The sequence below is a fragment of the Acanthochromis polyacanthus genome, chromosome 6 (genome assembly GCF_021347895.1).
Source record: "Acanthochromis polyacanthus isolate Apoly-LR-REF ecotype Palm Island chromosome 6, KAUST_Apoly_ChrSc, whole genome shotgun sequence".
Taxonomy (NCBI): Eukaryota; Metazoa; Chordata; class Actinopteri; family Pomacentridae; genus Acanthochromis; species Acanthochromis polyacanthus.
Genome location: NC_067118.1, coordinates 7,081,149 through 7,225,327, shown reverse-complemented (window position 1 = coordinate 7,225,327; position 144,179 = coordinate 7,081,149). Strand labels below are relative to the sequence as shown.

The 144,179-nt window shown below is 39.5% G+C and overlaps 5 protein-coding genes across 5 annotated transcripts in view; all 5 read left to right on the top strand.

The window, feature by feature from the left end:
• Positions 1-14,116, top strand: part of slc35c2 (solute carrier family 35 member C2) — a 20,585-nt gene extending 6,469 nt beyond the window's left edge. The window contains 6 exon segments of the mRNA XM_051948980.1: positions 1,458-1,530; positions 3,588-3,756; positions 6,315-6,398; positions 7,232-7,407; positions 8,527-8,656; positions 12,856-14,116. Coding sequence (XP_051804940.1) covers positions 1,458-1,530; positions 3,588-3,756; positions 6,315-6,398; positions 7,232-7,407; positions 8,527-8,656; positions 12,856-12,989 — 766 coding nt within the window. The 3' untranslated portion in view covers positions 12,990-14,116.
• A 9,144-nt stretch (positions 14,117-23,260) lies between these two features.
• LOC110970425 (scavenger receptor cysteine-rich type 1 protein M130-like) lies at positions 23,261-32,542 on the top strand. The gene is made up of 9 exons (XM_051949716.1): positions 23,261-23,352; positions 24,828-25,106; positions 25,896-26,189; positions 26,274-26,382; positions 28,703-29,055; positions 29,129-29,425; positions 29,871-30,164; positions 30,891-31,196; positions 32,073-32,542. The coding sequence occupies exons 1-9, from the start codon at positions 23,307-23,309 to the stop codon at positions 32,540-32,542; spliced, it is 2,448 nt and encodes an 815-aa protein (XP_051805676.1). The 5' UTR covers positions 23,261-23,306.
• A 9,009-nt stretch (positions 32,543-41,551) lies between these two features.
• LOC110961275 (collagen alpha-1(XX) chain) lies at positions 41,552-107,281 on the top strand. The gene is made up of 42 exons (XM_051948961.1): positions 41,552-41,665; positions 45,573-45,678; positions 49,763-49,867; positions 55,662-55,805; positions 61,714-61,890; positions 63,471-63,668; positions 65,742-65,909; positions 69,278-69,397; positions 69,475-69,639; positions 71,378-71,536; positions 71,625-71,797; positions 72,401-72,530; positions 73,790-73,935; positions 83,231-83,360; positions 83,931-84,070; positions 85,429-85,555; positions 86,743-86,882; positions 86,959-87,091; positions 87,472-87,617; positions 87,715-87,844; positions 89,312-89,428; positions 90,559-90,705; positions 92,198-92,254; positions 93,776-93,814; positions 93,900-94,038; positions 95,837-95,979; positions 96,706-96,815; positions 97,902-98,060; positions 98,138-98,215; positions 98,782-98,868; positions 98,957-99,010; positions 99,646-99,741; positions 100,706-100,759; positions 100,842-100,895; positions 100,991-101,044; positions 102,766-102,837; positions 102,923-102,958; positions 103,058-103,124; positions 104,315-104,503; positions 105,623-105,700; positions 105,778-105,939; positions 106,490-107,281. The coding sequence occupies exons 2-42, from the start codon at positions 45,582-45,584 to the stop codon at positions 106,516-106,518; spliced, it is 4,749 nt and encodes a 1,582-aa protein (XP_051804921.1). The 5' UTR covers positions 41,552-41,665; positions 45,573-45,581; the 3' UTR covers positions 106,519-107,281.
• A 949-nt stretch (positions 107,282-108,230) lies between these two features.
• On the top strand, positions 108,231-119,931 carry dpm1 (dolichyl-phosphate mannosyltransferase subunit 1, catalytic). Its single transcript, XM_022208821.2, has 9 exons — positions 108,231-108,419; positions 111,938-112,037; positions 115,100-115,133; positions 115,217-115,293; positions 116,281-116,306; positions 116,461-116,556; positions 116,644-116,712; positions 116,813-116,927; positions 119,538-119,931. Exons 1-9 carry the CDS (start codon positions 108,292-108,294, stop codon positions 119,640-119,642), a joined length of 750 nt encoding a protein of 249 aa, XP_022064513.1. The 5' UTR covers positions 108,231-108,291; the 3' UTR covers positions 119,643-119,931.
• Positions 119,932-124,036: 4,105 nt separating this feature from the next.
• adnpb (activity-dependent neuroprotector homeobox b) lies at positions 124,037-142,774 on the top strand. Its single transcript, XM_022208823.2, has 4 exons — positions 124,037-124,551; positions 131,850-131,966; positions 135,655-135,747; positions 138,769-142,774. Exons 2-4 carry the CDS (start codon positions 131,859-131,861, stop codon positions 141,739-141,741), a joined length of 3,174 nt encoding a protein of 1,057 aa, XP_022064515.1. The 5' UTR covers positions 124,037-124,551; positions 131,850-131,858; the 3' UTR covers positions 141,742-142,774.
• The last annotated feature ends 1,405 nt before the right edge of the window (positions 142,775-144,179 follow it).

The following is a 144,179-nucleotide window of genomic DNA, read 5'->3' as shown; positions in this document are numbered from 1 at the left end:
CAATTGTTAGCATTGAAACAGGAGTGATGGTCTCTGGAATGTCTCTGTACCCCTATGGAGATATTCCATTAAAAATCAGCCGTTTTCCAGCTTAGAATAGTAAATTTACCACATTACCAATGTTTACACTGGATTTTCAGTTCATTTAATTTTTCTACATTGAAAAAACTGCTGTTCTTTCAAATAAGGGAACATTTCTTAATTGACCCCCAAACTTTTGAATGGTAGTGTATCTGGCACCCAGATGTTAGGCAGCAGATCCTTTAAGTCCTATAAGTTGTGAGGGTGGGGCCTCCATGGAATTGGACTTGTTCATCCGCACATCCCACAGATGCCTGGATTGGATTGAATCTGGGGAATCTTGATTCAACATCTCAACTGGTGTTTTGCTCCTCAAACCTTTCCTGAACCATTTTGGCTTTGGGGCACGGTGGCGTTATCCTGCTGAAAGAGGCCCACAGCCATCAGGAATACCATTCTATCAAAGAGTACAGATGGTCTGCAGCAGTGCTAGGTAGGTGGTAAAAGTTTAAGTTTTTAATTCCGTACACTTCTCATCAGTCACTTCAGATCTTATGAACAAAGTTTTGACGGGCACCAAAAACTCGCTACAGAACTAGAGGTGATTTGGGTGTTTCAGTCCGGTTGCTTGTCGTTTATCTAATGCTTTACTCAGTCGTTTGCATCTGGCTGATTCAGTCGACTCTTAAAAGTTAGCTGAAAGCGCTGCTTTTAGACAAGCTTTGGTTGACTGAATGGTCGGTGACTGAATTTAGTATCATGTTGTCACATCAGGTATTTATGTGTTGTTTTATATTATTGTCATTTGCATTTTATTGTGAAGCACACTGTGAATCTTCTGTGAAAGTGCTATAGAAATAATTTACTTACAAAGCGACATCCGTGGATGGAAGGCAGGGGTCAGCATGGGCACCCTGAAGCCTGTTACAGCCCCATACACAACAAGCTGTGATGCTCTGTGTGTTCTCACACCTTTCTATCAGAACCAGCAATTGCCTTCTTCAGCAATCCCAGCTCTCCACGTGCATAAATGAGCCTTGGTCGCCCATGACCCTGTTGCTGGTTCATCACTGGGTCCTTCCCCTTTTGATAGATCCAGACCACTGCAGACCAGGAACATCCCATAATAGCTGCAGTTTTGGAGATGCTTCTGTCAAACTCATCAAATACTTACACTTGCTTATTTTTCTGGCTTCTAGCATCAGCTTTGATGACAAAATGTTACTTGCTGCCTGATACATCCAACCCACTAACAGGAGGCAATGATGATGCATTTGTTTTAGTGACTGTAGTAATCCACGTTTATTGACAAAATTATGTCACTTTTAAAGTCTGACAGAGCGTCAGTGTTGCACCTGAAAAGGACTTTACTTAAAGCTGTTCTTTTAGGGTTGTGTTGTTGTTTCTTATGTGCGTCTCTTTTTTGTGTCGTTGAGGTACACCATGACAAAGTCCTCAGCGGTGCTGTTCATCCTCTTTTTCTCTCTTCTCTTTAAACTGGAAGAGCCGGTGAGTTATTAATTATTCAGCTCAGATTTTGTGCAAGTCACGTGTTGATCACATGATTGCTGATCTGAAGCAGTTTCAGTGGTGAACGATGCACTTCTGTTGTCTTCACCGTTTTTAGTTCTGCAGACAGAAGTAAGACTGATTCTAACACAGACCACATCGATGCAAGAGGAAATACTTTTTGTCTGTTTTACTAGATTTTACTGACAAAAGAAGAACACAAAATCCAGCAAAGCGAGGTTTAAGCTAACATGTGGTTGTTGTAGAAGACTTAATTATTTTACTTTTTTTTGTTTTTACTGAAAATTAGATTACGGATAATAGCTGGTAAAATCACAGAAGAAAGTATTAATCAACATTTTTTTAAACTGCAAAATACCATCAAGAACCAATACTTGTACAAATAGTACTTTTCTTTACAAAGTTTGATCGTAAAATAAATTTTAAAAAAACATATTCACAAAAAATTCACTTATTTTACGGATATTTGTTGTTATCTGAAAGAAAATTATTGTTAGATTTTTCAGGTAAAAAGAAGGCCAAATTGTATATAACAATATAACAATCGTTTTTATAATGAACAGAACGGTAATTTCTTCTTTTATAATGTGTGACCATAAAATTACCTTTTTATAAAAAAAATATATAATTATTTGCAGATATTTGCCATTGATTTCACTGTTTTTGCAATTTATGACTGTTATGACTTTATTAATCCTGCAGGGAAGTGAAGTTGTTACAGCATCATGGATATTCAGTAATGATAATAATAAATAAAATATTATATTATATGACAAATAAAATTAAAATTGATAAATATTAAATTAATATTAGATTAAATTAAAATAAAGTGAAATAGGTGAAAATATATAAAATATAATGTAGAATCTAATTTCAGTAACATCATTTATATATATATATTTTTTTTAACTACAGGTTTATCTGAAAAATATGTCATTATTTGCAGACATTTGCCATTATTTTCAACATATTTACAGTTTATGACTGTTGCAGTATTACGGTGTTTATTAACGTGTTTTTTCTGGTGTCCTCGCTGCCAGATTTTTACCGTTGTGTTTGTTTTACCAGACCGTACTGTCATAGAAAAAGAAGAACACAAAGTCCAATACTTTATAGAAACCGTCTGGTGGCTGGAGCATAAAAAGTGATATTTCTAATAAGATAAAACTTGTGTAAAAGCAGCAGAATCAGACAGACACTGTACACTAATCGGTAAATTAGAACTTTTACGCTAATTAAATGACAGAAAGCTTTACATCTGTGAGAACATCCATGGAAGAACTGATCTAAAAAGCTACAGAACTAAATAATGGTTCCAGATTGCAGTGACCTTTGCTTTTAAAGCTGTAATGAGTGTTAATAGCTCATCGTTATGGAACCTTTCACCCAGCAGTCAGTTTTCATTTATTTCAGTTGATTTCATCCTTTTTTTCTTCCAGTATCTTTTCTGAAATCTGAGCTCACTTCAACAGATTTTGTCTTTTTTTCATTGATGGAGACAGAAAAAAAGGACTAAACATTCCTTATACATTTACAGAATTTCAAAAACAGACCAAACAGGAACAGAAAACAACATTGTACCTGCTGAGCAAAATGCATGCTAGCATTGTTAGCATGTTAGCATTTAGCTCCAAGCTCTGCAGGGTGGAGGTTCAGTCACAGTGCTACTAGCATGAACAAACTAATGCTGTTTATTTGACTTTTTCTGGGTTTGTGAATGTTTTCTGAACATACACAATATGACTGGAATGTCAGTGTCTTTCCATGCTTAACATTCATATAAAAAGAGACATTATTTACTGCAGAGAAACCTCTTAGAGAATTAGCATCATAGCAGGGATACCATAGCTGAGAAAGTGCATGGGAAGAGTGCATTTTTCACCCAGCACTCTTCTTTTTCGTTGTCCTCTATTTGTTCCTTCATTTTTTAAATTTTATTTGTGAACTTCTTCTCTGTCTTTGAGGCTTTCTAAAATGTTGCTAATTGCATCATTCACTTATTTTCCTCCTGTTGTTTCTCCCCCCTTTCCATCCAGAATCCATTCCTGATCCTGGTGGTCCTGCTGATCTCCAGCGGTCTGTTCATGTTTACGTTCAAGTCGACCCAGTTCAACCTGGAGGGCTTCGTCATGGTGCTGCTGGCCTCCTTCATCGGGGGGATCCGCTGGACCCTCACTCAGGTCCTCATGCAGAAAGCAGAGCTGGGTAAGTGTTGAAGAACAAGGACGATGGAGAAGGAGAAGAGGAGCAAGGAGGAGGAGAGAGAGAAGAAGAAGATGGAGAGGGAGAAGAAGAAGTAGGAGAGGGAGAGGAAGGAGAGGGGGACAAAGGAGAAGAAGAAGAGGGAGATGAAGGAGAAGAGGGAGAGGAAGATGAAGGAGAAAAAGCAGAAGAAGAACTTTGGAGGAGGAGAGTGAGAAGAAGAAGTAGGAGAGGGAGAGGAAGGAGGAAAAGGGAGAAAATGAAAAAATGAGGAGGGATAGAAGAGGGAGACAAGGGAGAAGAAGGAGAATCGGGAGAGAGAGAAGAGGGAGAGGGAAAAAGAGAGGGAGAGAGAGGGGTTCACAAAGCCTTAAAAAACAGAAAACATTTGAGAAAACAGAAAAAGAAACTAAACATCAGTAAAAATCTACCTGACTATTTGCCTCAAATGATTTGTGACCCGTCAATAGTGAAACAAGAAGAATCAAAGTTGGTCTGAATTGATTCAAAAACACCTTTGAAAGAGACAACTCTGAATACAAGTGAAACATTTAGAATATTTGCACATTTAATCCATCATAAACACCTTGTTCCAGCTTTTACTGTGTGATTGAAACCTCTCACCATAATTGACTCAGTAGCTTAATATATTTGGTTTGTGTGAAACTTAAGAGGCTCATGGAAGTCCTGCAGCTCTATAGAAACAGAACAATGAAACAGAAATGTCTCCTCTGCAGCTGGAATGTGATGAATCATAAAAAATAGAGTTTATTTGAACATTTATGTTACAAAGATAAACAAAAGTTGTGTCCAGCATTTTTCCCACATGTTCATAAATGTTACCAAACTGAAAAAATAAAATATAAATCTACATACTATAGATATTTAACATCTTACACTTGTTTTCATAAACACTGCCTGCAGTTCAGCTGAAAAGTCTCTGAATTCTTCTTATGCAGCTGTTGTTCACACCAGAGTCTCTCAGAATTTCTTGGTTGTGCCAAAGAATGCAGAAATCTGATTTTTTTTTTTTTCCAGAATCTGGTTTGTGCAAAGGGGTTATTTTTGATTATTTTTTTAACTAAGATGTATAGGGTAAAGTGATTTTAATAAAATATCCAGATTTTAAGTTTAGATTTGGTTATTTTTTCTCCTGTAAAGTTGGAAAATCTGATGATTATTCTTTATGTTTTCGCAGAGTTGGGCTCTGATAAATGGTGTCATTTTTCAAAGCTGCCGTTGTTTTTTTGGGTTAATATTACCTCAGTCCAAACAGTAAATTAAACATACAGTGAGGGAAATCAGCATTTGATCCTCTGCATAAGTCATTATTTGTGGTCTCTATAATTTTAATAGCAGGTTTGTTTTAACTCTAAGAGACAGAATATCGATGAAAACATCCAGAAAAACACATTATTTTACACTTAAGAAGTAATTTCCAGTTGATAATGTGTTTTTCTGGATTTTTTTGTGGATATTCTGTCTTTTCAGTTAACCTTTTATTAAAATTATAGGTTGCTCTTTTTTGTATGAAATTTGCAGTTAAAGGCATTAGAGGAGATTTAATTTCCTACGACTTTGAACGTAGCATGCGCATGCACACATACAACCTCTCCCTCACCCCCCTCTATCCTCCCCCCTCTTAACATTTACGAAGAAACGCCCCCCCTCCAGAAACTTGCGTAGGACTCGTGAAGTTGTCTTTTACGGCTGGGTCCCCCTGGATCTTTATCTGCCATTATGTAAAAAAGATGAGCAAAACAAGTCGCCAGCTAACTACAAAGCTATACCAAAGCAACACATACAGAAAACACGTAAGTCCAAGGCGTACGTAATCTACGTAATTAGGCCTGAGCCGGAAGATTTTTGATTGACAGGAAAGGGAGCAAACCAAACGCCTCGGTCCGAGTGCGTTGATTGGCTGATGTTTTTCAGGTCCTATTTTTTTTTATTTTTAATTTTTTTTGAAACCATACATACAAGTCCACTAAAGGTCAGTATATTTATTTTATGTGAATCAGACAGATTAAACAAAAAAAAAAACATCCTCCATAATGCCTTTAATCAGATGCTTATTTCCCTCACTGTGTGTGACTGAGGTGATATTAACTCTATAAACTCATTTCTAGCTTTGACAGACTTGTCGTCTTTGATAAAATGACACCATTTATCAGAGCCCAACACTGTGAGAACATACAGAATGAGCAGATTTTCAGCTTTACAAACAGAAGAATTAACCAAATCTACACTTCAAATCAGGGTATTTCATCATAATCACATTTTTTCTATACTGTATGCCTTATGAGTACAAATTCACAGAAAATAAACCATTTTCACAAACCAGATTCTGTAAGAAAACCTTGATGAATTCAGAATTCCTGAACAACTGTTGCATGTGGCTGAAATCGTGAGCTATGAAGAGGATCTGATGTTTATTTTAATCATTGTACAGCTAACGTAATAATGAGATGTGGATGGCACTAGGCAGTATATCGATGTTTTGGTCAGCACAAAGGCATCACTTTCAGGATGCTGAAGCTCATTTTTCTACTTTCTTTCAGGCCTTCAGAACCCGATAGATGCCATGTACCACCTACAACCTCTCATGTTCCTCGGCCTCTTTCCCCTCTTCCTGTATAACGAAGGTCAGTGATGTCTTAAGCTCAGTTGCTCTCTTCTTTTTCAGTGCAATTCAATTTTATTTACACAGTGCAGATTCAAAAAATACAATACTGTTCAAAAGTTTGGGGTCGATTAGAAATGTCCTCTTTTTGAAGGAATCCTAGTGTTTTTTTCAATGAAAATAGCATTAAATGAATGATAAATCCAGTGTAGACATTGTTAATGTGCTGAATGACTATTCTAGCTGGAAACAGCTGATTTTTAATGGAATATCTCCATAGGGGTACAGAGGAACATTTCCAGCAACCACCACTCCTGTGTTCTAATGCTACATTGTGTTAGCTAATGGTGTTGAAATTCTCATTGATGGTTAGAAATCCCTTGTGCAGTTATGTTAGCACATGAATAAAAGTGTGAGTTTTCATTGGAAAACATGGAATTGCCTGAGTGACCCCAAACTTTTGAACGGTAGTGTATGACATCTCACAGCATTTAGCATAGTAAGATGCAGATCGTATGAATTACAAACAGAAAACAGAGAAAACTCAGCCAGCCAAAGTTGTTAGTGGATTCCCTGAGTGTTGGTGGGAAGGAACCCAAGGAGATTCCACTTATATGAACACATCAATCATCAGTGTGTCAGAGCTTCACTTGGTGTTTTCCATTATGTTGTGATCCAAATCTACAAATAAACCATCGCAGGTTCAGGCAGGCTCGCTTTAGAAATCGTGATTAGACTTAAAATATGAGCCCTTAAAGCAAACCACAGAAGCCGCTGTACTTGCTTAATTGCATTATTTAGTCGTATAAACGCTGCCAGAGTTGTAAATCCTGTTTATCTCCTCTCTGCCTCCAGGGCTGAGCCTCAGTACCTCAGAAAAGTTATTCCGGGTGACAGAACTTTCTCCTCTGCTGTATTCCCTCTTCACCCTGAGCATCGGTGGCTTGCTGGCCTTCGGTTTGGGCTTCTCAGAGTTCCTGCTCGTCTCCAAAACCTCCAGCCTCACTTTGTCCATATCAGGAATCTTTAAGGTACTTTTAAACTCTATGTGGTTTGTTGTGAACCAGTCGGTCTGAGTTAGAGACACCACGGAGTTACTCACTGAGCTTTTGGTGCTGATTGGGGGGCAACCAAGCTACTTCACACACCATTTTGTTACCATTTCCACAGAAACATAGAGAATGCTAATTAACAGACACAGAAATGGAACTAGAAAATCAGTCAGAGAGAGCAGTCCTCCTCCAAGGCTGTCCATTCCCCCATATGGCATTATCAGAAATGCAGCTTTTTTTCCCTTTGTTTACAAATGCAGCATTTGTTTATTATTTATTGATGATCAGAAATCACAGCAACATAGAATGTGTCCATTTAATATAGATGTACCCACAAACAAAATGACCTTGTAGTAAACACAGGCGTGTGTTATGCATGTGTACGTTATGTATGGATACTGAATCATGTGTAGTGTGCGGCAGGAAGTGATTAGATTTTGGCAGTGATGCGGCTTATAGTCTGGATCCACGGATTTGTTAAAGATTTCTGTATCATTGCCAGATAGCGGCACTGTAACATGACAACAAGTGAACACTACATCAGTTGCCTGCTGGATTGTGATCCTACTACAAATCCACCACTGAGGACTTATCAGGACTTATCCATCAGAAATGATACAAGGAACAACTGATTAAATTGTGGGGGTGTTTCTGAGTCCCATCAATTCCCGCTGCCCGCTACATATTTAGGTCATGTGATTCAGTATCCGTACATCACGTACACATGTGTAACACACACCTGTGCTCAGCACAAGGTCATTTAGTTTGTGGTTACATCTATATTAAATGGACACATTCTGTGTGTCTGAGTTCTGATCTTCAATAACTAATAAACAAATGCTGCATTTCTGATAATGCCATATTGTGCTCTCTGAGTGCTTTTTGTGTTCATAGAAAGTGACAATATCTGTAAAAATGTACTTGATGAATATTAAATCTACAGAATTTGATCTCTTAAAATGTAGAAAATTCTGGTTTAACTGCTGTCTAATTGGACAAACTCTAAAAGGTCATCCGTTCTGCTCCATTGTCTGCAGTTTTTTATTGTGCTTCTCCAGAACCATCTAATGACCACTTTCCTTCGTTGTTTTCCTGCAGGAGGTTTGCACTCTGCTTCTGGCTGCGCGTCTGATGGGAGACAAAATGAACATAGTTAACTGGCTGGGATTTGCCGTGTGTCTGTCCGGCATTTCACTGCATGTGGGACTCAAGACATATTATTCCAAAAGTAAGTGTTAATGTAGCTGGAATCAGTTGATAGACGGTCAGATGTTTGTACGTAATAAAGTTCAACAAATAATATTTTAAAGACATTCTAAATATATATATATATATATATACACACGTGGACAAAATTGTTGGTACCCCTCAGTTAAAGAAGGAAAAACACACAATTCTCACTGAAATCACTTGAAACTCACAAAAGTAACAATAAATAAAAATTTATTGAAAATTAAATAATCAAAATCAGCCATCACTTTTGAATTGTTGATTAACATAATTATTTAAAAAAACAAACTAATGAAACAGGCCTGGACAAAAATGATGGTACCTCTATAAAAGATTGAAAACTATTTGACCAGAGTGACATGATTAACTCAGGTGTGTCATTTAATTGACATCACAGGTGTTTCCAAACTCATAATCAGTCAGTCTGCCTATTTAAAGGGAGACAAGTAGTCACCCTGCTGTTTGGTGAAAAGGTGTGTACCACACTGAACATGGACAACAGAAAGCGAAGGAGAGAATTGTCCCAGGACATCCGGAAAAAAATTATAGACAAACATCTTAAAGGTAAAGGCTATAAGACCATCTCTAAACAGCTTGAAGTTCCTGTGACAACAGTGGCTCATATTATTCAGAAGTTCAAGACCCACGGGACAGTAGCCAACCTCCCTGGACGTGGCCGCAAGAGGAAAATTGATGACAAATTGAAGAGACGGATCGTTGGAATTGTATCCAAAGAGCCCAGAGCAACCTCCAAAGAAATTAAAGGTGAACTCCAAGGCCAAGGTACATCAGTGTCAGATCGCACCATTCGTCGTCGTTTGAGCCAAAGTGGACTTCATGGGAGACGACCAAGGAGGACACCACTGCTGAAAAAAACTCATAAAAAAGCCAGACTGGAATTTGCAAAAATGCATGTTGACAAGCCACAAAGCTTCTGGGAGAATGTCCTTTGGACAGATGAGACCAAACTGGAGCTTTTTGGTAAGGCACATCAACTCTATGTTCATAGACTCAAAAACCAAGCATACGAAGAAAAGAACACTGTCCCTACGGTGAAACATGGAGGAGGCTCAGTAATGTTTTGGGGCTGCTTTGCTGCATCTGGCACAGGGTGTCTTGAAAGTGTGCAAGGTACGATGAAATCTGAAGACTATCAAGGCATTCTGGAGAGAAATGTGCTGCCGAGTGTCAGAAAGCTTGGTCTCAGTCGCAGGTCATGGGTCTTCCAACAGGACAACGATCCAAAACACACAGCCAAAAACACCCAAGAATGGCTGAGAGAAAAGCGTTGGACTATTCTAAAGTGGCCTTCTATGAGCCCAGATCTGAATCCCATTGAACATATGTGGAAGGAGCTGAAACATGCCATTTGGAGAAGACACCCATCAAACCTGAGACAACTGGAGCTGTTTGCTCATGAGGAGTGGGCCAAAATACCTGTTGACAGCTGCAGAACGCTCATTGACAAATACAGAAATCGTTTAATTGCAGTGATTGCCTCAAAAGGTTGTGCAACAAAATATTAAGTTATGGGTACCATCATTTTTGTCCAGGCCTGTTTCATTAGTTTGTTTTTTTAAATAATTATGTTAATCAACAATTCAAAAGTAATGGCTGATTTTGATTATTTAATTTTCAATAAATTTTTATTTATTGTTACTTTTGTGAGTTTCAAGTGATTTCAGTGAGAATTGTGGGTTTTTCCTTCTTTAACTGAGGGGTACCAACAATTTTGTCCACGTGTGTATATATATATATATATACACACAGTGCCTTGTGAAAGTATTCGGCCCCCTTGAACTTTTCAACCTTTCGCCACATTTCAGGCTTCAAACATAAAGATATAAAATTTTAATTTTTGTCAAGAATCAACAACAATTGGGACACAATCGTGAAGTGGAACGAAATTTATTGGATATTTTATACTTTTTTAACAAATAAAAAACTGAAAAGTGGGGTGTGCAATATTATTCGGCCCCTTTACTTTCAGTGCAGCAAACTCACTCCAGAAGTTCAGTGAGGATCTCTGAATGATCCAATGTTGTCCTAAATGACTGATGATGATAAATAGAATCCAGCTGTGTGTAATCAAGTCTCCGTATAAATGCACCTGCTCTGTGATCGTCTCAGGGTTCTGTTTAAAGTGCAGAGAGCATCATGAAGACCAAGGAACACACCAGGCAGGTCCAAGATACTGCTGTGGAGAAGTTTAAAGCCGGATTTGGATACAAAAAGATTTCCCAAGCTTTAAACATCTCAAGGAGCACTGTGCAAGCAATCATATTGAAATGGAAGGAGTATCAGACCACTGCAAATCTACCAAGACCCGGCCGTCCCTCTAAACTTTCACCTCCAACAAGGAGAAGACTGATCAGAGATGCAGCCAAGAGGCCCATGATCACTCTGGATGAACTGCAGAGATCTACAGCTGAGGTGGGAGAGTCTGTCCATAGGACAACAATCACTCGTACACTGCACAAATCTGGCCTTTATGGAAGAGTGGCAAGAAGAAAGCCATTTCTCAAAGATATCCATAAAAAGTCTGGTTTGAAGTTTGCCACAAGCCACCTGGGAGACACACCAAACATGTGGAAGAAGGTGCTCTGGTCAGATGAAACCAAAATCCAACTTTTTGGCCACAATGCAAAACGATATGTTTGGTGTAAAAGCAACACAGCTCATCACCCTGAACACACCATCCCCACTGTCAAACATGGTGGTGGCAGCCTCATGGTTTGGGCCTGCTTTTCTTCAGCAGGGACAGGGAAGATGGTTAAAATTGATGGGAAGATGAATGGAGCCAAACACAGGACCATTCTGGAAGAAAACCTGTTGGAGTCTGCAAAAGACCTGAGACTGGGACGGAGATTTATCTTCCAACAGGACAATGATCCAAAACATAAAGCCAAATCTACAATGGAATGGTTCACAAATAAACGTATCCAGGTGTTAGAATGGCCAAGTCAAAGTCCAGACCTGAATCCAATCCAGAATCTGTGGGCAGAGCTGAAGACTGCTGTTCACAAACGCTCTCCATCCAACCTCACTGAGCTCGAGCTGTTTTGCAAGGAAGAATTGGCAAGAATTTCAGTCTCTCGATGTGCAAAACTGATAGAGACATACCCCAAGCGACTTGCAGCTGTAATTGCAGCAAAAGGTGGCGCTACAAAGTATTAATGCAAGGGGGCCGAATAATATTGCACGCCCCACTTTTCAGGTTTTTATTTGTTAAAAAAGTTTAAAATATCCAATAAATTTTCTTCACGATTGGGTCCCACTTGTTGTTGATTCTTGACAAAAAATTAAAATTTTATATCTTTATGTTTGAAGTCTGAAATGTGGCGAAAGGTTGAAAAGTTCAAGGCATTGTGTATATATATATGAAGAGTTCATTTGCAAAAACAGATAACTCCATTTTGCTGAATTTTCAGAAAACTTTCTTTATTGTTTACTTGAGATAATATCAAACTGAAGTTGAGTGGATTTGACTCAGTAGAAAAATACATGACAAAATAGAGACAAAAATAAAATTATTAGTGTTATTATTATTATCTCAAACAATAAAAAAATGAGTTTTCTGAAAACGGACTTACCTGTTTTTGCAAATGAACTCTTTATATATAAACTAGAAACAAAAAAGTGACAAAAAATTAGATGAAACCGTTATAAAGTGACAACAAAATGGACAAATGACACAAGTGAGATAAAAACACACAAAACGACAAAATGTTACACAAAACAATGAATAAAGCAAAACACAAGATGACAAAAAATAAGACAAAAAACACAAGCATGACATAAATGACACACCAAATGACAAAACTGAGAAACAAAATGACAAAAAAGAGACAAACGACAAAAGTCAGACATAAAAAAGACAAAAGCCAACAAAACAAAATATCACAAAAATGAGACCCCAAACAACAAAACTGAGAAACAAAATGAGACAAAATATTACAAAAATGAGACACAAAATGACAAAAGAACAATGAGCAATCTAGTATTTTACTTTATGATCAAGACAACTTGTCATGGTCTAGAACAAGTTTACAAACTGCAGCTGATAGTCGTCCTGCAGCCCGGTTTTGTCCACGTTTGACATGTTAAGTAGAGCCGCTAATGTCACTTTGTAAAACCAGCAACATCAAAGGGAAGACTTTCAGAAGGGACGCTAATGTTTGTGATGTTCTCCACCAGATAAAGGCCCGTCTTTAAGGCACCTCAACACAAAGAGCCCTGAGCTGGAGCTGCCTCTGCTGCGTCAGAACGGAGATAAAGGCGACGACTCGGCCGCTGACGACGACGAGGAGCAAGAAATCACTCTGCACTGATACCACAGGACCACGTCTTCCTACACAGCAGTGATATCAGAGCAGTGTCTTCAGAGTGTTTAAAAGCCGGGAACACTGCCACAGAAAAAGAGGAAATCCTCAGTATTTCTTTCCTGAGGCCGGGCCAGGGCCTCCTGTCAGCTCTACATTAACTGTGACACAAAATGATGATGTTTCGCCTTCGGGAAGGTTCAAAATGTAGCCGCTACCTGCCGGTGTCAAAGTATGATGTATGGAGAGAGTGTTTCAGCTTTAATGGGATATTTTTGACACTTGAGCCATCTTTCTTCGCCAACTTGCCACATTGGAAATGTGTTCTATTTAGTTTTACATGTTAGGAAACCGCCGTGTGTCGAACATTTATCATGTGTAGAGAAGAAGAACTAGCTCAGTTAGCCGAGTGACAACTGTGGAAGAATGTAGCACCATTCCCACTAGTGTTACTTCGTGTGAAAACAGGAATAATAGATGTAAAATATGCTTCCTCTGATTGCTGTTTCTGCTGCTGACGTCTTTGTGTTATCAACTCCAGTTTAATAGAGGTGGGTCACTGATGTCTGTAGAGCTGCAGCCAAGTATTATTATTCTTCTAATCAGTAAATCTGCAGGTTACTTTATCACCTAATCGATTAATTTGTTGTGTCTAAAAGTTTCCTGAAGCCTTAAGGTTCATTCTAAAACGTGATTAATTTTCTATTTTCCTCTACCAACTAAGCGACCGTTTCAGGCGTTTACAGAAGTTCAGACTGATGTCAGGTTTTATGCCGTAAAGTCCCCACAAAGATGATTTTATAATGTGTGTCCTAATCCGGTGATATTTAAAAATATGGTTGTTTTTAATCAAATTTGCTTCTCATGTTGGGAAGTCTGAATCAGGTGGAGACTTCTTCATCGAGTGTCCAGCAGCTGGTGTGCTGAGACCTTAATGTGCCTTATTAACAGCAGCTGCCTCTTTCAAGAGCTGTTTTCAGAATCCATGAAGACCGAGTCGGTGGTTGTGTCGCCCGATCACATGAGGTTAAAGCCAAGTCTGAGAGGGGTGAAGTGTTTTTTCTGTCATGTTTTTCTGTGAAATGCAGCGTTGTTGCACTACTCTGACAAATAAAGTGACAAAGAAGGAAAACAAATGGCAGGTTTTTCATTTTAAAATGGATGTTTGGACTGTTTAAAGATGTCTGATCTTCACCAAATTCACCCCACAGCAGGACAACCGTCACTTCAAAACATCCTCTAGTTCAGGGGTGTCAAATTCATTTTAGTTCAGGGGCCACAGTCAGCCCAATTAGATCCACAGTGACCAGTAAAATCACAGCATAATAACCTAGAAATAACCACAACTTCAAAATGTTCCCTTTCTTTTAGTGGAAAAAGTACATTCTGAAAATGTTCACATTTAATAGACAGCCTGAAATTTCTTCAGAAAAATAAATTTAATTTCACCAATATTTATCATTCACACATAACAGCCTCCAGATCACAGTGTAACTACAAAGACACCAAACATTCAGTCAATTTTTACATTGAATTTTTTGCATTCAGTTACTTTTGTAATGTTGAATACAATCTTTTTTAAAATCCCCCTGTGGTTGTGGTATTTTACTCTATGATTAAAAGAGCGAGAAAATATTTTAAATGTACATTGATTTCCACATCTGTGTAGTGACCACCTGTACAGGAAGAACGTTAAATTATCTCCCTGCCTTGTAAACATAAAATGTATACATAGAAATTACATAAACGTTCCAGCAGTACAGTGGACAAATTAAAATAGCAGTTACTTTTAGTGGAAAATGGCACTTAATGTTGTCTCTGTAATTTTTATTCTTTACAGAGCCGTTCTTTGGGCTGGATTGGACCCTCTGGTGGGCCGTGTGTTTGACACCCCTGCTCCAGTTTATCAACTTAGTTTTCATTGCCCCTGTGGTCATTCAATTCATTACACTGATTTTACACACCCATGAGGTCAAACGCTGCGTTAACCACAACTACCACTGTAGTAACTGAGTTTATTCATTTAATTTATTTAATTTACTCTTGCAGGTCTTCTTAAGTCTGGTTCTAATGGAATCTACAGCTAATCGAGTACTTAGACTGGAAACTGAAAGCACCTAAACACGGATGTTTCCTGAAACAACACCAGTCTATCGCAGCGCTACACATACAGACTGTGGGAGGAAGCCGGAGAACCTGCAGAAAACCCACACATGTACAGGAAGAACGTGGAAACTCCATGCAGAAAGATCCCAGGATGGCCGGGATGCAAACCAGGGATCTTCTAGCTGTAGGCGACAGTACTGACCGTTTAATCAGCATTTTCTAAACATTTTGGGAATACCATAAACAAGCTACTATATTTCTCTATCCAGACAAGGAAACAATATTATTTTGTGCTCGTAAATGAAGACAACAGGAGGGTTAAGGTATATTGGCATGTTGAACGTTCTCTGGAAAAATAACGATTCTGAGCATAATTGTGCTATTTCATAACATACCAGCAGCCGCAAGAAGCAAAAGCACACAGAAAAATAAAGCGAGGATTTCTAGCCAAGCTAAGATCAATTTAACCCTCCTGTTGTCTTCATTTACCAGCACCAAAAAATATTGTTTCCTTGTCTGAAAAAAAAATCCCAAAAATCCAGCAACAAAATTCCCCAAATTTCTGAAAATTTGCAAAACCTTCAGGAAGAAAATTTCAATAATTCCTCAAAAGTTTCCCATAAAAGTTTTATTTTAAAAAAAAAATCCCCAAATTTGACAAGAAAATTATTTTAAATATTTTTAAAAAATGATTATAAATCTTCCAAAAAATCCTAAAAATATCTGAAGTGATTCCATATATATCAGTAAAACTTCTGATATTTTCTTTAAGAACATTCACATAAAAATCAACCAAAATCCAGCGAAATTTTCTGGATTTTGGTTGATTTTTATGTGAATGTTCTTAAGAAACCTTTTTAACATTTATTTTTTCCCACCAAATGATGTTCAAAGATTTCCCTAAAATGTTGAAAATGTGGACATCAGAAGTTTCACTGTGAAGAAAATTTTTTTTCCCCACATTTTCAAACTTTAAAACGGGTCAATTCTGAGCCGCAGGACAACACGAGGGTTAAACTCATTTCTGGGCATTTTTCCTTCTAAAAGGCATTCATAGCCTCCCTCTATTTTTAATTTCCAGCCCTGCACCTGGTTGACCTGCCAGCCTTGACTCATGCCTGGCCTCAGGATACGGTCACGTTCCAACACACACGTTTAGAAATTATTCAAGCACAATGCAGCTTTCAAAGAAACATAATTGTGTGAGACAGACCAATGTTCTCTGCACAGCTTCTGTTTTAGTGTACTGTATGCTCACTAAATTTGAATTAAACCTAAAGAGGTGTTTTAACTCTCACATATACAACTTAGTAGATGTTCTGTGCTGAAGTTGAACAAATACATTCCCCATTCATTCTTTTTCGCACAGAGGAATGAATATTTGTTGTTCCAGCATAATAGACATCATGAAACAATCATGTATGCGCTATACTGGACATATTGTCAGGGCTCCCTCCTCACCCCTGTCCTTCCCACCTGACATCCCAAATACCCCTTTTTCCCCATCTGTTTCCTCTCCCATCCGCTCCTCTGCCCTGTCTCTCCCTCTACAGCTCGGTGCCTGAGTGGAGTTCAGCTTCCCAGCTGACTCCACTCAGGCAATCAACCACCCCTACGGCTCCCGGACAGCTGACGATCATCGACCTGATTACACACTTCAGCAATAAGAACCGGCTCATCCTTCCACTCCCTGCCAGATTGTTGAACAAAGACCTCACAGTCAGTTCGCTGTCTAGCCTCCTGTTTAATCTGTTGAGTTTGCCATTTTCTTACATTGTTTTCTCCTGCCTCCACTCAGACCCAGCTGTCCGGGATCCAGCCACCCAGAACCCTCGTCCGTTTTCCCCAGCAATTCATCACCGGTTTCCTCCTCCTGGACCCCCCCATTCCTGGCCAAAACCCCCCACTACACCAGCTGCTCCTGCACCCTGGATTTCCCCCCCACCGTGCCATTATTCACCCCCTTACAATAAAACTCCTCAGTTCCACCGGCCTTGGTAGTGTGGCTTTCTGTTCGGGTCCACCTTCTGAGAACGTGACGCATATAGCGTGTCCAGTGAGAGTTAAAGAGGTTGTCCAATGTTCCTGAAGGGCTCGGTGAAGTTGGTTGAAGCAGAGCATCATGTGGCAGATTGTTGACAAATGGAGTTGTGGAAATTCAAGCTCTGACCAATATGTCATTCTCCTCTACCTTTTCATCATTTTATTTCAATAAACTGTGTTTTAAGACTTTTTTTGTTACTGCTCAAAGGAGTGTCAGGTCACACTCTGATCATTGTTCTAGCTGCTCGTATGATGTTGTCAGGCGCTTCCTGAAAGACTTGGTGAAGTTGGTGGACATTTTTGGGGGGACAGGATCTAACTGTTGGACATCCAGAACATCATGAAGCAGATTGTGGTCAAATGGTGGAGCTGTGAACAGTCAAGCCTTAACAAATACACTAGCATCCTCTTCCTCTTGTCTTCTGTGAAGTGGAAAAATGTGAATTTCCTGAAGTCCAAGATGACGAAAGTGTGTTTTGTCCAAAGATGTTGAGTTTGGTGTCACAGAGGAGCAAAGAAATCAGTCTGTCACCTTTACCAACAGATTCCAGTTCAAGCAGGATCAAACCTCCACATTTATCTAACAGCATCTAGAGTGGAAAAGTCTTTATCAGTTGTTCAGGTTGAAGAAATAAGTCTATTGAGAATCACAAGTTGTCTTTGTGTTTTCTTTGAAGCTTCAAAGGTACAAAATGACACAGAGCAGAGCAGTCTATGGGAGAGTATGAAGAGACTGAGAGAGGCAGCTAATTGTATGAAGAGTTCATTTGCAAAAACAGGTAACTCTGTTGTCAGAAAACTTATTTTTATTGTTTACTTGAGATAATAATAATAGTAATATAATAATACAATAATAACAATAGTAATATATTTTGTCATGTATTTTTCTACTGAGTCAAATTAGCTCAACTTCAGTTTGACTGATATTATCTCAAGTAAACAATAAAAAAAAGAGTTTTCTGAAAATTTATCAAAACAGTTATGTCTTTGCAAATGAACTTTTTATATCCTCATTCTTCAGCAGGTCTTCCTGGTGTGCATCCATGCAGCTGCACATGAGGGAAAAACCCAACAGTTAAAGCAAAAGGCTTCTTCAAAATGCTGATATGTATTTTTTAGAAATGCTACACCTTGGTTTTAACACCTCAGACAGCAGTCCGTTTAAACATACGATAAGACAGGTTCAGTCAAAGGCAACATGTATCTTGCGTAAACGGTACTTTCCTTTCGTGCATTTTCTACCTAATGGGTTTTTTTGAAAGGTCATTAGAGACATAGAGCAGCTTAACGAGGTCATCAGAGGCTACACGCGTCAAAGATGAGAAATATCAAAAGGTTATGATGACGTGTACTAAGTAGCACATACTGTAATGTTGCACGTAATCAATAATGCTTTCAGATAATTAGTAATCATTAATGCTTGTAGATAATAATTTTTCCATTACACATCAGTTTCCATGTTCTCTTAGCAGGCAGACGTACAGTTTAATAAACCCACCAGCAGTTAGTGACGTTGCTCAAAACTCAGATCAACATCTCCACAGAAATCCGGTAACGAGTTTTTTCCTGTTTGCATCTTCAGCCAGCTGCAGGTTTTATTCATCCAGGAGTTAAAGGAGCTGAAAGACAGAAAACAAAACCATAAAGTTCAATATTATTGATTATTTGCGTTTCTAGAATCTAAAAACCTGGAATCAACAATCTATCAAATTTTACCAACATTGGAACATCAAATGTTGTCTAAAGATATTCAACTATTTCTGCTTTTAAAGACTCTACAAGCTGAAGCAGACAGTTTGGGTTTGTTTTTCTCTCATCTTTAACATTTTTCATCTTCTTTCTGTCATTTTGTGTCTCGTTTTTGTTGTTTTGTGTCATTTTGTGTTGCATTTCTGTTGTCTGTTGTTTGTTTCTCATTTCTGCTGTTTTGTATCTTGTTTTTGTTGTTTTCTGTGGTTTTATGTCTTGTTTTGTCTCATTTTGGTTGTTTTGCGTCTAAGATAATGAGAAGAAGCACCATCTTTAGCAGACGTCCAGAATGTTTATTTCTATATGTAACCTTTATTTTACATGGTAACTTTGTTGAGAACTGGTTCTCATTTACAATAATGACCTGGTGGTGCTGCAGTCATGAGTCTGACACAGCAACAACATCTGGGTTTGAGTTAAGCTAGCAGAGGTCGAGACTAAAGCTAGCAGAGGTCCAGGCTAAAGCTAGCAGAGGTCGAGACTAAAGCTAGCAGAGGTCCAGACTAAAGCTAGCAGAGGTCCAGGCTAAAGCTAGCAGAGGTCGAGACTAAAGCTAGCAGAGGTCCAGGCTAAAGCTAGCAGAGGTCCAGGCTAAAGCTAGCAGAGGTCCAGGCTAAAACTAGCAGAGGTCCAGGCTAAAGCTAGCAGAGGTCCAGGCTAAAGCTAGCAGAGGTCCAGGCTAAAGCAAGCAGAGGTCCAGGCTAAAGCTAGCAGAGGTCCAGGCTAAAGCAAGCAGAGGTCCAGGCTAAAGCTAGCAGAGGTCCAGGCTAAAGCTAGCAGAGGTTCAGGCTAAAGCTAGCAGAGGTCCAGTCTGTAGCAGGTAATACGTCCAGACCAGGCTAAAGAGGTCCAGGCTGTGGCAGGTGGAAGATCAGGTCAGGCTCTTGAAGGAGACCAACATGAGGTCAATGAGCTAAACGTGTTTTTCAACAGGTTTGACAACATGGACTCTGCCCACTGTTCCCCCAGCTCCTCTCATAACTCCTCTCCCCCCGTCACTCACTTCATACCCCTATTATTACCACCCCTCGATCCACCAACCTACCCCCACCCCTTCCCCTGCTCCCCTACACCTTCATCTACCTCCACACCTCAGCTCTCCTGCCCTCCTGAAACCACCGAGGCTCTCTCCATCCTCCACTGTTGCCAACTCCTCAGCAAGGAAAGTCGCTGTTGGCTGTCCTAAAAGTCGCTAGAAGTCGCTAAATGACGTCATCGCCTAATTTGCATATTTCCCAGTTTGCATGTAATTGTAATCAACATTGTAGGAGAGAGGAATAACGTTGTGGAAGAGACCAAAAAGGGAATATAAAACACCCAAAATATGTTTTTGTACTCGAGGCTAAATGCTGTGGTTTATTTTAGCATGACAGTGAAGAAACATTTTCGTTTGTATGGCTCCGTAAGTCTGGATGGGATCTGTAGTGACTTTGCGCATGCACGATTCATCTGTCGTCTGGCCGTGGAGTGATGTGGGTCTCCCCCTCCCCTTACTGGGTCTGCTGCAGGGTTACTGGACTGACAGCCTGTTCTCTGGGAGGAGGAGAAGCTCACAGCAGCACCTGCTGCTTGTTGAAAACAGTAACTGCAGAATGAGCCGAGTTTTCCTATCAGAGTCTCCAAAACGGCAGAAAAAGTAGCTAGATTTGTCGCTAGTCGCTTTTGACCAAAAAAATTCGCTAGGAGCTTTGAAAAGTCGCTAGATTTAGTGAGAAACTCGCTAAGTTGGCAACACTTGCCATCCTCTCCCATCACCATCACCTCTGAGGATGTGAGAAAAGAGTTCAGGTGTTCGTCTAGGAAAGGCTGCTGTCCTGAAGGCCTCAGCCCCATAGTGCTGAAGGGATGTGCTCCTCAGCTGTGTGGCTTTTCCATCACATCTTCAACTTGAGCCTGAGCCAGATGGTTGTTCCTGAGCGGTGGAAAACCTCATGCCTGGTTCCTGTGCACAAGAAGAAGAACCCCAACACACACAGTGATTACAGACCTGAGGCCTGACTTCACATTATGAAGTCACTGGAGAGACTCATCCTGAGGAACCTCCGTACCGTCGTCGGCTTATTGCTGGACCTCCTGCAGTTCATGTACAAACCCCTTATTGGAGTGGAAGATGCCATCATCTTCCTGTTGCACAGAGCTTATTCCCACCTGGAGGAGGCTTTCAGCACTGTGAGAGTCATGTTCTTTGACTTCTCCAGTGAGTTCAACACCACCCGGCCTGTTCTGCTCAGCAATAAGCTGCAGTCAGCTGTTTGGTTTATAAAATATGTGAAAATGACAAAAAATCTGAATTTCCTGAAGTCCAGGAAGACAAAAGTGTGCTTTGTCCAAAGATGTTGAGTTTAGTGTCACAGAGGAGGAAAGAAAGCAGAAAATATTCACATTTCAGAAGCTGCAGTCACATAATTTAGACATTTCTTATTTAAAAATGCTCCAATTTATTATTCTAATAGTTACCAGCTGTGCAGCCATGCTTAGGTGTCTGGATCAAATGTTTGATGTTTTAGCTGACTGTCCTGTTTTAATCACAATTTCTGATCTGTGTTTTCAGGAAATTCTACACGATAAGGTGGTTTCCTCTTCTCACCTCTTACCTCTGCTGCAGCAGCAGAAATCTGCCCACAGAAGCTTTTTTTTGCAAGGTTTACTGTTATTTTACAGATGTTCCCTGTTTTGATCATTTAGAGATAAAAAATATTAAAATGACAGCAGAGAATGCAACATTTCACCATGAAATCACACTATTTTAGTGGATTTAAATCAGCAAATGTCATCATTCTACAGATACTAGCAATCATTTGATATATTTGGTTCACTATAAATGATTTTTGAAGGTTAAACACTGATTTTGTAAAATTACAGATAATGTGCTGGAAAATAATAGAATAAAAATATTAGTTTACAAGTTAACTGTAACAGAAAAAGGCTGCAAATAATGTCCACATCAAGAGCTTTATTTATTTTTTGTACTGTTGTCTTATATATTATTATTTTTTTCATTTTTTTTCACAGTATATAAATGTATTAACTATCATTTATGTATTTTAGCTATATGGTAAGTCATTATTTAAAGCATTATTTTACAGGATTCTATGTTTTATTAAATTAAATATTGAATAAAAATATTTGTATTTATTTTGTAATTATTTTTATGTCTTTAATAGTAATTTTACCGGAATCAAATCAGAAAAACATATTTCACAGATATTTGAGAAAGAAAAATATATTTTTTGATTTTTAAATATATAATGGTAAACAATGACTTTATATAAATAATCAAAAATAAATAAATAATATTTTTTATAAATAAACAAGTAATATTAAATAAGAATAAATAAAAAATATTTACAGATAAATTCATTTAAAATTAAAAAGAAATTCAATAAATATTCTAAGGATATTTGTCAGTATTTGAGGGAGGAAAAATATTATTGATTTAAAAATGGATTTTTAAATTGCACATAATTAGAAAAATCACAGAAAATTTTGTACATGTTGACTGTAAAATAAAACATTAAAAACAGTAATAATGAAGAATGTTCTACGCAACTACAAAAATATTACTAAAAATCTGAATCTACATGATCTCAGTTTATAGACAGTAAGTATAGACATATAGTTAAAATAAATAAATTACAATTCGTTATAGCTATCCATCTGTCCTCTGTACACCGCTTTATCCTCACTAGGGTCACGGGGTGCTGGAGCCTATCCCAGCTGACTCGGGCGAAGGCAGGGGACACCCTGGACAGGTCACCAGTCTGTCACAGGGCTACATATACAGACACACAATCACAGTCACATTCACACCTACAGACAATTTAGAGTAACCAATTAACCTCAGCATATTTTTGGACTGTGGGAGAAAGCCGGAGTACCCGGAGAAAACCCATGCATGCACAGGGAGAACATGCAAACTCCATGCAGAAAGATCCCAGGAAAGCCGGGACACAAACCAGGAACCTTCTTGCTGCAAGGCGAAAGTGCTAACCACTACACCACCGTGCAGCCCACTTTAGAGCTAAATAAAAATAAAAATAAATAAACACATAAAATAAATATTTTACAAATATTTGTCAGCACTTGGCAAAATCTATATTATTTTCAGATTTTATTCTATTTTTATACAAATAATAATCAGTTTGTAAATAATTATTTTACAGATATTTACATTTTTTTATTTTTTAGACTTTTTAAAGTATTTTTCAGTCTCATTTTCTGTCAGATTTCACTCTTTTTCTTGCTTTTATTTTTATTTTTGGTTTTTCCAGTTTGTATGAAATGAAGACCTTCAGTGTTTGCTTGTTTGTGGTTTCTGCAGGATCTTTGCTGTAAAATGTTTCTTTAAAGCAGCAGCAGGAGGCTGAACCCACTCTGGTCTGATAAAGACATTAAAGGAGGAAATAAGTTCAGTATGCAGCCGCCGACATGGACCTCAGAGCTCTGACGCTGTTTCTGGGTTTGTGCAGCTCAGGTAGGACCTTATTTACTGACGGACACGTTTACACTTTGATTCTCCAAGCTCTGAACTGATGCATCCACCACAAATACTGAAAGGAACACAGAATACAGAAAGAAAACCTCACTGGTGTGTTCAAGGCTGCAGCTTTGGGAGGAAATCTGAGCGTCAGACACGTAATTTAATGTATTCTGGGTCATTTTTCTGTACTAATTTGTTCATTTTCTGTGCAAATTTACTGTTAAAATGTCTTTATTTATTTAAAAAACTACACACGGCTGCAGGATTTGTAGGAATTCAAGCATCAAATAATAAATTGAATACGTTAGGTTTTGTCGGACTTTAAGCATCAAACAATTTTCTGCTAAAATTTGCTGTGAAAGTATCTATTTATTTACTTTATTTACTATTATTTATTAAAAACACACAGAGAGAAATTCCAAATACTCTGGAATCAGGCATTCTGTGTTACTTTCAAATATTTATTCTGTTGTAAAATAACTTTTATTAAAAGAAATCTATCATTACTTTTCCATATATAAATGTGCATATTTTTACAGGCTTGTGAATTTTACAGGCACCTTGAATTCAAAGGGAATCTGTTCAGTCGCTGCGTTTGTCCCTAAAATCTTTGAATTTTTACTTTTTCTGTCCTTTCCATATCATTTTCAAATATTTTTAAACAGTTTTTCTATTTTTCTTCCTGATAAAACACAAATAATTTTGCTGTCAATCCAAAGATAGTTGATGGATTTCCTCCGTTTGTCCCTAAAATATGGAATATTTCACGTTATCCAGGCAAACTGATCATGAAAATCAAACTCTGAGACTCACTTTGCTCTTCTTAACTTCTGTCATGTTCATGGCTGCAGGATTGAAAGGAAACTGTGAATTTTGAGCTTTTAAACGCTAAGTTTTCTACATTTTGGTGAATTGTTCTGCGCCAGTTTGTTTTCTGCCGGAAATGTCTTAATTTCAGAATTGAAAACACACTGGAACCTGTATTAATTTCAGATTTTTATTTTATTCTTAATCATCTTTTCTTCTTTCTTTCTAATATTATTTGCGCTCATTTTTTTCTGTTTTTCATTCTTTAATTGTCAGAAGATTTAGTTTATTTGCAATAAAAAGATCAGGAAACAGTTATCCTCCTTCTCCTCCTCCTTCAGCGCCTCCTGCTGGACACAATCGGTCCTCCAACATTAAACCTCCTCACTTCACTTTTCATTTATTCCTCATTTATTCTATTTTATGTCACATTTCCTTAAATTAAAAGTCATCTGTGTTTAACTTCCATCTTAAATCAGTTATTTTATGCTTCTAACCCAGTATTTAAATTAGCAATAAATCTAATTATTGTCCTGATCTTTGTCATTATTTGAATAAAAGTTTGTATTTTAGGGCTGATCGCTGCTATTTTACTGATTTTCATTGTTTTATTAAATTCCTGAGAGTCTTATTTTGAAAACCTCCACTTCCTGTCCTATCAGTGAGTCCTGCTGAGGTCCGGCTGGTCGGAGGTCCGAGTCCCTGTTCTGGCAGACTGGAGCAGCAGCGTCAGTCGGACTGGGAACCAGTGAGGGACCAGAACCTGGACTGGAACCTGACGGCAGCAGATCAGGTCTGCAGGAGGATCAGCTGTGGTTCTGTGGTTTCACTCAGGAGAACTGTGGACCAGGAACCTCCACAAGACTTGGTCACCAGAGATGAGTCCAGAGCTGAAGGAACTGCAGAACCGCCCCCCTTCAGAGTGGAGATCACCTGCTCAGGTGAGGAGGAACCAATATTGATAATAATAATATTAATAATAATAATATTAACAATAATAAAAATGATAATAATAATAATAAGACTACTACTACTACTACTACTACTACATAATACTACTACTATTACTACTAAATAATACTACTACAACTGCGACTACTAAAGAATTCTAGTACTACTAATACTGCTACATAATACTACTACTACTACACAATATTACTTCTGCTACTACTAACTACTACTACTACATAATACTACTACATGCTACTACTAATGAGAAGTATCTATGAAATAATAATATTTGTTGCTAATTTACGTGCAGGACAAATACAGTAATTTTCCAATCAAGTGTTTGAAAGGAATAAATGAACATTTATAAAAATACAGATTTTTGATGTGGATTTTTTTGCAGTTTTCCCTGTATTCTATTTTTTCTTTTGTTTTTTTTTCTTTTTACAGTTAACATGTAAATTAATACTTTTTTCTGTTATTTTATTAGATATTATCTGTAATTTAACTAAATGGGAAATCTGTGACATAACAGTTAAAAAATATTTCCTATCCTTAAAATACAAACATTTTTATCTGAAATAATGACAAATATTGGTGAAATAATGATATTCAGACTTTATCGTGAACACCTTTTGAAAGAATTAATTTTTGGAAATTTTTTAAAATAATTTTTCCCTAATTCTTTTCAATAAAGGTTTTTGTGGTTTTTACCTGTTTTTTTTAAAATAGTTTTTATTAACTTCACAGTAAATCTTCTGATCTTCTATCTCCTCCTGCAGACTCAGTCAGGCTGGAGAACCAGACTCACCTGTGTTCAGGTAGACTGCAGGTGAAGTGGAACCAGGTGTGGTCCTCAGTGTGTTCAGATGGATTTGACCTGCAGGATGCTGAGGTGGTCTGCAGGGAGCTGGACTGTGGTTCTCCTTCAGGGTTTAAGGGCAAACTCTATGGAGAAGCTCCAGAGTGGAGCCCAGAGTTCCGGTGTGGAGGCCATGAGTCTGCTCTGCTGCAGTGTGAGCACTCAGATAGAAACACCTGCTCACCTGGAACCTCCGTCACACTCACCTGCTCAGGTAGGAGGAAACATCTCCAGCAGCACAGTTTAAACTTAAAGTCCTGGTTGTGTTTGTTTACCTTGCACTGCTGTTTCCACCCAGGTCCAGATTGGTTACGGTTGGTTGAAGGATCCGGCCGGTGTGACGGCACTCTGGAGGTGAGAAACTGGGATGAATGGAGACCAGTGGACGATCTGTACTGGGACCTGTGGTCTGCCGAAGTGATGTGTGGAGACCTGGACTGTGGAACTCCAGTTTCAACCAGGAGAAGAGAGACGGGTTTAAAAGGCACCTGGGGATTTGGATATGGCTGCAAATATGCAAATCGGATTTACTGTTTTACAAAACATGAAACCTCCTCTGGTGTCATAGAGGTCACCTGCTCAGGTAAAACCATTGTTGCGGTTTCTCTTAGATGTGCAGATATTGAATAAAACATCCAGTGACACGGTCGCTTTAATATAATGTAATTTTATGAAAAAAAAAGGACAGCATCGATCAGGCCCCATGGTTTGCCTGAGGAGAGTTCTAGAGCCAACTGGGAATCTCACCCAGAACAAAAAAGTCAGGTCAATTTTATACTTTCTGGTAAAGGATAGGATTACAACATCTGGGTTGTGTTTCAAGATTCCTACTCAAAAACAAGACCACCCTCAAATGGAGCTCTCAGCTCTGCACCCCAAAATCAACACAGCATTGAGTTGATTGCGCAGAACAAGACATACCAATGTAATGTGCACCTTAGTCTTTAAGTTTCCTTTTGTGGTAAACAATTCCTATCAGGAATCATATCAGAGCAGATACTACACCGTCAAGAGTCAACTTTACAGTGTGTTGGTAAAATGTGTATCCAGTGAAATATAACAGGGAAAACAGTTTTCAGTGTTTTTAAATCCGTGTAGACCGGTTGTGGGTTGTGGAACCTGATGTGGAACCTCACTGGTGGAGAAGGAGCCTGAGCTGGTGTAGGAGGTGGAACGGTACCGGATAGATATAGTTGGGTTCACCTCCACACAGTTCTGGAACCAGACTTCTGGAGAGGGGTGGGACTCTCTTTTTATGGAGTTGCCCAGGATGAGAGGCACTGGGTGGGTGTGGAGATACTCACAAGTCCTCGACTGAGAGTCTCTTTGTTGGAGTTCTACCTGGAGAACCAGAGGGTCGACTCTCTGCTGCTGCTGGATGTTGTGGAGGGAAAACTGACTGTCGTTGGTGTTGATGCACCGAACAGCAGCTCAGAATACTCGACCTTCTTGGAGTCTCTGGGTGGTTCCTGGAAGGGGTTCCACCTGGAGACTCCAAAGTTCTCCTGGAGGACTTCAACCTCTCATGTCGGTAATGATGGAGACACTTTGAGGAGGTGATTGGGAGGAATGGCCTGATCTTGACCTGAGTGGGGTTCTGTTGTTGGACTTCTGTGCTAGTTATGGATTGTCCATAACACACACCATGTTTGAGCATAAGATGACTCATCAGTGTAGCTGGTACCAGAACACCTCAGACCAAAGGTTGATGATGGACTCTGGAGTCATGTCTTCAGAACTGCAGCTGAATGTCTCAGACACTTGGATGAAGAGAGAAGCAGAGCTGTCAGTGATGGTGGAGAAGACATCCAGACAGACCTGGTAAACCCATACCTGCAGTGAACTGGGAATGTCTGGTGGAGGTCCTGGTCCAAGGGGTTTTCAACCCCCACCTCCAGAAGAGTTTCTCCTGTATCCTGAGTTAAGTTTAGGACGAGGAATCTGAGTGGACCATGTTCAGAACCTCCATTGTAGAAACAGCTGTTAGGAGCTGTGGCCAGAAGGTCACTGGTGCCTGTTGTGGTTCCAACCATACAACCGGCTGGTGGACACCAATGGTGAAGGAGGACACCAGGCTGAAGGAGGAGGACTTTCAGGCCTGGTTGGTATACGGGTCTAATGAATAACAGCAGACAGGTACCTGGATGTTGGACTCCACCAGGGCTGTCTTTGTCTCTGATCCTGTTTGTGGTCTTCATGAACTGGATTGCAAGGTCCAGCTGGGGTGAGGAGGGTGTCCGGTTTGGGGACCTCAGGATCACGTCTCTGCTTTATGTAGATGATGTGGTTCTGTTGGCTTCATCAGACATTCAGCAGCTCTGGAGCAGTTTGCAGCTGAATGTGAGCGACGATGATGTGAGTCAGCTCCTCCAAGTCTTCCATCATGGTTCTCAGCTGGAAACTGGTGGACTGTTCCCTCCAGGTTGGGGGAGGTTCTGCCCTAAGTGAAGGACTTTAAGTATCCGGAAAACTTTTTATTTTTTACATCCCAACATTCCGACTCTCCACATCTGGAAAACACTTCTTCCTGCATTAAACACCTGAACAGTCAACATGTAAATGAATCCTTTTATTTTGTGACTTTATGAGATTTTATCTGTAATTTTCACAAACAGGGAAAAATAATATAAATTTTTAATAAAGATATCACAGATAAAAACTGTTAAAATGCTGTTATTTTTACTGTGTGAATCAGCACTGAGCACTGATGTAATGGAGCCGAATCAGTAGTTTGGATGTCATTTCTGCAAATATTGAACCTTCTCATCTTTTGTCTCCTCCTGCAGACTCTGTGAGGCTGCAGTTTGGGACTCACCTGTGTTCAGGTAGTCTGGAGGTGAAGTGGAACCAGGTGTGGTCCTCAGTGTGTTCAGATGGATTTGACCTGCAGGATGCTGAGGTGGTCTGCAGGGAGCTGGGCTGTGGTTCTCCTTCAGGGTTTAAGGGGAAACTCTATGAAGAAGCTAGAAAAGGGATCCCAGAGTTCCGGTGTGGAGGCCATGAGTCTGCTCTGCTGCAGTGTGAGCGCTCAGATAGAGACACCTGCTCACCTGGAACCGCCGTCACACTCACCTGCTCAGGTAAAGCTTCAGCCTTCATTTTAGTTTTTCTTCTTTTTTATTCACTTTCTGTAATCAGTCCCTTTCTGTCCAGACCCTGATGATGTTCGGTTGGAGGGAGGAGCTAGCCGTTGTGCTGGAAGACTGGAGATGAAACATGACGGAGTCTGGAGAGCGATGAAAATCCAAAACCCTGACTGGAACCTGAACTTGGCGGCTGTGATCTGTGGACGGCTGGACTGTGGTCCTGCAGTCTCAGCAGTAAACAGACCAGAATATTCCCAGGAAGATGCTTGGTGGATCAGTCCCTACTGCCCTCTTTCTGCTCTGAAGCAATGTCTGACAGTGAATCATTCACAGATCTCTGACAGCTTGGAAGTCACCTGCTCAGGTAACACCAATAATCACAGCAGCAGTAGATTCCATTAGACATAAATGTCAGGTTCCACAGGGATCCTGAGTGAACAGAACTTTTCAGGTCCAAACTCTAATCCTCAGTTTTATTGAGGCCTGGACTCTGATTCAGCCTCCAGAACTTCCTCCTTGTTGTCTTTAAACCATTTCTGGGTATCTTTGACTGTTTGCTTCGACTCATGGTCTGGATGGAAAACTGATCTTCTCCAAGTCTCAGTTCTCTTCAGACTGCATCAGGTTGTCCTCCAGGATTTCTCTGGACTTTGCTGCATTCATTTACCCGCTACCTTTACAAGCCTTACAGGACCTGCTGCTGAGGAACATCATGATGCTATCATAGGTGTCTTGGTGGAGCAGAATCAGTAGTTTGGATGTAATTTCTCCAAATGTTGAACCTTTTGATCTTCTATCTCCTCCTGCAGACTCTGTGAGGCTGGTGGGTGGGACTCACCTGTGTTCAGGTAGACTGCAGGTGAAGTGGAACCAGGTGTGGTCCTCAGTGTGTTCAGATGGATTTGACCTGCAGGATGCTGAGGTGGTGTGCAGGGAGCTGGACTGTGGTTCTCCTTCAGGGTTTAAGGGGAAACTCTATGGAGAAGCTCCAGAGTGGAGCCCAGAGTTCCGGTGTGGAGGCCATGAGTCTGCTCTGCTGCAGTGTGAGCACTCAGATAGAAACACCTGCTCACCTGGAACCGCCGTCACACTCACCTGCTCAGGTAAAGCTGCAGCTGGAATCACTCCAGACAGCAGGTAATGTTCCCACAGCGTTGGAGAACATTACCCACAAGTGTTCATGATTTCATGAAGAAAAAACTCATCAAATGTTCAGAGAATGTTCTCAGAAAGTTTACAGTAATATTCCTGTAAAGAACAAGAAGTCTGAATGCAACATTCAGAGGATGTTGTCAGAAACTCAGATCAGGTTCTCAAATCAATATTCAAAACGTTTTCCAGATGTTCTGCAGACCTCAGATGATGTTCATAAAACGTTCCTGTAAAGTGATCTTATTAAAGGAGGAAGATTTAGCTTGTATGTTGAGAGAACGTTCTTCTTTAAAACGCTGATGATAACAAATGATGTTTTTAATGAAACATTCAGAAAATGTTTTTAAGGTGTTACCACCTCAGACGACAGAACGTTCTTTAAAAGATGTTTCCACAAAGGTGAAACGTTCTGTCTGCAAAGACTGTCTATTGTCTGAGGTGTTGTTGATATCAGGATACAGGAACGTTTTCTGAAAGCGTTGTTGAGGAAACATATTCTAGAATCTGTAAAACGTTTCCACAACGCTTGGAGAACATTCAGTCTAACAATGTTCTCACCAAGGCGTCTTTAGTTCTTCTCCTTTTTAGAAGAACAGTCTGGAAACTGAGAGAAAACGTAGTTCAGAACACATCAGTAGAACCTTCTCAGAGCTGCTCCTGTCTCCTCTCAGCTCCAGACCACGTGAGGCTGGTGGGAAACAGCAGCACCTGTGCAGGTGAGCTGCAGATGAAGGTCCGTGGAGAGTGGAGGCCCGTGTTGGACGAGGACTACTACTGGAACCAGAACTGGACATCAGCATCGGCAGTGTGTTCTCAGCTCGGATGTGGTTCTATTGTGACTAGGAATATAGAGGAAACTGGATCAAAGAGACCTGTGTGGTATATCAAGTCCTCCTGCTTCCAGTCGGCTGTTTCCCTTCAGGACTGTCTGGTTCTGAACGATGTGACTGAAAATGCCTGGAGTGACGAGGTGATCTGTTCAGGTAACAACAGCTTCAGGTGTTTTCTCTGAAAGATGAACTAAGGAGCACAAATTCTGCTTCTTGGTTCCTTCTTTCCCTCAGTGTGCAGCTGCAGCAGCCACAAAGATCCACCATGTAGACATTATTTATTCAGATGACCATCATGAGTTATTTTTTTACTGTTTTACTAGAAATTATCTTTAACAAAACTCTGAAAATCTGTAAAATAACAGTGTAAAAACATTTTATCAGAGTTTTTCTTCCACTAACAGTAAATATCTGTAACAAAACATTATGTTTGGTTATTAAAATACAGTTAAAAAAAATCTAAATTTAAAATGTAGAAATTAAAAAAAAATGTGATTTTACAGTCCAAATTTGCAAAAGAACAAAACCTTTGTAAATATTTAGATGTTTTTATTGATTGTTTTGGCCTCTTTTCTTCAATTAACATATAATTCAATACTTTTTGTGATTCTAAAGACAAAATCTGTCATTTAACTAAACTGTGAACATTTGACAAATAACACTTAAAAATGACAAATTTTCAGTTCAAAATTTTTTCTTTCAAATGATGGCAAACATCTGTAAAATACAGTTTTTTTCAGGTTTATGGTCAAAAGCTGTTCATAAAAATACAGATTTTTCATGTGGACATTTTTTTCTAGTTATTTTCTGTAATTTAAAAAAACTGTGAAATAATTTAGCATTTTATTACATCCTAAAAAATCTTAATGAACAGAATTTTTCTAAATTTTTTCTGAATTAGTGTTTATAAAAATCTATTTTTTCAGTGACATATCTTCTGTAATTGAAATATCAGTAATTCTTCAACATGCAACAGTTGAAAACAGCAGATTTTTTTCAGTGTAGATTATGGAACCTCTGTGTTTCCAGATCTGCTGGTTCAACCAAACATCTCCGTGTCTGCGTCCCATGATGAAGTCCAGCAGCAGACGGTCCGGGTCCTCTTGGGCTCCAACTTCAGCATCATCTGCTCCACCAGGCCTCAGTATCCAGGAGGTTCCTTCCAGCTCGTCTTCAACTCCTCCAGCTCAACGCTCAACTACGTCCTTCCAGCCATCACACATTCAGCCGTTTTCCTGTTTCCTGCTGCAGAAGGCCTCCACAGAGGGACGTACACCTGTATTTACCACCTCAACGTTTTCGACTATAACTTCTCCTCCACCAGCCGACCCATCTATCTCATCCCCTCAGGTAGCTTCAGAGTCCAGGAGGGGAACAGAAGTTCTACTTTCTGCTCAGACAGACCTCCTCAGGCTTATTGGTGTCTTTATTCCAGTCCAAAGACAGACACTGTGGTGATTTTATTCATGCAAACGCCAAACCTGGACTGCATTTTCTAAAAAATCTGCACTTGTTCCTCTTTTAACAGCAGTTTGTGAAATAAATCTGATTCAAAAAGTTCACAAAGTTCAATTTTAGCAACTTTACCTGCCTGTCGAATTAGCCTTCTTGTGCAGCAATAAACTGCTCCAAAAGCTCCTGCTACACTTGAAACTGAACCATGACACACTCACACAACTTAGCTTATGTAGTCTACCTTTACTCCCTTCACACAACTTAATTTTTAGCAATTTTGGATGGTTTTGAATACAAAGTACCGGCCGTGTGTACTTAGACTTGCATGGCTTAATCTTTGAGACAAGTATAAATGAATAACCACCAGCTGCCATAGTAGCTTCCATTTGCATCAACAAACTACTCCTGCTACACTTTGAATGTGACTATGACACACTTTATACATGCAACTTTATTTAGTCCACCTTTACTCTCTTTAAATAACCTGTTTTAGCAGTTTTTTTAACAGCTTTTAATATACAAAGAAAATCTTTTCTGTTCAAAGTAGCTTCCTAGTGCATTGATAAGGGTAAAAAAGGTGGATTAAATCAAGCTAAAATCAAGCTAACAGTGTGTCACGGTCACATTCAAAGTGTAGCAGGAGCTCTGGGAGCAGTTTATTGCTGCACCAGGAGGCTGCTTAGACAGCTAAAGTAGATTCATTTAAGGATGTATTTTGTATTAAAAAGTGTCTGTTTTGGACTAAATCAAGGTAACTTGACTTGTGTGAGTGTGTCATGGCTACGTTTGAAGTGTAGCAGGAGCACTGGGAGCAGTTTGTTGTTGCACCAGGAGGCTAATTCTAGGGCTAATAATTGAATTCAGTCAATGTTTGATGTTTACAGTTACAGGTTTTCTGTTATTTTTTCTGTTATTTTATTCTTTGTTTTAGCGTTATAAAGAAAGACAGGCTTGCTGGTGAAAGGGGATTCATTTATGGAGTCATTTAGTATTAAAAGCTGTTAAAAAACTGCCGAAAACAAGTTGTTTGAAGGGGGGAAACTTGACCTAAACAAGCTAACTTGTGTGAGTGTGTCACGGTTCTGTTTGAAGTGTAGCAGGAGCTCTGGGAGCAGTTTATCGCTGCACAAAGAGGCTGCTAAAACTGAAGTTTGTCAACTTTCTGAATCCTATTTATTTCACAAAGACAGGAACCAAAACTGAAGCAACTTATCGTGTTTAACTGCAACAATAATGTGTTTAATAATAAAATAATGTCAGTAATAATGTGTTTTCTTCTGTTTTTCAGCTCCTCTGATGGATTTGATCATCAGACTTGTCGTCCACCTGCTGGTGATGGTTCTTCTCATCTCTGTCACCTGTTTCTACTCTAGAAAATAGTACGTATAATAAACGTTTAATATAAACAGAAAACATTGTACGGATAATAAATGTTTAATATGAAAGAAAAGCTAATTTAGTCTTTTTCAGACTTGTTTTTTGTCTTATCTTTCCAGCTCTGTAGAAACCAGAAGCAGAAATGAAGAAAAAAACATCCTCGCTGAGCTCCAGTGATCCACGATTTACCAAGAAAAATCCAGACAATGATCTGTCTGGTTTTGTCTATAAAATTATCTTTCATCCAGAAGTGAAACAACAACAACTGCAGAAAACAACAATATTTCAGCTGATTTAAATACAGGAAAAAATACAGTCAGGTTGTAAAAATACTGATTTTTAATGTGGACGTTATTTACAGTTTTGGCTTTTTTATGGATAACATGTAAATTAATAATATTTTTAAGTGATTTTAATAGATATTATGCGTAATTAGCAAAAATTTGTCATATAACAGTTAATAAACAAACATTTTTGAATCTCTCACTGGTATTTTTTTCAAAAACATGGAATCAAATGTCTAAATTTTTTACTGAATTTAAATACAGTGAAGTTAGTTTGATTTTACAGTCAAATATGAAGGTTATTTACAGCTTTCAGTCATTTTTAAAACAATTTTTTTACAGGTAACATGTAAATTCTTAACATTTTTTTCAGTGAAATGTTTTATAAATATATATATATATATACGTTATATATATATATATATATATATATATATATATATATATATATATATATATAGGTTAGGTTCCATAATATATATTATCATATATACTGCCGTACATATTATTACCATAATGCTACAGGGATGCCTCCTCGACAGGTAAATGGAGTCCTCGAACACTGGAACCTGAAAGAGAGAGAAGAAAAGGAGAGTGGATAAAGTGCAATTGTAAAAATTGTAAATAGGATCAACTTTTTAAAAAAAAAATCAGATGCAATGAATTATGAATTTACTTACCTTGCATGTTGGTTGAAGTAATTCATAATTTGATGTGAATACTAACATAATTGATACTTACTTCCTAACAGACGGCACTTGACCTCTTCCTGAGATAAACTTCCACTTCTCTGTTTCAGACTAGATTGATCCCAGCCAATCCCTTTGACCTCTTGACCCGTAATTTTGTCCCTAGTCCCTTTACCCCTACCCCCTTTCACTGATGCCTAACCTTAACCTTTTGACCCCTGACTTACTTTTTGACCCCTACTCGGATTTCTTACCCTAACCTCTAGTCCCCTACCCCATTTCCCTGACCTTTTACCCTAACCCGTAGACCCCTACCCCTTTTTCCTATTTCCAAACCCTGACTACTTGTCCCCTACCCCATTTTCCTGACCTTTAGCCCTAATTCCTTGTTCCCTACCCCTTCTTTCCTGCATTTCTCAAGCCCTGACCTCAAATTAGTCTTGGGGATGGATTTTGCTGTGGAGGAGGCATCTCAAGAAAAATTGGGTCAACTTTCTTACTGTTCGGTAGAATATGCCTCTGATGTTAAATGGTAGTATTTATATAGCGCTTTTATCCAAAGCGCTTTACATGATGATATGTCACATTTACCCATTCACACACTGATGGCAGGAGCTGCCATGCAAGGTGCTAACCACAACCCATCAGGAGCAATTAGGGGTTAGGTGTCTTGCTCAGGGACACCTCGACATGAGCACGACAGGCTAAGGATCGAACCAGCAACCTTCCAGTTACAAGATGGCCACTCTACCCACTGAGCCATGCCGCCCCCAATGATGTTTAGACTTCTCTGATTCTTTTAATAGAATGTAGGGATATGGAGGGGAGCAATGCAGCCTAAACCCTAACCCTAACCCTATACCTTATATGTATATATATATATATATATATATATATACACATATATACATATATATAGTCAAGTGGGGCCTAGTTATTTGAGATCCCAGGAGCAGCCACTACCTAAATAAAAGCTTTAAGCAGACCAATGAAAAGTTAAAATGAGAAACATTATAAGTTAACCACATGATTGTGCTTGCTGAAATACATATATTTTAGGATGTTGATTTATTGAAAATGATGATTAGAATGTTGATGATGTGTTCTTAAGCTGTGATAATATGTGACTGTTCTCGAGCTGTGCACAGGAAGGCAAAAGCAGAAGTCTCCGCAGAAATGAGAAACTTGGAGTTTCCACAGGCCTGACAGGATGGGCCGAGGCCTGCTAGCAAACATTGTCATGGCAACTGAAGTGTGTGTGTTAACAACGGAATGTGGATGCTGTGTACTTGCTGGAAAAACATGATTACTGGATAACTGATGTATGTGATTACAAGAGTTAGACGGTGTCTAAACCTTATGACTTAGGCAACTGAGCGTACAGATAATGTGTGTGTATTAGAGGATGAGACTATAAAAGAGAGAGTCAGAGATACTGAATTCGGAGTTCTCCCCCGGAGGGGGGAGATGCTGCTCACCGGAGCTGCCAGAGAGCATTGCCAAAGTTCTGAAGAGTCGACACCGGACCTTTTGCCCAAGAGACGTGGAGACAACGCAGGACTTAGGCTCCAGAGTTTGCTGAGGACATCGTTGGAAGCAAAGTTGTTCTAACTTTGTTCAACAAGCAAAGACCACACTCTGGCAGACGGAGAGTCCTGAGAGGTCTGCAGTTATCCAAAGAGATGAAGAGAAGACAGCACCTATGACATCCAGAGAGGCGAAGGAGGAGGCAGCAGAGGGCTGCTCCCCTCCCCGGGGAGCTGGAGGACCCAGCGACCCACCACAGCCTGGAGAGTGAGACAGCAGGAACGCCCGCACTTGTATTCCAGCTACTGCTGCTAAAGATAACTGCCAGACCAATGATTGGCCGAGGAAGAACACTCTTCGCCCACAAAAAAGACTTCGTTCCGAGTCTGCTGGTCTACGGAGGAGTTCAACTAGATGCAGGTCAAGACCGGGCGTGGCGGCAACAGCTGAGCCGTCCACTCTCTCTCTCTCCTAAATTTTACAATTAGAGAAGATTCTTAGGTACGCTCAGTTTAGTTTAGTTTAGTTTAGTTCAGTTTAGTTAAGTTAGAAATAATCAAAAATAATTAAATTGTTTAATCATGAGCTGTTGCTATAACCCTGCTTAATAAAAAGCTATATTGCATTTAAAGAGAAGTCTTATGAGATTATTATGATTCACCTATCCTGCATAGTGGTGAAAAGTTAAGTTTATTGTGTGCATTAAATGTAATGGTTCTTAAAGGTTACTTTAATCCAACGAGTTACTTTAAACATTACCCCTGAGGTTAGTTTTTCTAAACCTCTAAAACGAACCTAGGAATATCAACAAGTGCAAACAGTTATAAGAGGAAAGCTGTCGTTAACAAACGTGATCGATAAATCAATTGTACTACAATGAGGGCTGCTTAGTAAGAGAGTATTTATTGAAATAAGAGGGGTAAGGTGTTTGGAAGAAGACAGTTAGGACCAAGGCGAGTATTCCTCGACACCAGCTTAATTATTCTACTGAATCCTGTTAGGTAAATTCTAATAGGCAGATAGAATCTGACCCTTTAAACGGAGAGCTGGTCCTGAATTAACCTGAGGAAAGGGTTAAGGAAGGCTAGACTGACTGACAATATGTATATATAAACTTGTCAGAGCTCCCTTCTCACCCCCTGTCATTCCCACCTGACTTCCCAATAGACCCCATCCTATCTCTCTCCTCTCCCCCTTCCCTTTTTGTGCTCCTTTTCCCCTCTCTCTCTCTCTCTCTCTCTCTCTCTTTTTGCAGCAGTATGCTGAGCAGAGTGTGGCTACACAGCTGGCGTCACTCCGCCAGACTCTGGGCAGCTGATGTTCATCTCACTGATTGCACTCTGACAATAAAAGACCGGCTCAGCCTTCCACACCCTGCCAGATCGTTAGACTTGACATACACCGTCAGTTTGCCTTCTAGCCTCTTGCTCTGCTGCCTGTGAGTGTTATCTCTAATCCTGTTTTCTCTGTCTCGCCAGAACCAGCTGCCCGGATCTCTGCCTGCCATACACTACCGGAACCCCTTGGACTGAACCCCCTCCAGATTCCCCCTCGGCTCCCTCATTCCCCGTTCTCCTACCAGCCGCCAGGGATCCAATTCCATCCAGCGCCGCACTCTGTTCCCCCCTCGCGGAACTATGACGGCCGCCGATCCCCGGCTCAGACTCTGCCCACCCAGACTCACCCCCGAACCCCTCTGAGAGATCCTCCGGCTCACCATCCGCCATCTCCAGCTCCCATTCCCACAATAAACCGTTCTTAAACTGCATCTGTACCTTGACCATGTGCTCTCTACTCGGGTTCTTGCTCGTTGTGTGACAAAACTAGAAACAAAAAAGTGCCAAAAAATTAGACGAAACCGTTACAAAGTGACAAAAAAATGAACAAATGACACAAGTGAGATACAAAATGTTACACTAAACAATGAATAAAGCAAAACGCAACATGACAAAAAATAAGACCAAAAACACAAGCATGACAAAACTGAGAAACAAAATGACAAACGACAAAAGACAAAAACCAACAAAACAAAAATGCGACACCAAACGACAAAACCGAGAAACAAAATGACAACAGAACAATGAGCAATCTAGTATTTTACTTTATGATCAAGACAACTTGTCATGGTCTAGAACAAGTTTACAAACTGCAGCTGATAGTCGTCCTGCAGCCCGGTTTTGTCCACGTTTGACATGTTAAGTAGAGCCGCTAATGTCACTTTGTAAAACCAGCAACATCAAAGGGAAGACTTTCAGAAGGGACGCTAATGTTTGTGATGTTCTCCACCAGATAAAGGCCCGTCTTTAAGGCACCTCAACACAAAGAGCCCTGAGCTGGAGCTGCCTCTGCTGCGTCAGAACGGAGATAAAGGCGACGACTCGGCCGCTGACGACGACGAGGAGCAAGAAATCACTCTGCACTGATACCACAGGACCACGTCTTCCTACACAGCAGTGATATCAGAGCAGTGTCTTCAGAGTGTTTAAAAGACTGCCACAGAAAAAGAGGAAATCCTCAGTATTTCTTTCCTGAGGCCGGGCCAGGGCCTCCTGTCAGCTCTGCATTAACTGTGACACAAAATGATGATGTTTCGCCTTCGGGAAGGTTCAAAATGTAGCCGCTACCTGCCGGTGTCAAAGTATGATGTATGGAGAGAGTGTTTCAGCTTTAATGGGATATTTCTGACACTTGGGCCATCTTTCTTCGCCAATTTGCCACATTGGAAATGTGTTCTATTTAGTTTTACATGTTAGGAAACCGCCGTGTGTCGAAACATTTATCATGTGTAGAGAAGAAGAACTAGCTCAGTTAGCCGAGTGACAACTGTGGAAGAATGTAGCACCATTCCCACTAGTGTTACTTCGTGTGAAAACAGGAATAATAGAATGCAGCCAAGTATTATTATTCTTCTAATCAGTAAATCTGCAGGCTACTTTATCGCTTAATCCATTAATTTGTTGTGTCTAAAAGTTTCCTGATGCTCACTAAATTTGAATTAAACCTAAAGAGGTGTTTTAACTCTCACATATACAACTTAGTAGATGTTCTGTGCTGAAGTTGAACAAATACATTCCCCATTCATTCTTTTTAGCACAGAGGAATGAATATTTGTTGTTCCAGCATAATAGACATCATGAAACAATCATGTATGCACTATACTGGACATATAGCGTGTCCAGTGAGGGTTAAAGAGGTTGTCCAATGTTCCTGAAGGGCTCGGTGAAGTTGGTTGAAGCAGAGCATCATGTGGCAGATTGTCGACAAATGGAGTTGTGGAAATTCAAGCTCTGACCAATATGTCATTCTCATCTACCTTTTCATCAATTTATTTCAATAAACTGTGTTTTAAGACTTTTTTTGTTACTGCTCAAAGGAGTGTCAGGTCACACTCTGATCATTGTTCTAGCTGCTCGTATGATGTTGTCAGGCGCTTCCTGAAGGACTTGGTGAAGTTGGTGGACATTTTTGGGGGGACAGGATCTAACTGTTGGACATCCAGAACATCACGTGGTTGACTGTTGACTGATAGTGGAGTTGTGGATATTCAAGCGAGCCAGGAAAAGGTAATAAGGCCAAAACTTTATCACCCACATTAAAACTGCAAGACACAGCAGAACGGTCAAATCGGCACTTCATCACGGATTGAGATGACGATAAACAATTTCCGGCGAACAAATTAGCACGGTGCAATCTTTCACGAAATTTGGAGACATAATCGAAGACCGACAGCGTCAGACGGTCTGGCAGAGATGGACTCTGGCAGTCAGAGCGCATGGGCTCGGTGGCTTTCGAGTGCAGAGCTGTGGGAACTTTCTCCGCCACAGCCTTCGCATTGTCTTCTGAAAAAGCAGACAGAAGAACAGAATCAGACAACGAAGACTCATCAATTTTCTTAGCTTGTGCACGGGTAATGGCACAAGACGGTATGGTCACAGTATCTCATCAGTGTCCTTTAAAGCCATGCCTGACAAGAGCTTGGATTAACTTAACTGCTTGTGGGATGTTGGTCTGATCTTCCTGAAAGACTCGCTGAAGTTTGTGGACATTTTTTGGGGGGGCAAGAACTTGTTTTTGGACATTTAGAGCATCATGTAACAGACTGTCGACAAATTGTGGAGTTGTGGATGTACCTGGCTGGTGTCATTCTTTTGTCATCTGTTACTTCGTGGTTTTTGAATAAATCTACATTTTCAGGTTTTCTATACTGACCGGTCAATGGATTAACTTAACTGCTTGTGGGATGTTATCACACTCTTCCTGACAGATTTGATTAGGTTTGTGGACATTTTTGGGGGACAGGATCATGTTGTTGGATGTCCAGAACAACATGTGACTGATTGTTGACAAATGGTGTAGTTGCGGACATTCAAGCTCCTGGCTCTCGTGTTTATTGGTCATCTATGGCAATTATTTAAATGAATAAAGTCGTATTTTAAGGTTTTTTTATAGTCACTGGTCAAAGGAGTGTCTGGTCACAGAATCTGATCATCGAGTGTAGATTAACTTAACTACTTGTGGGATGTTGTCACTCTCTTCCTGGAGGACTAGGTGAAGTTGCTGGACATTTTTGGGTTACAGAATGACATTATTGGACATCCAGAACATCATGTGGCAGATTGTGGTCAAATGGTGGAGCTGTGAACATTCAAGCCTTAACAAATATACTAGTGTCATCTTTCTCTTGTCATCTGGCTTCATGTTATTTTAATAAAGTGGCATTTTAAGACTTATTGTAGTGACTGCTAAAGGCAATGTCTGTGGTCTGGTCTAGGATTGGATTATTTGAGATAGACAGGGACATCCAAAGTATGCTGGAGTTCACATGTGTTACAATTAAGAAAAATAAGGAAAGTAATGTGCAAATCATGCTTGTAAACAATTTGTGTTCAAAAACTTTTTGTGCACAATTGGTTCAATTTACCACCTCCTGTAACAGCAATAACCAGACAATTTGCAGCATTTTCTGCATAATTTTATCAGACTACATCCAGGAGACCCCAAAGGTAAAGGTTCCCATTGAGGGCAGGTGTATTTGTCTCAGTGTTTTGGTGCATTACTGGCCTCTGTGTGTGGAGTCTAGCTTTTTTGTTTTTTAATAGCATTCTTGGGAGCACCACGCCCATGCTGCAGCAGGAGGGCCTGGCTTCTCGGATTTCAGCCTCAGATACGACCTGATGTTTGGAGCTGGCTGCGCACACTTTAGCGGAACTTTGCGCTTGTTGACATCCCGCCTCTGGAATGCTGTCCGGAGTCTGTCGGAAGGAATAACCTGGACTCACCGGACCGCCAGGTAAGAGCTCACCTGGATCACCTCACAACATGACGCTGTGGCGGATCACGGGTTCTCTCCTGGTTCTCTTCTGGTTCCTCGCTGATCCACCCGAACAAAATCTATTGTTAGAAACAGCTGGAAGGAAACGCACCTGGAGCAACCAAAAACCGCACCAACATCTGCTGTAAATGTCTTTAACTAAATTTTTATCTGCTCTGCAGCAACATGTGCTTCGCGTTGCACCGCGGAGGTCCTAAAAACATCCAAAACAACTCATTATTGTTCAGATAAATAGCCACAAATGATAAATGAATGCATGTTAAGAATTATAGCAGCCAGTAAATGTGATCTCAGTGGGAGTTCTGTTCATCAATCATTATTTAACTGCTAATTGAGGAGTAAGTGTCCATGAAACATCACTGGCAATGTGCAATATGTGACATTTAAAGTCAGATTTGTTCAAACAAATGTGCAGAAATGCATTTTTTTTTTAGCCACTCAACAAAAAAATCTGCAAACTTGATGGTAAAATGCCACCAGCCACGTTAACACTGAGCTCAGAAATTCAAATCTATTCAGAAATCTTTATTTTTTTTTTATGTAGTTTCATAAAAAAACCACCTGAGTGCTTACAAGGTGAGTTGGAGCTGTTTTGTGGAGGTATGATTTTTCCCTGGTGAGGTCACTACAGGGGCAATAAAGACCTCAGCAAATGAATGATGACTTTAGTGTGGAAAACTCCTCATGCACAGCGTGCAGGAAATAACACCAACATTCGGTGTAGGAATAGAAAATCTTTCACATAAGGCCAACAAATGATTGACTTTTTCCTGTGCATGGCGAAAAACTAACAAATTTCATATAATTTTAGCACAAACATTCAAATATCACTGAAATTTGGGCTTAGTTTAGTTCAAAAACGTTATAAATTCCGGGTTAAATGCTGAATTTTTCTCCGTTACGTAACTTAATCAGTTGCACCCAAAACCCAAAAGACAAAGAGGAAACTTTTCATGCCTCCCAGCGTTGCATAACAATAGCCATCCTTTCCTCTGTCTGACAGGCAGCCAGGTATGCATGACATGCTACACGAGCATAACGTCGGACCGGGCAACAGTCGAGCAAGCAGGCACAAGTGAAACATTAGAAAACACACAAAAAGAGCAGTGTAGTCACGTCACACGCTGCACATGACGGCTGTGTATCAGGTGGTCTGAAGAAAAGCTTCAGGCGGGCTGGAAATAACTCCTCTGCGGCGGCCTGTCTGGTCCTGAGGTGCAGCAAGAGCGAAGATCACCGGAAAATATGACTCAGTGTGGAATTAAGTTCATTTAATATATAAAAGACATGGATGGTTAATGTAATCTTTAAAAAAAATCAATCTGTAAGACCAGTATGACATCTTCAAGGATTCAAGGATCTTTATTGTCAAAGCATTTCTGCAAGGAAACTTTATTGACAGTTCCAAAAACAAAAACAACATAGTATAACAAAACAACAAACAGCTGTACAAAAAGTATTAAATATATATATACAAGTAAATAGAACAAGTATTTTAAAAAGTGTAAAAGTGTAGTAGTGCAATGCAGTGCAATTATGTATACATATATTCTATGTTGTGGCATGACGATGTCGGAACTACATTTTTTTTTTTTGCACTTATTAGTGGTAAGAAATGGTGACTTTAACATTTCCAAACCATTTGATTCAGCTTTTATTGTGCATTATTTCTGCTACTGAGAATATAAACTAGCGTTGAAAATTTTTGTCACTTACAAATTTCCTTATTTTTGAAAGAAAAGTCATTTTTTCCCATGAAGATGACATTAAATGAATGATAAATCTAGACATTGTTAATGCGGTAAATGACTGTTCTGTATGCTATTCTAATGCTACATTGTGTTAGCTAATGGTGTTGAAAGGCTCATTGATGATTAGAAAACCCTTGTGCAGTTATGCTAGCACATGAATAAAAGTGTGAGTTTTCATGGAAAACATGAAATTGTCTGGGTGACCCCAAACTTTTGAACCGTGGTGTATATTCTACGTTGTACTTTTTTTGTTGCACTTATTAGTGGTAAGAAATGGCAGCTTCAACATTTCCAGAGCACTTGATTCAGCTTTTATGTTGCATTATTTCTATTACTGAAAATATCAACGATAAGCACAAGAAAACAGATGACACGTGTTGGATTCGCTCTTCTGTTTTGACTATTTTTTTTCCTGTTCTTTCTGATGCAGTGAATGGAAATTAATGGTGCACCGCTGTCACGCTTCGATGGCGATTTCATTCGTGCCACATCTTAATCACAGTAATTAGTGATGAGTCACACCCATGTATGAATCATACGCCCAAATTTATGCGTTAACTCGATGATGGAGAGACAGAAAAATAGAAAAACATGTCTTGTGTGCGTGTTGATATTCATCCTTTACCAATCAGCTCTACTTATTTGCCTCCTGGATGGTCACAGGTCTGCAAACTGCTTTGTTCAGCCTCAGTTTGTTGAACAAAGTTCTTATTCACAAAGACTAAAGGTCAGCTTTTGCACTTGTCTGCCTCCTACACAATCGCGTTCTTGCACTTTTTCTTTCAAATTTGCTGAATTCCAAAGTATAATTAGTTAATATTGTTGTTTGAAATTTCACAGAAAATGAACTGTGGTCAATGAGTGTCTGAATGCACTCCCTGATGCAGATGTGCTGCCGTGGTGTGAGTGTTCTGAGGTTTAAATGGTGTTAAATGTTGGCCTTCTCAGACAGAGGCGTGCTGGTTTTATGGCCCTTTAGGTGCTGCATGGTTTGTTAATATTACAGCCCTGTGTGTGTCATTAGTTTGAGGGTCTGTTAACGGGGACAAGTACCAACGCATCTGCAGTCTGATTCAGAAACACAAGAGTTCCCATGGGAAAACATGGACAGATGCCTGTGAACTGCCCATACATACTGCCCAACACAAGATGAAGATAAGACAAGATAAGAGTTCCAGCAGCTGGATACAGATAAAGCATGGACAAAACAACACAAAACTACAATAAGGCGAAAAATAAAGACACAATAAAGAAATTGTGCACCTTCCACATGTACAGGTACAACATAATGCATACTACAGAATAGTAGTGCTACATATCTCTTATTGCAGTCAAAAGGTATTCAGAGAAAAGACCAATGTTAACAAAACATTATTGCACATGAAGAACTGTAGGAAACAAGTGTTATATTTTGTTATATGGAAGCAAAACAGTGTTTCATGATGTTTTAGCACCAATCAATCAAAACCAACTTCAAACCAATCACCAAAAAAACCACAACCACCTTTTAAAACTGTATTTACAAAGTGCTTCATAAAACATTAAAAAACACGAAAGAATATATACAACAGTTAAAGAAATAAAGCATTTGTAAAAACAAAACAAGAAAAGCACACAGAGAGTGCAGTACTCCAACAAGGTTACTCATCCCCTTCATATGGCATTGTCAGAAATGCAGCATTTGTTTATCAGTTATTGATGGTCATGGCACCATAGAATGTGTCCATTCAATATAGATTTACTCACAAACAAAATGCTGAGCACAGGCGTGTGTGTTATGTACGTTGTGTATGTATACCAAATCACGTGACCTAAATATGTAGCAAGCCGCAGGAATTGATGGGACTCAGAAACATCTCCACAATTTAATCAGTTGTTCTTTGTATCATTTCCAATGGATAAGTCTTGATAAATCCGCAGCAGTAGATCTGTAGTAGGATCACAATCATGCGATCGTCAGTGACGCCGTGTCGCTGTCTGGCAATGATGCAGAAATCTTTAACATATCTGTGAATCCAGACCAATCTAATGCAGATTCTTACTGGGCTCTTCTGAATCAATTAATTTATTGTTTATGTGAATGAAGAGAAAAATTGTGTTTTTTGTGTTTCTAGGCTCCACTCATGTCTCCTCACCTCCGTGGTTCATCTCCATCTGTCTGGTTAATGCTGTGCTACCTGCTCAGTCTCCTGCTGCTGTCCTCAGGGGTCCATGGCCAAGGTAGTGATGTCTGACCAGCTAACCATTTATTTAATTTAGTTATCAAAGTCACAGAAAGTGCTGGAGATGATGGTGAAATTCCCACAGCATCCTCACAGGGCTTTGACTGGCTCCTAACAAACCGCTATATAGGTATCTAGCTAGCTAGCTTTGTCCCAAAAGATAGAATTGTTTATTTTATTTTTTTCAATAACAAGTAGCTAATGTTAGCAGGGAATGGTGTGAAATGTTAGGAACAGTAAGGGACAATATTTGTGAGCATTGTAACAAGTGCATTCTCTTTTTTTGCAAAGGAGGGAAAATACTAGAATGGCTAGGTTGTTAGCTTCCTGTATCCTAATAGAAAATATTTCACCACAATCGTTTTCATTTTCAAAACTCTAGGCCTGTTATTATTAATAGGTTTCAGACAAATTATGTACACTATTATCTAATACAGTAACATAAAATCTTACAATACTAAAAAAATTACTATCAGTCAAAAAGGCTAACTAACTGACTTTATTAATGGTATGCTATTTTAGCTTGATGTTGCTCTAGCTAGCTAACATCCCTGTTCATTTAACTTTATCTTAATGTCATAAATCTAAACATCCATCCATTCTCTATACACTGCTTTATCCTCACTAGGGTCGCGGGGGGTGCTGGAGCCTATCCCAGCTAACTTGAGCGAAGGCAGGGGACACCCTGGACAGGTCACCAGTCTGTCACAGGGCTACATATACAGACAGACAATCATACTCACATTCACACCTACAGACAATCAGCATATTTTTGGACTGTGGGAGGAAGCCGGAGTACCCGGAGAAAACCCACGCATGCACAGGGAGAACATGCAAACTCCATGCAGAAAGATCCCAGGCCGGGATCTGAACCGGGGATCTTCTTGCTGCATGGCGACTGTGCAGCTCTAAATCTAAATATCAATGATAATAAAGTAAAGTTAGAACTTTTGTCCTATAGAGCCCTCAATTCTGTATTAATTGCACAATAATCAAACTGTTTCAGTAAAATCTCAGGGGCAGTATGGCTCAGTGGGTAGAGTGGCCATCTTGTAACCGGAAGGTTGCCAGTTTGATCCTCAGCCCGTTATGCTCATGTCGAGGTGTCTCTGAGCAAGACACCTAACCCCTAATTGCTCCTGATGGGTCGTGGTTAGTGCCTTGCATGGCAACTTCCACCATCAGTGTGTGAATGTGTGTGTGAATGGGTAAATGTGATATATCATGTAAAGCGCTTTGGATAAAAGCGCTATATAAATGCAACCATTTAAAATATTGAACATAATATTCAAATAATCTAATATTAATGTTGCAGTTAAAGTCAGAACAACACCAGAATTTGAGAAGAGATGATCTTATGCATAAGTAGCAAGTTTGGATTTGTTGACGTTCTAAAAGATTATATTTTACAAGAAAATACACATTTTAAAACAGAGAGTCTACCACTCATTCTTTAGTTAGTTAGCTCACCTTCTTAATTAATTTGTATTTTCCAAAGCATTACAAGAACAATGCATCACAGTGCAGTTTTATCGTTTTGACCCACTTCTGAGATTTTCCCAATGTCTGTATTTAATTCACAGTTACGTTACTGCCACTTTTCATAAAAGAAACAATCAGCGAGACTCAAAGGCCTTATTATTTCAGCGTGGCGCTAAAAATGGTTGCTGCAACCGGCTGCTCTTAGCCCATAAATCATGCGGTACAATACAGATACTGTACTTGTCTGCGTATCTGGAAAACTTGTTGTTGTTGGTGGGTCTGTTAGACCTTGACCCTGCCTCTCTAAATCCCCATCGGACTCTATCTGATCCTCTGCCAGGCTCCCATCCAGATGAGGCCCCTGGTCCGAGTCCACACAGGCGAACATACATACATGTAGTCAGAAAAGGATCCGTTGAGTGCTGAGGGTCACATGAAGACAAAGTTCTGTGATTCATGCTTGCTTGCTTCCGTTGCCCCCTCATCCTCCATCTAATACCCCAACACATGGTACATACAAAACCCTGTCACACTGTAACGCCGTGACGTTCCTCTGACACGACCTCCGACCCTGCCGTCCCCGACCAGCGTCCTCTTCCTGTTTCTGCATCAGACCAGAGGACAGGGCAGGCTTTGATGGTCGACCGGGCAGCTGGGCAAATGGACAGACGGAGGACGGGAAGATAGAAACATGAAAGATGCTGCTTGTTGGGAAACCCCTGCTGGAAATTATGTAGATGAAGTCGGAACAATAGATGGATTTGATTTGTAGAGAAGGAAGTTAGAGGGGTTAGACCGCCTGGTAGAGTAAGAGGGACTGGAAGGTCTTACGGCTCACGTGTATAACCCCCGTGTCGTCCTGCGTCACAAAATTTACCTGTTTTAAAGTTTGAAAATGTGGGGAAAAAATACATTTTTACAGTGAAAGCTTCTCATGTCAACATTTTCAACATTTTGGGGAAATCTTTGAACATTTTTTGGTGGAAAAAAGAAATGTTAGAAATTTTTCTTGGAAAATCCAGCAAAATTTGCTGGATTTTGGTTGATTTTTATGTGAATGCTCTTAAAGAAAATAGAAGTTTTACTGATGTATATGTAATCACTTCAGATATTTTTAGGTTTTTGGGGATAATTTTTACTCATCTTTTGAAAATATTTACAAGAATTTTCTTACCAAATTTGGGGGATTTTTTTAAAATAAAACTTTTAAGGGAAACATAAAAAAATTATTGGAATTTTCTTCCTGAAGGTTTTGCAAATTTTCAGAAATTTAGATACTTTTTTTGCTGAATTTTTGGACAAAGAAACAACATTTTTTGGTGCCCACAAATGGGGATAACAGGAGAGTTAATGTTTAAAACATTTATACATCTTACGACTCAAGTCAATGCACACAACATTTTAAACACCCTTTTCTGTTTTTTTCATCCCTTGGAACAGTAGTTGTGACTGTAAAAACTCTAAAATAGCTTCTTGTGTCCTAATAGGAAATGTTTGACCTGCAAACTGTTTAATTCAAAACTTGAGCTTTGGTAATGTTAGGTTTCTGATTCGTGGTATATGATATTCTCTAATACAGCGACATAAAAGCCAACCAGTTGTAAAAAAAATAAATAAAAAAAAGTACTTATCTAAAAGGTGAACTAGCTCACTTTAACAGTGTTATGCTAAATTAGTTTGCTCTAGCTAGCTTGCTTGAATTCTTTGCTATTGTCTGCTAAACATTACTGTTGATTTGATAATATTTTTATGTCATGCATTTAAATATCGATGATTAAACCTCCGCGTTTTGTTTGTTTTCATCGATCGTTTGGAACAGTAGTTGTGACTGTTCTAAGAACTGCAAGCTTTTTTTGAAAAGAGAAAAAAAATTGCTAGCTTGTTAGCTTCTTGTGTCCTAATATAAAATGTATTACCTACAAAATGTTTAATTCAAAACTTGAGCCTTGCTGAGTGTTATGTGTCTGAAAGGCTATCTAGCTCACTTTAATAATGTTATGCTATATTAGTTTGCTGTAGCTCTAGCTTGCTAGCCGGAATTCTTTGCTACTGTTGGCTAAACATCACTGTTGATTTAATATTGTTTTTATTTCATGCATTTAAATATCAGTGATTAAGCCCCTTTTTTGTTTGTTTTTATCCCTTCATGTGGAACAGTAATTGTGATGGTTGCACGAAATGTAATCTTTTCTTGAAGGGAGAAAAACCACAAAAATTGCTAGCTTGTTCGCTTCTTGTATCCTAAGAAAAAATGATTTACTATAAGCAGAATACAAAATGTTTTATTCAAAATCTTAGACTTGTTAATGTTAGGTTTCTGATAAATTATGTAAGCTATTATCTAATACAATAAGATAAAAGCCAATCGGTGTTAAAAAGCAAAAAGTTTGTGTCTAAAAAGCTAACAAGCACACTTTAATAATGTTCTGCTAAATTAGCTTGCTGTAGCTCTAACTAGCTAGCTTGAATTCTTTGCTACTGTCTTGCTATTGTCTGCTAAACATCACTGCTGATTTGATAATATTTTTATGTCATGCATTTAAATTTCAACGATTAATCCCCTTTTTTGTGCTTGCTTTCATCTCTTCGTATGTGTGAAGGTCGTCTCAAACTGACGGTCTTGTCTGAAGACAGGCTGCAGATGAAATGGAAGGAGGCCGATGGACCCGTTCAGGGCTACAAGGTCCGAGTAAGGCCAATCTCAGGTGAGACTGAATCACACATGAATATTTAACAGAAATATGTAAATGTTTGTTGCTCCTGTTGCATTTTTCCTCATCGTGGACTCATTTTTCTCGACGGTATGAAGTCCTGCACCTCTGTGGAAACAGAACAACCAGGACTCAGAAATGTCTCCTGTTCAGTAGAACAAATTTAGAATGCTACACTTCACAGAACAAATCAATCAATCAATGCACATTTTAGGAATCCTTAAATAAATGGTGACTCAACATACTACAGATATTTTACTGCTTACATCGTTAAACTTGTCACTTTTCTTTTATCTTCTATGTGTAAACACAGCCTGCAGTTCAGCTACAAAATTCACTATTTTTTCTCATTTGACTGTTGTCTAATTTTGGTGAGTGCACAATTTTCTTGGTGCAAATTGTATATTTTTGCAAAATTTTAAATGAGATATGTAGAATAAAGTGATTTTGATGAAATTTTGTAATTTTCGATCTCAGATTTGGTTCCTTTTTGTCCGACTCCTCATGGACGAGTAATTCAAGGAAAGTTGGAGAGTTAAAAAAGGGGATGATTCTTTCGGGTTTTACAGTATCTGGTTGTGAAAAATGCCGACATTTTGTCAGTTTTTGAAAAAGATTTTCATCCCACTGGTGGGTTTTGAAGTTCAGGGGGCTAATTTGATTGCACAGACATAGTAAAAGCTATAGTTCATGAGTTAATCAGAGCGCTTTTGACAAGAAATGGTTAAATATCAAACAGCTGTCAACAGAATGCGGAGAACAATGAAAACTTTTGTCAAGTTACTGTACATATTCTTTAGCACTATATTACCACGTAAAACTAGATAGAAATAGTGTGTAGCTCCTGTGAAAGTGGAGAATTGATTTTATTACTCCGCCAAGGAACGCGGTGAAGTTATGTGACGATCAGCGTTGGTCTGTCTGTCTGTCTGTTTGTCTGTCTGTCTGTTAGCAACATTACTCAAAAACAGACAAACAGATTTGGATGAAATTTTCATCCAAATCTGTCGCGCCAAAACACGCGATAGCTCGTGCCAAAACTTTTGTATTTGTTGTGGTCTATCACAGACCACAACAAATAGTGATCACCAAGTAATGTGGAGGTTTTCGTTCACTTCTCATCTCTAGTATGTTGTGGGACACTCGTTGAGACTATCCGAGCCAGTCAGTGTGGGGAAAAAAGCATGTTAGGGCGGACTTTGACGTGGGGGGGCAAGTTGCCCCATACTTTTTGCTAGCTGAGCTGCTAGCTGAGCTGCTAAGCTGCCTGCCTGGCTAAATGCTGGAGCTATGTCGAAAATTCATTTCTCCATCACTCACATGTATGAAATGACATGAAAACAGACCCCAGGTTGAAAAAAAACAAAGTTCCCCTTTAATCCTTCAGTAGACTGGAAGTACAAGAAAAGCGCCTTTGCTGTACGATTTTTACAGCTTTGTGTAGCCCTTTTCTCACGTCCTTCTTATGAAATTACAACTCTGAACAATCAAAAATGTAGAATTATTACTTAAAACAAAGTTAAAGACCTTCATTAGGTTTCCGGGTGACCTGTGCAAAATACAATGTGCAGATGCAGGATAATACTATAATTGTAGAGCCTCAGCCGTAATAGCAAAGGGTCTCTCTCTCATGCTTGTGAGTAATTATCATGGTGAGAGTTCTCTACCATGATAATCTGAAAGTGTACAGTATTTTCTTTTCCTACCCTTGAGATGAAATCACTTATCAGAGGCTTAACGCTTCAGACTAGGGCCAGATATGTAATATTTGCACATTACGACGTTTCCTGTTTGCTCACATTTAGTCACATCATCATGCATTAAACAACTATCTGTGTTAGCAAAATAAGTTAAAGCTATGGCTTTTTAAAAAAAATCATATACAGCTTTTGTGTGCATCAAATACAATGACAGCTATGAGGGATACGCGTTATCTCTGGTGTGACTAGGGTTCCTTGTTGTCAGTTAATTTAAACTCAGAGGGTTCATTGGGTTCAAACGTGCGTCTCAGAACCACTTTGTTAATTCAAAACACTTCTATGCTGTTAATTTTCACTCCTGCTTGAATATTTGCCACCTCATCAGAACAGGATAAGACAGCTCTGGTGCTGGAATAGATCCTGGGGGAATCTGTGCATTCCAAGAAGTTTGATGAAATGCATTTATGCTTATTTCTAAAAAGGCATGACTCAAAGAACTTCAGATGTGCCAAACAGAGCATCTGGGATTGGTTGGTTTTGAAATCATGGATGCCATTATGAGCATGAGTCGCTCTGAAGTGCCAGAAAAAAGGGGAAGCTTGATGATTTATTTCCAGTCAAAATATGTGATGACTTGGACTGAAACTTTAGAGACTTAAAGCTGTGAGCAGAAGTTTACATACACATATAAGGACCATGTACACTACCAGTTAAATATCTGGATACACCTTCTCATTTTTGTTTATGTGTACTGTGTAACTTTTGACCGGTATTGCATAAAGGCCATGTACAGTACCTGTCAAAAGTTTTAGAACACCCCAAGTTTTCCATTTTTTTGTTGGAAATTATGCATTTTAATGTGTCATTGTACTCCGAAATGAAGACATAGAACAAAGAAACAAATGAAGTCAAAAAAATAATACTTCGGGGACTTTGGGTAGACCAGTCTAGAACCTTCATTCTAGCCTGATGGAACCATTTCTTTACCATGTCTTATGTGTGATTGGGCTCATTGTCTTGTTGAAACGTCCAACCATGTCCAAGAACAACCTTCTGCTGATGAGTTTAAGTTTTCCTGAAGAATGTGGACGTAAACCTCCTCCTTCATTATTCCATTTGCTTTGTATAAAGCTCCAGTTCCACAAAGCATGATACTGCCACCACCATGCTTGATGTTAGGTTTGGTGATCTTGAGGTTAAAAAAATCAAAAACCTGCCCAAGACAATCTGAAACCAGCCCTTAACCAATCACTAAACTATTCAAAACCAGTTAGAATACAGTCTGAAACCATTCCTAAAAAAGCAAATAGCCAGTGCAAAACCGGAACCAAAACCAAACCTAAGCTACTCCTAAAAAATTTTGAGACCCACCAAAGACCATCTGAAACCAGTCCTCAGCCAGGACCAGAACCAATGTGAAATAAATCCTAAACCAACTTTAAATCTCATCCAAAACCAGGAGAACCAAGACTGAAACCAAACATAAACCAGTCCCAAGAATGTCCAAAACCAGTCTAACATACAGTCTGAAATCAGTCCAGAAGTCTTCTAGAAAGCCCCACAGCATGATACTGCCACCACCATGCTTGATTTTTATGTTCTTGGAGTTAAAGGCTTCATATTCTCTCCTCCAAACATATTTCTGCTCAGTTTTTCTTCCATCTGACCGCAGAACCTTCTTCCAGAAGACCTTTTTTTTACCTCCGCCAGGAGGTTATGTCATCACCGAAGTCTGTCTGTCTGTCTGTCTGTCTGTCTGTCTGTCTGTTTGTCTGTTTGTCTGTCTGTTTGTCTGTTAACAGCATAACTCAAAAAGTCATGGACGGATTTTCACCAAATTTTTACAGGATGTCCGGAAGAGCAAGAGTAAGAATCGATTAGATTTTGGAGGTGATCCGAATCACCGTCTGGATCCAGGAATTTTTTGAAGGTCGAAGGACAATTGAGAGATGGCCGCCAGGCATCTGTAGCCTGGCAGCCATCTCTCAATTGTCCTTCGACATCCTGTAAAAATTGGGTGAAAATCCGTCCATGACTTTTTGAGTTATGCTGTTAACAGACACACACACACACACACACACACACACACACGGACAGACAGACAAACGGCATGGCGGAGGTATGCGCTCTCCGAGTGCTTTTCTAGTTTGTCCATGTAATCAGCAGCAAACTTTAGATGATTTGGGAATCTTAGCTGCTTTCAAATGTCTCTATGTAACCTTCCTGACTTGTTCGAATCACTGATTTGCTTTTTGTGACAAAGACTCAAGAGTTACAATGATTCCATTATAGAAAATTAAAAGTCGCAGGAGTCGTCGGAAACTTAAGACTGTCTTAATATACATGGTCTTTACAAGTGGATGGAAACTTTTGTTCACAACTGGGCAAATATTCTATATTTTTGAATGATTTCCAAAGCAGATAAGTTGCATAAGTCACCGAAGTACTATGTAAAATGAATTGGCTGAATTTCAGATGTTATCTGATCTCATGTTAGCTTTTTGCAGTTGCGCAAGCCTCATTTCCCCTCCTCTAGTTTGACACTGCGTATAAAAGTGGTGGAACAGTAACTTTCATCTCACTGTAATCCAGATTGCAGCACCCTCCAGCTTCTTTCTTCTTCATTGTTTTCTGTCTGCCACCTCTTATCTGCCATTCCACACTGTGCAGCTAAGCCCAGGCAGGTCTAAAAGAGAGACGGAGGGCGGCTTAGAAGAAGAATTCGGTCCGACGCAAGACTTGTCGTGTCTGAAGGTGTAGGGTCTGAGAGGGGGGTGGCAGCAAGAGGATGAAAAGGCAGTGTTGACAAGATTAAAGAGGGGAGGAAGTACAGTTCTGGAACATGCATCAAAAAGAATTTCACAAGGTTGCAACGCACATCTGCTGTTGGAGGAACAGAGGAGGAGGCAGTGTATCATTTGTATAGAGGAAGAAGATGTTGAAGACCAGATGTAGAAATAAGAGGCTAAACTTTGGTCCAAGGGGAATTGTTTTTTTAAGTTTATTTTGCAGACAAGTGTGAGAATAGTGTGCATTATCTAGCAGTCTGTTCATCATATTTTTGTTGCTTACATACTGACTTCTGCAGCCTAAACTCTTGGGGAAACCCACATTTGCAAAAGCAGATGTGACCTGAACATCCAAGGCCAGTGCCAGTCCATTGTCCCCCGGAAAATAATGATTTTAAAAAAAATTCAGAAAGTTTTGCACGATCAAAAGTCAAGATTATGAGATTAAAAGTGAAAAACGTTATTTTGTGTTTCAGAATAATGAAATATTAAGTGTTTATTATGAATTACTTTGGGTTATTTTGTCAAAATTACAGAGCTAGTAAGAAACATAGAAAGGATGTCACAAAGTTGACTTAGTATCTTGTAATTTTGACTCATGATTTAGTTTCTATTAGATGTACTTTTTTTTTACATAACCTATGAAAAAAGACATGAAAGCAAGTACACAGGTAAAACAATAGCATGCGGTATTTTATTTTGGTAATGCATGACATAAATTCACTTTACACACTTTGAAACCTTAAAATCTGTACAATGTTTTTGCACTTTGAACAATATTATTCGATTTTTGCACTATGCTCACATTAGCCACTGCCATTTTGCACTACTGTGTGTATATATATTCTTTTCTGGATGTGTTCAAATCTGTATACTTTTCTTATTTTTTTCTGTTGTTACTTTATTATTATGTTTTCCTTATTCTTAGAGTGACACCAACAGCCAAAACTAAATTCCTTGTATATTGTGTATGTACTTGGCCAGTAAAGCTGATTCTGATTCTGAAATGAAACAAAAGAAAGCATACACTGATACAAGAATTTGAAGCTAAGAACCAAACTGAAAACAGGCTTTCATCTTTCCTATTATTTGTTGGGGCCAAAAATTGCCTCAGGGAATTTCACTGATCTTAACTGTCCTTTTAGACTTTACCTTGTACAGCACCAAAGTATTAGCCTAGCCGCGCTAGACCCAGGTCTGAAGACGCAAGGCAGAGAATTAAATTTGTTGCCGTGGGTTGTCTAGCGTGGCTAGGTACCGAAGTATTCATTTTTCACCACAAATGTTTATCTCCTCCAGAGGTGCCCCAGCCAGAGCTGATGCTGACCACCACCAGGGGCCGAGCAACGGTGGCAGGACTCGACTCCAGTCAGGAATATTCCCTCCATGTCCTCGTACTCAATGGGACGACGGAGAAACTCCTCGCAAAGAGACGATTCACCAGTAAGAAACACAGCAAAATAGATCGGAAAAATAAGAATGGACGACTGGTGTGTAGTGTCTGTTTGTAGATAAGATGATCAATTTTAAGACATGGTAAACTGTCTAAATATCATATAAGGTCGATAGATGAATTGTATCTTCCATGATCAGACTATTTCACAGGTTAACACAGTCAGAGCTTGATGGAGATGTAGACAATCAGGAGAAATGTCAAGTAAAGAAAGATTTAGGGTGTCTATAATGAGATATGAAGTAGGTTGTACATACACTCCTGTTCAAACGTTGGAGTCACTTAGAAATGTCGTTATTTTTGAAAGAAAACTTTTTTCAAAGAAGATCACAAATCCAGTCTAGACATTGTTAATATGGTAAATGACTATTCTTGCTGGAAACAGCTGATTTTTAATGGAATATCTACATAGGGGTACAGAGGAACATTTCCAGCAACCATCACTCCTGTGTTCTAATGCTACATTGTGTTAGCTAATGGTGTTGAAAGGCTCATTGATGACTGGAAAGCCCTTGTGCAGTTATGTTAGCACATGGATAAAAGTGTGAGTTTTCATGGAGAACATGGAATTATCTGGGTGACCCCAAACTTTTGAACGGTAGTGTACATCAGGGGCTCAACCTGAATCCCCAAAAAGACGAATAAAACGAACATCATTCATCTGACACTGCACTTCTTCTGATCTCCAGTGGTGAACCCACTAAATGTGAAGTAGACCTGACGTATGGTTGTTGATATATGTGGAGAACAGATACCCAGACACACACTCCTTGAATTACAGTGAAGTAACACTGGATAATTCTTGTCACAGATGAGATATCAACCAGTTGTCCAAGCTTTTGAACCATAGTGTACATTTGTAAAGACCATGTATATCATGGTCGTTTTGAGTTTCCAAGACTTTTCCTATAACACTTAATTTACTATGATGGAATCACTAAAACACACACGTCTTTGCCACAAAAATCTAACATGCATGTTGGTTGTTTCATTGATTTACTATAGGCCTGCCGGAAATATGACAAAATCTGCTGTGGTCAGATGAAACAAAAACTTTGCTACTTGGACACAATGAGGAGAAATATGTTTAAAGAGAGAAGGTGAGGCCTTTAAACCCAAGAACACCAAACCTACCATCAAGCATGGAGGTGACAGTATCATGCTCTGGGCCTTCCTAGAAGATCTTCTGGACTGATTTCAGACTGTATGTTGGCCTGATTTTGGACTTTCTTGGGACTGATTTATGTTTGGTTTCAGTCTTGGTTCTCCTGGTTTTGGATGTGATTTAAAGTTGGTTTAGGATTTATTTCACTCTGGATCTGGTCCTGGCTGAGGACTGGTTTCAGACTGTCTTGGACAGGTCTAGGACTTACACTTTAAGAGTAGTTCAGGTTTGGTTTTAGTCCTGGCTTTGCATTGGTTTTTGACATTTTTTTAGGACTGGTTTTAGACTGTATGTTGGCCTGATTTTGGACTTTCTTGGGACTGGTTTATGCTTGGTTTCAGTCTTAATTCTTCTGGTTTTGACTGTGATTTAAAGTTGGCTTAGGATTTGTTTCACACTGGATCTGGTCCTGGCTCAGGACTGGTTGCAGATTGTTTTGGTTGGATCTTTTTTTTCCAATTTTGAACTTTTTTAAAAAAAAATTTTAGAGCTGGTTTGGGACTGTTTCTCAAATTGGTTTTAGTTTTGGTATAGGACTGGTGTCGGACTGTATTCTGACTGTTTCTGAACATTTTTTTGGACTGGTTTAGGTTTAATTTTGGTCCTGATTTTAGACCTTTATAGGAATGGCGCCCCTGGAGCAGTGGCTCCTCCAGTCCCCCACTCCATCACGCCTAACAGATGCACACACTCATAGTGGGTGGGAATAAACACCACCACAGCCAGATTACAGGCTGGCAGTGGGGTGTGTTTGAACTTACTGTGTGTACTTACACCGGTTAAGTGTGTTCCTGCGTTGTAAATCTGTCCTCTGTGGCCCACAAAGACAACCTCACCAGCAAAATTACACAGCGGATAACAGCTTTTGACAGCTTGCAGGGAGGAGAACAGTTGTTTTAGTTTTACAGATGAAGAGAAACACAACATTACACCTTTATCTGGGAAAGATTAGACACATTTTGGCTACTCTGACATGTTATTCCCTTGCCAAGGAGCAAGGCGAAGTTATGTGACGATTGCTGTTGGTTTGTCTGTCCGTCTGTCTGTCTGTTAGCAATGTTACTCAAAAACGGACGAGCGGATTTGGATGAAATTTTCAGGGAAGGTCAGAAATGACACAAAGACCAAGTGATTAGATTTTGGCAGTGATGCAGCTTATACTCTGGATCCACGGATTTGTTAAATATTTCTGTATCACTGCGAGATAGCAGTACGGCTTCACTGCAAAGCTTGTTTTATGCTTGTTGTGTTAGCGTGGCTCCAGAGGGACGAATTTCATCCTTTTAGTGTTCACGCTCCCTCACACAGCCATTTTCAAGCGGAAAATATCCGCGCCTACAAATTTTCTAACAACGCACAGGGTAACGCGTGGAAAACACACAGTCTATGGGAAAACATGGTAGAAGAACAAGAGCTCCTAGCAGCAGAAGTTGAGAAATACGTGCATTTATATGATTCATCACACAGAGATCACGATGGTAACCGGGTTATGAACAATTCATGGCAGGAAATTAAACCTAACTGCTGAAATGCAGATATTCGGTAAAATGCTTTGTTGTAAGTGGTGTAAACAATGGCAAACTTCTTCCACTCTAGTTTAGTACCATGGTGTGTTTACGATACACTGCACCCTGCAGTTTGGGAGCATACACCGCACGGTATATAAAAGCCGCTACCGTTCTCTCATTCAGATTCCAAATGTCTCATTTTCACGCGTCACATTTGTGCAGAAAGCAAAACCCAGGTTTAACTATGACAACAAATGAATACGTTAGCTGCATGCTAATGATCACATGATTGTGATCCTACTACAAATCCACTGCTGCAGACTTATCAGGACTTATCCATTGGAAATGATACAAGGAACAATTGATTAAATGATGGGGGTGTTTCTGAGCCCTTTTAATTCCCACCGCCTGCTACATATTTAGGTCACGCCATTCGGTATGCATACAAAACGTACACATGCATAACACACGCCTCTGCTCAGCGCGGTCATTTTGTTTGTGGGTACATCTATATTAAATGTACACATTCTATGTTGCTGTGATTTCTGATCATCGATAACTAATAAACAAATGCTGCATTTCTGACATTGCCATATGAGGGAATGACTAGCCTTGGAGGAATACTGCACTCTCTGAGTCCTTTTCCAGTTGTATAATATGCTAATGTAACTTCAGATGGCTTGCAAATCATGCAAGTGATAGTAGGTTACTGTGTCGAGTCGAGCATGTCCAGGCAGGCCAGTGGAAAAAAACAAACTTGGAAATTCGTAACGCCGGCTGTCATGCTGGAATGATGGCAGTCTGGGAATTCCTTCTTGATGTGCCTTCGTCTTTCCCATTTGCTTCAAAGCACCCTCGGGCCTCTGCGCTTATTTCAAGCTGCAGTCATGATAGTAGGTTACTATGTCGAGGCAGTTTTTGCTTCCCCGGAAATTTCACCGTCAATTTGCTGCTGTTGACCTTGTCTCGTACCTCCAGGCAAGGATTTGCTAAAAAGACCCGGTGAAGTAGTTGAGTAACAGAAAGAATAACATACCGAACATCAGACGTGCTCCGTCTGCACCTCCAGCATGTTCAGATTTATCTCTGAAACCTACAGAACACTGAAATCCAATCTAGAAGCAGACATGTTGGTTCCTTAGTATCCAAACTGTAATCTTAAACTAAATAAGAGGATTTCTTTTAACCTGACATGTTCATCATCTTTGCCCAGAAGTTAATAAGTATTTATGCAACAGAAGGTTATAGATTTGATTGCAGTAATCACCCTTTTACTGTTTCCTCAGGACATATCTGACCACACAGCAAGCAGGGAACGTTCCCACAACATTAACTAACATTACCTGCAAGTTCTAATAATGTTTGAGGAACAACATTTAACTCTGATGTTTGAAGAACATTTTAAGGATAACTGTCATTTCTAATAATGTTCCTGTGAGGTTAAAAGTGAACTAAGACAGAACGTTTTAACATTCAGAGGATGTTGTCAGATTATGATCCATGATAACTAAAGAAGAATGTTCTCAAACCAACATTCAGAAAATGTTCTCCAGATGTTACTGAGGTCTCAGAAGACAGAATATTTTTTAGAATAATAATCATTTCTATAATGTGATATTGTCACAACTTAGCGGGTCGGACCCAAGCAGAGAGCCACACTACCAAGGCTGGCTGGAATGAAAGTGTTTTATTGTTGGGGGTGAATAGTGGCTCGGTGAGGGAAACCAGGGTGCAGGAGCGGGGAGCGGCTGACGTAGTGGGGGGTTTTGGCCAAGTGGGTCTGGAGGCTCCGGGAGGTTAGGAGGGAAGCAGGTTGGGGGGTCCAGGCAAGAACAGGGGGGTCCAGGCAGGAACGGGGGGGTCCAGTGAGGGGGGAAAAACCAGTATCCAGAGGTCTGGGGAGAGCCGGAGGGAAAGGAGGACAGTGGGGATCCCAGACAGCTGAAACTGGGTGAGGAGCAGGAGAAAGCAAAGTAAGAGAAAGGCAAACTCAAACAGATTTAACAGGAGGCTAGAGAGCAAACTGACTGTGGGGTCTTTGTTCAACAATCTGGCAGGGAGTGGAAGGATGAGCCGGTTCTTATTGCTGAGGTGTGTAATCAGGTTGATGTCCTTCAGCTGTCCAGGAGCCGTAGAGGAGGTTGATTGCCTGAGTGGAGTCAGCTGGGAAGCCGAACTCCACTCAGGCACCGAGCTGCAGGGGAAGACAGGGGTAGAGGAACGGATGGGAGACAGACAGAAACTGAGTGACAGAGAGGGGAGCTTGAATGGAAGAGGGGAGCAAGAGAGGGAGAAGAACCAGATGGAAAGGGGGTATTGGGGATGTCAGGTGGGAAGGACGGGGGTGAGGAGGGAGCCCTGACAGATATATTAGCAAATGTGGAACATTTCACCTGTTATGTTCTGAGGATGTTTTGTCGATGTTGCTGTTGAGAATGTTTTTCCATGAAACGTTCCCTCAGTGATAACAAAGGAAGGAGGTTCTCAATGCAACATTTGAAAAATGTTTTAAAAATATTTTTTCTTTGGGGAACTTTATCTGCCTTTCAGAAGAGCATTCTGGGAACTGAAAGAAAACCTTTCACTGAAGAGATTTACTATAACTTTGCAGAACTTTCTCAGAACATTATTATCAAACCTATTCTGAAAATGTTCTTGAAACATATTCTAAATGTTGCACTGGGAATGTTCTTCCTTTGTTGTCATGTATCATTGTGGGAACGTTTTATAGAAGAACGTTCTCAACAGCTACATCCCCAAAACATCCTCAGAACATTACAGGTAAAATGTTGCATCTTTGGTAATATTTTTAAATACAGGAACGTTTTATTATAAAAACACAGTCTGTCTTCTGAGGCCTCGATAGCATTTGGAGAACGTTGGAATGTTGGTGTGAGAACGTTCTTCTTTAGTTATCATGGAACATAATCTGACAACATCCTCCAAACATCCTCTGAATGTTAAAACATTCTGTCTTAGTTCACTTTTAACCTCACAGGAACATTACTGGAAATGATAAATGTCCGTAAAACATTCTTTAAACATTAAATTAAAATGTTTTCTGTCTTGATTAGAACTTGCAGGTCACGTTAGCCAATGCTGTGGGAACATTCCTGCTTGCTGGGTTACCTCTCCAGCCGTAGAAGCTCAGGATGCAGTAGCTATGCTCCTCCAGCTTGAATACGAATGAATACAATTTACCACACAGCTCTTCTTCTCTTCCAGTGGAGGGTCTGCGTGAGGAGGAGATGATCCGTAGTGGAAGTCGAGAGCAGAAGAAGAAGACGCTACCGGGCGGGTCAGGATCAGGAGATCTGGACGACGTAACAGAAGCTCTGCTGGGGCTGCCGACGATCTTATATCCAGACCCCACGACCACCACCACTGCTGAAACTACTACAGGTAGGACGAGCAGATAATAACACGACATCCACAGATACACGATCATCTCAGTGTTACCCAGCAAGGAGGGAAAGTTCTCACAGCATTACCTACAAGTTATGAAAATGTTTGAGAGAAAAAAGTTTTAAGGATGTTTATCATTTCTAATAATGTTCCTGTGAGGTTAAAAGTGAACTAAGACAGAACGTTTTAACATTCAGAGGATGTTTGGAGGATGTTGTCAGATTATGTTCCATGATAACTAAAGAACGTTTTCAAACCAACATTCAGAAAATGTTCTCCAGATGTTATCGAGGCCTCAGAAGACAGAATTCCTTTTTATTACAACGTTCCTGTAATTTAAAATATGAACAAATTTTACCTGCAATGTTCTACGAAAAGGAAACATAAAATGACAAAAACAAGAAACAAAAGACAAAACCATGAGACAAACAGCAAAAGTCAGACAAAAAAACAACAAAATCAAGGCAAAATATTACAAAAAGGAGACACAAAATGACAAAAGCAAGAAATAAAATGACAAAAAATGAGACAAACGACACGAAACAAAACGAAAAAGAGACAAATGTTTGACAAAAGAGTTACAAAGCAACAAAACAGTGGGCAAACGACAAATGAGACAAGAAACTACACAAATGACATGAACGAGACAACAAATGACAAAAAGGAAACAAAACTACAAAAACGAGAAACGACAAGAACATGAGACAAATGACAAAAATCACACACAAAAAAGAAACACAAAAACAGGACAAAATATACAAAAATGAGACACAGAATAACAAAAGAACAATGAACAATCTAGTGTTTTACTTTATTTAAGCAACTTGGGCCAGGACTTACTTTAAATTTATAATTTTACAACTTTATTTTGCAGTTAATATCTTGTCTTTAATTTTTACTCTTCCCAAAGTCGTTCCACGGGCTGGATTGGACCCTCTGGGGGGCCGGTTTTGGCCCGCGGACCGAATGTTTGACACCCCTGCTTTAGTCAGACCATTTTAACTGACTTTACAGCAACAGCAAACCAGCAATGGTTGTTGTTGCTGTGTGTATGAAGTGGAACTTTGCTGTCTTGCTGAAGCTAGAGGGCTGATCTTATCATCTGTGCATGAGCAGATACAGATCTGTGATGTCAGGTTTGAAACCAAGCAACGCTCTGTGTTCACCGGCATTCTGTAGCCTCCGGCCATGAAGTTACAGAACTCGCAACACAAGTCTTCAGAGAACATTTCAATCCCTCCGCTCTGATCTTCCTCTGCCTCTGTTATTATCACGCTATTTGACAGAGAGGCGGTAAAGGACAGAAATGCTGCCAGCACACAAATACACCGTAAAAAGCTTTGACATGATGACAGATGGTGGGCAAGGCAGGTGGGGGCAGGCTTTATCTGTCTAAAAATGTTTATTTGTTAACAAGGAAATACGACTTTTCACGCTTTGCCCTTTGATATTCAGGAAATCAGATCAATCTTACATCAGCATGAGTTTCCCGTCATGTACAGCCTCCACTGGTCCCCTAAACAGCCTCTGCTTATCTTACTGTTATCCCACCCATTTGTTTGCCCTCCTTCCTCCAGAGCCTCCAGCTACAGAAACCCCCTCTCAACCCTCTGATGAGGCCCCAGAGAAGACCAGCAAAGAGAAGAGGAAGAGGAAGAAAGAAAAAGAGAGAGATCGTTCCAAGGCGGAGAACAAGGAGGAGCAGGGGACGACTCAGGGGAAACTGGCCGAGGACAAACCCAGGAAGACGACGTTTACTACGCAGCCGGTCACAGGTGAAAACTGCAGTGTTAGAAAATGACAGAAATGACATGAGCTGAATTACCACTGCTGATAACATTTGTTACTGTAATGAACCAAGAACAGTAGTTTATCATGGTAGTCTTGAGTTTATGCCGACTCCGAGAACTGAAGTTTCAATGTGTTTTTGTCACAAAAAGCAATCCTGCATTTTGATTCTTTCATAGATTTATTAAAGGTCTTCTGGAGATATGACAAAATCTGCTGGGTCAAAAATATACAACGCAGAAATCCTAATATTTGGTTAAATGTCCATTTTCACCGCAGTTCGATTTTTCTGGTTTCCGTCCACCACCTTCTGGTTCATCTTTGAGTCCTCTGGACAGAATTGGTGCAGTTCAACTACACTACACTGTGTTGCAGACTCAGACTTGTTTCTTCATCAGTCCATGTGTTCTTGATGGGTTTAACTCAGGACTTTGGGGAGACCAGTCTAAACCTTCATTCCAGCCTGATTGAACCATTTCTTTACCACGTCTGATGTGTGTTTGGGCTCATTGTCTTGTTGAAACATCCAACTGTGTCCAAGATCAACCTTCTGTTGATGGTTTCAGGTTGTCATCCTCCTTCTTCATTATTCCATTTACTTTGTATAAGGCTCCAGTTCTACAGAACATGATACTACCACCACGCTTGATGGTAGGTTTGGTGTCCTTGGAGTTACTACTGATCTGTAAGTCAGAGGTTCAAACCCCAATGCAGCCACTGTCCGGCCTTTGAGCAAGGCCTTTAACTCTTCCTGTTCCTGTACCATGGCTGACCCTGCACTCTGACCCCAAATGGGATATGCGAAAAACAGAATTTCTCTCTGGAGATTTATAAAACTTGGGGAAAAAAAGAGAGACCTGCCCAAGACAATCAGAAACCAGTCCTAAACTATTCCTTAGAAGTTCTAAAACCAGGACCAAAATCAAACCTAAACCAGTCCAAAAAAAAATGTTCAGAACCAGTCAGAATACAGTCTGAAACCAGTTCAAAACCAAAACTGAAACCAGTTTTAAAAACAGTCTGAAACCAGTCCTTATAAAGTAAACAACCAGTGCAATATCAGGACGAAAACCAAACCGGAACTACCCTTAAAGATCAAGTCTAAGATCTGTCCAAGACAATCTGAAACCAGTACTCAACCAGGACATAAACCAGTTCCAATAAAGTCTAGAACCAGTCCAACATACAGTCTGAAACCAGTCCAGAAGCTCTTCTAGAAAGCCCCAGAGCATGATACTGCCACCACCATGCACATTAACAATGTCTAGACTGGATTTATCGCTCATTTAATGTTATCTTCGTTCTAGTGACCCCAAACTTTTGAACAGTAGCGTATGCGGTCCTAACAAATGTATGCACGTATGTTCATGACTGTATCTTGAGCTTTGAGGACGTCAGGCCATCATCGTGTTCGTCTCTTCTGTTGCATATATTTTCTTTGTACATATAGGTATATGTCTATTTATTTAGGAGAATGTATGAATGTGAAAGGAGAATGTGTGTACGTGCAAGTGTGACAATATATGCATGTGAGAGGAGAATGTATGTGTGTGCATGAGTGAAAATGTATGTATGTGAAAGTAAAATGTGTGTGTGCGTGAATATTAAAATATATGTATGTGGAAGAAGAATGTATGTGAGTATGAGAGAAAATATATGTGTGTGTGAAAGGATGAGAATGAATTAAGTCTTGTAAGGCCCCTCATAGGAACATGAAGCTTTAGAGCAGTAAGAAATGTGATGACAGTGTTTCCTCATGGGAAGGACAGGTAAAGGATAATGACAGGCCATCCTGTTGGGCTGCAGGGCACATGTGTCCTCTCTGCCTCATAATCCAGGAGAACAGACTTTCACATGCATGGAAACTGACTCGTGTTCATATATGAACCGTGTCGACACATGTACGCTCAGTATTTACTGGCATAAATGTGGCACCACCTTTTTCCGGCCATCTGTTTCCATGTACTCGCTACTATACCAAAAAAATGAAAAACTAAAAAGTGCTGCACAAAGAACGGTTTCAATTTAATGATATTCACTTCTTGTGTTCATGTGTGCAGGTATGTCTCCAAGAAAACCATTTGAGTGCGACAGCGATGCAGCAGCTGACATCATGCTGCTGGTGGACGGATCCTGGAGCATCGGACGAACCAACTTCAGACGGGTCCGAGACTTCTTGGAGGGCCTGATGACGCCTTTTCACATCGGACCAAACCACATTCAGATCGGTGAGTGTGGAGGATAATTAAGGGGTGAAACTATCTCTCTACACTTCTGAGAGGTTTATCCATGTGGACAGTGCCACACAGTGGATTTCTTATGTCATCCACCATTATTTATCATATAAGGCTTACTTTCCAGGCTCATCTTACAACTTCCGCTTGATATTACTGGAAAAACACGAGTAATAAGTTTTAGTCTGCGACACACACCAGTTTCTTACAGTATTTTATCTCCATCTTATTATTGGACAAACATTTAGAAAGAAGCTGTAAGAAGTTATGTGGCATGTGTTGGTGTCCAGTGTGCTCTTTATTTTTACTGAACGCAGCAGCAGCTGCTTGTTGTTCTGATGCAGACTTGCCATATAATTTTATTACATTATTTTTCTTTTTACATTTTTCCTTTTAAAAATGCTCCCTAAACCAAAGGATTTTCACTTTTTTTCAATTCTAAAAAAAATTAATTTATCAGCATAAGTGAACCCACATTTTTTTCTTTCTGCTAAAGGTATATTTTTTAAATAGTCTAATTTCGAGTATTGATCAGCTTGGCACTGAAATTGTGTAGTAGAAAAAATGAAGTGTAATTTCTAATATATTCCCAGTTCCAGTGCAAATAAAAAGTTAAAAGACAAGAATCAGACCTCCTTCTCATTCCTTAAAGCTGCTGTCCGGAGTTTGAATCGCAGCGTCTCCCAAAACGCTGTTGGTCCCACCCTCCCTCTGATTTCGCCCCTTTATTTGTGCACGCGCGCAGTACATGAGAGGAGTGCCCGGAGTGCTGCAGCATCTTGTCTGTTTTGCTGTTTTCCACTCCTCTACATTTAGTACATTTAGTAAATAATAAAGGAATTACGTTAGAATGCTGTATTGAGTCTAACTTGTCCTAATACCAAAATAACATGAATCTGCTAGGACGAACTAGTAAAGTTTCAATATGTGATTACACTCGTGTATCCCTCTCGATGACGTTGTTTATCAAACTTAGTGCATTTACGCGTGTATATGTGTTACATTGTTTATTTATTTCTATCTAGAGTTCAGAATTGTATGACTCCTCTGACGAAGAGTATGTCCCAGACGCCCAACATCTTCCTCCAGAGGTCGGGCATCTAAACGAAGCCGTCAGGCGGGCTATGGAAGCCGTGGTCGGGGAGCGAGGCGAGCACCCTGAGCCAAAAAACGTCCTGCAGTCTCTTGGCCTCACAAGCCGTGGGATTGGTAACTTTTCTGGAAGTTGCTGAGCCCTGATGCTCTCTCCTCCACAAGCAAAACAAATGTGCGCGCGGTTGCGTAGTGCGTAGCTCGCCCACCTCTGCATGGGCTTGCTTGCTGTGCGCGTAACCGTTGATTGACAGCATGACAAAGCGGAAGCTCGAACTTGATTGGTCGGCAGCGACCGGCGCTTTTTGGAATAACATGGGGGTCTATGAGAGGAAGGCGGAGCTCATGAATAAATTTTCATATCGCGTTATACTAACATTATATTATAGTATCGAACTAGACTAACACATTTAAGCTTTGTTAAAAAATGATACATAAATTGAAAACAAACGGAAACTCCGGACACAAGCTTTAAATGCATGAGGTCAACACTTAACAGCTGTTCAAATCACCTCCCAGCCCTAGCAACCACCTGTGACTTACCTAGCAACCATTAGGGACACCATAGCAACCACCTAGCTACCACTCTAAAAGGCCTACACTGATGCAATTACAATACAATTATAATTTTATGACATTATTTTTAGACATTTAGACAGGCTGTAGACCGGTACCAGGCCGTGGGTCACTTGGTACCGGGCCGCGCAGAGAGAATAAGAATGGTTTAATTTGTATTTTATTTCTGGCGGAGTCTGCAGGGTGTTTTATTTTGAAAAATGACTAGATCGTTTTCCCGTCGCTACCGTCTGTGCTTGTTTCCCGCACTTGATGTTAAATGAAGCCGTCAATCTGCTAAAATTGATAAAAAAGCAAACATCTCTGGTGAGATTCTTCTAAAAGAGGGAGAGACTTGATGCTACACAGAAGAAAAAGTAAGTAAATATTTAGCAGTAATAAGTAATTTTATTTGTTTAGGACTCTTTAAAAAAAGATCATTATTACTCTGCCAATGAACGCAGCAGAGTTATGTGAACATTTGTAGGTTTGTCTGTCTGTCTGTTTGTCTGCAACATTACTCAAAAACAGACAAACAGATTTGGATGAAATTTTCAGTGAAGGTCAGAAATGACACAAGGACCAAGTGATTAGATTTTGGCAGTGATGCGGCTTATAGTCTGGATCCACAATGTGTTATTTCTGGATCATTGCCAGATAGCGTCACTGTAACCATGACAACAGCAAGTGAACACTACATCAACTGCCTGCTGATGATCACATGATTGTGATTCTGCTACAGCTTGTCGGGACGTATACGTTGGAAATAATACAAGGAAGAGTAGATTGTCGGGGTGTTTCTGAGTCTCATCAATTCCTGCCACCTGCTACATATTCATGTCACACGATTCGGCATCCATACATGACATACACAAGCACATTTGGCATTTTAATATTGAACAAATGGTAAAATTAAACCAATAGGATTTGTAAGTCAAATTTAGAGCAAATGATGATAAGACTGGAACACCTACCGCATCATCTGAAGTTATGAATACACTAAATAATCCTGTGGAAAGCGGCAACCCAACGGAAGCCCATATAAGACATAAGACTGGAAGTGCATGCCCCCTCTTTGCACTCTTGAGGTGAAACCAAAATCATGCTGAGTTCAGCAGAAATAATGGCAGCCTGGCAAAAATAAAACTTTTGATTTCTTTTAACTTTTGATACGATTACATCATATACATCCTGATTGGTTTTTAAGACGATGGGTTGTAGCTTTCTAGAATGGAAGCGGAATGTTTAGGAGAAGGTATATAAGATGATGAAACACTGTGGAGTCAGATAAAATCTCAAGATTTTGGTCATCTTTGTTCTTACAGCCTCTGTAGTGACTAAACATTATTCACATCAGACTCTAAAGACTGCTTGAAGACTCTTTCTTGAGAACTTTTTTGAAGACGCCAACTTTCTATCCAGAATTGATTTTTGACTGTATGTTTGACAAAGCTGCCTGATCATCACTGAGCAGGCGGACTGAGTCACAACACAAAGCACAAGCCTGTGCTCAGTGTAAGGTCATTGTTTATTAAAGATTCCAGCCGTCAGAAATCATACGACGCTGAGCAGCCTTGGAGGAGTACTGCGCTCTCTTGTTTGTTATGTGTGCGATGACCAGTCTGTAGAAAATCGTCTTGCTTGAAACCGGTCCGTGGAGCAAAAAAGGTTGGAGACCGCGGTCCTCAACAACAAAGTCTTGTTTTTTGTCCCAGGTCTGACCCAGTACAGCGGAGACCCTCGAACAGAGTGGCATCTCAACAACTTCTCCACCAAAGACCAGCTGCTGGAGGCGGTGAGGAACTTCAGGTATAAAGGAGGAAACACGTTTACAGGTGAGGACACGTCACACTGTGAACCTTCAACGCTCCACCTGTACCGTCAGTGTGTAACCAGGCGTCCACATTCCCAGGCCAGGCTCTGCTTCACGTCATGGAGGAGAACATGAGGCCCGAGGCGGGAGCGAGGTCCGAAACGCCGTTCTTCCTGGTCCTGCTGACCGACGGGAAATCTCAGGATGACGCCATCGCTGCAGCAAACCGCCTGAAGAACGCAGGCGTGGAAATCATCGCAGTGGGTGAGGAGACGGTTCTTGCTCCGTGGTTTCTGGTCAGATGTGTCCTCTGCATTTTGATTTCAATATGGGACTCAAATCAAACTGGACTTTCTGTTTCCCTGGCCTTACTGGAGTCACATTCAGTTTTAGTTTCATCACTTAACTTGTCCTGTGGCTTTAAGTAAACCCATATAAATTATACATCAATATGTGCGACTAGATCGGGAATAGCATACTGTGACTTTTTAGTTATATTTTGTACGAAATTTGTAAAAAAAAAAAAAAAAAAAAAAAAAAAATCAGCGTTAAAAATCCCATCAAAATGAATGCAAACTGCCAAAACCCAGCCATCTTTGGAATCCTGTTGTTCTCGCATTTTTTACAGTAAAAACTTCATTCAAAGTTTAAACTGTTCACAAATCTTTAAATTTTACTGGTCTGAATTTGTGTTTTGGCAACTTTTACATTTTTTATTATTCATTACTAAAGCTTATTACTATTCTTTGGGCCTATTCTTTAGATTCTTCTAAATAAACCTCTACAAAGTATAATGCAATATGTGCGACTAGATCGGGAATGATGTGCTGAAACTTTTGATTGTGATTTACAAAATTTGTATAAAACTGCATCAAAAATTCCCATTACAACGAATGCAAAGTCTGCCAGAAAACTGCCAAAACCCAGCCGTCTTTGGAACCCTGCAGTTCCGACATTTTTTACAATAGAAACTTCAATCAAAGTTTAAACTGCTCACAAAGCTTTATACGTTATTCATCCAAATTAGTATTTTGATATCTTTTACGGTTTTTATTACACATAACTAAAGCTTATTACTATTCTTTGGGTCTATTCTTCCAGATTCTTCTGGGAAGACCCTACAAATTATACTTCAATATGTGCAACTACATCAGGAATCGCGTGTTGTGACTTTTTCATTATGTTTTATACAGAATTTATAAAGAAACTGCATCAAAAATCCCCACTGAGATGAATGCAAATTCGGCCAGAAAACTGCCAAAGCCCAACCATCTTTGGAACCCTGTAGTTCCGGCATATTTTACAGTAGAAACTTCATTCAAAGTTTGAACAGGTCGCAAGGCATTGAATGTTTATTGCCTTAGTTAGTGTTGTGACATTTTATATGATTTTTATTACTTACTACTGAAGCTTATTACTGTTCTTTGGGCTTATTCTTATACATTCTTCAGAGCAAACGCTACAAATTATACATTAATATGTGTGACAAAATCGGTAATAGCGTACTGTGACTTTTTTGTTATGTTTTGTACAAAATTAGTTAAAAAATTCTGTAGTTCTGGCATTTCTTAAACTAGAAACTTCATTCAAAGTTCAAACTGGTCGCAAAGCTTTAAATGTTATTTGTCTCAATTCGTGTTTTGATAACTTTTACGATTTTTGTGCAGTCGCAGGCTTAAGATTTGTTTTTGAAAGTCGAGAGTTTTCCTTTAGTTAGCGTTCTCACTGCACCCAAGCTGTGTGTCTTCCTAGTTAACAGTGGTGCAATTTATAAGCACTGAAGGCCATTTATGAGTACATCTTGAGCTAATTAAAGAAGGGCATATCAACCGACAGAAGCTGCACTAGAACAGAGACATTTTCTACATTTATGTTTGTTTTTTTAGAGTTTATAAGTTGTTTTCAGTATTTAATTGTTGTGTTCTTGTTAAGTTGTCATTGTTGGCCACTCTTTTCACTCGGTACTTCATGTGCTAATCTCGTTAAACATTTTGTTATTAAGGTGTAAAGAATGCAGATGAAGCTGAGTTGAGACAGGTGGCGTCGGAGCCGGTGGATCTGAACGTCTACAATGTCAACGACTTCCCGCTGCTCAGCAAACTGGTGGCCCGACTGGTCCACATCTTGTGTGGGAGGATCGAGGACCGTGGCATCACCAAACGTAACGTATCCAGCTTTTTAGTGGCATCTGGCTTTCAAATTCTGACCGTTCTGTTCAGGTCTGAAGTGCTCTGCTGCTTCGTCTCCAGGGATGGAGCCCGGACCCACAGCAGACCCTGCACTCTCGTACCCGAGCCCCACTGACCTCCGCTTCTCTGAACTCGGTTCCAGATCAGTGAAGCTTCACTGGATCAATCCAGCCAAACCAGTGCAGCAGTACAGAGTTGTTTACCACAGCGCCGAGGGTCAGAGTCCACAGGAGGTCAGAAAAACCTGCAAATAGACAGTTTTAGCATTTCTATTGAAGGTACACTACTGTTGAAAAGTTTGGGGTCACCCAGACAATTCCATGTTCTCCATGGAAACTCACACTTTTATGCATGTGCTAACATGGATAAAAGTGTGAGGGCACAAGGGTTTTCTAATCATCAATGAGCCTTTCAACAGCATTAGCTAACACAGTGTAGCATTAGAACACAGGAGTGATGGTTGCTGGAAATGTTCCTCTGTACCCCTATGGAGATATTCCATTAAAAATCAGCCGTTTCCAGCCAGAATAGTCATTTACCACATTAACTATGTCTAGACTGGATTTATCATTCATTTAGTGTTATCTTCATTGAAAAAATATGAATTTCTTCCAAAAACAAGGACATTTCTAAGTGACCCTGGACTTTTGAACAGTAGTGTAGCTTCACGCAAATGCATTATAATTTCAGTGCTGTTATCAAAAAAATACATATGATGGGAAAATACTGCATATGTATATAGTGAATATATAAGTGGGAATAGTGTTTCATCTAAAAATATGCAGAATGCATGTGATGGAGTTTTGATGTGACATTAGGCAATGCTTCGTCTTCAGGTTGTGTTGTCTGGTTCAGAGTCCACTGTGCTGCTGGAAGGTCTCTCCTCTCAGACTCTGTACCACATCTCCATCTTCCCTGTTTATGAACACAACGTGGGCGTGGCGCTCCGAGGAACCGTCACCACACGTAAGACAACTTCACTGCTGAATATTGTGTTTACCATACAGTTAGCTGTAGCTGCCTGTCCTTTCAGAAGCCTGTTGGAGCTAACACAAAGACACAGTATTGGTTTTACACTTTCCATCAGGTGAAAATGTAGACGGACATGTCTTGTCATGGATTGTTACTGCACTGAGATTGAGCCTTGAGCATCATTTGTTTTGGTACAACTTTTCATACCTGCTCAGTTATGAAAATTACAAAAATTGCGTTCTTTTCATTTATGTAGCCCAAAATGTGTGCGTTACTGTGACCTGCAGCTACATTTGGTCCAGAAAGTTTTGCTAGTTGACTTCTGCATTATCAGTGTTTTGTTAATGTGATGGAACTTTTCGTGACGGCTTTACGACTTTTTCTCACATTTCAACTCCCTCATAATCAGAGACTATTTCATCTGTATGTCCAGTATTGCAGAGTCTAGATCAATGACATGATGAGAAATAAAACAGCAAATATTTCAGGTTTCTATCCGTATTAGTTCTTCGGATATTGTTGTTCAAAGAGCCTCAAATTTCAACGTGCGAAAAAAATGTGCTAAAATTGAGTCGATGGGCAGTTTTTAAAAAGTGTCCTCAGAAAATATTGAATATATCAGAACAAACATCTTCATACATGCCCATATGCTTTTTTATGCTTTAAAACATTCTGGAAAATCAGAGGTGGTTGAACAGAAACTGTTTTAAAAATTGAATGGTTTGAGCTGGATGTCAGCGGGTTTGTTGATGTTTTAATTTTTCCTGTAATTATGCACTTCTTCTTGTTCATGACATTTTCTGAAACTTCAAGGTCCAGCGAGGACACGACAATCAAATGAATGTTTACTTATAATTGGCCCAGAGCTGGCTGCAGTCAGAATCAGAGTCAGCTTTAATGGCAAAGTACCTACACAACATACGAGGAGTTTGGTTTCAGCTGTTCGTGTCACTCTAGGAATAAGGAAAAGAGAATAATAAAGTATCTATAGAAAAAAATAAAAACTATATGCAGATATTTACTCATCCAGACAGCAATATATGCACACAGTAGCGCAAAATGGCAATTGCTAAGGTGAGAAAAGTGCAAAAATTTTGTACAGGTGCCATACTGTAACTGTTCTTGTCATGGCTACACAGGAGTCGTTAGTTTACAGGAGACCATATTTATTTATTACACACCACTTCTGATGTTTGCTTCCTCTCCTCACCCTTTCTCCCCCTCTATCCTCCCTCTGCCTCCCCTTCTCTCAGTGCCTCTGGCCATGCCGGCCAACCTGAAGGTGAGCCCGTCCTCCTACAGTTCTCTGCAGGTGAGTTGGGGTGCAGCACCTGGAGCGACACAGTACATGATCCTGTACTCAGCACTGAGCCACGGAGAGCCTGACGACGCCAAGGAGGTGAGAACGGCATCGGTCTGTTTCTGTGAGGCCTGAGTGGTGTGAATGAGAAGCTTCATACATGTTTCACAAATGCAATGTAGAATTATAGGACGGAGGTATCAGCATGTCATGATCACGTCAGATGTTAAATGTTGCACAAACCCTGTCAGAGTGTAGCTCCGCTGAGAGCTCCCACATATCAAATGAAGATATTCACCGAACCAGAAAGACACGGAGACTGTAACTTTTTACTTGCAAGGGTAACAGCACAGTGTAACAAGACACATTAGTGCGAGCTACAAAGACTGCTCCCATACGAAGTTTATTTTATACACAAGCAGAAACGAAAACATAGCATAAGATAAGAAATAGCTCGAGTTACACAAGGGGGTGTGCTAAGCTGTAAGAGTGGAAATATACTGACTAGAGGAGCAAGATGTGTGTGTGTGGGTATGTAATGAAGATTATTCTATAAAGACACTATATACAATCAGTTAATGCCCTACGGCTTGATTATGATAAATATATTCTCAAATTCAACTCTAACATTCCCTCCTGTTTATCATGATCAAGAAGTGTAAAGCTCAGTTAACAACATCTTGTAAAAACATATTCTGCTGTCACGTCATTAAACTACACTTCAACATCATCATTCTCATCATTAGAGTCACATTGTGGTTCTTCCATTTCAAGTGCAGCATAAGCAATAATAGAAGTAGTTATCATTTTAGAAATTATGGATCTCAAACATGGTAAAATGCAGGTAGCAAAAATGCAAAATAGTAACAAAATACATATACTTATAATTACAGACCTTTTAATAGTCTGAAAAATACCACCAGATGTAAACCAAGAGGTAAAATCCCAGCCTGGAAAAATACCTTTGTCTTGGTTTCTTAAAATGTCTATTTTAATCTCATCCAATTTCTGTCTGATTAAAGTGTAATTGCCTTTGTGATCAGGGATGTATGTACAACAATGGTCATTAACAACTTCACAAACTCCTCCTTGTGCTGCTAAAAGAAGGTCTAAAGCTATTCTGTTTTGGAGTGTCATTTGCTTGATAGCCTTAAGTTCAGGATCGTTTTCTAGCTGATCAGTTATGTCGATTAGTGCGTTAGTGAGATTATTGAGAGAAAACCAAAGTTTATTTACACTTGCGGATAATCTTGATGTACCATATGAAGGAACTAAAGACATAAGAAAACGTTTTGGTTTACTGAAAGCAGGTTGTTGTTCTTCTTTAGTTTCACGGCTTTGGATTCGGTGTGTGTGTATATATGTCCTGTTCTCTAATTGTTGGGATCCAGCCATTTTTCCTCATGAATAATACAATTTGGAAACCAGTATGACATGTTACCAGTGAAATGCTTTAGCATTCTGAGTGTGCTTTCACCGAATATACACATTGTTTCTGATTTATTAAGTCCTACAGGAGTGAAAATGGTCTGATGTGTAGCATGATGAGGTAATTGTGAGCACACGTAGCAATTGGTGACATTATTCTGTTGTGCTGTAAAATTCATAGCTTTATACCAGAAGTTCTGTTCCCAAGTCACTGCCATGGAGTGTTCATGGGTCCTTTTAGTCCTGTGAGTTCCTGTAGAGGAGAGAGAGAGGAAGAGGAACCACAGGAGTGACAAAGTCACCCCTGCGACTAGCAGAAGTCGCCAGAGAGCCATTCTAAAGTCGGGCGCGGATTAGTTGGGTTCTTCACCGGATTGAGACGTCAGCACCCTATTGTGCTACTGACCCCTTTGTATCGGACTTCCACCGCTACCCCGTCGGTTGATCTGGCTCGGCTTCCAGTTGTATCAGCTTACAGTGCGATTGGTGGATCCACGAAGGCCGTTCAGCAATTTTTATTGCCGTGGGTGTCGTCAGCAGTATTTGATACGGCCCTTCCCACCGAGGCGACTTCCAATTCTTTCTCCTCAGGACTCTGATCAGGACCCAGTCTCCGTGCTGGAGCTTCTGTGTAGACAAAGGAGAAGAACACTCTGGCAGATTATTGGAACTCTGAACTTCTCTCGTTTTTCATCCAATCTGCTAAAGTTACTTCTCTCTCACTATGATTCAGTGGATTATTGTTTTGTGGAAGTGGAAAAGGTCTCCCATCCACTATCTCAAAAGGTGTTATTGTTGTGTCTCCTGTAGGCGTAATTCTCATCCACAATTTAACCAAGGATAAACAATCTGGCCAAGGCCTCTTGGTTTCTTCCATAGTTTTGGCTAGCCTGTTCTTTATTGTCTGATTCGTACGTTCTACAAGGCCGGCGGATTGTGGATGATATGCGCAGTGATTTTTTAGTGAAAAACCCAATGCCTGTGAGCAATGTGTCACAATTGCATTTACAAATGTGTACCATTGTCTGATCTAATTATGGCGGGAATACCATAAGTTGGAAAGTAATGGTTGCAGAGAGCTTTTGCTACAGTTATGGCTGTTATCTTTGGTTGGGTATATTTCAACCCATTTTGAAAACACATCTACAACCACTAAACAATACTTTAGTCCTTTTGATGCTGTTAGCTCAATAAAGCCCATATGAATTGTGTGGAAGGGGTGTTGTGCTGGAGGAAATTGCCCTCTCTTTGGTCTCATATTTCCTTGCGGATTGTTCGTACAACAAATTAAACAATTCCTACAGTATTCCTTGGCAAAGACAGAAAAGTTTACAGAGAAAAACTGTCTCTGTACCATGCATACCATCCCTCCTGTTGAGACATGGGTGAGACCATGGCTCACGAGGGAACAGAGAACGCGGAAGAACGGGCGTATTATGAATATGATAAAGGCCATTTTGCAAAACAGCTCCACGTCTGAGCCAAGAAGCTTGTTCAGCCGTGGGAGCAGTGTTTTGTGCGACCGCCAAGATGTTTAGTTTTACTGATAGGAAAAGGTCATTCTCAGAACATTGTGTGCCAAATGAAGCTTGTTTCGCAGCAACATCTGCAAGGTTATTACCCCGTGTTATGGCGGAGTCGTCCTTTAGGTGAGACTTACATTTACACAGCGCCAATTTAGCAGGAAACTGAATCGCTAAGAGAAGATTTTCCGACAGAGAGGCATGTGCAAGAGGTTTCCCACCAGAGGTTTTCATGCCCCTGTTATTCTAAATTCGAGCGAAATGGTGGACAGAAGAATACACATATTGACTGTCTGTGTAAATGTTAAGTGATTTCCCTTCAAACATCTTACAAGCGTTAATGACTGCTAGAAGTTCAGCCGTCTGTGCAGAATACGTGTGTGGCAGGCGTTCTGCTTTTAGGACCGTAGTTACTGGTGTTATTGCATAACCTACACAATTATTATTATTATTATTATTACAGGGCTAAGTTCAGATTTTTAAAAGCTTCCTCAGCCTGTACAGTCCAAATAATCTCATCTGTTAACGACATTTCCTTGCCGCATATCAAATCCTGCAGTGGTTGTGATAACACTGCCTAATCTGGAACCCAGGATCTGCAAAAATTACAAAGTCCTAAAAATGACATCATTTGTTGTTTTGTTCGCGGCTTTGGAGCATTTTGGATTGCAGTTTTTCTGTCAGTGAGGAAAGACTTCCCATGTTTTGAAAGATTATGGCCCAAATACACCACCTTCGGAGCCCACAACTGAAGTTTGTTTAATGAAACCTTATGACCTGTTTCATGTAAGTATCGTAACACTGCCATCGTTGTCTGTTTACAGTGTTCTTGCGTGTCTGCAGCCACAAGAATATCAACATACAACAGAATTTGGCTGTGTTCTGGAATTTGAAATGTTGACATGGAGCACCTGAGAGCCTGAGTGTATATGTGGGGGCTTTCCGTAAAACCTTGTGGTAATCGTGTATAGGTGTACTGTGTACTTTCAAATGTAAACCCGAACCAGTGTTGCGAGTTTGAATGTAGTGGTACAGAGAAAAAAGCATTACTTAAATCTATAACTGAAAACCACTTTTTATCTGAAGTTACTTCATTTGATAATGTATTTGGGTTTGGAACATCAGGTGTAGTTTTCTGTACAGCATCAGTCACCGCTCTCAAGTCTTGAACCATCCTCCATTTTCCTGTATGTGCTTTTTGAACAGGGAAAATGGGTGTATTACAAACGCACTTTTCCGTATTCACAATAATTCCTGATTTTTCCATATCTGCAATAACAGGTCCTATACCTTCTATCGCTGATTGCTTCAGAGGATATTGAGAAATTTGTGGTCGACATGGAGTGGCTGCTTGTACTTTAACAGGTGGAAAATGTTTTATCAGTCCTACATCTGTAGGGCTGTTGGACCAGAGATCATTGGGCAGGTTTTTTTTTTCAAATTCTGGGTAATCCTCTATGGACAAACAAATTAATGATCAGGTTTCTTTTCCATTCAAATGTGTGGAGGGTGTGGTGTTTACACACCACCCAAGAGGCTGTTTCATGAACCGCAAAAGTTGTAGTAATTTGGGTGTTCAGCTCTATTACTCTGGTTTTCAGGTCTGCACTCTCATGGGATAGAGTTTTTTCCTTTTTCCGTCCGTTAAGAAATATGCAACCACATCTATATATTAATATCTTTATATATGCACCATAATACATTTATACTTTATTACATCTATGCTTTATCAACATGAAATTTTATTTTAGCTTGATCTGTTGAACCGTGTGATAATTGTTCCTGTGGTCTTAATACTGCAAACAGACTGAAGTGTTTGAAATGTATCAGGCTGAGCTGCATTCCAGAGATAAAAAGAACCTTGAAGCAAAAGCAGCTGAAAAGAAACCATTTTTAGCACTGAGTTTTCATTGTGGTACGAATTAACAGCAAGAATACAGTCTTGGTCTTACAGGAACAATTATCTCACACACCTCATAACAGCTCGTTAGTGAAAAATCCCAAATCTCGAAACATATGAACAACTGAAAATTAGATTCCTATTTCACTGACCCTATCGCAGGTGTCTATAATCAATGTTACAAAGCAAATCTGACCATAAAGAAAGAGGTCATTTATCTGGTGCTTCAGCTGACGCGGCGCCTTCGGCCTCTGATGCACCAGGCCATCGTTGTTGTCTTTGTGTTTTTGTACACTATCTTATCACCTTCTGCTCTGGCTGCACAGGCCTCAGTTTTTTTATTTGTTGCTGTATTTCTTTTTTTCCTCTTTGTGCTTCTTCCAGCCATATTTCTGCGTAATGAAGCTGTTTTTCAGTTTCCTTTTGATTTCTTTTATCAGTTTGTTGTTTTGCAGTTAATTCTGTAAATAGCTCTGTGCAGCCTCCTACTATTAATTTGCTATTAAATTCATATTTCTTTTCCCAATCTGACAAGAATTGTATCGAATCTGGATGCTTCTGTTCTGTTCTGCTTATTTTGCATCGCCTTATAGTGAATTTTTTTCCTGATTATTTCCCATTTTTGTTTTGTTTTGTTCAAAATTATTTTTATTTAAAATTTGTGAAAAACAATGTGTCATATGCCAAAATTCAGCCCTTGGAAAACAAGCTCCTCGGCCAGCTCTATTAGCTAGTCCGGTTTTCCACTGGGGGTCCAATATCAGGACTAAAGGTCATTTTAGAGTTTTCACAAAGTCCTCCTAAATCTTAATGACTGTTCACACTCAGTGATTTACTTCAACTGACAACAGCCGTACGTTCACACCGATAGGTTTCAGGCTGTCCGCTGCTTCAATCACTGACCAGTCCTTTCACACTCACAGTTTTACACATGCACACATTTTGTAAGTTCTGGCTTCTCTTAGCTCAGGACTTCACTTTCCTAAAGCGCTTTGTTCGGATGCCGTCAACCTGGAACCCCGCAGAACCCGGACAGGGTTTTAACCGGCCGACGTGGAATTCAACCACGGAGGGCTTTCGTCCCCAAACCTAGTTTCAGGGGGCTGTGCACAGACTTCGGTCTCCCTCGAACAGCTCCTTAGGTTCCCAGGTGTATTGGCATCCTTTCTGCGCTTTTTTTTTTCACTCTTTATCTGAAGGATTTCAGTTTTTATTTTAATATGGAGTTCTAAGATGTCTCTCTCATCTAATTTGCCTGAGAAAGTATGTTTCTTTCTCCGTCTTTTTTGACTTATTTTTCCTGATTCTTCCACATGTCCTTCCATAAATTTCTCATCGCCTTCTAATACGCTTTGTTTTTGTCCCATAGCTGCTTGTTGTTGAGTTCTCTGGCATGAGACAACGGGAGGACACTAACACATCCTTCTACTGCAGATAAGCTGCAGCGGTGTTAGTTTTTATGAGTCTAGCTCGCCCTTAATCCCCTTGTCACCAGTACGTCGTCAACAACAAGGAAAATAATAAATCAGAAATTCAGCAAGGTATTCTAGACCTTATAATGTGCTTGAAGTTCTCAATCACTCTTCACATTCACACCGTGTACACCTTGCCGACGGAATCTCTTTCGTCATGTCGGCGGAATCTATTTTATCATGCCTTACGGCGGAATCTTCACACTCACACCTGTGTACACCTTGCCGGCGGAATCTTCTATTTTATCATGCTAGCGGAATCTCTTTCTCACCCGTGGTTCTGATCGGTGTCACTTCCTGGATCGGATCCTTGGATTCACACCCAGCGCCGAGGGACCGCTTTTCCTTTCACCGACCTGGCCACGAATTCACGTCCCAGGATTTTCAGATCTCGCTGCTTGGCGACGATCGCTGTCGACAGACTTCGGTGTCGGCTCTCCTCGACGTCGGGAAGGAATCCTCGGATCCGGCTCGAAGGACCAAGTTATATGTCAGAGTGTAGCTCCGCTGAGAGCTCCCACATATCAAATGAAGATATTCACCGAACCAGAAAGACACGGAGACTGTAACTTTTTACTTGCAAGGGTAACAGCACAGTGTAACAAGACACATTAGTGCGAGCTACAAAGACTGCTCCCATACGAAGTTTATTTTATACACAAGCAGAAACGAAAACATAGCATAAGATAAGAAATAGCTCGAGTTACACAAGGGGGTGTGCTAAGCTGTAAGAGTGGAAATATACTGACTAGAGGAGCAAGATGTGTGTGTGTGGGTATGTAATGAAGATTATTCTATAAAGACACTATATACAATCAGTTAATGCCCTACGGCTTGATTATGATAAATATATTCTCAAATTCAACTCTAACAAACCCCTAATTCCAATGAAGCTGGGACGTTGTGTAAAACGTAAATCAAAACGGCAAATCTTTTTCAACCGATATTCAGTCGAATACACGATAAAACCAATATGTTTAATGTTCAAACTGATAAATTTTATTGTTTTTTTATGCAAATATTTGCTCATTTTGAATTTGATGCCTGCACCATGTTCCATAAAAGCTGGATAAACAAAACAAACTAAAGCTTTTTTTTATAATGTATTTTTTATTGACATTCAGAGTCAGATATTCAAATCCAATACAGCATACTAAACTAAAGCTTTTTTATTATAAACTCAATGTAAAATCTAACCTTGTGGTGTTCCACAAGACTTAGTACTGGGTCCAATAACTTCTCCAGGTGCACAATATAACCCCAACCTACCAAAAAATGCCCAACATTATTAAAATTTCTTCAACAAATAACCAAAACTAGTCCAAAATGGCTAAAACTTGTCCAAAATGCCTGACATTTATCCAAAATGTGTCCAAAATTAGGTGAAGTCTGTCCTAAATGACTAAAACTTGTCAAAAATGCTTAAAAATTGTCTAGAATGACCCAATATAAGTCCAAAAGGTGCAAAAAGAAGAAAGAAGGTGCAAAAACAACAAGTCCTTGTGTGCACTGTTCTGCTTGTAGCTGCACACATCATTGCCAAACTAGATTCTAAATGTATCCATAGTGACATAAATCTTGTCAACAATTACCCAAAAATAGTCCAAAATGGTGAGAACATTTCTAAAATCCCTAAAATTTGTCTAAATTGTGTCTGAAATAAGATGAAAAAATTACTTGCGTTTAACCAAAATTGATCCAAAATGACAGAAAAAAGTTTAAAATGACTGAAATGTGTCCAAAACAAAGTCAAATTGTGTCCTTAATGACTATAATGTTCTCAAAATGACTTGACATGAGTCTAAAATGACATCAAAATATTTTTCTAAATGTCCCAAATGACTAAAACTTATCCAAGATTCTAAAATGTGTCTAAAATTAGGTGAAATCCGTCCAAAATGACCTAAGTTAATCCAAAATGACTAAAGCTTATCTAAAATACCTAAAATTTGTCCAAAATGTGACTATAAAGTCATAAAAAAAATTGTCCAGAATGACCCAGAATTAGTCCAAAAGGTGCAAATAGAAGAAAGGTGCAAAAATGACACGTCCTTGTGTGCGCTGTTCTGCTTCTAGCTGCAAACATCATTACAAATACACAAAACTAGACTCAAAATGTATCCACAATGGCATAAATCTTGTCAACAATTACCCAAAAATAGCCTAAAATTCACTCGTTTTGAATTTGATGCGGTTTTCTCCGGGTACTCCGGCTTCCTCCTACAGTCCAAAAATATGCTGAGGTTAATTAATCACTCTAAATTGCCCGTCGGTGTGAATGTGAGTGTGATTGTGTGTCTGTATATGTAGCCCTGTGACAGACTGGCGGCCTGTCCAGGGTGTCCCCTGCCTTCACCCGAGTCAGCTGGGATAGGCTGCAGCACCCCCCACGACCCTAGTGAGGATAAAGCGGTGTATAGAGGATGGATGGATGAATGAATTTGATGCCTGTAACATGTTCTATAAACACTGGGACAAACAATAACAAACTAAAGCTTTTTTATTAAAACTCTATAATCTAACCTCACAGGTCACTTTGATCAGTGCAAACTTGTCAGTTGTGTAGATTGGTTTGTTCTTCTTTTGTTAAGTTTTCTGATTATTGCTGATTACAACTGACTGGCTGATAAAACAAAAAATGTCTTACCCCAGTTTAACTGAATGACAGCGGACTTAACTGGGTTTTGGAATGGGACTTCATGACTGTAAATACATAGAAGATAGATGCAGCCTTAAGCTGTGAAAAGTGAAATACATTAAACATGCGTTCTGTCTAAAGGACCATTTAGCTGAATGTGGTGTTCCTCAAGACTTAGTACTGGGTTCAATAACTTTTCAATGTGCACATTATAACCTGTACAAGAACGACAGTCTGAAAAATGAAGCCCAACTGTTTGTTATGAGAATAACAATTAAAGCTATTGTATGTAACTGCTCAATTTCTAACGTCTCATTGTTATTTTACAATCAGGGTTGTTAGCGTTCTTTTTACCACATGATTATTGCTCAGCTTTGTGAGCAGAAACAACCCCAGATGCAGGATAGACTCCATTGTTTTTCTGCCTCTGCAGGAGAAATTTGGAGGTGACCAGACAGTGGTGGAGCTGACGGAGTTACTACCAGCGACTGATTACTCCGTCACTCTTTATGCGCTGTACGATGAGGATCCCAGCGATCCAGTCACTGCTGTTGCCACCACATGTAAGACTTTCCCTAAAATTCTTCTTTTTTTTTTTACCTCAAGTCTTTTTGTTTTATTTCCAACTACAAAAATTATCCCCAAATTCTACCACTGCGAGCCCGAATGAGCAACTTTTGGCTATGCATAGAGATATTAGTATATTTAATAAAACATGGAATAATAATGGTTCCATTGATGTGTAATCTGAGCCAATCAAGCCTTGGATAGTTTTTACTGATTATTGATGAATATGGAACAGAAAATTGGAAAAAAGAAGGTTTACTTTTCAAAGATTTTAAAGCCAAAATGTCCTCCATTTCTGGAACGGCCCATAAAAGATCTGCTGCCAACATCTTGGTGCCAGATACCACAGCACACCTTCAGGGGTCTAGTGGAGTCCATTAAACAGGTCAGGAACCAACACAATGTTAGACAGGAGCTCATAATGTTAGAAATCTCTGACTTTAGCATCTCTGTTCTGTGTCTTCTGCTGTGTGGCTGATGAATAACTTCCTTCCGTTAGCGTCCAATAATTCCTCTTCCTTCTCCCTCTTCCTGCCTCTCTTTTTAACTTCCTGTCCTCCCTGCAGTCCCCCTTCCTTCCCCGGTGAGCGTTCAGTTCCCGATGGTCACCCACAGTGGGCTCAGAGTGAGCTGGGTTCCTGGTGCCGTGGACGTCCCCGGACACAGGATCACCTACAGCACCAACCACGGCAGCGACGTCAAACAGGTGAATTTTACAAACACACTGGCCTCAGATTAGAAACCCAAAGAGATAAACTTCATAGATTTTATTATTTTGAGTTGATCTTCTAGTCATGTCTCGGTACGCTGTGATATCAACAGGAAACACAAACATCTGCCGGCTGTAACATGCGTAATAATTAACTTTATTACAGCTTTCTCTCTGGATGCTTTGGATGGAACGATCATAAAGTCAAATTAGAACCAAGAAGAGAATTGGATATCACACAGAAGTTAATAAATACCTTTAATAACTTGAAATAAATCACTACACAGATCCACTTCAAATTACATCACGTTTAAACACAAAGTTGGTTCAGTTTTAGGTCAAACTTTTCATCGTTACAGTGTTTGTTTTGGATAATCAAACGTGTTAAAGTGTTTTAAAGCTGAATGAGACTTTTGACGCTGAAGGTTGGACTCAAACATTCACAACAAACAACAGATGATGTAACCAGCTACAACTGTGTTTTCTCAAAACATTCTGAGAAAGTTCTGCTAATGTTTTCAGTCAGAACGTCTGTTTTAGTTCCCAGAATGTTCTTAAAGGAAGGAGGAAATTCTAAAGATGTTCTAAAAAATGTTCTGAGAACATTTTACGCATACTGCATCGGGAACATCCTTCCTTTGTAACATTCTGGGAACGTTTTATAGAAGAACGTTCTGAACAGCAACAAAACATCCGCAGATCACTGCAGGTAAAACGTTCCACCTTTGTTAAAATTTTAAATTACAGAAACGTTTTATAAAAACACGTTATGTCTTCTGAGGCCTCGATAACATCTGGAGAACATTTTCTGAATGTTGCTGTGAGAACCTTCCGTCTTAGTTCACTTTTTACCTCACAGGAACATTATTAGAAATGACAAATGTCCTTATAACGTTCTTTAAACATCAGATTAAGATATATTTTCTCAAACATTTCTAGGACTTGTAGGTATTGTTGTAGGAACGTTCCCTGCTTGCTCTCTTAGATCCCAGAATGTTCTTCAAGGCAGGATACTTTTCACTAAAGATGTTCTGTAAATGTTCCTGAAACATTTTCAAAATGTTTCATGAACATTTCAAATTATTAGAAATGATAAATATCCTTAAAACGTTCTTTAAACATCAGATGGAAATGTTTTCTTTCAAACATTGTTGGAACTTGTGGGTACCGTTGTGGGAACGTTACATTTCTTGCCTGTTCTTGCATTATTCTGTATTATACATGATTTGACCGCTCTCTCCAACACCATGACAGGAATCTCTGCATGAAGCTGTGAGGGATAACGTCACTTTAATGGATTCATGAAGCAGAAATGTTCCGTGTTCCTTGTCTGAAAGGTCTTTAAATGTTTCCAGGTGGAGGTCAAAGGATTAAACTCAGTGCTGGTGCAGAACCTGTCCTCTCTGTCCAGATATCTGGTTTCAGTCCAGTCCCATTACCCACAAGGCCTTTCTGCTGCGCTCACCAGTAACGTCACCACACGTAAGTAAAGCTTTATCTTGGACTGTCTTTGATGCATGAAATGGACTGTTTAAAGTCCTCGGGATTTTTTTAATGTGTCGATCTTCGTATTTTTGTCTGTCTGTCTGTCTGTTAGCGAGATTTCTCAAAAACAGACCAACGGATTTGGATGAAATTTTCAGGGAAGATCAGAAATGACACAAGGACCAACTGGTTAGATTTTGGCAGTGATGCAGCTTATAGTCTGGATCCACAGATTGGTTAAAGATTTCTGGATCATTGCCAGATAGCGGCACAATGTTACTGGAACCATGACAACAAGAGAACACTACATCAGCTGCCTGCTGATGATCACATGTGTGATGCCCTCCACATCTCATGCCAGTTAGTGGCATCCAGACACAATGTAGCATTAGAACACAGGAGTGATGGTTGCTGGAAATGTTCCTCTGTACCCCTATGGAGATATTCCATTAAAAATCAGCCGTTTCCAGCTAGAATAGTCATTCACCCAGGTGTGAACTAACCGTGACGTCACCCGTTGATTTCACCACCGAGAAAATGAAGCCCGGATTTTGCTACTTCCTGGTCGCCATTTTGGATTTTTTGGAGGCAGTGATGTAAAAAGCGTCATCAAACAGGCTGGACCAGAGAGCAACTAGGGGCAGGACCAGTCTATGGGCGGGCCAGACTGAGAGCTGAAGACTCTCTTATCCCGCCCACATTTTACCACAGAGGCTTCTGTTGCTGTCTATCATTCCAGACAAGACTGTCTATCAAGTATAGCCACGCCCCCTGGCTCTGCCAACTTTAACGATTTATTTAAAATTCAGTATTGCTTTATTTTAAGATCGGCCACCTGATCTCTCATTTTGACCATGAAAACTAACGGGAAAAAAATCCTGAGCTGTAGAACATCATTCTATCAAATTTTATTTTTTCCGGTGATGAATTGGGTTCTATGGAGCAAAAGCTTCTTGGAGCCAACCCTAGCGGACGGCGTGATATTGCAAGTTTTTGTCACTTCCGGGTGGGCTTCAATTTTGGAGCCAGATGCTACGTCCACTATATATACAGTCTATGCATTTACGATATTAACTATGTCTAGACTGGATTTATCATTCATTTGATGTTATCTTCATTGAAAAACAAATGTTCTTTCAGAAATAAGGACAATTCTAAGTGACTAAGTGATTTTCCTTCTCCAGTGAAGGTTCCTTCTCCGTCAGACCTCAGAGTGAGTAACTTCTCAGGCAGCGACATCACCGTCCGCTGGGAGGCTGCAGCCAACGACGTTGTTTCTTACCTCATCAAGTGGATTTCTCTGAGTGGAGGAGACCTGAGACAGGTGAGGAGGGGGCGCTAAATGTGGAATAAATAATATAAAATGGGAACAAACTGTCAGTCTGTTTTATGTGTTTTAGCTGAGGGTGAACGGCGGCAGCGAAGGAGCGATTCTGGAGGGAGTGGAGGACGATAAGGAATACCAGATATCTCTGTCTGCTCTGTACGCAGACGGAGCCCAGAGTGAAGCTGTGGCCACTCGGTACAGCACCTGTAAGTGACACAAACACACACGTTTATCTACAAATTATTCATTAAAACAATAGCAGCAGCTCTGGAGATGTATTCAGTCCTGTCTGGAATATTGCATGATAGTTTTCATGTTAATAATAATAAAAATAGTGATAATATTGTTGACGATGGTTTTGAAAATCATCTAATTTCTTTTCTGTGAGCTCCTCAGTGACACAAAAAGGGTTTTTCTTTTTATATTTTCATTGTCAATTGTGGACTTTCTGGCTAAAAGGAGACACATAATTCCATGTTCTGCATAAGTTGAACTATGAATAATTCTTCTAAACTATAAACTTCTTCCTGCACAGGCACTTTAAGGTTCTCAGTTGTTAAACTAATGTTGTTTTCTGTCACTGCAGTGTCTGGTGGAGGCCCGTCCAGCGTTTTGGTTTCTGAGGAGACGGCGGTCAGCTTCGTGGTCAGCTGGGCTCCCCCCAACGCTCACGTCCTCCAGTATCGGGTCTCGTACACGGCTCTGACCGGGTCTGAAGCCCAGGACAGCACCGTAAGACCGACCACGTGTCACAGAGAATCCTACAAAACTGTAAAATTAACTCTGTCTCTGTTAACTTGAGAGCGTGACGGTGTTTTGTTGTGTGCAGGTTTTGGTTCCAGGCAGTGAGAAGCGAGTGTTGCTGGAGTCTTTACAGCCGGACACCCGTTACAGCGTCCTGGTCACAGCCGAATATCGAAACAGAGAAGGAGGCAGCGGTTCCACACAGGGAAAAACCGGTGAGGCAAATACAGCAGATTCAGGATCCGAGTGTCTGGAGGAGGCTGGAAGATAACATGTTTTCCTTGGGTTGTACAGGAGCAAACTTTAAATGTTTGTGAAGAGCTGCAGAGAAAAAAAACTGTGTTCAGGAGTGATGTGACTGTAAATAAATAAAACAAATAAAAATGGGCCAAAACTCTACATATCATCCACATAAAAAAAATCTGAATTTTTAGAAATAAAAATAGATTTTTTTTACAGCACTATAAACTGACACTGTTTTTTACTTTGTTTATACCAACAAAAGTAAGAATTATCTGAAGTTAATTAAAGAAAAAATATGTGTATTAAGAACTAAAATATTACAAATTCTTTTTTAACTGTTATTGAAGATGGTTATGGTAAATTGCAGATATTATCTTGTAAAATCACAGAAAGAAAGGTATTAATTTACATGTTGACTTTAAAAAAAACAAAAGAAAACAATCCTAAACTGTACACAATGTGGAGGACTAAAATTTTAAAAATATTTTTTTTACTGTTACTTTACAGATTTTCTCTGTTTTTGTTAAATTACATACACCGTAGGTATTTTTTAAATCCTTACTTATAGATTTTTTTCCCTATTTTGTTCATTATCTAGTAAAATCACAGAAAAAGTATTAATTTACACATTGACTGTGAAAAAACAAAGAAGCAAAACCAAAAAAAAGACCAAAAAACTCTCTAAAACTGCATGTCAAAAATGTGTGTTTTCATTTGCTGGACCCCTGCTTAATAGGCTTGTAGCTTCTTCAGGGTGTAAAAACTGACGTGTTATAAGATAAGACTCCAATGATGTCACGAATGGAGAAATTCACTTGTTTAACGTTGTGAAATAAACAAACAAACAAACATAAAAAAGTATTCATACATATATACATGTTGACTGTAAAAAAAATATAAAGCAAAATGAAAAAAGAAAAACAGTCGAAACAATCACGTCAAAAATGTCTGATTTTATAAATAATAATTGCTTCTTTTCCAATGTGTCACTATAAACAACTGAGACTATTTTCACTGTATTTAAATCAGCCAAAAATCTAATTAAAATGCAGTTATTTGCTGTTGTTAGAAAGAAAAATCATTTTTATCAAGGACTAAAAAATTGCTCATAATAACACAATAAAACCACAATAAAAATATTATTTTACATGTTGACTGTACAAAATAGATAGGGGGAAAAAAAGTGTATTTTATAAATAGTAATTGCTAATTTTACAGTGTGCGACTGTAAACTGACACTGTATTTGCTGTAATAAATAAGCAAAAAATCTAATCATTTTCTAGAAGTCTGTTGCTATCTAAGAAAACTTCTGTGTGTGGAGGACTAAAAGTTTTCAGATTTTTCTAAACTGTTGTTCTACAGATTTTCTCTCTTTGCTAAATCACTCACTGAATATTTGTGTGTATTTGTGTCCACTCTGGTGTTTCCGTCTCTGCAGCCAGTCTGAGGGTCAGCAGTGTGAGCGTCGTCAGGTCGGATCACTCCAGCATCTGTGTGTCCTGGAGACCAGTTTCTGCTGTGGACGGATACCGCCTCGTCATCCAGTCAGTTAAAGGTAACATCTGGAACATCTGGCTCAGACAGCAGCTTCTGCTCTGATTCACCTGGAATTATTACCGCATAAAGTCTGGATATTTATAAAGATGTTTATGAATTTTTTACTGAAGAGATTTTTTTTTCAGGATTGCCCATTTTCAGCAGGTTTTTTCCCTCACATTGAAATTTGAGGCTGTTTCAGCAACAATATGTCTGGAACTGTTAAAGATGAAAGCCTGAAATTTTCACTCCTATTTTTCATCATGCCATTGATCCTGAATCTGTAATACTGGACAAGTAGATCAAAGTTATGAGTGAGCTGAACCGTAACAAAGATTGAAACCGTCATGAAAAGTCCCATTAACAAAAAAGGAATAGTGCAGAAGTCAACTCGTGGCAGTCATTCCAGAAGTGGAGGACATTTGGGCTTCAAAATTAACCTCCTCTTTTACAATTTTCTGCTCCATATTAATCAGAAAAATAAAATAAAAGATAAAATGGTAAAAGTATAAATAATAAAATACACAGGATAAGAAAATGCATCAATGATATCTGGGAAATGTAAACACAGGATGAGGCAGCGCAAAGAAAAGTGACTGAGTTCACAGATACTGGTCCAGTTTTACACATGGTGGGATTAATTCCACAAGAGACATTTCTTTTTTTAATATGAAATATTTTGTGATATTATACTAAAAAGTGTTTCATGTTTTTTTGTATTATGTGGTTCAGAAAATGTCACTAATTTCCTTTTAGTATTGTCAGTTATTTTTTGTTAATATGAACTCAAAGGTGGAGCTTTTCATGTCACATTCACTGTGTTTTTATTATTTTTAATATTTCAGCTCACCCATCATCACAGATTGTTTGATCTGTTTTTCTAATATTCCAGATATTTCAGGTTTTTATCTCGTATAGTTTCTGAAACTGCCTCAAATTTCAATATGAAGAAAAAGCAGGCAGTGTAAAACTAATACTTGATATCAAACTACAATTTACCATTTAAATGTATATGATTTATGACATATGATTAGATTGACACCAGCAGAAGGAATGTGATGATTTGAGATGTAAAAACTCGCCATTAGTGACCGTTCATTTGCTCTTGGGTGTATGTGTGTGTGTGAATCCTGTCGATATGTTTCACAGACAAGCAAACGAAGCAGGAAACTGTGGGTGAGTCCAGCAGCAGTCACTGTTTCACTGATCTGGATCCTGGGATTCTGTATCGCATCAGCGTTCATTCACTTCTGGGCTCAGCAGAGGGCGCCGCCGTCTCCATACTGCATCCTACAGGTGACTTTAAATAGAGATTACATGTTAGACACCGATCAGCCGCAACAGATCAGCCAGAATAGGTTGCCGTAAAACATTTTTGATTTGGAAAACCATTATTTTATGTGTCACAATGTAAAAATATGGAGATTTTAGTGTGTTTTTTTGCATCTGGACCACTTTAGACCAGGTCCAGATCAACAACCTCAATGCTTAGGAGGGTCAAATCTGTAACAGATTGTCATACAAAGACTAAAGACTCTATAAAACATCATTTTTGATAAGGAAAACCATTACTTATTGTGTTGAAATGTGAAAATATCAATATTTTAGTGCTTTTTTTGCATCGAGACCACTTTAGACAAGGTCCACACCAAAAATGTTTATGCTTAAATGAGTTAAATCTGGAATTATTGTCGTACAAAGGCTAAAAACTCTTCAAAAACATAATTTTTGATTTGGAAAACCATTGTTTTATTTGTAAGAATGTAAAAAAAACTGGGAGTTTAGTGCATTTTTTTGCATCTGGACCACATTGGACCAGGTCCAGACGAAAAACCTTCATGCTTAGATAAGTTAAATCTGGAATTAATCGTCGTACAAAGGCTACAGACTCTTCAAAAACATAATTTTGGATTTGGAAAACATTTAGTTTTTTTGTCAAAATGTAAAGAAATGGAGATTTTAGAGCCTTGATTTTATTTTTTCTGGCATTAAAATGTATAAAGATTTATCATAATTGGTGGAGGATTTTAAGTACTTAGAGTCAAAAGTCCAGAGCAATGGAGAGTGTGGAAAAGAGGTGAAGAAGCGTGTACAGGCAGGCTGGAACGGCTGGAGAAAAGTGTCAGGTGTGACGTGTGATAGAAGAGTTTCAGCTAAAATGAAAGGAAAGGTTTACAAAACTGTGGTGAGACCAGCCATGTTGTTTGGTCTGGAGACAGTGTCCCTGAGGAAAAGACAGGAGGCAGAGCTGGAGGTAGCAGAACTGAAGATGCTGAGGTTCTCTTTGGGAGTGACCAGGATGGATAGGATCAGGAATGAGTACATCAGAGGGACAGCACATGTTAGAGGCTTTGGAGATAAAGGCAGAGAGGCCAGACTGAGATGGTTCAGACATGTCCAGAGGAGAGAGAGTGAATATATTGGTAGAAGGATGCTGAGTTTCCCACTGCCAGGCAGGAGGCCTAGAGGAAAACCAAAGAGGAGGTTTATGGATGTGGTTAAAGAGGACATGAAGGTAGTTGGTGTGAGAGAGGAGGATGCAGCAGACTGGGTTAGATGGAGGCAACTGATTTGCTGTGGTGACCCCTGAAGGGAAAAGCCGAAAGGAAAAGCAGAAGAAGAAGAAGAAAGATTTATCTTAATTGTGGGAAATCAACATCAAAGCTGCTGTTGCTCCACAAAATGCCGTCTAATCACTTAGGGTATATTATTTTTACAATGTAACCTAAAATTCTGGATGTTTTTGTTGTTTTTTAATATGTTCTTTTGGGTTTTGCTTGTTTTTCAGCCACGGCTCCAGCCAGACTTCCCATCCATCCCCGGCTGTACCCGATACACAACGAAGGTGATCAGTCTGTAGGCTGCACTCTAGTTTGGATTATTTTTGTCACTGTTCAACCAGCAAAACAACGACTACATCGGTTTTGATATTCCTTTCTTTTCATGAGTGAAAATTGCTTGTTGCTGTTGATTTAGACCTCAAAATAAAGTCTTATTTCCTAGATAAGCTCCAAAGTAGACAATAATGATAATCACTTTATTTCTACAGCACCTTTAAGAACAGCATTCACAAGGTGCTTTGACAGTTAAAACATGCAAGCACCGACACAATCAAGCAAGAAATGAGCAGACAGATCAAATAAATAGTCAAAATGATGACAATAATAAGCTAAATTAATAATTAGCTTGATTAGGATGCTTGTCAAACAAGGAACTAAAAAGTAAAGAATTAGAGAAGAAGGAGAATGTAAAACAAACAGATAAATAGTACATAAATACAGAACTGTCACGGTTCAGGAATGAACCCGAGCAGAGAACCACGCTACCGAGGCAGAAATGGAGTTAAACAAGATTTATTGTAGGGACAGGAGGTGAGGATGTGAGGCAGGGGCGAAATCAGAGGGAGGTGGAGGAGTGAGACCGGGACGGGAGCTCCGGTGCCGAGGACCAGCGGCCGTAGGCGGCTCAGGAGGGCACAGAGTGCGGCGGACGGGGCCGGGAGGATGCCTGGTAGGCGGAGGCCGGCAGGTGGAGTGGGAGCCAGAGATGGAGAGGCACCGAGGAATGAGGAAGCCGCCAGTTGTTGGTCCGAGCGTGTCGGAGTGGCTGGCGGAGCTTGGAGACGGCAGGAGGGTCCAGAGAGCAGCAGGGAAGCCACGGAGAGGGAACCAGGAGAGACACGATGTCGGCTGGGGTCCTAGGTGGGGAACGCAGAGACAGGCAAGGCAGGAGGGAATCCGGGCAGCTGGGTCTTCTGAAGGCAGAGGAAAAACAGGATTAATATTTCTCACAGTGAAACGGAGGAGAAAGCAAGGCAGGCTAGAGAGCGACTGACTGGAGCGCAAGTCTGACAACCTGATGGCGTGTGAGAGGATGAACCGGTCTTTTATTGCAGAGAGTGTAATCACGAGACGAGCCCCAGCTGCCGGAGGACTGGAGCTGGAGTAATTGCCAAGTGGAGGCAGCTGCACTCCACTTGGTGCTGTGCTGGGGAGAGAGAGAAGGGAGAGCGAGAGAAGCAGAGGGCAAGAGGAAAGAGGAGGAGAGATGGGAAAAATGTAATGGGATGCCAGGTGGGAAGGGGACGAGGAGAGGGCCCTGACAAGAACAGAACACTGCAACTAATTAAAACTGAAAGTAAACTTCACATAAGTCTATAAAAGTGGGTTTTAAGCAGTGATTTAAAAGAATTTTCTGACTCCACGAGCCTCATCTCCTCAGACAGATAAAGAAGCAGTGACAAATTCCAGCTTTGTGTAGTAATTAGTTCAGTTTGTGCCTCATATCAGATAAACCCTTTCTTTCTCTTCCTCCTGGTTGGTTTTTATTTCCTGTAACGACTCAACGCTGCCCTCTTGTGTTACAGTTTGTCCTGAAGTCACCATCAGAAACAGCATCGTTAAAGGTGAGACAAACATCAGATAAACGATAAATAAAGTCACCTGTTTGGTGTGAAACCTCAAAGCCGACTGTGTTTCTGTGGAGGTCAGGGTTCGACATGATGGAGGCGTTCGGTCTGACTCCCACAGCTCATTCCTCAGTAGAAGGCGTTGCTGCCGAACCGTTCGTCTTCAACACCATCCCGACCTACAGCCTGTACAGAGACGTCCAGCTGACTCAGAGCACCAAGTGAGCCTCTGTTCTTTACTCATTTCAGTATTTCTCCTCTGCTCAGAGTTGTGTTTTTGCTTCTATCTGGACATAAATGCGTCCAACATCTCTGGATCTATAAAACATCTCTGGATCTATAAAACATCTCTGGATCTATAAACATCTCTGGATCTCCAAATTTAATAACACATCTTTAGCCACAGTATCTATCTTAGTTAACTACAGTAACTTATAATTCTGTTATTATTGCATTCATTTTGTTATTCACCATAATTAATAACACTGTAGGCTCTTTCCTTAACCTTCCTGTTGTCTTCATTTATGGACTCCAAAAATATTGTTTCCTTGTCTGGAAAAAAAATCCAAAAATTCAGAAAAAAAATTGCACAAATTTCTGAAAATTTGCAAAACCTTCAGGAAGAAAATTCCAATAATTCCTTAAAAGTTTCCCTTAAAAGTTTTTTTTTAAATCCCCCAAATGTGGCAAGAAAAGTCTTGTAAATATTTTCTAAAAAATAGTAAAAAAAATCCCCCAAAAAATCCTAAAAATATCTGAAGTGATTACATATATATCAGTAAAATTTTATAGTATTTTCTTTTAAGAACATTCACAAAAAATCAACCAAAATACAGAGAAATTCGCTGGATTTTGGTTGATTTTTTTTGTGTGTTCTTCAGAAACATTTTTATTAACATTTGTTTTTTCCACCAAAAAATGTTCCAAAAATGTTAAAAATGTGAACATCAAAAGTTTCACTGTGAAAATATTTTTTTCCCACATTTTCAAACTTTAAAACGGGTCAATATGACCTGCAGGACGACACTAGGGTTAATATATATTATAGTGAAATGCTTTTATAATGTTGTTCCTGACCCTTTTGTGTTCCTCTTGACCTGACTTAACTATTCTATCTTGTTTTTATTGCATGTTTGGGATTTTATTTATTCAATTTCTCTTCTAATTTGTCTAATTTATCTTGCTATGAAGTACAGAAGTGCTTTACAAATAAAGTTATTATTACTAGTAAAGAGCACAATATCCTCAGAAAAGGCATTTAAAGGTATTAAACTTTTAGATATTATATATCGTTATTTTAATTGTATTTGGTCTTATTTTGATCATATTTGCCCCTATTTTGATTGTATTGGATGTTATTTTGACCGCATTTTGTCTTATTTTGATCATTTTTGATTCTATTTTGAAACTATTGAATCTTATTTTGATCATATTTGGTCTCTGGTATCATGAAACAATTTCACTGAGTTGAAATTATGATGTGGAAAAGGAGTCAATGTGGTTTGTAAACAGCCAAAACTACTTAAATTATTTATGTTTATTCCATGTGTCTGTCGGTAAAAGATGAGGCTGATTAATGTCTGCATGTTTATTTTCGTCAAAAAATACCGTGAAACAACCAAAACCTACATGTGTCAGTGTGTCTCTTGGTGTTTGATGACTTCTGTTGGTCCTGCAGGAGATGAAAATAAGTTAATTTTTTAAAAGTGTTTTGTGGGTCAGTGTGTGTTAATAAAGGAACCATTCAGCCGGTAGAACAGCTCACTGATGTGTTTTTGATACATTTAATCCATTTTGATACACAGAAACAATACTTGTGAGTGGAATGGGTTCAATATTTTTGAATTTTAAAGATGTCTGATGGCTTTTTCCTGCTGAAATCCAGATTTTTCCTGACATGATCTTCCAGTTTAACGTCTTCCAGCGCTCTTGTTATTGTGCAACAACAGAATGTTCACTCTGATGGTTTCTTCCAATGCAAACCTTTGCTCTTGTTTGAATTCATCCGTCTGTTTCCAGGTTCATCCACCCTGCAGGTTTCTCTCCAGAACACACCATCAGCATCGCCTTCCGCCTGCTGCAGGAAACACCCAGAGAACCTTTTGCTCTCTGGCAGCTCACCGACAACGACTTCCAGCCAAAGATGGGAGTCGTCATCGACCGTGAGTAACTTTTCTACAACTCTTTAGCTGGCAAAGGTTCAGAATCCTTTTAATCTCACATTCTGTCACCTTTATTTTGATCATATTTGGTCCTATTTTGAACATACTTGATCTTACTTTGATCATATTTGGTTGTATTTTGATGGTATTGGATCTTATTTTGATCACATATGGTCTTATTTTGACTGCATTTGGTCTTTTTTGATCATATTTGGTCTTATTTTGATCATATTTGGTTTTGTTTTGGTCATACTTGGTCGTATTTTGATCATATTTGGTCTTATTTTGATCATATTTGGTCTTATTTTGATTGTATTTGTTCTTATTTTAATTGGATTTGGTCTTACCATAGTCGTATTTGATCTTATTTTGATCATATCTGGTCTTATTTTGATCTTTTTTGGTCTCATTTTGATCATATCTGGTCTTATTTTGATCATGTTTAGTCTTATTTTGATAAATTTGAAGAAGTGTGTGCTATTAAAGGAACAAGTCAGCCCATATAATATGATATGAAATGATATTTGACACACAAACACTACAGCAGATGAGTTTCTTTATTTTGAAATCAGAAGAATTTTGTGCAGGTTTATTTCACTGAAGAAAAGGAACAAATTGACTTTTTTGGATTACTTAAGATGCCAGCATCCCATCTTTAGTGGTTTTTGCGAGACAAATAAACGATGAGTGAGTTTACTGGTCTGTACTTGTGTTTATGTTCCACAGCGGTGACCAAACATCTGCTGTACTTCAGTCTGGACTACAGAGGGGAGGTTCAGGAGCTGACCTTCGACCAGCCGGAGGTTCACCGCTTGTTCTACGGCAGTTTTCACAAGGTGAGGTAAAAACCTGCTGAACGGATCTCAGAGGAACAGAGAAGCTTTGTTTCCACTCAGTGGGAAATTCCTTCATTGTCGACCTTTGTGAATTTTCTCATCAAACCGAGATGTGAAGACGAGCAGTGAAAAGAAATGTAAACTTTAGTTGAACTCTCAGGTCTGTTACAGCAAAATATTGAGAAACACATGAAAGAATCTTTTTGTATGTTTTTACCAACAAATAAGTTCTAAAAAACTGATTAACTACAACACAAAGAGAAAGCTTCCAAAGGTGAATACTTTTATTTTCTAAAGTATAAACACATTTGATCTTTGTGAGGTCATAGTGGTAATTTTTACTCAACTTAATTATTTTTTAAATAAAAATCCTAGTGTCTTGTCTCATATTCTGTGAGTCATGTGGAGGAACTCCTTTGATTTTAGCAATCAGTTCAAATTTTGATCATATTTGGTCTTTTTTAAAATCATATTTGGTCTTATTTTGATCATATTTAGTCTTATTTTGATCATATTTGGTCTTATTTTGATCATAATTAGTCTTATTTTGATCATATTTGGTCTCATTTTGATCATATTTGGTCTCTTTTGATCATATTTGGTCTCATTTTGATCATATTTGGTCTCATTTTGATCATATTTGGTCTCTTTTGATCATATTTGGTCTCATTTTGATCATATTTGGTCTTATTTTGATAATAATTAGTCCTATTTTAAACATATTTGGTCTTATTTTGATCATATTTGGTCTTATTTTGATAATAATTAGTCCTATTTTAAACATATTTGGTCTTATTTTGATCATATTTGGTCTCATTTTGATCATATTTGATCTTGTGTTTATCATAATTTGTCTTATTTTGATTGTTTATTTAATCTTATTTTGATCATTTTAGGTCTTCTTTTGATCATATGTTTTATTTTTTGATCATACATTTGATCTTATCTTGACAATATTTGAACTTGTTTTTATTAAAATTAGTCCTATTTTGATGATATTTATTTAATCTTATGTTGATCATATATGGTCTTATTTTATTTTTTTAAATGATTTGTTTTTGATCCCTCCCGTTTTTCTCCCTGCAGGTTCACCTGTCGGTCAGCCAGGTGAGTGTTTCTCTGTCTGTGGACTGTCAGCGTGTCGGTGAGAGACCGGCTCGTCCTCTGGGGAATCTGCCCACCGACGGCTTCGAGATGCTGGGAAAACTGGTGAAGACCCGAGGACCCAACAGCGGCTCTGCACCGGTACGTTTTAGATATTCCTCCATCGATAAACTGGATGTACATAAAAACAACAACTAAAGACTCCGGTTCTTTGTCAGTTTCAGCTGCAGTCCTTTGAAATTGTCTGTAACACCACGTGGGCTTCAGAAGATACCTGCTGCCACCTGCCAGGAGTGGTCAGTGTGTTTCCATTTACACTCTTTATTATTTCAGAATCATTCATCAGTTTAACCTTTTTTAATGTCTAATAAATAAAGAACTTCTCATATAATTTTACTTCTTCAAACCTTGATTATTTTAACAGTTTTTTTTTTGCCACTTGAGCTAAAAACAAAACATGTTGAAAGAAGAAATGTGTTTGTATCGGTCATGTTTTAGCCTCTTTACACCATTTTAGGATAGATTTTAAGGTTTTATCATCATTTGTAAACCCCGTCACGGCTTCTCTCCAAGTTTTATTTCTGACGTTTTAGTATTTTATGTAGTATTTTGTAGAGGAATCTCTTTTGATCCTGATTTTACTTGAGTTTTTATGATGTTTAAACCACCTTTTTCTATTCTTCTACCTCTTTAGCTCCTCTGTGCTGGTTTTATTCACCTTGTTGGGTTTGTTTTCTGATGATTTTGTGACTCGTCTGTTGTGTTTTGTTTCCCAGTAAAGAACCTATAAAAACAGATTCTGATGACAGCTGGTGGCTTCAGGGTTAACTTTAAGTATTTAGTGTTATTATCTCCTCCTCAGAGAGACGAGGAAAGCTGTCCAGCTCAGGCCTACAGCTGTACCTGTTCCTCAGACGTTCCTGGAGCTCCTGGTTCCCCCGGGCCCATCGTACGTCACCACCAACCCTCACATCCAGCCAACTCTTTAAATCATTTTAAAATCATTTTCAACATGTTAAAATTCACTTCTCTCTCAGGGGAGGCCGGGTCCTCGTGGTGAGAAAGGTGATAAGGGAGAGCAAGGCCAGAAGGTGAGACGAAATCACTTTTTCAGACCTTTTAGAAGAGGCAGTCTTATCTTTGTTTAAATGTTATTGTAGAAAAGTAGTTATTTTTTCATCTGGTCTTGCAATTTGGCAAATTAAAGTACAACAGAAGCCAACCTAAAGGAGAGAAAACTGACTGGACGGGGATCTTAATGTGAAATATTTCTTGTATAAAAGAAGTACAATGAATGGAAAACGGTTAACTGAGGACTTACTGGGAATTATCTGTCGGAAATCATACAAGGAACAACTGATTAAATTGTGGGGATGTTTCCGAGTCCCATCTATTCCCGCCAATTAGGTCACGTGATTCAGCATCCGTACATAACATACACATGCATAAAACACACCTGTGGTCAGCGCAAGATCATTGTGTTTGTGGGTGCATCTATATTAAATGGACACATTCTATGGTGCTGTGATTTCTGATCATCAATAACTAATAAACAAAAGCTGCATTGATCATCCCATATGGGGGAATGAACAGCCTTGGAGGAGTGCTGTGCTCTCTGAGTGCTTTTCTTGTTTTTTGCATGTGGCACAAACACGTAAACACATGGTGCTGCATTTTGTTGTTTTGAAGCAACACTTAGCAGACGTCCTTGTGTTGATGTTCACAGGGGGAAGTCGGTCCTCCTGGGAAATCTGGGTCTGAGGGAGGCCTCGGCCTGGTGGGCAGCGCTGGGCCTCGAGGCATCACGGTGCAGGGAAAAGTGGTGAGTAACTTTACTCAAACGGCAGATTTATTGAAACAAGGCGAACAAACAAGAGGTGGCTGGTGGTCCAGGAAAAATTCATCTGTAACCGAAGAAAGGAATCCAAAAGAAGATCATCCAAAAACATATGAAGACACATGGTAGCTTAACAGGTAGATAGGTGTACACGAGGTTAGAAAACAGGTGGAGAATGAGCAGGTAAGCAGTGAGACAAAACAGGAAGTAACAAGGAGCACAAAGAGAGTCCAGCAGGTGAACAGAAAGTCAGAAAACAGGAGACAAACTGGTGTAGAACAAAGGAAGATGCAGGACTAGATATAACCTGAGGACTACTGGGAAGACAAGACACAGGGGAAAATAATCAAAAGATGAGGGAAAACCAGACAAAGGGAGGAAGTTTAAATTACAAGAAACAGACCAAGACAGGTTATTGTTTCCAGATAGAACAGGGAATAAACCGAACAAAGGCCGACATCACCCCCTTATCTCATTTCATGCTCATTTTTTAAATTACACATCCTCAATTCCATCACTCAGCCCCTCTCCTCACCTCCCACCAGAGATTGAAGGTGATATTCGATTAAATATGGCGCTGTATCAGCTGTATCACCCCTCCATTGTTTGGGGTTAGGGTGAAAAAATTAAGATGTCCTCTGTTATGATGCACCAAGATCAATTATTGGGTCACTGGCCGGAGGACGGAGGATCGAGGAGTCGAGGAGGCTGAAATTAGTGAAGTGAGCCTAAAAAAGGAGGGAAAAGCAGACAACGTTGTCTGGAAAAGCAGACAACGGGAGGAATTTTAAAAAGTCAAGAGAGGGTTTTTCTGCGAAGTAAAACAGGAAATAAACTCAACAAAACCCAAGATTGTGACACTATGTAGAGCAGCAGTATGTTTCTGAATTGAAGATTTCTAAATGTAATTGTGTTAAAGTTCTACTAGTTGTCATATTTTTCCTGTTAGGGTCCACCGGGAGCAAGAGGAGACAGAGGAGATCCTGGGCGACCTGGAGTTCAGGTGAGTTAAACGTGAAACAGCATCAAGTCTCAGTGTTTTAAAGTTCACCTGTTTCCAGCCTCCTTGTTCTCTTCACCTGCAGGGTTTGCCGGGACCTCCAGGACCAAAGGGGGAAGAGGGGATCCCAGGCCCCAGGGTGAGCCGTTTAATACCAGCTGATGCAGAGCAGTCGTTGTTAGCGGGTCCTTATCCTGCTGACATGTTCTCATCTGTCTGCAATGTGTTTCACAGGGAATCAGGGGTCTCGAAGGGAACATCGGTGCACCGGGAACCACCGGACCGCGGGTAGGATTTCATTCACATCCATTTATGAGCATTTTAGATCAGAGGTTCCACATTCAGCCAAATTTGATCTCAAGTGACCAATAAAATCAGAACATAATAACATATAATTAACCACAACTCCTAATGTTTGCTTTGTTTTTGTGCAAAAATGTTCACTTTTAAGGAATTCTCTTTTTACAAAACATTATGAACAACCTGAAAGAATCTTAAGAAAAAATCAGTTTCAGCGACATTAAGCATTGAGCTTCAGTTTATCATTTACACATTACAACCTACAGATCACAGTTTACCTACAAAAGGAACACGACTTTTAGTCACAGCGATCTGGAACTGAATGATTTTACTTTATGATCAAAATGACAAAAGTTAAGACAAAAACAAACAAAAACAAGATAAAATATTACAAAAATGAAACACAAAATGACAAAAAAATTACACAAACAACATGAAACAAAACAACAAAGAGACAAAAAATTTTTGAAAAGAAGTTACAAAGCAACAAAAAATGGACAAAAATGAGACAGAAAAATGACAAAAATGACACAAACGAGACAAAAGATTACAAAAACGAAGAACTAAATGCCAAAAAAATGGACAAACAACAAAAGTGAGACAAAAAACTTACAATACGACAAAAAAATCCTCAAAACAACGAATAAAGCAAAACACAAAATGACAAAAAAATAAGACAAAATACACCAGCGAGACGAAAAGGAAAAACAAAACGACAACATGTGATAAACGACAGACAAATAAAGACAAAAACAAGACAAAATATTACAAATATGAGAGACAAAATGACAAAAAAATTATACAATCGACATGAAAGAAAAAAGAGAAAAAATGTTATAAAGAAGTTACAAAGCGACAAAAAATGAGACAAAAAATTACAATGAGGAACTAAATACCAAAAAAATAGACAAACAACAAAAGTGAGACAAAAAACTTACAAAACGACAAAAACGATACACAAAACAATGAATAAAACAAAAGACAAAATCACAAAGATAAGACAAAAACCACAAACGAGACAAAAAGGAAAGACAAAACGACATAAAATGAGCCAAACGACAGACCAATCAAGACAAAATGTTACAAAAATGAGACACAAAACAACAATGAACAATCTAGTATTTTACTTTGTGATCAAAACAACTTGTCATTGTGTAGGAAATGATTTTAAATTCACAGTTTTATAAATTTACAACAATTCACAACAAGTCTTCTCTATAATTTTTACTCTTTACAAAGTTGTCATCGTATGTTTGACAGCCTGCTCCACACAAAAGGTCTGCATGTGTTCTCCTGAAATCTGCTGTAAATATTTGTTGAATCTTGGTGTTTTTGTGACCTCTAACCTTTCATCTGGTGTCAGTGGAGGAGAAAATGTACGTTTAAAAGCATAAAATGATGTCCATTTAACTGCCAGTTTCAGACCCAGCATACATGTTCCTGCAGCGCCACCCTCTGGCCAGAGTGTTTAATTGTCAGCTGAAGGATAGTTACTGTAGTTCTACACAGCAAACCTATGAATATTTCTCTTTTTTTTTTACAGTAAATGTGTCATTTTCTAATACGAAAGATGATGAAAAGTGGTAGAATTTTGAATGATGGCCTTTGATGTGAGCTCTGTATCCGTAGGGATGTTAATAACAGTGTCTCTGCCTGTATGTTTATGAGACGTCTGCTGTTTAACGCATTTATTTGTTTACATGGTTCAGGGCTTCCAGGGAATGCCGGGATATCCAGGGCCGATAGGGGAAAGGGGCCCTTCAGGACCTGTTGGACCAACGGTAAAACCAGAAACAGCAGCATACATACTATCTGTCCTCATATTTGGCTGTTTATCTTTATTCTTTTATATATTTCTCCTCTCAGGGCCTGCCAGGGAATAAAGGGGAACGAGGAGAGAAGGTGGGTTCTAGCTTTAAAATCTCTTTTTATTGCATTTTTTCACTGGTAGTATGATTTCTAAATGATTCATGGGCTTTCATTGGATCCATGTTTTTTCAGGGAGAGCCTCAGTCCATGGCAGTGATCTACCAACTGGTCACACAAGCCTGCGAGCAACTAGTACATAGTAAGTAGAAAGCATGAAGAAACTAGAAAAGCACTCAGAGAGCACAGTCCTCCTCCAAGGCTGCTCATTCCCCCATATGACATTATCAGAAATGCAGCATTTATTCATTAGTTATTGATGATCAGGAATCACAGCAACATAGAATGTGTCCATTTACAGATGTACCCACAAACTAAATGATGTGTTATGCATGTGTACGTTATGTACAGATACCGAATCACGTGACCTAAATATGTAGGGGGTGGCGGGAACTGATGGGACTCAGAAACACAAGTTAATCAACTGTTCCTTGTATCATTTCTGACAGATAAGTCCCGATAAAGCTAGTTTTATGCTTGACGTGTCTGCAAGGTTTGTGTGGCTCCACAGGGGCAAAATACATCATTTTAGCAGCTACGCCTCCTCACACGGTCCTTATCAAGTGGAAAATTTCCGTGTCGTGCACCTCCAGTTTTTCTAACAAAGCAGATGGAGACACATGGAAAACATGGTAGAAGGACAGGAGCTCCTGGCAGCACAAGTTCAGAAATACACAATTCATCACAGAGAGATCACCGTGGTAACCGAGTGGTGAAGAACTGATGGCGTGAAATTAAACCTAACTGCTGAAATGCAACTATTCGGTAACATGCCATAATGTAAGTGGTGTAAACGATGGCAAACTTCTCCTCCTCTAGTTTAGTACCATGGTGTGTTTACGATACACTGCACCCTGCAGTTTGTAAGCATACACCACACAGAATATAAAAGCCACAACCGTTCTCTCATGTCAATTTGTGCATCTCATTTCCACGCAGAAAGCATAATCCAGTCTGCAGCAGTGTATTTGTAGTAGGAGTGTAATCCTGGGATTCTCAGCAGGCAACTGACATACCGTTCACTTGTTGTCATGGTTACAGTGATGCCATGCCGCTATCTGGCAATGATGCAGAAATCTTTAAAAAATCCATGGATCCAGACTATAAACTGCATCACTGCCAAAATCTAATCACTTGATCCTTGTGTCATTTCTGACCTTCCCTGAAAATTTTATACAAATCTGTTGGTCTGTTTTTGAGTAATGTTGCTGACAGACAGACAGACAGACTCTGATCGTCACGTAACTCTGGCATGTTCCTTGGCGAAGTACAAAAACTAGGACTCACTGGAGCATGAAATAAAGATACAATAATGTTTTCTTTCTTTTTCAGAGGAGGTGTTGAAGCTGGACATGTTCATTAACGAGATCAGTCGTAAACCAGCTCCTATAGAGGAGCCGGTGGGGCCTCCAGGTGAACCAGGTATACCAGGGCCTAAAGGCCCACCGGGTGGCCGAGGAAACCAGGGGAATGTCGGGGCCAGAGGGAGATCTGGGAGGCCTGGATATCCTGGAGAACAGGGTAAGACTTCACTTATTAGATGGTTTGCTGAGAGAAAAACAAGGCTGCGTCTGAAATCATCCAGTCAGACCCTCCGAGAGTCACGGTGTTGTTAATTCAGTCACTAAACTAAAACGAATCAGATCGATGCTGGCTATAATGGTGAACCGACCGACATGTTTGTGATAAATTCATGTTATACCAGGCTTTTTTTTTTTAATGAATGAATGAAAATATTTTTCCTTTGTGTTAATACATCGCTCTGCTTCCATTAAACACATCAATTATTATTTTGGATTTATTTTATTTTTCTCTCATGCCTATTGTCATTTTCTACACAAATACAAAAGATATATTCAGTAGAAAATACGTCTTAACACAAAGAAATATGTAGTAATACTATAAAGTACGTCTTAATTCTCTAAAATATGTCTCAGTACTATAAAATATCGTTTAATACTATAAAATACGTCTTAAGAGTATAAAATACATCTTAACACTGTAAAAAATATGTTTTAATACTAAAAAAGATGTCTTAATACTATAGAATGCATCCTAATATTATATAAAATACGTTTCGATACTATGAAATGCGTCTTATTACTATAAAATATGTTTTAATACTACATAGCACCAACACTTTTAGAAGCTTACATTCTGTACTTTACATTTTGTACTGTATATTACTTATTTCTGTTTTACTACTAACCTGTCTAATTGTGTATATTCCACTAACCTTTATTTTTTGCTTATCGTATTTCCAGCAGGATGAATAAAGTAGATCTTATCTTATCTTGATACTATAAAATACATATTAGCATTATAAAATATATTTTAAAACTGTAAAATATGTTTTAACAAAAGAAAAAATGTCTTTATACTATAAAATATCTGTTATAAGTCTATACAAATCCATCGATCCTCAGTTTACTCTCGTCCATCTCTGTTCTCCTTCGTTGCAATGCATGATGGGACATATTGCTGGTTAGTGACCATCGACTGTCCACTACTTGTCCTGGTGCATTGTGGGATACTTTGAGTGACTATATAGGCTGTAATAACTGTGAATAAACATTTGGACAGAACTACTCCACATACTGAGCAGCGACTGATTTCTGAGGTGTTTTTTCTTCTCTGCAGGAAGGAGAGGGATGCCGGGGGAGAAAGGTGATGCAGGAACCAACATCCAGGGGCCTCCGGGGGTCAAAGGATTCGCAGGTATTCCTGTAGATCATCAGTGAACTGTCCTGGTGTCTGCTTAGGATAAACGTGTTAACCTCTCTGTTTGTCTGCAGGTCTTCCAGGTGAGTCCAAGCTGGGAACTCCAGGAACCAAAGGAGACGACGGTAAAGCCGGACCACCAGGGTTCCCCGGACCTCCCGGCCAGCGGGGGGAGATCGGACCACCGGGGGTTTGTGACAACAGTGGAGGCTGCCATAGAGTTCCTCAGCAGACAGGTGAGCAGCTGCTGGGATCCAGGTGTCCAGAGCCTGGGCCTGCTGGGTGGGATCACTGATATAGGCTGAATTTTAGATTCATGGGGTTTTACATGAGCAAACTGGAATTCTTATAGAGTAGAAATAAGAAAATAAGCAAAATATTAAAGCATCATAGTTCTATAACAGCAGAACTCCGAGTTTCATCAAATCCTCATAACACAATGTCCTTTTATAACTAGTCATTGCTTTTAGATTTACTTTTACACACAAGAAAGTATCTTTTTATGTCTGGACACTGTGTGCTGCTCTTTTTGCTGTCTTTGCTGCTGTTCAGTAAAGGTTTAATCTATCTATCTATAGTCTGTCTATCTATCTATCTAAACGTCTATCCGTCTTTCTGTCTGTCTGTCCGTCCATTTGTCCATCCGTCTATCTGTCCTTCCATCCGTCCATCTTTAATTTTAAACCTCCATGTTTTTAAGTCACTCAAACACTAAAAAAGTTTGATTTTTTTTTTTATCTTTCCTGTATTGACTCTTTTGTGTGTTTGTGTTCTTTGTTCATCCAGAGGATCCTTACTACGGCTACCAGCCCTGAGTGGAGATCCAGAACCACACAGCAGTGCTGATGTGACTGTTATCTCTAGGATATCTGCTGTTCCTCTGGAGCTTAAAACACTGGAGGAAGGAGCTCAAATGCACCACGAGGAGGTTTCATATGTTGGACGTAGCAGCGACTGATGTGGACGCTTCTTCATGAGCGAGTAAAGGAAACCGGAAGGATCTCTGTCCTCTGCTTTTATTTAAACTATGAATCTAGGAGCAAGTCAGGAGCTTTCTAATATAGAATAGCATCGTAAAGAAACACGTTTTCCCAGCGGGGTCAGTAACAAAGTGCCGTCTTGTACACCGTATTCGCACTGAAACCTTTTTATGTACTCATGCACTGTGTAGTTTAGTCCTCTGTGTGTTTTCATTTGCCGTTCTAACCTAAACTGCCTCAAAGGATCATGAAAAGCGTCATCCATGGTGTTTGTTCCATGGTACAAATGATACTGTGAGAATGTCTGTTGTCCGTCTCATGTATGATAAATCTGTATATTGTTTGTTGTATTTTATCTGGTTATTCATGTATATTTTATACAGTATGAGTTCTAACTGATGTTTACATTTTCTCATTTCCTGGGTTTGGGTCATAAGCTTTAGTGTGTGAGAGAGAGAAAGAGAATGTTGGTTTTATCTTCAGCGTATGTTGTATTTGTATTATCTTGTTAATAAAATACTATAAATATGTGTCTAATGAAATGTGATGAGGCTTTTCTTTTTCAAAATAAATTGTCTTGAGGATGTAAATAACTTGATTCAGCAAAACTTCTTCAAAATAAATAAAGACAAGACTGACATAAATCTATCTGGCTGTAATACACATACAATATATTTATATAATACGTTTGTATTTTGTGTTTTCGTGTTCTGCTTCTGTAGTGCGGGAACCATGTTGGACAGAAAAGCGTTACGAGTACTTTAAAGAGGACGTTTAAAGTTCCAACCTGTCAGGAACCGGAAGTGCAACAGGTTTGACACTCACTTTCAGTTTTACGTTAATTCCAGTTTATTTTTCAAAATAAAATGTTTTTTTTAAATTCCTGGGCAAAGTGATCATTCTGCATGATAAATATTTTTAGTTTTAGTAGCTTACATTGCATATGTTTTGCACACTTCATTAAATATGTAAATGCGGGATTTTTTTTTATTGTTGCACAGTATTTGTACACTGTACTGCTACTAAAGCTAAAGATCTGAGCACTGTCAGAAAAATATATTAAGTTTAAATCAGTTTAGACCAAATGAACCAATGTCCATGTGGAAATCTGTAACCACATGAGATAAATATAATGATGATAGATAATCAGAAGGTTGAAAATCATAATAGCTGTCCAAAACAGCTTTGATTAGATTGTTTTCTCAGCCACATTTTGTCTATTTTGACCACCAACGTGATTATTGCACTTTTGTGGTCCATGATACAGTTACAGGAAGGTAAAAACATTTTTTTAAATGAATGCATGGTGTGACAAAATGTATTTACTGTCTCGACCACCTCAGTTTGTACATGCTGCATAGTGCACAATAATCCTACACGTGGAGCAAATACCACTGTTTCTGCTCATTCTTTTCTTCTCATACGTGTTGATATTAATTTAAATAAATTCAGTAAACGTGGTGGTTAGAACGAAATCCCCACAGCACTTCCTTCACGAGTTAGAAATGTAATTGCAAAACACACTTATTTTGAAAACACAAACAGGATGCAGTCGTGTGTCGCCGTTTGTAACTTGACCCTGTGTGTTTCCGGTAGATTTGCGTCGCCATGGCGAGCAGAAAAACTCCTAAAAACCGGGACAGTGGAGACAAATACTCGGTGCTGTTACCGACCTACAACGAACGGGAGAACCTGCCGCTGATTGTCTGGCTGCTGGTGAAGTATTTCGGGGAAAGGTGAGTCTCTGAGAGCCGCGGAGCTCCTCGGCTGCTGTTGCTAGCTAGCTAACACTCCTGCTAAGTTTATACCAGCCAGTGATGAGCTGTCACTACAGAGCGGCTACAGGATGCTAATGTTAGCATTTACTGTTAAACTCTGACAAGAAACGAGATATTTTAAGGTTAATTAGCCTTCTGCCTTTTGCTTATGTAGAGTTTGTTGTAGCTTAAACCGAAGAAAGACCTTTTCAATTTATTTAGCGCATATGTTTGTTTTTTCAATATCAATATAATGTGTACACAAGGAAGTATTGTTAAATTATAGATAGATTACTGATTTGTTATGATAAAACTAAATGTAAAGTCTTGAAAAGTGGGTAAAATAACCTCACAATTCCTTCTGTGCAATATCAATTTCTTGTTATTTATGCATAAGATGAAGAACAGTCTCAAATTTTGATGTTATTCTGTTGTTAATTGCTACATTAATGTACAATGACACATACAGAAATGATTTTGGATTAATTTTTTTATGTTTTGATAATTGACAATTCATTTACAATTTACTTGACTTTATTATGATTAATATTTAGATTCGTGTCTAGTGCTACAGCAAGCTAAGATAACATTATTAGCCTAACATAAACACAGCTATTTAGCTAATGCTCCCGCAGCAAGCTAATACAGACCTGATCAAAATCTTAAGACCAGTTGAAAAATCGCTAGAATTTACCTTTTGCACATTTGGATCTTAATGAGGTTTTAAGTGGAGCTACAATATGCAAAACCAAGAAGGGGGAGTGTGACAAAAAGCACTTTGAAAAAGTAATTTATTGAAAACAACAGGTAAACTGAAATAGGCTGTTTATCAGTTGATCAGAAGTTTAAGACCATCGCTCAAAAAATTACAAAAAAACTCTCCAAACCAGAACAAAAAAATTTCTCAGTAGAACTCAGTAATGAGTAGCTCCACCGTTCTTGTTAATCACTTCAAAAATTCGTTTGGGCATGCTTGATGCGAGTGTTTCCAGGAAGCTTTTGGGAACATTGCTCCAAGTGGTGAAGATGGCTTCACAAAGGGCATCAACTGTCTGGAACTGATGGCCATTTTTATAAACTTCCCTTGCCATCCATCCCCAAATGCTCTCTTTGGGATTTAAATCAGGGGAACATGCAGGATGGTCCAAAAGAGTGATGTTATTCTCCCTGAAGAAGTCCTTCATCAAGCAAGCATTGTGAACTGCAGCGTTGTCCTGTTGAAAAACCCAGCTGTTACCACACAGATGAGGGCCCTCAGTCATGAGGGATGCCTGCTGCAACATCTGCACATAACCAGCCGCCGTTTGACAACCCTGCACCACCTGAAGCTCCAGTGTTCCACTGAATAAAAAAGCGCCACTGTGCCGGGTAGAAAACATCTCAGGTGGGATCTTCTTGTCATGCCGGTAACGTTGGAAGCCATCTGGACCGTCAAGGTTAAATTTTTTCTCATCAAAGAATAAAACTTTTTTTCACCTTTCAATGTCCCATGTTTGATGTTCCCTGGCAAAGTCTAAACGGGCAGTTTTGTGGCGTTGAAGGAGACGAGGCCTTTGAATTTGTTTTTTGTTTTTGAAACCCTTTTCCCGCAGATGCTGTCTGATGGTTATTGCGCTACAGTCGGCACCAGTAAGGGCCTTAATGTGGGTCGAGAACCGCCCTGTGTCTTGACAGACAGCCAGTTGGATCCTCTGGCTCAGCACAGGTGTCATTTTTTTGCGTCTACCACCTGATTTTTTGTTCCATAATGCTCAGGATCTTTCAAAAAAATTTAGAATGAACGTCTTACTGCGTCCAACCTCAGCAGCAATGGCATGCTGTGAGAGGCCCTGCTTAAGCAGTTCGACGATCCGACCACGTTCACGAAGAGAAAGCTTCTTAGCTTTAGCCATCAGGAGGGCATGACCATGTGAATGGCTGACATAAAATGAGAATTTTGAGCAGATTTTGGCTTTTATAGCCTGTGGTCTTAAGCTTTTGATCAGCTGATAAACAGCCTATTTCAGTTTACTTGTTGTTTTCAATAAATTACTTTTTCCTTCTTGGTTTTGCATATTGTAGCTCTACTTAAAACCTCATTAAGATCCAAATGTGCAAAAGGTAAATTCTAGCAATTTTTCAACTGGTCTTAAACTTTTGGTCAGGTCTGTACAGCATAACATTATTAGCCTACCATAAACACAGCTATTTAACTAATGCTGCTGCAGCAAGCTAATATAGCATAACATTATTAGCCTACCATAAACACAGCTATTTAACTAAAGCTGCTGCAGCAAGCTAATATAGCATAATATTATTAGCCTAACATAAAGTCAGCTAGTTAGCTAGCGCTACAGCAAGCTAATATAGCATAATATTACTAACCTAACATAAAGTCAGCTAGTACGCTAGTGCTACAGCAAGCTATTACAGCATAATATTTTTATTATTAGCTCAACAGAAAATCAGCTAGTTAGTTAGTACTACAGCAACCTTATATAGCATATTATTAGCCTATTATGAAGTTAGCTAGTGCTACAACAAGCTAATATAGCATAACATTATTAATATAACATGAAGTCAGCCAGTTAGCTACAGTAAGCCAAAATAGCATAACATTATTAGCTCAACATAAAGTCAGCCTGTTAGCTAGCCCTACAAGCTAAAATAGCATAACATTATTAGTCTGACATAGTTAGCTAGTAAGATAGTGCTGCAACAAGCTAATATAGCCTAACTTTATCAAATTTACACAAAGTCAGCTAGTGAGCTAGTACTACAGCAAGCTTATATAGCATAATAATATTAGCCTATTGTGAAGTAAGCTAGTTAGCTAGTGCTACAACAAGCTAGCTTATGATACAGCATTTTAAATTCTTCAAAGTAGCGTTTATATTATTGATTATTTCTAGTGTTTATTAACCTAATGTAAACTCTTCTACTTAGCTGCTGCTACAGCAAGCTAGCATAACATAACGTCAGTAGCCTAATATGAACTCTTCTACTTAGCTACTGCTACAGCAAGCTAGTATAACATAACATTATTAGTCTAGTAGAAAGTCAGCTAGTTAGCTAGTGCTATATCAAACTAATATAGAATAATACTATTAGTCCAACATAAAAAATGTTGTTAAAAGTCAGATAATTACACTTTGAGACTGATAATAATACAATATTTTATGCTGGTTAGCTTTTATTTTACAATTTTAGATGACAATAAATGTAATTTTCAGAAATCTAACATTAGCCATTCTACAGTTTTCAAAATCAGTGATGTCTCCTCTGACATTTTCACATATTAAGGTTTTGGTTATTTTTTCTTCAGATGAATCAATAATCCTCCACATGACTCATATTAAAAATGAAGAAAAGTTGGTAAATGTCTGATTCTGTTCTGTGAGAATATTCTGTATTGTCTGACCTCTAAAGTGATTCTGTTAATTTTTTTATGTGTGTTAATTGTAAATTACTGACTGACACAAATGGCTCTCTTCAGTGTTTTCTATTTGTAATTACAGCGGCTATAACTACGAGATAATAGTCATCGATGATGGAAGCCCAGATGGAACCCTGGAAGTGGCAGAGCAGCTGCAGAAAATATATGGGGAGGACAAGATAGTGAGTTAATCAATACTGCACCAAATGTAATATTATATTACACAATTAAAACTAGATTATATGTAAACAAATCATGTCATCCCCCTGCCTCATACATATAAAATGCCAAACAAATCTGTATTTATTGGTAATAACTTCACCAGAATCTGCACTAAACTTTTAATTCACTTTTAAATGTAGCTCTTGTACACACATGTACAGCTGTGCATTGAAGTTATACACTTCATTTCCTTCCTTTGATCAGTTTGAATGCATGTGTTTTTTTTGTGTGAACTGAGTCAAATTCCTTAGATAGTATTTTACTTAATGATCAAAATGACAATAGTCAGACAAAAAAAGACAAAAAACGACAAAAGCAAGACAAAATATAACAAAAATAAGACATAACTAGACGAAACAAAACAAAAAAGAGACAAAAAAATCAGACAAAAAAGTTACAAAGCGACAAAACGAACAACACAAACAAAACCAAAAATGACAAATGCGAGAAACAAGACAAAAATACAAAAACACAAGTGAGACAAAAAATACAAACGAGCAGCAAAACTACACACGTGGACAAAATTGTTGGTACCCCTCAGTTAAAGAAGGAAAAACCCACAATTCTCACTGAAATCACTTGAAACTCACAAAAGTAACAATAAATAAAAAATTATTGAAAATTAAATAATCAAAATCAGCCATCACTTTTGAATTGTTGATTAACATAATTATTTTAAAAAAAACAAACTAATGAAATAGGGCTGGACAAAAATGATGGTACCCATAACTTAATATTTTGTTGCACAACCTTTTGAGGCAATCACTGCAATTAAACGATTTCTGTATTTGTCAATGAGCGTTCTGCAGCTGTCAACAGGTATTTTGGCCCACTCCTCATGAGCAAACAGCTCCAGTTGTCTCAGGTTTGATGGGTGTCTTCTCCAAATGGCATGTTTCAGCTCCTTCCACATATGTTCAATGGGATTCAGATCTGGGCTCATAGAAGGCCACTTTAGAATAGTCCAACGCTTTTCTCTCAGCCATTCTTGGGTGTTTTTGGCTGTGTGTTTTGGATCGTTGTCCTGTTGGAAGACCCATGACCTGCGACTGAGACCAAGCTTTCTGACACTAGGCAGCACATTTCTCTCCAGAATGCCTTGATAGTCTTCAGATTTCATCGTACCTTGCACACTTTCAAGACACCCTGTGCCAGATGCAGCAAAGCAGCCCCAAAACATTACTGAGCCTCCTCCATGTTTCACCGTAGGGACAGTGTTCTTTTCTTCGTATGCTTGGTTTTTGAGTCTATGAACATAGAGTTGATGTGCCTTACCAAAAAGCTCCAGTTTGGTCTCATCTGTCCAAAGGACATTCTCCCAGAAGCTTTGTGGCTTGTCAACATGCATTTTTGCAAATTCCAGTCTGGCTTTTTTATGAGTTTTTTTCAGCAGTGGTGTCCTCCTTGGTCATCTCCCATGAAGTCCACTTTGGCTCAAACAACGACGAATGGTGCGATCTGACACTGATGTACCTTGGCCTTGGAGTTCACCTTTAATTTCTTTGGAGGTTGCTCTGGGCTCTTTGGATACAATTCCAACGATCCGTCTCTTCAATTTGTCATCAATTTTCCTCTTGCGGCCACGTCCAGGGAGGTTGGCTACTGTCCCGTGGGTCTTGAACTTCTGAATAATATGAGCCACTGTTGTCACAGGAACTTCAAGCTGTTTAGAGATGGTCTTATAGCCTTTACCTTTAAGATGTTTGTCTATAATTTTTTTTCGGATGTCCTGGGACAATTCTCTCCTTCGCTTTCTGTTGTCCATGTTCGGTGTGGTACACACCTTTTCACCAAACAGCAGGGTGACTACTTGTCTCCCTTTAAATAGGCAGACTGACTGATTATGAGTTTGGAAACACCTGTGATGTCAATTAAATGACACACCTGAGTTAATCATGTCACTCTGGTCAAATAGTTTTCAATCTTTTATAGAGGTACCATCATTTTTGTCCAGGCCTGTTTCATTAGTTTGTTTTTTTAAATAATTATGTTAATCAACAATTCAAAAGTAATGGCTGTTTTTGATTATTTAATTTTCAATAAATTTTTATTTATTGTTACTTTTGTGAGTTTCAAGTGATTTCAGTGAGAATTGTGGGTTTTTCCTTCTTTAACTGAGGGGTACCAACAATTTTGTCCACGTGTGTATAAAAGCAAAACACAAAGTGAGAAAAAAAGGACAAAACGCAAAAACGCAAGCAAGACTAAAAGTAAAAACAAAACGAGAAAAACACGAGTAACAAAACTACAGAAACACGAGATGTACGACAAAAGTCAAACAAAGAAAAGACAAAAAACAACAAAAAAGACCAAATATTACAAAAATGAGACAAAACGGCAAAAGTCAGAAGCAAAATGAGACAAACGACACAAAACAAAAAAGAGACAAAAAATTAGACAAAAAAGTTACAAAGTGACAAAAGATGCACAAAAAATTACACAAATGACACAAACGAGACCAAAAATGGCAAAAGCGAGAAACAAAACAACAAAAACGTAGACAAACAACACAAGTGAGACAAAAAAACACGAAATAACAAAAACGGTACACAAAACAATGAATAAAGCAAAACACAAAATGAGAACAATAAGACAAATAACACAAGCGAGGCAAAAAGAAACTCAAAACGACAAAAGCATGAGACAAACGGCAAAAGTCAGACAAAAAACAAAAAAAACAAGACAAAATATTACAAAAGTTAGACACAAAATAACACAAGGAATGTCATATTTTACTTTATGATCAAAACAACTTGTCATGGTCCAGAAATGATTTTAAATTTATAGTTTTACTCATTTACAATCTGCAGTTAATGTTTTCTCTGTAATTTTTACTCTTTACAAAGTCGTCCTGTGGGCCGGATCGGACCTTCTGGAGGGCCGGTTTTGGACCCCGGGCCGCATGTTTACCACCCCTGCTTTAGAATATTAGCGTATCTACTGTATCTATTATACTGTCTCCACATGACTGGATCTAGTACATATATTTGCTTTAAACTCCTAAATCTTCTGTGTTTTCCAGCTTCTGAGACCGAGAGCCTCAAAGTTAGGCCTGGGTAAGTTGGACACTGTAAACGTTGGTGTGTTAACGTTCGTACGTTTTACAACCCACTGAGGCCTTCCTGTTTTATTTTGAAAGGTACCGCCTACATCCACGGTATGAAACACGCCACCGGAAACTTCATCTTCATCATGGATGCAGATCTTTCTCATCATGTGAGTGGAGTCATTTTGCTGTGAGCTGATGCTAAAGACTGTTATAATTATCATCAAATGGTGAAAGGAGGATCATTTCAGCTGAGGAACATTAAAACACTCTAATTTATCCTCTGCTTAAATGGCATGAAGACTGTGAGCACGGCAAAGAATTCCTCAAGCGTATTTAAAGATAAAAATCTAAAGACGGACGCATGTTTAATGGATTTTAGTAGCCCTTAATAGTCTGAATGTTTTAGTATTTTGTACGTATTTTATTTAGTATTTGATGTCCTGTTTCACCTGGTTTTATAATTTATACCTATTAATTAATTTATTTTAATTATATCCTATTTCACCATGTTTTATAGTATTTATATGCATGTATATAAATCATAATAATAATAATAAATGTTTTAATTTGGTCTTACAGGCTTGTTTTTGCCTTGATTTTTTGTTTGATATTTTATTTTGTTTTTAAAATAATTCTACGAGTGTATATGTTTTTGTGTAATTTTGCATGCTTCAGTGTCATTTTTGTCTTTTCGTGTCATTTTTGTGTAATTTTTGCATCTTTCAGTGTCCTTTTTTGTCTCTTTTCATTTCATTTTTAATGTATTTTTTGCTTTTTTGTCATTTTTGCATTTTTTCATGTCATTTTTGCATCTTTTTGTGTATTTTTTTGGATCTTTTAGTGTCTTGTTTCTCGCATATAATTTTGCTTTTTGCAGCACTTTGGTCAACTCAGGTTCTTTTAAACATACAATGCAAATAAACTTGATTGGATTTGATTTTTAATTTAGTGTGCAGCTGATTTCTGTCATTCACTGATCAGCTATCGATCCTTAACTTGTCAAAAAAGTATTGGAAACATGACTTTGTTTTGTCTATAGAGCAGTGAAAAGATATCCAGATTAGTCAGCTCCCTCCTTTTTTCATCCCTAAACTGTGAAATAGAACAGATCCTTTATTGTGTATTTTATTGTTCTTTGTTTATTTTCATTTCAGCCCAAGTTTATTCCAGAATTTATTCAGTAAGTGTCTCCAGATTCCATTTCCTGTCTTAAAATTTTGCATTTTGGATTATTTTTTAGTTCATATGCACAGTGATTACTTCTGATTACTAAAATATAAATGCATGTTGTGTATTTTTTTGTGGTTAAACTGTTATTCTGGCTTCTTTTTCAGAAAGCAGAAGGAAGGTGATTTCGACCTGGTGTCTGGGACTCGGTACAGAGGAAATGGAGGCGTTTATGGATGGGATCTACGCAGGAAGCTCATCAGGTAACGGCTAATCTATACTGTTTTGTCTCCTCCTACCTGCCAGTTAAAAGGCTGAGGTTTCCTTCTTCTGTTTCCTCCTGATCACAGTCGGGGAGCAAACTTTTTGACTCAAGTGCTGCTGAGACCCGGAGCTTCAGACCTCACAGGCAGCTTCAGGTGAGCAGGCACAATTCTCTCCTTCTGATGTTGGAGCTGTCGGTGTGTCGGGCGGCTTTTTCTCCAACTCCTGTTGCTTTTTTTTCTTCTTTGACGTCAGATTGTACAAGAAGAAGGTGCTGGAGAGTCTGGTGGAGCGCTGCGTCTCCAAAGGTTACGTCTTTCAGATGGAGATGATCGTCAGAGCCAGGCAGCTCAGCTACACCATCGGAGAGGTGATTTATCACTCACACGTGTTTATTTTCTCCTGGTTGATCTTCAGAAAACGCCTTAAACTGCCCTGAATTGGCTTCCAGTCAGCAGCTTCTAGTTTTGAGGAAACATTTGTATTGATTTGACTTTTTTCTCCATCGTGTAGAAACAACAATATTAACCACAGGAACACATTTTAAAAGTTAGGAATTTTATGACACTTTGATTTTTCTGTCCAGACCCATTTAGAACAGACTGAGTTTATAAACTACCACAGCAGGACTGCAGCTGTCGATTATTTAGTAATCCAGTATTCTATTGCTTTTTCTGCTGATTAATCCAGTAACTGGATTCCACCTTTGGCGTTACAGTAAAAAAAGAGGAAGTGAGCACGCTGTGCAACAGAAATAACTGTCCTGGTGGAACATGGGTGGATATCTGTGGTGTAATGTACATACACACGTGGACAAAATTGTTGGTACCCCTCAGTTAAAGAAGGAAAAACCCACAATTCTCACTGAAATCACTTGAAACTCACAAAAGTAACAATAAATAAAAATTTATTGAAAATTAAATAATCAAAAACAGCCATTACTTTTGAATTGTTGATTAACATAATTATTTAAAAAAACAAACTAATGAAACAGGCCTGGACAAAAATGATGGTACCTCTATAAAAGATTGAAAACTATTTGACCAGAGTGACATGATTAACTCAGGTGTGTCATTTAATTGACATCACAAGTGTTTCCAAACTCATAATCAGTCAGTCTGCCTATTTAAAGGGAGACAAGTAGTCACCCTGCTGTTTGGTGAAAAGGTGTGTACCACACTGAACATGGACAACAGAAAGCGAAGGAGAGAATTGTCCCAGGACATCCGAAAAAAAATGATAGACAAACATCTTAAAGGTAAAGGCTATAAGACCATCTCTAAACAGCTTGAAGTTCCTGTGACAACAGTGGCTCATATTATTCAGAAGTTCAAGACCCACGGGACAGTAGCCAACCTCCCTGGATGTGGCCGCAAGAGGAAAATTGATGACAAATTGAAGAGACGGATCGTTGGAATTGTATCCAAAGAGCCCAGAGCAACCTCCAAAGAAATTAAAGGTGAACTCCAAGGCCAAGGTACATCAGTGTCAGATCGCACCATTCGTCGTTGTTTGAGCCAAAGTGGACTTCATGGGAGACGACCAAGGAGGACACCACTGCTGAAAAAAACTCATAAAAAAGCCAGACTGGAATTTGCAAAAATGCATGTTGACAAGCCACAAAGCTTCTGGGAGAATGTCCTTTGGACAGATGAGACCAAACTGGAGCTTTTTGGTAAGGCACATCAACTCTATGTTCATAGACTCAAAAACCAAGCATACGAAGAAAAGAACACTGTCCCTACGGTGAAACATGGAGGAGGCTCAGTAATGTTTTGGGGCTGCTTTGCTGCATCTGGCACAGGGTGTCTTGAAAGTGTGCAAGGTACGATGAAATCTGAAGACTATCAAGGCATTCTGGAGAGAAATGTGCTGCCTAGTGTCAGAAAGCTTGGTCTCAGTTGCAGGTCATGGGTCTTCCAACAGGACAACCATCCAAAACACACAGCCAAAAACACCCAAGAATGGCTGAGAGAAAAGCGTTGGACTATTCTAAAGTGGCCTTCTATGAGCCCAGATCTGAATCCCATTGAACATATGTGGAAGGAGCTGAAACATGCCATTTGGAGAAGACACCCATCAAACATGAGACAACTGGAGCTGTTTGCTCATGAGGAGTGGGCCAAAATACCTGTTGACAGCTGCAGAACGCTCATTGACAAATACAGAAATCGTTTAATTGCAGTGATTGCCTCAAAAGGTTGTGCAACAAAATATTAAGTTATGGGTACCATCATTTTTGTCCAGCCCTATTTCATTAGTTTGTTTTTTTTAAATAATTATGTTAATCAACAATTCAAAAGTGATGGCTGATTTTGATTATTTAATTTTCAATAAATTTTTATTTATTGTTACTTTTGTGAGTTTCAAGTGATTTCAGTGAGAATTGTGGGTTTTTCCTTCTTTAACTGAGGGGTACCAACAATTTTGTCCACGTGTGTATGTAGTATAGTACGGGGGTATTTAACTAAAACTCAACATAATCTTCTCCTCCTCTTTCTTCTTCTTCTTCCTTCTTATTTCTTCCTCCTTTTATTATTTCTTCTCTGTCTTCCCCTCCTTCCTCTCCTTCTTCTCCTTTCTCTTCTCCTTTCTTTTTATTTCTTCCTCTTATTATTTCTCCTCCTTCTTCTTTTCCAACTTATTTACCTTCTTCTTTTCCTTCTCCTTTTTGTTCTTCTCCTCCTCTTTATCCTCCTCTCTTATTTCTTCTTCTTCTTCTCCTCCTTCCTTCTTAATTCTTCCTCTTATTTCTTCTTCTCCTCCTCCTTCTTCCCCTCCTTTTCCTACTTCTTCACCTTCTTGTCCTTCTCCTTCTTCATCTTCTCCTCTTTCTCCTTCTTTCTTCTTTGCCTTCTCTTTCTTCTGTTTTCTTCCTCTTCTTCTCCTTCTTCTCTCTTTCGTCTTCTCCTTCTTCTCTTTCTTCTTCTCCATCATCTTCTCCTTCTTCTCTTTCTTCTTCTTCTCCTTCTTCTTCCAGGTTCCCATTTCCTTTGTGGATCGTGTCTATGGAGAATCCAAACTTGGCGGGAACGAGATCGTGTCGTTCGCTAAAGGACTCCTCACACTGTTCGCCACCACGTGATGAGTTTAGACAGTCCTGTAGTTTTTCTCTGGCTGTGTTTAATGCAGTAGTTATGAGGAGAGGAAATAAAATTCCTTCAGACGTGACAGCACAAGATGAGGGAGGTTTGTCTCCTTGTTGGCAGTAAAATATGAAATGTTCAGAATCCTGAAGGAGCTCTTTACATTCCCATTGTCCTCTTAAATCAGCTCTGAACGAAGCTCATCATTCCCTACCCAGAACGTCAGATGGCTTTAACTGCTGCACTTGTGAATGTTTGTATGAAATTAAACCATTTGTAAAGCAGAAATTCTTTTATTGTTGTTGTTTTATTAGGTTCAGGCAGCAAACGGTTTCTTTTCCTGGAAAGATTTTAGGATTTTCAATCATAACTACACTACCAGTCAGAAGTTTGGACACACCTCATTTAAAAGTTTTTCTTTATTTCCATGACTATTTACATTGTAGATTCTCACTGAAGGCGTCAGAACTATGAATGAACACATCTGGACTTGTGTAGTAAAAAAAAGCGTGAAAGAAGTAAAAACATGTTTTATGTTTTAGATTCTTCAAAATAGCCAGCCTTTGCTTTAATTACTGCTTTGCACACTCTTGATCTTCCCTCCATGAGCTTCATGAGGTAGAACCTGAAATGGTTTTCACTCCACAGTTGTGCCTTGTCAAGGTTCATTTGTGGAATTTCTTGCCTTCTTATTGGGGTTGGGACCATCAGTTGTGCAGAAGTCAGGTTGGTACACAGTTAACAGCCCGGTTTGACAACTGTTAGAATCTATATTATGACAAGAACCAATCAGCTGAATGAAGAGAAACGACAGTCCATCATTACTTTAAGACCTGAAGGTCTGGAAAATTTCAAAAACTTTGAATCATCTAGGAACTACCCAGGAACCTGCAAGGAACCTTTAGGAACTACCCAGGAACCTACAGGGACTTTGAATGTACTTCCAAGTGCAGTCACAAAAACCATCAAGCACTACGACCAAACTGGCTCACATGAGGACCGCCCCAGGAAAGGAAGACCAAGAGTCTCCTCTGCTGCTGAGGAGAAGTTCATCTGAGTCTCCAGCCTTAGAAATGGAAAGTTAACAGCTCCTCAGATTAGAGCCAGATAAATGCCACACAGAGTTCTAGCAGCAGACACATCTCTACAGAGCACCCACCTTGTCTTTGTGAGACCAGAAAAGGTGATGGATGGTCTCTACATGCATGGTTCCACCGTGAAGCATGGAGGAGGAGGTGTGATGGTGTGGAGGTGCTTTGCTGGTGACACTGTTGGGGATTCATTCCAAACTGAACCAGCATGGCTACGACATCATCCTGCAGCGACATGCCATCCCATCCAGTTTGGTTTAGCTGGACCATCACTTATTTTCCAACAGGACAATGACCCCAAACACACCTTCAGGCTGTGGAAGGACTATCTGACCAAAGAAGGAGATGATGGAGTGCTGCTTAGGTCAGATGACCTGAACCCAATCCAGATGGTTTGGGATGAGATGGACCTCAGAGTGAAGGAAAAAGGACCAACAAGTGCTCAGCATCTCTGTGAACTCCTTGAAGACTGTTGGAAAACCATTTCAGGTTCTACCTCATGAAGCTCATCCAGAGAATTCCAAGAGTGAACAAAGTAGCAATCAAAGCAAAGGGTGGCTATTTTGAAGAGTCTAAAATATAAAACATGTTTTGACTTACATCACACTTCTTTGTGTACTACATAATTCCATATGTGTTCATTTTGATGCCTTCAGTGAGAATCTACAATGTAAATAGTCCTGAAAAGTCATTAAATGAGAAGGTGTCTCCAAACTTTTGACCAGTACTGGATGTAAAAATACGACTTCAGGCCCGTTCTGGATGATGATGTAAAGCACTAAAATAGAAGTCAAAGCTCCTGACAACATAAAAAGACCAATACTAGAGTGTAAAAGTTCATTCCTGACCACATTTTATGGTTTTCTATGCAGCTTCTGAGGCAGCAGCAGCAGCAGATACCAGTTTATACATCATCTCTCTGTCATACTCTAAATATTATGAAGCACTTTTCCACCTTTAGCTGACAAAGCGCTTTAACATTTGTCTTCTCTGTTACCCGCTGAGCACCGGCCTGCCAACCCTGCTATTAATGGACAACCTGCTCTACAGCCGCAGCTCCATGAATCTTAAAAAGCCAGTTAAGATGTTTAACATCTACACTTGACACCAGGACTACAGGATTCATGTGTTTTCTGCTGGTTCGTGTGCATATAATTCATAAATTTGCTTCTTCGTCTTCAACTTCAGCTGCTTTATCAGGAAGAGCATCGCAGCAAACCTGGAAGCAGAGGGAAAGTTTTCACCGGCATTTTTAGGAACAATAACAATAATAATCACAGTATAAATAGAATATAAATATATTAACAAGATATTCAATGTTATCTGAATATTACATTTAGTGATTGCAAATACAGGAGGGTATACAGCAGAGCAACATGAAAGTAATGCAAGGAGTGCAGAAATAAAGAGAGGCTGAAATAGAAAAATAAAGTAATTAAAGTTTTAAAAAGTAATAAAAGGTGTGATGAAATACCTAAAATATATAAATAAGTGAATACATACAGAGGTTAATAAATAAAGTTTGTTTTAAGAAGATTAATAAATAAATAAAATCCGAAAAATATTACACAGATTTTTAAAATAGTAGAAAAATAACGACAGATTCTAGTATATGAAGAAATATTGGTGTTATATATAGAATAAAAATAACATTAAATAAAAATACTTTATTGAGCCTCAAGAGGGAATTCTGTTGTTACAGTTAGACAACACAAATAAATCATAAATTTTTAAAAAATGCATAAAATGTACAAAAAATGTAAAATATGGTAGGATTAAAAACATACTGAAATGTGAAAAACGCACCTTAAAGTGTCAAATTATAAAACAATAAAAGTATACAGTGAGTGAGGAAATTAAAGTCCTTTAAACAGCAGCACAACATGTAAGTGGTGCAACAAGTACAGAAAAACAGAAAACTACAAATAAAGAGAGGTTAAAATACAGAAAAACAGAAAAAAAAGGAATTAAAAATTTTAAAAAGTCATGAAAAGGTACATCAAATAAACTAAAATACATAAGTAAGTGAATAAATTGAGAATTTACTAAATACAGTTAGTTCTAAGAGGAGTAACGAATAAATAAAATCCAACAAATATTACACAGATTCTACCGTATGAAGAAAATGTACATTTTTAAATATAGAATAAAAACAATATAGAATATAAATACTTTAGATACCAAAAAATCATAAATAAATAAGAAAATATACTAAAGTACAAAATAAAGTATAAAATTCACTAAATACGAACAATAAAAATATACAGTGAATGAGGAAGTTAAAGTCCTTTCATCAACAGCACAACATGTAAATATAGCAGAAAAAGTACAAATAAATAGATGTCAAAATTCATAAAATAATGAAAATAAAAAAGGAAAAGTCAGTACATCGAATAGACTAAAGTATGTAAATAAGTGAATAAAAAGTAAATAAAGCTACTTCTAAGAAGTGTAATAAATTAATAAAACAAAAAAATATTGTACAGAATCTAGTATTATATGAAGAAAATTTTAGTTTTTAAAATTAGAATATAAATAATATGTAATAGAAATACTTCACTGATCCCCAAAGGAAACTTCTGTTGTTACAATAGGAAGCAGAGAGTAAAAATATATTTTTTAAAAAATCTTATAAAAATTAGAAATAAATTATACATACTATGATTTAAAATGTACTAAAAATTGAAAATGCTCAATAAAATGTATAAAAATACTGTAATTAAAATGTGCTACAGCCACTTTAGAAGCATGAATTAAAGCTACCATGCATGTTTTGGATAGAGGGAGCTGGAACACCTGGATAAAACCCACACAGGTAAAGGTGAGAACATGCACACTCCTCACACAGAGGCTCCAGGTTACCTTCAGGTGTTGCTGTGTTTGGATTCAGTGTGCTTCACGGTATTTTCTGTTGCTGTTTCTCATTTTTCTTGCTGCTTTAAAATCTTCTTTATGACTGACCTGCTGCCCCTGTGCAGGAAAGTAGTCCCGGCCGCTCAGATCCTACAGCGCCACCTGCCGTTTGTTGTGCGGCTCCAGCTGAGTGCTGAGGCTCTGTGTGCATCCGACTCTCTGCAGGGGAGGAAGGGAGGGGGGAACGCCAGATGTAGCCACACTGCGCATGCGCCTCAGCCTTAGTAACCCACTCCAGGAGGACGCCCGCTGTCGGCCGCTTCCCGCCACTGCTGCGCCGGGTTGTTTACCCCACGGAGCCGGACGCAGAAACCCGAGGCCCCGCTGGAGCCTCACTGGCACGGAATAGATTAATTATTTCATCTTTTATTTCCTTAATTGGCCAAACTGATTGAGAAACCAATCAAGAGTTTTAATGAGCCGGGGCTCGCGAGGGGAGATTATTTATGCTAATCAAGTCGATGTCACTTCCGCCCCTTTTATTTGCGCCATTTTGGATAGGGCAGTTTCTCCGCTGGATGTGTATTGTCTGTCAGAGAGGAGAATGGGCTCAGCGTTATCGGCTGCCAGGCAATCATAGGCACCGTTGTCTCCGCCGGTAGTTGCTCCCCAGCACCGGGACATGTGTCCGCCCTCACCGCTCCGGAGAATGGACGCTTTGATTGTCTCATGAGGCTCGGAGGCTCCCGGCCACAGGGAAGAGGACAGCCCGTTGTCGGCGAGGGTTTGGAGGGTATACCGACGGCCGGGCGGCTGGCTGGCTCACTGGCTGGCTGGCTCTCCAGTTGTCACCTGAACGGATATAACCGAGATATCTGAGCGGGCAGAAAGTGTCCGCACGTCGCTTCACGCAGCCCGGAGGTGGCTCGTTTCACTCACACGGGAGCGCTGGATGTGAAAGCAGGTAAACTTGTGTGTCATAACGCCGCTGGGCTTCACCCTCCGGGCGGAGAGAGTTTGCTGCTAGCGGCGGCTACCTGCGGAGATGCGATGGGTGGCGGTGAACTACAGCTGAGGTAACTTGGCTGTCGGAACAGTCCGTTTTCTGGAAATAACGGCTGCGCTAAGTTCAGTCGCTACCCCCGGCTGGTTTGTTTACAACACTAGAACATATTATTAACGGAATTACGGACAGAAATGGCAGCTTTTAGTTCAAGCACAGTCTGTGTTGTTGGTGCGAGTTGAGCTAGCTTAGCATGCTAACCTAGCGCCGTGTGCCCCCATTCTTTGTCAGTGGCAGCAGCAGCTCCCTGCCAAAACCATCGATCCGGATTGTGCCAGATGTTGATCAGAGATGTTACGATGGGGTTTGTCTGTGTCCACACCGGAGCAGATTATCCAAACGTGGAGGGAAGCTGATGGAAGTGCAGCTGGTGTAGTTTTTCTGGTGTGTTGTGGCACAGGGTTTATGGGATCATGTGAGTTTTTTTTTCTGTGGAAAACCAAACATTTAAAGGTGACACTTGGGCTTGTGATGCTCTCACACCTTGATTAATAAGGTGTGACGTTATGATTGTAGTTAAAAACATCAACAAAAATATCTGTCTTCTTCAATGTGACATGTTTGGATACTTTGAATTTCCCCAAGTAGATGACTAACACATCTATCTATGTATCTATCCATCTATTGATCTATCTATCCTTTGATCTTTCTATGTATTGGTTTACTCTCAGAGCTCAACTTTTCCCACTAATGGCTGCAGACAGGTGTGCATTTTACGACTAACCTCTGTGCAACTTTTTGTTTTTCCTGCCATCACTGTAGATGTCACCTGAAGCTGCAAACACATTATAGGAGGAGAATCAGCTTTGAGGAAACCCGAGGCCTCTTGGTTTTTCTTCTTCTTCTTCTTGCTGTTTTTCACCACTGTAAAAGGGGGAAACCTGTTTTCTGCCAGCAGAGCCGACAGCAGCCTCCTCCTGCCTCTCCTCCCTCCCTCCCGTCTCCCTCCCTTTTCCTCCCACTCAGTCAGCCTCTCCTTGGCTTTTATTCCTCTCTCTCCCATTTATTTTTTTTTGCTTTGCTTCCTCCCCCTCCCATCCGTCGCCCCCTTCTTTCTCTCACCCTCTCTCATTTTCTCCCCCCTCTCTGAGCCTGTCTGTCCGACCTCCTTGCCTCCCTCCATCCCTTCCCCCTCTTCCACTTCCGTCGCTCGCTCTCCCTCCTCTCCCCTTTCCTCTCTCATCTCTCCCTCCCAACTCCCTCATCCCCTCCACCTCATCCTCTCTCTCCCTGTCTCTCGCCCTCCCCCCCACCTCTTCCCCGATCTCTCTCGCCTCCTTCTGTCCCTCCCCCTTCCTCCCTTCCAACATCCCTTTCCTCCCCCCTCTCCCTCCCTCCCTCTCCCTCCCTCCCTCCACTGCAGACATATTGTAGAGGCTGCTGCTGACTCAATAGGAGGCGCCATTCTGTGATGGCATTGCGAGGCGAGGGAGGAAAAAAAAGGGGGCAGGCAGAATATAGGTGGGCTTACATAATGGAGGCCTCTCTCTAGCGCCACCTATGAGCCATGGGAGGAAGCAGGGGGAAGCGTGAGATGGACGGACAGAATTGTCTCCTCGCCGGGTCACACAGCTGGTGGAACCTCACGTTGTTGTCCCCCTTTTCTTCTTCTGCTCTTTTCTAGAAAGTGAAACAAGCTGAGGTCTGCTGTTTGTCGGAGCTGTTGTCCTTCGAGGTTGTTGTGCATCCGTGACCTTTGACCTCACAACATTACAGCTTTGATCTGAATAGATGGAAGTACATTTATTGGGGTGTGCTTCTTCTGGCAAGCCGTGATTCTTTAAATAATCAGTCTGTCAGCGCTGATGATGATGACATGGGGAGCTAGTTGAACTGTATTCTGAGTGGAACCTGTGACTTGGCTTTTCTGTTTCCCTCCTTTGACCACTAACGTTTGGCTCAGCCAACTCAGATTAGATCTTCGAGAGAAAAAAATATATTTTTGTCTGTTCTTTTTTGGCCCACAATGCAAATGTATAACAGCAAATCAGTGAGCATAGCTTTGCGTAATATGAGTTTGTGTAAACTTGGCTTTTTAAATCATGAATCTATAGATTGTGTTCATTGAGTTGTAAATGGAAGGATGTTGGTTTAGCTTTAATTTGTATGGTAGCAGTGACTTGGCTTTTCTGTTAGCCACCTTTGACCGCCAAAGTTTGGTTCAGACGGGTCAGATCAAAACTTCGAGAGAAAAACAAGATAATTTTGCATGTTCTTTTTTAAGTAGTTTTAGTAGAAATCAGGCCCACAGTGCAAAAGTTGAACAGCAAATCATTGAGCTTAGCTTTATGTAGTATGACTAAGTGTAAATTTAGTTTTTTAAATCATGAACCTATAGATGATATTGATTGAGTGGTGAATGGAAGGATGTTGGTTTAACTTTGTTTTGTATGAAACTAGTGGATTTGTGTTCCCTTTGATTACTAAAGTTGGGTTGATTCAAAACTTTAGTCTGTTGTAATGAGAAAACACATAATTTTGTGCAAAGTATACCCATAAATCATTGAGTTTAGCTTCGTGTAATATGACAAATAATGATAGAAGTGAATAGAATTGGATTTGCTTCTTCTGGCAAACTGTGACTCTTTAAATGATGGACCAATAGATGGTGTTCATTGAACGATGAATGGGAGGATGTTGGTTTAGCTTTATTTTGTATGGTAGCAGTGACTTGGCTTTTCTGTTCGCCACCTTTGACCTCTAAGGTTTTGTTCAGCTGGGTCAGATCAGAACTTCAAGAGAAAAAAAGGTAATTTGTTTGTTCTTTTTTAGTAGTTTTAGTAGGAATCAGGCCCACAAGGCAAAAGTATAACTGCAAGTCATTGAGCTTAGCTTCATATAAACTCAGACTTTTTAAATCATGAACCTATAGATGGTGTTAATTGAATGATGAATGGGAGGATGTTGGTTTAGCTTTATTAGGGTCCGAGCATCGAATGGTGGCTCTTGAACCCATGCCCTAAAGCCAACAGGAAATCCGTCATTTTGAATTAAGTGTGAGAAATTTGGTGATTTTTGTCATTTTCAAGAGCTGTAAACTCACAGGGCGTCACTCCAGGAGACCTCAAATTTGGACAGTGTATACAACACGCCTCATGGTTGAAAACTTGTCACAATCGTCCGAGCAAGCCGAAGGGCGTTGCCATGGCGACCCTCTGAAGGTTGATGCTTCGCCATGAAACAGGAAGTGCTGTATAAATCCCCTCTTCATGCTCCAGTCTGCCTCAAACTTTACATGATTGGTCACAGTCCTGCCCGGATCACGTCCATATGCCAGTGTCCACTCATAGCACCACCTGCTGGTGAGGAAATGAGACCTTTTACACTTTGATGTACTATTGTTAGGTGGTTGTTCATATTCATGTTCGTTATTCTTTCATCCTTGTTGCACTGGCTCCCAGTTATTCCTGCCTCTTTATATCAGCTCCCAATGTGTTTCAACCTTGACAAACTGGTTCCTGGTCTGTTTTATCCTCTTTCTATTGGCTAGCCATATGTTTCAGCCTATTTAATCCGACTGCCAGTATGTTTCAGTCTTGTTGTATCGGCTTCCAATATGATTCATCCTCTTTACACAGGCTTCAATATATTTTGTCTTCTTTTTTAAAAAAAACAATGAAAGGATGTGGTTTTAGCTTTATTTTGTATGGAACCATTGGATTTGTCTTCCTGTTAGCCACTTTTGACCGTTAAAGTTGGATATGATCAAAACATCAGGATGTTGTAACCAAAAAAAGAAAATTTTGTGCATTTTTTGGGTAGCGTCATTAGACTTTAGGTTCATAAATTAAAAGGCTAGCTGCAAATCACTGAGTTTAGCTTCGTGTGATATGTTGGATAATGATGGACGTGGATTTCATTCTTCTGGCACACTGTGGCTCTTTAATGATGTACCTATAGATGGTGTTCATTGAATATTGAATGGAAGGATGTTGGTTTAGCTTTATTTTGGATGGAACCATTGGGTTTGTCTTCCTGTGAGCCACCTTTGACCGCTAAAGTTGGGTCGGCTCAAAACTTCAGGATGTTTTAACCAAAAAAATTACATTTTGTCAGGTCTTTTTGGTAGCATCATTAGACTTTGGATTCTGAAAATAAAAGCATAACAGCATATTATTGAGCTTAGCTTCATGTCATATGATGAATAATGATAGAAGTGAATTTAATAGCATTAGCTTCTTCTGGCAAACTGTGACTCTTCAAATAATAAGTCTATTGATATTGATAATGGTGTGATGAATGAGAGGATGCTGGTTTGTCTTCCTGTTAGCAACGTTTCACCGCTAGATTTGGGTTAAAAGAGGTCAGATCAAAACTTCTGTATGCTATAACTAAAAAAAATAGAATTTTGTCAAGTCTTTCTTTGTAGCTTTAGTAGACATGAGGCTCACATTACAAAACCAGGTCATTCCACCTCAGTTCTAGCCTAGCCGTGCTCCACCCAGGTCTGAAGATGCAAGGGTCTAGGAACTCTTGACAGGGAGGGAGGAGGGCTAAAAGGTTGTCTTTCAAATCACTCTGCAGCAATTGGATAGGTATACAACCAATCAGCGCAACGAATAGGCTGACATAGTTCCTAGAGCGCCGGAAATCAGAGGATGCGGGCGTTCGGCGAAGCCTTATTTATACAGTCAATAGGTGAAGCTCATAGCCTAGCCGCGCTAGACAACCCACGGCAACGAATTTAATTCTCTGCCAGGGTCGGTCTCGTTACCCTCGGTAAGCCTCGAGGTGGGATGCTCATAAAATTGTGCGCAGCCATCTTCTTGTCTATCCTTGTTTCTATGGTCGTTTCCGGTTGTTTCTGTCAGAATCATCGCGTCTCTGTCGTCACTTAGTTACTCCCGCCTTCTGACTCTACACTTCATGGTGATTCGTCGGCCAGTTTTAGGAGCATCCAACCTCGAGGCTTACCGAGGGTAACTAGACCCACCCTGGCAGAGAATTAAATTTGTTGCCGTGGGTTGTCTAGCGCGGCTAGGCTACCTCAGTTCATCATATTTAAAAAATAAATAAATAAAAGTCCACACCTGACCTTCTCATATGTGTCAGCGTTTTTTTTGTCTGTGCATGTTAGTAAGTAAATTTTTTGCCTTGTATTTTTCGCACTAGTCTGTGGATCAATGAAGTGTCATAACTTCAGAATTACATTGGATAGAGTCTTGAAATCTTGCAGGTTCACTGATATGTAGATCTGGTCTTCAGTGGTACAACCTTGTTTTGATAGAATAATACAAACCAGTTATCTGATTATTTAAATACGTGGAGTCTCGGAGGAAACAGAAACATTGAATTTTTTTAACCATATTGACATAATCATAGAACTGGTTTGTATTATTCTATCAAAGCAGGTTTGTACCATTAAAGACCACATGTACATATCAGTGGACCTGCAAAATACCAGGACTCTAACTACATTGTTTCTCCAGTTATGGCTCTTCAAACATTAATTGGCTCAAAGAAAACTAGAAAAGCACTCAGAGAGAGCAGTACTCCTCCAAGGCTGTCTATTCCCCCATACGACATTGTTAGAAATGCAGCATTTGTTTATTATTGATGATCAGGAATCATGGCAACATAGAACGTGTCCATTTAATATAGATGAGCCCACAAACACAATGACCTTACACTGAGCACAGGCATGTGTCATGCATGTGTTCATTATGTACGGAGACGGACTCACGGGACCTAAATATGTAGCAGGCGGCGGGAATTGATGGGACTCAGAAACACACCCCATCATTTAATCAATTGTTCCTTGAATCATTTCTGGTGGATAAGTCCTGATAAGTCCTCAGTGGTGGATTTGTAGTAGGATCACAATCATGTGATCATCAGCAGGCAGCTGATGTAGTGTTCGCTTGTTGTCATGGTTACAGTGACGCTGTGCCGCTATCTGGCAATGATACAGAAATCTTTAACAAATCCATGGATCCAGACTATAAGCTGCATCACTGCCAAAATCTAGTCACTTGGTCTTTGTGTCATTTCTGACCTTCCCAGAAAATTTCATCCAAATCCGTTACTGTGTTTTTGAATAATGTTGCTAACAGACAGACAGACGGGTGGACAAACATACGTCGATCATCACATAAGTCTGCTGCGTTCCTTGGTGGAATAATTACACAAAAATTGACAAGACTGCACCTTGTTTCAGAAGTCATAACTCCAAAGCTAATGCCACCTGTGAGCCCGTATTTCACATACGATCAACTCAAACATTCACCACTTTTTTAAATATAATCTGTCAGGTTGAAGATGGTGAGGTGTGGAGCGTTTGGTGAGTTGAGGCAGAATGACCCAAAAGCAACTCGTCGAGTTTAGCTTTGTGTAAACAAAGCTCCCTCAATAACAACACTTATTTTTTACATTCGATGTTACTAATGCATGGTGTGTCTTTGCCGCTGTGTTTCTGCACGTCTTTGCACGTTGCTGACGTGTGAAAGAGTGTGAGCCAGCGGCAGCGCTGTGCGTCTCGTCACCAGTGTGGGGGAGCATCCTTGTGCACATGAACGACGCATCCAACACGATGACCCACTCATAAAATGATCCCGCTCCGTAGCGCTGCTGCAGTTCAAAAACTCCACAAGGTGCCTTTTTATGTTTTGTCACTATGGAGTTTGAAAAGGTTTTCTGGAACCGTGTTTGTGTCAGCCTGTTACACTCTTTGTTGTGGGTTGGAAGCTTTGCTACCAGGCCAGGGAGACAGGAAAAGCACAGGTGTGTAGTTTTTAAAATTAAACTTGGCTGCTTTTGTCTTGGGGTTCTTGTATTGTCCGTACTGTCACATCCTACTGGGACTGTGGAATGGAGCAGAGCCACCACTAATGCTGCTCACACACCTGTGGTTTAGCAGTAAGAGGGCATATTCTGGCTCCGTAATCTATTGCAGAATAACCTCCTGACCAGGTGACTCTTCCTACAAATGGTACAATGACTTGCTGTCTGTAATTATGTTTTAATGCCAAAAGTATTAATTTAACAGATGGTTAATAGTTTCAAGGCCTTTTGAGCACAGCTTCCTTTTTAAACTGTTAATTATGAAGTGAAGCCAAAGGTCAGGAAATAAACGGTTAACTTGCTGTTTCTAAACGAGAGTTAGCTGTTTGTTTCCCGACCCTCAGCTTCAGTTACCAGACACCTGTCCAGATTCCACCTCCACCTGCTGACGACGTCCTGTTTGTGTGTTTTCTATCCAGGCAGGCAGAATGTTCCAGCTCCCCGTCAACAACCTGGGCAGTCTGCGGAAAGCGAGGAAAAATGTCAAGAAGGTCCTGGGAGACATTGGCCTGGAATTCTGCAGAGATCACCTGGAGGTACGCAGGCGTTTTTACACTTTACAGCAGGGTGTCAAACATGAGGCCCGTGGGCCAAAACCGGCCCTGATCATAAAGTAAAATTGTTCTTTTGTCATTTTGCGTCTCATTTTTGTCTGACTTTTGTCATTTATCTCATGTTTTTGTTGTTTTGTTTCTCTTTTTTGTTCATTTTTGTCTCATTTGTGTAATTTTTTTGTCTTGTTTTTGTCATTTTGTTTCTAATTTTTCTAATATTTTGTCTAATTTTTGTTGTTTTTGTCATTTTTTGTCTGACTTTTGTCATTTTTCTTGTGTATTTCTCGTTTTGTTTCTCACTTCTGTCTTTTTTGTTTTGTCTTGTTTTTATCGTTTGTCTATTTTTTGTTGCTTTCTAACCTCTTGGCTAAGTTTTTGTGTGTTTATTTTTGTTTTGTGTGATTTGTCTCATTTTTTGTGGTTTTATTTCTTGTTTTGGCTTGTTGTGTCTCGACTTTGTAAAGTGTAAAAATTACAGAGAGGCCATTAACTGCAGATTGTTAATTTGTAAAACTTTAAATTTCAAATCATTTCTAGACCATGACAAGTTGTTTTGATCATAAAGTAAAATACTAGATTGTTCATTGTTCTTTTCTGTCTCATTTTTCTAATGTTTTGTCTTGTTTTTGTTTGTTTTTTTGTCTGATTTTAGTCGTTTGCCTCACGTTTTAGTCGTTTTCTCGTCTTTTTGTCGTTTTGTGTTTCCTTTTTGTCTCGCTTGTGTTGTTTGTCGTTTTTTGTTTTGTTTCTCACTGTTGTCATTTTTGGTCTCATTTTTTGACTTTTTGTGTCTTGTTTTTGTCATTTAGTGCCTCGTTTTGTCATGTTTTGACCTGTTTTTGTTGGATTTTTTTGTCTTTTTTGTCTTTTTTTTGTCGTTTTCATCATAAAGGAATCATTCACTTCCAGATAGCTGTGACTAAATGTTTCGTTCCTTTGTAGACATTCTGTGATCTGGAAGTTTTCATGTGTAAATGATGGCATAAAGTTGTTGAAATTGAATATATATATATTTTTTAAAGAAATTTCAGGTTGTTGATAATGTTTTGTAAAAAGATAATTCCTTAAATGTGAATATATTTGGACTAAAACAAAGGCTAGATTAGGAGTTGTGGTCATTTCTAGGTTATTATGCTGTGATTTTACTGGTCACTGGAGATCAAATGAAGCTGAATGTGACTCTAAACTAGAATGAGTTTGACACCGCTGGTTTACAGTGTTTTCAGCTGTTTATTAGGAAGCTTCCAGAGTTCCTTACTTTATTCTTATTCCCACAGCAGCACATTTTTCCCCTTTTGGAAGCATACGGATCAGTTAATTTGGCTGTGTGCTTGTGAGGATTCGACAGTGAGGTCTCTGTAACTGCTACATGAATGTAGATGATGAATTACGGTGTGAATTTATGAACTGGATTCTCGTAACGTAGCAGTTACAGTATTGTGGTCGGCCTCGCTGACACCGTGCCCTCGTTCTGTTACGCCTCACTTAGCGCTGGAGGAAGATGCTCTCATGGTTTAAGAGCAGAAATCGAGCAGAGTTCAGCTTCCAGTTGTGTGAAACGCATAAAAATCCTGGACACAAACAAGGAGAATTATGCAGATTTGCTCACATTAGATGGAGTTTTAGACGTACAAAATAATAAACGTGTTCTTCATTCAGACACGACAACTGTGAACCAGAAACCAAACTATTGACTTATTTTCCAGTCCCAACATTATATCAACATGTTTCCCAGGAGACATTAAGCTCAACCTTATGAAATAGCCTTAAAAAATAGAAAAGCTGGACTCCTCTGTCTAATCAGCGTTTGACTGGAATAAAAAGCAGTAGAGGAACATTTTGGAGTCTTGAATATCAACAAATCTGTTGCCTACAGTTCCACAGAAACCGTCTTGTCGTCCCGGTGTGAAGGTGCATCGTCACAAACAGAAATATTTCCCCATCTCTACATACACACGTGGACAAAATTGTTGGTACCCCTCAGTTAAAGAAGGAAAACCCACAATTCTCACTGAAATCACTCGAAACTCACAAAAGTAACAATAAATAAAAATTTATTGAAAATTAAATAATCAAAATCAGCCATCACTTTTGAATTGTTGATTAACATAATTATTTAAAAAAACAAACTAATGAAATAGGGCTGGACAAAAATGATGGTACCCATAACTTAATATTTTGTTGCACAACCTTTTGAGGCAATCACTGCAATTAAACGATTTCTGTATTTGTCAATGAGCGTTCTGCAGCTGTCAACAGGTATTTTGGCCCACTCCTCATGAGCAAACAGCTCCAGTTGTCTCAGGTTTGATGGGTGTCTTCTCCAAATGGCATGTTTCAGCTCCTTCCACATATGTTCAATGGGATTCAGATCTGGGCTCATAGAAGGCCACTTTAGAATAGTCCAACACTTTTCTCTCAGCCATTCTTGGGTGTTTTTGGCTGTGTGTTTTGGATCGTTGTCCTGTTGGAAGACCCATGACCTGCGACTGAGACCAAGCTTTCTGACACTAGGCAGCACATTTCTCTCCAGAATGCCTTGATAGTCTTCAGATTTCATCGTACCTTGCACACTTTCAAGACACCCTGTGCCAGATGCAGCAAAGCAGCCCCAAAACATTACTGAGCCTCCTCCATGTTTCACCGTAGGGACAGTGTTCTTTTCTTCGTATGCTTGGTTTTTGAGTCTATGAACATAGAGTTGATGTGCCTTACCAAAAAGCTCCAGTTTGGTCTCATCTGTCCAAAGGACATTCTCCCAGAAGCTTTGTGGCTTGTCAACATGCATTTTTGCAAATTCCAGTCTGGCTTTTTTATGAGTTTTTTTCAGCAGTGGTGTCCTCCTTGGTCATCTCCCATGAAGTCCACTTTGGCTCAAACAACGACGAATGGTGCGATCTGACACTGATGTACCTTGGCCTTGGAGTTCACCTTTAATTTCTTTGGAGGTTGCTCTGGGCTCTTTGGATACAATTCCAACGATCCGTCTCTTCAATTTGTCATCAATTTTCCTCTTGCGGCCACGTCCAGGGAGGTTGGCTACTGTCCCGTGGGTCTTGAACTTCTGAATAATATGAGCCACTGTTGTCACAGGAACTTCAAGCTGTTTAGAGATGGTCTTATAGCCTTTACCTTTAAGATGTTTGTCTATAATTTTTTTTCGGATGTCCTGGGACAATTCTCTCCTTCGCTTTCTGTTGTCCATGTTCGGTGTGGTACACACCTTTTCACCAAACAGCAGGGTGACTACTTGTCTCCCTTTAAATAGGCAGACTGACTGATTATGAGTTTGGAAACACTTGTGATGTCAATTAAATGACACACCTGAGTTAATCATGTCACTCTGGTCAAATAGTTTTCAATCTTTTATAGAGGTACCATCATTTTTGTCCAGGCCTGTTTCATTAGTTTGTTTTTTAAATAATTATGTTAATCAACAATTCAAAAGTAATGGCTGTTTTTGATTATTTAATTTTCAATAAATTTTTATTTATTGTTACTTTTGTGAGTTTCAAGTGATTTCAGTGAGAATTGTGGGTTTTTCCTTCTTTAACTGAGGGGTACCAACAATTTTGTCCACGTGTGTATGTCTCAGATATCTGCAGATGTTTTCTCCTGATTGGTTGCATCTTTGTTGAATCTTGTATTAATTCTGAATTCTTTTTGTCAGGACTATAAAGACTTCACTCCTCCTGAGGTGTACATAAAGCACACCAGCTGGGAGGATGTGTGCATGTGGGAGCCGTCGCATACCAAAGTCCAGGTTAGTGACGTCCTCACATATTTTCCTGTGATTCTGTCGTATTATTGTTTGTTTATTGTTTGTTTATTTGTTTATTTCACAATTTTATTTACATTCATATTATATGTTGTTTTTTAAGTTGTGAAAAAATGAACTTCCAAAAAGCTCACGCTTACAGACAGGGGTCCATGTCCACCCTTCCACCAGTTAACAGTCTGTGAAATGAGGAACAGCTTGTCAACACCAAAGTGCACCCATAAACCATAATTAAATAACACAAAATTAAATATATATACATACACATATTCATATGCACATATACATAAGATATAGAAGCAATACATGAAGACAGCGTGTCCTGCTTTTCAGTTAAATGTAATAAACACAAATGTTTATAATGATAAGACTTTTGAGGTGAATCCTAAACAAAGTAAACACTTATTCGTCTCTTTCTTTTTTTTTTTTTAATGTAGTATTCATTTAGTTATATATCTCCCCAATAGTTGATTTTTGAGTTGCCTTTTAAATATTGACAATGTAGAGGATTGTGTTAGATTGTTGTTCAACTCATTCCATATTTGTGGACCATTGTAACATATACTGTATTTAGTACAGGTCATTGTTCTATCCTTACCATGTAAAAGATGCTTATTTCTGGTTTCATATGGGTGAGAGGATGAGTGAATGGGAATAAGTTTACATAAATCAGTGTTCAATCCATGGACAACATTATACATTGTGCAAGCAATGCTATAGATGTTACGTTCAGGAAGCTTCAATAGGCCACATCTATGGAAGAGAGGATTTCAGGGACAATTTCGCATAGACCATGTAATTGCTCTTACAGCTTTCTTTTGTAATATTAGGAGTTTGTTTGTATAGGTAGGATGTGTATTATTCCAGATAAAGTTACAGTAAATCAAATGAGACTCAAACAAAGATATATACAACGATAAAAGAGCATCAAAAGGAAGTAAGTGTCTAATTTTGAAAAAAATACCAGCAATTTTTGATAATTTTTTAACAAGTTCATTTATATGTGTTTTAAATTTTATAAATTGGTCAATATAAACTCCCAAGAATTTAATGGAATCAACTTTAGCAATAGCTCTGCCGTCAGTAGTTATGTTCATGTCATAATCTTCTACTCGACTGCTAGAACGGGAGACAATGTGAAAGGTCTTACTGACATTTAATGATAACTTATTACATTTAAACCAGGTGTTAACCTTCGCTAATTCCCTATTTAAATTATTTTCAAGCTGGTCAATGTCCTCATGTGACACAAAAAGATTTGTGTCGTCTGCAAAAAGGATTTTATGAATATCAGTTGAGCAGTTTACAAAATCGTTAACGTAAGCAATAAACAATTAAGGTCCCAGAATGGAGCCCTGAGGGACACCATATTCTATATTTGCCATTTTAGAGTTAGCATCTTCTAAGTTTACATATTGCTGTCTTCCATAGACATAGTCCTTGAAGAGCAATACCCCTGACACCATAGTGCGATAATTTACCGAGTAAAATTGAAAAATCTATAGTGTCAAATGCCTTTGAGAGATCGAGAAATACACCAACACCAACTTCGCCTCTCTCAAAAGCATCATTAATTTTTTCAACAAGATCTAAAGTAGCCATGCTTGTGTTTCTGTTTTTCCTAAAGCCGTATTGTGAGGAAGTTAATATACTATATTTATCAAGGTAACTTACAAGTCTGGAGTATACCACTCTTTCAAGTACCTTTGACATGGTTGGCAAAATTGATATTGGTCTATAATTTTGAATGTCGTTTTTATCCCCAGACTTGTATATTGGTATAATTTTTGCCACTTTGGCCTGAGTAGGAACAATACCATATTGTAATGATAAATTAATAATGTGTGCTAGTGGCTCGGCTATGACGTTCACAATGGCTTTAAGAATCATGCTACTGATTCCATCGGCACCAGCCGTGTAGGAACTCTTCATTTTTGTAATGATGTTTATTATCTCATATTTGCAAGTGGGTTTGAGGTAGCCTGAGCTAGAATAAGAATTTTGCAAGTAATCTCTATAGGTTCCTCCTCTAGGTTGCTGAATTTGTTGGGATAGTTTTTTTCCAACCGTAGCAAAGAAATTATTGAAGTCATTTGCTATGTAGTCTAACTTATTGTAATTATCTGTTTGGGGTTGCTCTACAATGTCAGGGATAAGAGGTAATTTGTTATTACGGCCAAGAACTTCATTCAACACCTTCCACGATTTCTTCTGATCCCCAGATGCTTTTTTGAGTTGATAGGTGAAATAGTTTTGTTTACTAGATCTTATTAAACTTGTTAATTTATTCTTGTATTTTGTGTATGTCATTTTATTAATAGAGTTTGGATCCATCCTATATTGTTTGTACAGTTTGTCCTTGTGTTTGATAGATTTTAGAATTCCATTTGTAATCCATGGATGTTTTTTCTTGTTTTGCTTAATATTCTTTTCAGGAATAATTATGTTTATAGAGTTAATGATTTCATCAATTAAATAATCATAAGCATAATTGGGGTCAGTGGTATTATATATTGCATCCCAACTTTTTGTTAGAAGATGTTGATTAAAGTTTGTCAGGATTTTATTATTAAGAATTTTTACTTTCCTTTTTACACGTGGATTCTGGACTCTTTTAGCCCAATTTGTAAAAAATACAATAGGGTAGTGATCTGAAGTGTCAGATATAATGACAGCTGATTCACAACCAATGTTTTCAATATTAGTTATTATGTTATCAATGACTGACTTACTTTTTCCTTTAACACGTGTATATTTATCAACTGTTAGATGAAATGAAGAAGAGTAAAGGACATTTAAAAAGTCCTTAACTCTTGTATCCTTTTCGAAATGTCGATGTTAAAGTCACCCATAATAACACAAGTTTTACTGTTCTGATTTATAGTGAGGAGAAGATTATCAAAATGGACTTATTGTGAGGTTTGCCGACGTCACAGCAGCATAAAACTGTATGAATGCACTGTGTTTTATGTCTCATGAAGTCTTTCCTCCTCTCTGTATCTCCAGGACTACAGATCAAAGCCTTTCTGCTGCTCCGGCTGCCTCTTTTCATCCAAGTACTTCTCTGCATACAAGAGCCACTTCCGTAACGTCCACAGCGAGGACTTTGAGAACAACATTCTGCTCAACTGCCCCTACTGCACTTACAATGGCAACAAAAAAACTCTGGAAACACACATTAAACTGTTCCACATGCCCAATAACACCGTGCGGCAGGGCCCCGGTGGGATGGTGGCGGGAGCTGGTGGGATCATGATGAAGGACGGTGTGCTGAAGAGGAGCGGGGACAGTGTGGAGCAGGCGGTGTACTACTGCAAGAAGTGCACCTACAGGGACCCTTTGTACAATGTGGTGCGAAAGCACATCTACCGGGAACACTTTCAGCAGGTGGCCCAGCCCTACATTGTGAAGCCTGGAGAGAAAGCAAACTCTCAGAATGGTGGCAGTACGGACGGTAGTAACACAAACAATGTAAACAGCAACCAGATTCACTGCAAGAAGTGTCTGTTTGTTCCACGGACCTACGAGGCGCTGGTCCAGCACGTCATTGAGGACCACGAGAGGATCGGCTACCAGGTGACCGCCATGATCGGACACACCAGCGTGATCGTCCCCCGTCCCAAACCCATCATCATGATCCCCCCCAAAACACAAGGAGACAAGACCATCATCGGGATGGGCCCTAAAGGCGCCGTCATGGCAACCACCAGGTCGACTGGCTCGCAGCACCTGAGCCGAGTCGTCATCGCTTCAAAGACCGGCTTCAATTCTCAGAGTCTTCTGTCTGGGATGAAACATGATGCGATAGGATTAAAGGCCGGATCCATGCAGCCGTTCTCCATCGGAAACCAGCAGGTGAGGGTTTCTTTACCGGGGAACGCCCAGGTTTCTGTGCCGCAGCAGTCACATGCAGCAAAGCAGCTTATTTCTGGAGGCAGCCTGCGGAGTCCAGTGGTCGTTGGTTCCTCCTCCTCACTCAAATCCAACCCGCTGGGTTCACGTGTCCAGGCAGCAGCTACAACCGTGGCCTCCGTCACGGCCAAGAAAGGCTCCTCGGTGCTCGGCACGTCCTACACCCAGAAGTGGAAGATCTGCACCATCTGCAATGAGCTCTTCCCAGAGAACGTTTATAGTTCTCACTTTGAGAAAGAGCACAAAGCGGAGAAGGTGCCTGCTGTGGCAAACTACATCATGAAGATCCACAACTTCACCAGCAAGTGTCTCTACTGCAACCGTTACCTGCCCAGCGACACGCTGTTGAACCACATGCTGATCCACGGTCTGTCCTGCCCTCACTGTCGCGCCACCTTCAATGACGTGGAGAAGATGGTGGCTCACATGCGGCTGTCGCATCCAGACGAGAGGGTCGGCCCACGAACCGACTCTCCTCTGACCTTTGACCTCACGCTGCAGCAGGGGAATCCCAAAAATGTTCAGTTGATCGTCACTACATACAACATGAGAGACGCTCCGGAGGAGTCAGTGGCGTTTCACGCTCAGAACAACAACACCTCCATGTCCTCAGCCTTGTCTGCTTCTCTGCTATCAGCCAAGAGGTTACTGCCTCAGCATCCGCCCAAAGCACCTTCAGGAGCCACCGATGGAGCTCCAGCTAAGAGCGCTCCTCAGGCCTCGGTGCCCTACAAGAGGGATGTGGGCAAAACACTGTGTCCTCTTTGCTTCTCCATCCTCAAGGGCCCCATCTCAGACTCTCTGGCCCACCACCTGAGGGAGAGGCACCAGGTGATCCAGACAGTCCACCCCGTAGAAAAGAAACTCACCTACAAGTGTATTCACTGTCTGGGGGTTTACACCAGCAACATGACGGCCTCCACCATCACGCTACACCTGGTGCACTGTCGAGGTGTCGGGAAATCCCAGAACGGACAGGACAGCCGAGCGGCTCATTCCTCTCGGGTCGTCCCGGCCCCGAGCAGCGCTCTCAAACGGTCCAGCTTCGATAGTTCTGACACTAGTGCACCAAAACGAAGGAGGCCTGGCCCTCCTGGGGAACGGGCCCACCCTCGGGACAGCAACGGTCCGTCAGCGTTCGTAGAGAATCCTGACGAGCCCGTGGTTCTAGCTCTGGACCCCAAAGGACATGAGAACCAGTCGTATGAATCCAGGAAGGCTTTTTTAACTCTCTATTTCAACCGGGCGCCGTATCCGACGCAGCGGGAGGTGGAGAAGCTGGCGTCCAGTCTGTGGCTGTGGAAGTCCGACATCTCCAGCCACTTTGTGAACAGGAGGAGGAAATGTGTGCAGGAGTGTGAGAGCCAGGGCTCCAGCGTGCTGCTGGGCTTCAGCATGCACGAGCTCAGCAAAGTGAGCCACGAGCTGGCGTTCGCTCAGGGCGGCTCGTACGAGGGCCGGCAGAGCAAACGGCGGACGTCCAGGACGCGCATGGGTTTGTCGGAGGAGGCGCTGCAGAGACACAAAGAGCTGGTGGCTGCTAACGGAGCTCCGGAGGGGAAGCCGGCCCGGAGCGTGGACAGCACCAAACCGCCCGGCCCGAGTCCCAACTGTGCCAGCAGAGACCAAACCAAGACAATCAACAGCCTCTTACCACAGAAAATGCCTCTAGACCTCTCCGAGCCCATCGCCATCGACTCTGACAGCGATGAGGAGGAGCAGCAGAAGGATAGCAAGGAACTGGAGGGAGAGGCGCGTCGCCATGGTAACCGTCAGCTTACTGGAGCTCAGGAGAGAACGGAGCCAAGGACAGGGGCCAAGATGGTTTCAGATCTGGACGACATGTCAGACGATGACGACGACGATGATGAAGACGACGAGGATGACGAGGACGATGATGATGAGGATGAAGGAGGACACGTGGAGAACGGCTTCGGGCCGGCGGAGGGCTCAGGACGGCCGGCTGCTACAGGAAGAGACACTCTGCCCATCATCATCCCCAAGTTTGTTCCATCGTCTGCACGGAGCAGCAGAGATGGAGCCCAGCTGGGCAAACAGCAGGTCTGACGGAGGAAGATACAAAAAAAAGATAAAAGACTCACAGTCAGAGAGACGCTGAAGGTTTGATTCACGCCAACAAATCTGCCTCGAACGAAGTGAAGGACGCTGAAGAACGCCAAACAAGCCATCCAATGACATGCAGAGGCAGGACTGTACGAGCAGCTAGGATCCGTGTAAAGATCTGTGAACTCAATTTTAATGTTTTTTTTCCCCCTCAAGCGGTCAGAGACAGTGAAGTTACACCAAACAAACAGACAAAAGAAGTTTTCTGCCTTCTGGATCCTTTACTACGCTGAGATAAGGAGTTATTAACGTTGATTCAGCCGCCGAGCCTCTGAGCGGGGCTGGAAACGTTGAGTTGTTTTGAGGTGTAGCTCTGAAGCTGACCGGATAATCCATTGTTTTTCATGTAGTTAAATACCCAGCTAGCTAGTGTAAATTTGTACAGTCTTTTAGACATGTTTGGACAGACGTTGCCGTACATGTACCCTAAATATTTGCTATTACCTGTGTGTAAGGTAGCCTCATATGTTCTACATCGTATGCTTAACAATAGGTGTCGCTTTGGTGGCTGGTATTTTCTCATGTTTATTTTTTAACAAAAACAAGTTTTTTTTTTGTTTTGCAAAATAATATATCTATATATAAATGAAATAACAGTTTTGTTTTTGCTTTTATCCTGATTAGATTTTATTTTTTTATGTTTTCTTTTTTTATGGTTTCTCTGACCTATTCTCCTCGTCTCTCCGTATAAAGGAGCATTTCATCTTGTTTTCGCAGCCTTTCTGCTCATTAGCCGCCACTCTGCTCTACTTGCTTTCTATTTCCACCACTTTAGCTCGATGTTTCTTTTCCTCCATGAGACTGCACAGTAACCACCGATACTGACATCCGCAAAAAGTGAAAGCCTTTTTCTTTTTTCTTTTCCCAAGAAAGGTAGTTGTGTTTAATATGTGTTCTTTGAATTGTGTGTATTTGTTTTATGTTTTCATTTTTCATTTATGAACAATAAAGTGCTGTAATTGTGCTTCTCACAGAACCGGTGGAGACGCTGTTTTCTTCAAGAACACATGAATTTAGCCACGAAAATGATCACTTTTTTCTGTTTGTTTTGCTTGTTTTGATGCAAATATTGAATCTGCACTTGATGCTAAGTTAATGTCACATTCCAGAGACCAAAACAAAACACACAAGCTGCTAAACCCGCTTTTTTCAATTGAGTAGAGACTCAAAATTGTCCATATTGACTCAATTATTGTCGTTTTGAACAAATTTTCAGTAGTTTTCAATGGTTATTCAATCTTTTTTGACATTTTTTTGTTACTTTGGGCAAATTTTGAGTGAATTCAGGCACACGATTCAAGTTAATTTCAACAATTTTAGACTGAGCACTAAATAAAATGCACTGCATCAATAGAATAAATGCAGCATGACTCAGAAACAGTGAACAGAGGAGCAAGTTGTTGGAGATTCGTTCAGCGTGGTGAAGCATCTTTCTCCACATGATGTCCAGAGACTCAATATTGGCTTAAAAGTTGTCCCAAAATGATTCAAATTGCCCATAATATCTCAAATATTGTAATTTTGAACAATTTTGGTGTCATTTTCAACAAGTTTCAAATAGTTTCTTGACAATAGTTAGTTTGGACCAATTTTGAATCACTCTGAGCAATTTGACAAGACTTTGGGCAAGTTTCAAGTTATTTTGGACGATTTAAGACTGAGAGGAAAAGGATCAGTCAGAAAGGTCTCCAGATCATTTGCTGAGAAAATGTTTAGTTTTATGAAACAGTGCTTGTCCTTGAAGTGAAATGATGAAAAGTGACTCGTGGTGATGGTTCAGAAGTTTGTTTTTTAGGAGTTGTGCGCCTCAAAGATTGAGATCAAGGCTGCACTTTTGGACGTCTGTTTTTATCTCCAGTCAAATGTTAAAAATGCAGCTTGCAAAACGCATTCTGTTGAAATGACGCATCTAGTAAGAAAAGAATGCATTTTTAAAACTACATGGACTGATAAGGACTTACTGTTTTACCTTTACTGTTAAGTAGACGATTTAATGTGGAGCTTCCAGGGTTAATGAATGAGTCGTCAGTGTGATTCAGAGGAGATACAAGCAGATCACAAAGGAAGACATCAGAGGTTCAAACTCATTTTAGTTCAGGTTCCACATTTAACCCAATCTGATCTCCAGTGACCAGAAAATTCACAGCATAATAGCTTAGAAATAACCACAACTCCTGATTATTACTTTGTTTTAGTGCAAAAAAGTTCATTCTTCACATGTAAAGAATTATCTTTTCACAGAACATTATTAACCTAAAATTTCTTCAGAAAAATAAGTTCATTTTCAACAACATTCAGCCCCAGGCTGCACCGTGCAGTAGTGGTTAGCATTTTTGCCTTGCAGCAAGAAGATCCCCGGTTCAAATCCCGGCCTGGGATCT

Coding starts and splice junctions, on each gene's coding strand:
- LOC110970425 (XM_051949716.1), top strand. CDS start 23,307: ATGGACCTCAGAGCTCTGACGCTGTTTCTGGGTTTGTGCAGCTCAG. Junction 23,353..24,827: donor TCTGGGTTTGTGCAGCTCAG/GTAGGACCTTAT, acceptor CTGTCCTATCAG/TGAGTCCTGCTGAGGTCCGG. Junction 30,165..30,890: donor CGTCACACTCACCTGCTCAG/GTAAAGCTGCAG, acceptor TCTCAGCTCCAG/ACCACGTGAGGCTGGTGGGA.
- LOC110961275 (XM_051948961.1), top strand. CDS start 45,582: ATGTCTCCTCACCTCCGTGGTTCATCTCCATCTGTCTGGTTAATGCTG. Junction 69,640..71,377: donor CGTGGAAATCATCGCAGTGG/GTGAGGAGACGG, acceptor TTTGTTATTAAG/GTGTAAAGAATGCAGATGAA. Junction 71,798..72,400: donor AGGGTCAGAGTCCACAGGAG/GTCAGAAAAACC, acceptor CTTCGTCTTCAG/GTTGTGTTGTCTGGTTCAGA.
- dpm1 (XM_022208821.2), top strand. CDS start 108,292: ATGGCGAGCAGAAAAACTCCTAAAAACCGGGACAGTGGAGACAAATAC. Junction 108,420..111,937: donor GTGAAGTATTTCGGGGAAAG/GTGAGTCTCTGA, acceptor TTGTAATTACAG/CGGCTATAACTACGAGATAA. Junction 116,307..116,460: donor TTTATTCCAGAATTTATTCA/GTAAGTGTCTCC, acceptor CTTCTTTTTCAG/AAAGCAGAAGGAAGGTGATT.
- adnpb (XM_022208823.2), top strand. CDS start 131,859: ATGTTCCAGCTCCCCGTCAACAACCTGGGCAGTCTGCGGAAAGCGAGG. Junction 131,967..135,654: donor TCTGCAGAGATCACCTGGAG/GTACGCAGGCGT, acceptor TCTTTTTGTCAG/GACTATAAAGACTTCACTCC. Junction 135,748..138,768: donor CGTCGCATACCAAAGTCCAG/GTTAGTGACGTC, acceptor CTGTATCTCCAG/GACTACAGATCAAAGCCTTT.